The following is a 144,179-nucleotide window of genomic DNA, read 5'->3' as shown; positions in this document are numbered from 1 at the left end:
GAAACTCTCTAGGCTTCATTTTCCAAAACTAAAACTAAAAGGCTTTGCTTCTTGACATCAAAAAATTGGAGATACAAATGCCCTGCAAAGATGGGATTTCACAAATAGAGTTCTCTAACCACAGACCACAAGACTTAGTTTTACACAACCTTCAAGTCCTTTTGAGAAGACATCTGGGGTTGATATGAACGAACTCCATGAGGTGACTCATGCAAGTCAAATTCATAGACGAAAAAAAAAAAAGATAATCTAGAGAGGTTTCTTTTAAAAAAAAATTCCTTTAACAGCTGGCAAGGATCATTTTGGCTAAACAGAAAATTCTCTTTTGTTTGGAAAAAAATTATTATGAAAGCCAAATGAATTGGAATGTTGCTTCATGATAATCTGGGGGTTATGTGAGCTTAACAAATTCTCATCTTCAAACCAAGTCAACTGAAAAGGGATAAAAAGGGTTAGCATCACTTGTCTTTTATCTTTCACAATGACCACTTTAGTTCATGGAATTTATTTGGAGTCTTCATACAAAACCTTACACATATTTCTTAATATTTTTTTCTGTGGCTGAATCCTAGTAACAATATTTCCATGAATTTTTTAAAATTCAGACAACTAGAGATTCCACCTTAAATTATATGTCTGATGTCAACCAGGCCTTGTTCTTTCCTGCTCTGAGTAGAGAGACTTACTATCTCTTTCAGGACTTTTCTAGATGACTAAGCTATTCTGTGATGATTTTGCTGATTAAATTCTCAGAGGGAAGCTTTTTCTCTGGGTGGGGGTGATGAATAGAAGGATGATCTCAGTTGCTCGCTGCCCCATGTACAAAGGGCTCTGTTAGTTCATCTGGCTCTGAGGTCCTGAAAGATTCAAAGAAGTTGCAGGCTTTTAGCTGAGCAAATTAACTTGATGTTCTTGGCTACCCATTGTGGGACTTTTGTTTTTCCAAGTTGAAATGCTATTCTATGAAGAATTGTTTGGACCTTAGAGAAATGCCATAGTGAGGTGAAATTGGTGAACCTACTGGACAAAAAGAGAGGTTATCTTCTCCTTTCATCTGATTTCAAGTTCTCTCCTTTATTTCTTCAATTCATTGCTGTGCTACCTTGTTCCTCTTTTGTTTCTCCATTTTCTCTCCTCTTCTCCTTTACCTACTTCTTTCCTCTCTTTCAGTCGAGTTCAATATTAGCATGAGTGTTAGGCTGAGTCTGAGCCTAAGCCTAGAGTCATAACTGCATATAGTTTCCAAGAATTTTAAATATATAAAAACAAGAAAATGTAAAAGGTGTGGCAGGCTTAGTATAATCAAGAGTAGCAAGATAGCTATTGGAAACAAGTTGAAATACACTTGAAACATCGGGTTTCCTCCTAGAAAGACACACAGATTTGGACTTCATATTCAATCCTACTCCAGTGTCTCTGTTCCCAACAAAATAGAGTCAATCTAGCCACAACTCTATCCTGTGGTCTCTACTATTCCTAGAAACATCAGTTGCAAGGAACAACTTTTCTACAGCTAAAGAAGCAATCATACTGTCGAAGGCATCAACAGATAATGTCCATCCTCTGTGTTTACAAAGCCCCCTCATCCATAACTTTATAATTTCTTTCTGGAAATAATCAATGGTTCACTTAAATTTTGGTTGGGATTAGTACATTTCATCCTATTCTATTTATATTCAGCTACACTTGAAAACTCTGCTTCTTGATTAGACAACATGTGGCAGAAGCATTTCATCTTCCAAAACACCTCAGCATCTGTATAGTTTGGAAAATATTCTACCGTGTTTTGGGCTTTGGGATGATTGAGTTCATTAAGTACATAGCAAGCAAAAAATGAAAATAAAAAAGCAAATAACATGATAGAGCGATAGATCTATCAAAACATCATCAAGTCAGGAACTCCTGGTTATAATGTAAAATGACTAGTTCAAGACTAGTACATAAAAATGAACAATAAATTCCAGTTCCCTTCAGTTCCACTTAAAGAGCTCTTAGCAGGTTAGGTTTAAAACAAGAGCATATGTATGGCTGTATCCAATGTTTTTGTGGACACTTCCACACTGCTGATGCCTCAGCTATGTACATTATTAACTCTTTCCTACCTCAAGGCCTTTGAAATTTTATTCAACCAATGGCCTCTTTCTTCTCATCATTTAGATCTTGAAGTATCTTCTCCATTGAATGACTTCATTTGCAAAACCTGGTTAAAATAGATTTACTTATCATTTTCTTGCATCTGTTTAGGATCTACTGTTTTACTTCAGAGTAATTCTTACCATTTGTAGTAATTTATTGCAGCTTGAGAGATGACTTAGTGGATAAGTGATTTATTCTTAAAGATGGTCGGAGTTCGATACCCAGCATACATGTCAAGTGGTTCATATGTACTGTAACTCTAGTTCCAGCTAATCAATTACCCTCTTCTTGCCTCTGAAGGCACTCATACTCACATGCAAAAACACAATAAACATAAATAGTAAATAAAATAAGAGTCTGACTTTTTTTAGAAGGCTGGCATTTATTTCCTAGCACCCAAATCAGGCAATTCACAACCACCTATATCTCAGGGAATCTGATGCTTTGTTCTGGCCTCCACAGGTACTTGCATACCATTGAGACACAAACATACCTTTGGGAACACACATATATACATAAAATTTTTAAAAGATACAAATTTCAAAATTATTTTTGGCCAGTGTCTCTTGCTGGTCACATCTCTAGTTCTAGAAACAATGTATTTGCAATTTGAAACTCTATGTGACCAACAAAGACCACATTTTATCCATTCATTTACCAAATAACACTTAGAATGGTATATGGTATATGATAGGCTATATTAAACAAATTTAGTGAGTAAATAAATTAGACTAAGGAAGTTGAAAACACTGGAGCCAATGTTATGGTTGTGCTATAGTGGAGAAGTTGAATGTATAGAAAAACCAAGGATGTGTTATGTTGGACAATCATGAGGTTCAGTCAGAGCAGAGTTTAAGGTTTGAGCATGGAGGGTCTGCAAGGTAAGAAAAATTGACTAAGTATGGACAAATAGACTGTCTCATGGTTCACTTTTGTGAAATATAGTGTCCTCAAATGTAGACTAGATCATATTCCCTGTTGTGCCTGCATTGCAAACCTACTGTGAGCTCTGATGTAAGAATATATAAAAATAGAATGGGGTGGGAACTCATGGATAGGTGGCTTATCTGCAACTACCCCTAGCCCAGTTTTGGCATCAAGTGGCTCTGTAACTGCCTTCCTACCCTCTGGACTGCAGAGTCATTGTTGAAAGGAAGTCTGAGCAGTAACTGTCTGGACTTCTAGCCCATACCACTTCAATTACTCAAGAATGACAGTTGGTTTTTGCATCAGTCCTTCTGCATCATCCCACCTTCCACTCTTCCTTCCACACTATCTCTACAGAGTCTATATGGGGCAATTTCCATGCTAGCATTTCCTCATCAACATGGCAATGTTCTGGCCTCCTGGGCTCTCTTTGGGGATCCTAGGTATAGTGACCATCTCATACGAAGAACCAGATTTTCTTGATTTTTTCAACATTATACCTGATGTGTCCAAAATTATGTCTGCCAGTACATTTTCCTTTCTTTTAATTTAGTTGCCTCTTTGGGGTTTTTTTTATGACAAGTAAAACTACTCTTCTTAAGGGCCTAGCCTTGGAAACTTGGCTTAGATAAGATTAACTCCCACAACTGAAGCCTAGGTCAAGTTGCATGAACCAAATGTTGAACTGCACTTCTCCCATCTCACTATCTTAATCATAGAAATTCTTTAGACCATGTTGACAGTTAAAAGGAGGCAGGAATTCATCCTTGGCAATGTCTCATTTTTTAATTTATTCATTTCATGAACACATAAGTTACTCTGTGCCAGATCCCTATCTGAGAAGTTACCAAAACTACAGTGTATTCCAATTAGTCCGAAGTTCTTGCCACTATAATATGTTCAAACACAGAAGACAGATGTACAAGGTACAGTGACAAGACAAAAGAAATAGCTAGCTTTCTTGGGACGATAGGAACAGTTTCACAGAGGAGATTTGAACTGAGATATAAAGGGTAAAGAAGAGGATAACATACATATTACAGGTAAAGATAGGAAGAGCACAGTTGACATTCTAGAAGGGAGTCTGAAAACAGAATGTGCAAAGATATGGCTACATAAAGCAGACTGGCAATTTTTGTGGTTAAGATCTCATATTGTTTGAGTATAAGAATTATATTGAAGAATAGCAGGAGATGAAACTGTATAGATAAGCTGAGAATTCTTAATGGTGTTGTGGATTTGTATCCCAAACAATGGAAAATTTTAAGATAATACTAAAATCCATTTTTCACCTGCCCAAACTGCATTATCTGGGCTCAGATTAAAAAAAAAACTCAGTCTAATAAATGTATGTGTACTTACTGGAGCAGCATGACCAAGAATCTCAATGTGAGATGATGCTAGGAAACCTGAAATCTATGTCTGCTGTTTTTGTGATTGCCATAGACTAAGGACAAAAAAATACATTTTGAAGTATACAGACAGAATTTTCATTTTCTCTACTTATCTCTAGACAAGTAAGAGCCCAAACTTTTCTCAGGGGATCAGACAGTTGCAGAAAAAGACTAAAATGACAGAGTAATTCTTTTAGCCAGCAGATAATCGTGCTTACTAAAACTCTTCACTTACCTGCAAAGAAAGAAACAGAACGTTGGGAGAAGTAAAAGTGACTGGGAGCAATTAATATTCTGACCTTTCCCAATACAAATGATTCATTTCAAAACTGTCTGTGTGTCTTTCATTTAGGCTATTTGGCTAAACTAAAAATGTGAATGTGTTTCATCCCCAGATCTGAAGAACAGTTTTACAGACTGAATTGTATACTCTCCTCTCCAAATTCACGAGTGCATGAAGCCTTACATCTATCTCATAATTCAAAATATGGCTATATCTGGAGACACAGCTTTGAAAGAGTCATTAAGTTAAAAGGAGGCTCTTAGGCTGTTCCTTGTTCTAATATGACTGGTGTTGGAACTAGAACAAAAAGAGGTACACAGCTAACTGGAGAAAAGGCCAAGTGAGGCCATAGTAGGAAGATGACAACCTGCCAGAGAGGGTTCACAAAAAACCGAAGCTGCAACATTTGGGCTTTTAGCTTCCAGAACAATTGTAAAAATCATTTTTGTTAAGACACCAATCTGTGATATTCTGTCTGGCAGGCCTACCAAAATAATTCAGAGACCATTTTAAGAAGGGAGGCCTTCTTTGTTCTCTATTATGATCTCTTATATCCTCTGTCATTAGTATGACCAAGTCACTTCATAAGTAGCAGAAACAGCATTTCTTACATTTTCTACTTCATGTAGGAATAAGATGTCCAGCCACTTTGCCATTCATGAGTTTCTTAGAAGTTGTAAGAGATATGACAAACATGGATGGACTAGAACAGATAGAAATTCCCACCAACTTTCAGATAAAGACAAATTAAAAGTAAGAAGCCATGGGTTTGTAATCAAGAGCTCTTTCGAGTTCAGCTGTAGCCATGATCAGTTATACAACTTTTTGGTTTGTGTTTTTTGAGACAAAGTCTTGCTATATGACCAAGACAGGCTTTGAACTCACAGTGCTCACGCTACAGCTTCCCAAATGTTGGAATGACAAGCATACACCACCATACCCTGATATTCTTACAACTCTTAAACAAGGCCTTCAATTTCTCTAAACACAATTTTTTCATTGATAAATAGGATGCCAATGTATATGTCATCAACACATTATAGTGATCAGTTAAATGGTGTATGAGAGCTGATTTCTGCAAATTCTGAGGGAAGTAAATCTTAGATTGCCATTATGAAGATATGCCAAATCTAGAAGGGACATATCTATCCTCCATTGAATCTATGAGAAGCCAAGTCGAACCAAATTACCTTTGGAAACTAAGTCAAAGAAAACTAACAAGTAACATATGTATTCAGCTCTCTGTAGGAAGAGTTGAGCCCTATAAATAATTTGAATGCTTTTTATTGAGGAGTGGGTTTTGGATGTCTCTCAAGTCTCCATCAAGAGATGAGGTGATTCTCCCAATTCTAATTTTGTGTTCAGAAAACAGTAACCTAATCAATTATCTTACAACTTGGCTGCTATTACTACTGTATTGTTGTAACAGTGGGGCGGTTGGGCAGTAAGAGGATATGTATCTCCATGGTTGTCAGAGAATAAGAAGACAAAAAAAAAAAAGAATGATTAAATGTAGCTTTGACATTCTCCACAGAGAAGGGCCACTGAGTCTGTGGTTCAAATTGGTCTCAACAAAATTCCTCAAGAGCTAGAGAGACCTACATTGTATTGAAAGAATGTTCCAGAAGGTTATTCAAGCCATTGTGTCCTAATCTCTCCTCTTTTCAAGTGCTCCTTTGCACTCATGTACTCTCTAAGCAGATATCCTAGAGCAGAGAGACTTGGATGAATAGCAAATGTAGGTAATTCAACTTTGCTAATGGAGGATGTGTTTCAAGGCCCCTGCATACCATATTAAACTCAAGATACTATGATGACCGACTTTCTGGTCTCAACCTGAAATCATGAAGACCACCCTCTGAGGCCATGATTTCTCCTCTCTTCAGTTTGAAGTATTACTTCCAATATTCTCTGTAGGACTAATATGGGTGCCATGAATTTTGACTTTTAAATTTTCCATTAAGAAATCACCTGTTTTTCTGATGTGTTCTCTTTTATATGTGACTTGTGTTTTTTTCTTATAGTTTTTAATACCTTTTCTTCTTCTAATTATTTAGTATTTTAAAATATAGTATGTCATATGGAGTTTATTTTCTGGTCCTGCCTATTTGGTGTTGTATGTGCTTCTTATATCTTTATGAGTTTGTCTTTCCTTAGTTTGTGGAAGTTTTCACTTATGATCTTGTTGACAATCTGGTCTATGTTGTTGACCTGGTTTTTTTTTTTAAATCATCTATGCCTATAACTTCAAGGTTTAGTCTTTTTATTCTGTCCCACAGTTCTCGAATATACCTTCTATGTGTTTTTCTTTCTACTGCTTGTGTGAACTAATTCCTCCACTTTTTCTGAAATGCAGCATGTCTGCAACAACAGTTTACCTTTAACTTCTGGAGAACAACCAAAGTTAATAACAATAGCCTTTATTAGTTTTTCTCTATCATTTTATTTATTTATTTTTAATTTAAATATCAGCCATGGGTTCCCCTGTCCTCCCTCCTCCCGCCCCTACCTTCCCCCAGCCCCCCCCCCATTCCCATCTCCTCTGGGTCAAAGACTCCTCCCCTGGGGATTCAGCTCAACCTGGTGGATTCAGTACAGGCAGGTCCAGTCCCCTCCTTCCAGACTGAGCAAAGTGTCCCTGTGTAAGCCCAAGGTTCCAAACAGCCAGCTCATGCACTAAGGACAGGTCCAGAGAATTACTTGGACTTTTTCTTCGAGTCCTAATATTTTTTTCTACCTCATTCTTTGTATTTGTATGAATTTCCTGAGTTTTCTAATTGAGTTATTGAGTTTTTCAGTTCCATCTTCATTTCAGTTTCAGTTCTCTTCAATATTTCTTTGTCTTTACTGAATTCAGCTTTCAAATCCAGTATTGTCTGTCATTTTATCTTGCCATATGTTTATGTTTTCTTGTGCATCGCTGAGGTGTTTATTTGCTAGTCTTCTTAAGTTTACTGAGGTCTTTGTATCTTCTTTAAACTCCTTTAATTCTTTGATGAAAATCATGACTGTTCTTTTAATTTCTGTGTCTTGGGTTTCACATAGGTAATTTTCATTGGAGAACATTTCTATAGAATTGATGGATTTTAGGGGATATATATTTTCTTGGTCTTTCATGTTGTTTGGGTTTTATGATGAAACCTAGGAACATAGCCTTCCTTATTGGTGTGTGTCTGCTGTGAGATTCTAGGGTATCTCAGGCTAAGCCTGCGTATATAGGGCTAGGCAGCAAGGGAAGACTTGAGAGTTTGGCATGGCACAGGCAGCAGATATTCCAAGGACTCATCATGCTGGATTCACATAGAGAAGTACAACCTTGGCTAGGCCTAGAGCTTGAATATGGTGCAGTTGAACTAAGGTCCAGGGAACTCACCAGACTGGAGCAGTGTACAAGATGTTCAGCTTGGGCCAAGCCTAAGTGTTGATATTGGTGCTCAGTACTGACTAGACTAGGCTGGCCCATTAGACGAGGAACTAGGGCCCATCTTGGAGGTTGAGGTACAGCTCAGGTGGGACTGCTCCAACTGAGCTGGGGCACAGAATTCGCTCCATGGGCTATGTCTGGGTACTTGAGAAGGTGAAGGAAGGCTAGGGTTTAGAGAACTCACCAGACTTTATCTGGCCACAGGATGTGGGGTATTGAGAAAGACTGGATGTTGGATATGACTAGGGCTACTGGAGTGGTGGAGAAGGGGAGCAGAGCACAGATAGTCAATCTGGATCCATTCCACATGTGTTGGTCTAGGCTTCCTAGTGGCAAACAAACAAACAAAAAATTCTTCAAAGACTAAAACAAAGACATAGGATACTTTTGAGAGATCTGATGTCTTTACAAAATTAAGGAACTTTAAGGCATAACAGGAACCCTGGTCCAACATTCTGCCAATAACAGATAGACAAGAACCAGAAGCTAACCTGAAATGATGAAACCATGCTTCTGATAAGTCAGAAGTGCTGCTACAAAATCCAAAGAGGCATTTCCCAGGACAGAAGAAGCCCAAGAAGAATGCTGCATTACCAGAGACTAAGCAGTTGTTCCTCAAAAGACTGCTCATTTCCAGCTGAACGTTATTGCATGGAAGTTTTCCCTCTAGAATCTGATCCCAGTTTATCTTTGTAATCTTGCCTCCTCTTAATCTAGGGGATTTATAAAAGTAAGACAATTCTTTCCCAACTCCCCCCTCTGCTGGCCTGACAGGGAGAAACAGAAGGAGACTGGTTTGAACCTTTAAATATATGATTATTATTATTCAATTTGTGCAAAATAATAGGTTTTAAGACACATTCACACACACACACATATATGTATATATATACATATATATACATATATATACATATATATACATATATATATATATAATGTAATTTGATCATGTGTACCTCCCTCCATACTTTATTGTCTCTCTCACAACTTCTACTGGTTTCCTCCCTTCCTAATTGGTCACCTTTCTATTTTCAAATCTTTTTATTTAAATTCTACACATGAGAGAAAACATACAGTATTTATTGTTTTGAATCTGACTTATTTCTCTTAATATGTTGGACTCCAGCTCCATCTATTTTCATATTAATAACCATTTTGTTCTTCTTTATGACTGAATAATACTTTACTGAGAGAGAGAGAGAGAGAGAGAGAGAGAGAGAGAGAGAGAGAGAGACTTTCTTTATTAGTCATCCATCTATGAGCACCTAGTCTGACTCTGTAACTTGGCTTTTGTGAATAATGTGTTTTTTCTTCATCCTGAAATCATCCCAAGGTGCAGAATACAGTGAACATAAAGCTTTTATTGTACACCAAGGGCTACATTTAAACATATACCTATGTACACAGCTTATTATTTAGACACATTGCTTGTCCTCATTGAATTTAGTTATATTGATGAGTGTTATGGGGTAAAGGGGGCAAAGACATAGCACTGAATTATGCTGGGTAATTCTTTTGTTCTAAATACCATTGTGCTAGTTGATCTCTCTCCTTTGTCAACTTGACATAATTTAGAATCACCAGAAAGTGGGGACAGAATGACAAGAAAAATGCAGAGTGTGGTGAGGAAAGTTGTACAACCCGGTTTAAGGCTTTGGACAAGAAGTGTGCAGTTGACAAAGAATTTGTAATTGTTAAAGAGATTAGAGCCATTAAAGAGAAAGTGGTACTCTACCTTGAGACAATGGAAAGTGTGGCCTGAGCACAAGACTCCACACATCAAAAGCTCCATCTTGTGAAAATACTAATTATTCATTTGAAAGGAGACGAACTAAAATATCTCTAAAAAGGTTCTTTAATCCAAAACAACTGCTTTAGGGAATGTTTCTGCTGGTTATCATACAAAGGCATCACACTGAGCAGGCAGAACTTGGCAGTGTCATCCATGTGATGATACTGGCTTTGCAAGCATAATGTACACAGGATTGAGAAGATTATGGAGTCTTGCATAATGGTTCCTGAAAACAACTAAGCCCAGGTAATATATGGTAGCATCAGAGTCCCTACAAGGAGGCCCTGAGGGTCTACTGCATGAAATTGTTAAGGTTAAGCCTAAGTTGTGGTACAGACCTGTAACACGAATTGCTAAAGGTATTATTAATAAAACAAAAACAAAAACCGGAGCCAGATATTGGGGTGAAAGCTGAAAGATCAGAGAAACAGAACAAGCCACAGAAAACCTCACCTCACCAACTCCTCAGCTGATCCTGTTTCCATGAATCCTCAGACTGAAAGTCTCTGAGTTCTCACCCCTGAGGGTCTCAGTTGAACTGCTGCTTAGTTCCTGTCTCCTCATGCCTTATATACCCTTCTCCACCCAGCCATGTCACTTCCTGGGATTAAAGGCATGTGTGCTTGCCAAGCAAAGGCATGAGATCTCAAGTGCTGGGATTAAAATCATGTGCTACCACTGACTCACTCTGTTTCCAGTGTGGCCTTGAGCTCACAGAGATCCAGATGATCTCTGCCTCCCAAGTAATAGGATTAAGGGAGTATGCCACCTCTGTCTGGTTCTTGTCTAATCTAGTGTTTGGCTCTGTCCTCTGATCCCCAGGTAAGTTTATTAGGGTACACAGTATATTGGGGTACACAATATATCACCACAGAGACCCCAGGATATTGGAGAAACAATAACCATGGAACATCTAGAGAGGAAATCTGATGGCCCCCAAATGATGCTATGTATAGTGCAGACATACTCAAATGATTATGATAATAAATTAGTCAGGGTTTTCTAGGGGAACAGAATTTATAGAATGAATATATATGCATGTATATGTATATGCATATGTATGTGTATGTGTGTATGATGTATATTATATCATGTATATGGATATGGGAGATTTATTTGGAGTGGCTTACAGCTGTGACCTGGCTAGTCCAATATTGGCTGTCTGCTGACAGAAAGGTCAAGAATCTAATATTTGTTCAGTCCATGAAGCTAGATGTCTCAGCTGGTCTTCAGTATACACAAGAATCCTAAGAAGGTAGGTTCTCACACCAGCCAAAGACTATGTGAGCAGAACAGATGAACTTGCCAGCAAGAGTGAGGGCAAGCAGGCAAAAAAACAAAAAGCTTCCTTCTTCTGTGTCTTTTATACAGGCTGCTACCCAAAGGTATGGCCCAGATTAAGAGTGGATCTTCCCACCTCAACTGATCAAATCAAAGACCTCCCTCACACAGTGAGTCCAGCTATTTGCATTTCAGTCAGTTCCAGAAACAGTAAAGTTGATGACCAAGATTAGTCATCAGATACCCAAACCCTTTGGATTTCATTTGAGCCCATCAAAATCCCAAGTATTTAGGCTACAGGATTTCATGGTTTCCCTGATGGATTGTGGTCTTGTTTTGGTGATCATTTCTTTCTATGACCTACACCTCTTCTTTTTTGGAATGGGAAAATGTATTCTATGATATTATACATCTGAAGTTTGTAATTTGCTTTTTTATTTTTATAGGATCTCACAGGTAAAAGATTGCCTTGAGTCTCAGATGAGACTTGGGCTTTGGAATTTTAAATAGCATTGGAACTGTTAAAGACTGTTGGCTGAATGCAATTTGCATTATAAAATGTCCATAAGACTATGGAGCAAAGAGTGAGAGGTTATGTATTAAACAGGTTGTGTTTGAGTGTCAGGTTGAGTTCTGGTGGGTATTCTTGAATATCAAGCTAATAGGATTTAGAATCACCAATGAAACAAATCTCTGGGCATGTCTTTGAAAGATTTTCTAGGTTGGGTTCACTGAAGGAAGAAGACCCACTTTAAATATGTACAGCACTATTTTGGAGGATGAGATCCAAGACTGAATAAAAAGGAGGAAGAAAGGGAGGTAGCTTCATTTATTTCTCTCTGATTTCTAACAGTAGATGCAATATATCCAGCTGATTCATACTCCTGCCAACCTGACTTCCCTACCATAATGGACTGGGCCCTTGACTTGGGGTTAAGTAAAAGAAGACTGGCAAAAACATCACTTATTGTCTATATCCCACTTATATGAATAAACAAAATAGCCATGTTGATAGAAACAGAAAGTGTATTAGTGGTTGCCAGGGCTTGGAGATTTGTTAGGGTGAGAGGGCCTGATGATTATTTACGGGTTCAGGGATAGGAAAGGTTGACAAATAATGGAGAACAGTAATGGTTTGTGAATGTACTTTTACAAAGCATTGAATTCCTCACTTTAAATGAGTGTGTTTTCTGGTGTGTGAATTGTATTTATATAAGGCTTTCACTAAAGGTATATAATAATATCAGCAAGTCAGAAAAAGTATAAAAATATAGTTAGATCCAGCTTCCCATCTCCATTGAAAGCCCACTAGAATAAAATTACTGGGATACTGTGCTGCTAACTAATGTTTCATGGTTATACACAGGGTCTGACCTTGTTTGTGTTCCCTTAAAACATGCAAAACTACCATGCATGGATCACTTCATATAGATGTTGCAACAAAGTAAAATCTGGCTATGTGAAGAGCACTCTATTTTTCTTATCAAATCATACAACTGAGATACGGGCTCAGAAAGTATTATTCATTGAATATGGAGTAGAGCCCAGAAATTTGTTTTTAACAAATTTCTACCGGATTAAGAACCTTTCAAAATCTAACATCCTGATTTTATTAGAAATAAAGCCATTAAAAGCTTCCTTAGAAAACAAACCACTTCCTCGAGGAGATAAAGGAGCTGAGGGATGAGAAGGAGTGCTGCCATGTAAGATTCCAGCACTTGTGAGGGAAGGGCTCCTCAGAGCCCATCATCACTAGGGGAGGAGCGATTGATGGTTCTTGGAGAAAGATGAGTCACTTTTTGTTGTGGGTGCAGCTCCTGATACTTTGCCGGTGTCCCAATGGATGGCCCTACAAACATGCACTTGGAAACAGCACTAATTGGGCTAAAAAAGAAGACACAATGGGTTAGAAAAAGGAGACACGAATTTAGAAGGGAGTCATAATATAAATGTATGGAAGGAGTTGTAGGAGTGAAGACAAGGTGATATGAGCAGAACATATTGTCTATATGTATTTAAAACTTCAAGCAATAAATAAAAAGAGAATTTAAAAATCTTCAAATTTGAATTACAAAAGCAGTCTCATATCTTTATTTTGTCACATCGTTTATGAAACCACTTCACGTTTACCCATTTCAAAATGACAGAAGTGACGACGCAAAGGTTACACACTAAGTCAGGGACTTAAGAGAGGCTTAAACCCATCACCAATAATTTGTCCATGAATGAACAATCACATCACATTTCTTAACATAAATAACACATTAGGAAGAAGAACTTTTTAAAAGGCTATTCAAAAGTCTTGCTGAATCTTCCATCAAGAAAAGTCTAAGGCAAACAGAGAAGCCCTGTATATCTATCTGCCTGGGTCTCCACAAATAGGACCTCTGCTCTCAGCCCTATCCCTCTAGAATCCTGAAGCTCAATGGTATGGAGGCATGAATTCTAGCAGTCTTCGTGAAATAAATGCTGGCTCCTATAGACAAGAAATTTGTTATTGTGTTTATTTTAATTTTTGTATTGAAGAATATCATGTCTAAGAACAGTAGAGAAACATTTAAATAAAACAGAAAAAAGCACTGGGTGGTGGTGACGCACACCTTTGATCCCAGCACTCAGGGGACAGAGGCAGGAGGATCTCTGTGAGTTCGAGGCCAGCCTTGTCTACAGAGTGAGTTCCAAGACAGCCAGGGCTACACAGAGAAATCTTGTATCAACAATTTTTTTTAACAAAGAAGGAGGAGGAAGAGAAGGAAAAAAGAAATAAGTAGGTAGGAGTATTGATTATGCTTCTAATCTGAGGGAAACTGGAATATTCAGTATTTTGGATACCTCTCCTACCTACTGGAATGATTCCTAAAGACATAGAAAAAGTTATTATGGGGCCTTAGTACAGAATTTCTTGAATGCCTTTGAATATTTGTCTACATACTACCTTAATAGAGTCACATGGCTGTGTACCAGTCATATCTTCCTGCCTTTGTATTGGTAAAGTCAAAATTTCAGAATGAGCTTATTTTTTCTACCTTTCATAGAGGAATTAATCCTAAAGGATCCCAAAGAATGGAGAAAATACTTGCCAGTTGTATACCTAGTAAAAGATTAAAAACTAAAATCTATAAAGAAATTAAAAAACTAAATGTGAAGAAAACAAATAACCCAATTCAAATGGGCTATGGAATTAAACAGACATTTCTAAAAAAAAAAAAAATTACAAATGCCTGGGGTTGGAAAGATGGCTCAGCATGTAAGATTACTTGTTGCTCTTGCAGGGGACCTGGGTTGAGTTCCCAGCACCCTCATGGTAGTTCATAATCATCAGTAACTTGAGTTACAGGGGATCTGATGCCTTCTGGCCTCCTCAGGCACCAGGCACACACCTGGTACATAAACATGTATGTAGACAAAACATATACATAAAATAAAATAAGTAAATAAAAACTTTTTTAAAAGAAACAAATGCCTAGGAAACACTTTGAAAAGTGTTCAGCCTTCTTAACCATCAAGGCAATATGGACTAAAACTACTGCAAGATGCACCCATTAGTGCTGTGACTGTTATAGAGGTAATCAGTTGCTCCATAATCAGATTTTTGTCTTCCTCTACAAGAGAGAATCCATGCCTGATTTATAAACCTCAATCAAAATTTATGACTGGAGAGTGCTAAGACTCTGGGTAGAAGGAACCTAAGATGGCTGCTTAGCAGAATTGACATGTCATCAAGTTACCCCCTGAATATCTATGTGAATGCACACAGAAACTACTCTCAGCCTTGGAGAACATCTCCTTGCTATGAATTCATAACAATTGCAAAAACCCATGACTGCACAAGATGTTGAGAATAAAGGAACACTGAGGGTGCAGCCGTAGAACATTTACACCACCCCTGTAAGGCTCAAGAAACATTGTGTCGGACGAGAAAGAATGTAAGTGCCAAAAGAAGGAGATTGCAGGTGCAAAATGCCTTCTTCTAATCACGAAGCAGGACATAAACAGGGCAATCACCAACTCACAGTGACCGTGTATGTTAGCCCTGGGTCCAGCAGCCAGCAACTCATGGAGAAAGGAATCATGAGGCCCTTCATATAAGGAAGCATTGTATCCTGTTGGGTACCCACTGGTTAATCCACCAGACTCTGAATGTTAGTTCCTAACTTAAGATCACACAGATGGCCTGTATTACATTCTTTGGGACAGTAAGCAAAACTAGAACGAATAAACATGAGAACAAGATCTATAGGGAGGAAGGGAACTGGTATGGACAGGAGGAAAGTGGGAGAGAAAGGATGGGGAAAGGACCAAACTACAACGTGTACATGTATGAAATTATTGAGGAACAAAATTTGCCACTAAAATATAGAAAGGGGAAGCATTTTCTTAAGGATACATAGAATAATTCATTTAATTAAAATATTAAATGTGGGTTTGGGGATTTAGCTCAGTGGTAGAGTGCTTGCCTAGCAAGCACAAGGTCCTGGGTTCGGTCCTCAGCTCCAGTAAAAAAATAAATAAATGAATAAATAAAATAAAATAAAATATTAAATGTATACATATTATCCTTTATTGGCATTTCATGGTCATATAGAGGAAAAGCCCACTAAGGGATTAGAATATTTCTGGGAATGTAACATTTTCAATGGGCTTGTAAAATATACAGAATTTCAATATGTTAAGCTATATCTGTTTGGCAATTTCCAAATGGGTAGCAAATTTTAGTAAATGTACAAATGTTCATTAATAGAGGTTTCATTTAAGGCAAGACAGATTGTTTAATGCATGTGAGGGAACGGATGTGGTATAAGTACTCAAAATGAGAGCAATGTGAGAGAAGGTAGAAAATTCTCAATAATGGAAGTTCTAAATAACTGTTCCAAAGACCCTCAAATTATCTTTGTAGCAAATTGAAAATAATTGATTCAGGGAGCAATGTAATCAAAACTATTAAAGGAGTAGTCAATTCATCGCTTCCTGTCTTTTCTTCTCTTGGTGAATAGCACTCATACAATTATGCAAGACCAAAATCTGTGAGTCATCCCATCATAATTCTAACATTTTTCCTATTATGCACTAGGTAGTCAGCTTTCTGTTTTCATGTTAGCTCCTTTTATGTTGGCGTGTTAAAATAACAGGACCAAAACAACCTATGGAAGAAGGGCTTGTTTTGGATTATAGTTCCAGAGGGATAAGAATTAGTTGTGGTGGCAGAGGCATGGTAGCAAGCAGCAGGTATTAGGCAGGAGGAGAAATTTGGAAGGTCACATTCCCAACCTCAAACACAAAGCCAAGAAAGCAAATCAGAATGGAGGTGAGGCTCTAAACACTCAACAAAGCTTGACTGCAGCAATGTGCTTCCTCCAGAAAGGCTCCTCTTCCCAAACTTTCTACAACCTCCCCACAAAGCACCACCAAACAGGGACCAAGTGTTCAAATGCATGAGCCTATGGAGGACATTTCTCATTCAACAAGAGCGAAATCATGCCTGGTAGTGGAAACCTAGACAACTAATCAGGGTTAGTGAAGTCATGAATCTTGGAGTAGAACCTACAACTACCACTTTACCAAGCCAGCACCATCTCTAACTACATTCCAAATACTTATTCTTATATCCACAGAGAAGTGTAGTTTTCACCCCTCATCCAGAAAACTTCTGTGTTCAACTGAACAAGAACAAAAACAGTAGACAGGCTGACATGGATAGGGATGGACCAGAGGCCTCAACCCTACATAAAATGATATAGGCAACTAAGGCATGCTGAAAGTAAGAGATAAATAGTCTTTCCCAGGGAAAAGCATACCAACTGATTATTCAATAGCAAGTGGTCATCCCTGAAAAATACATACAGGTAGTATTATTCTGAGCAGGTTGTATTTATGCATGCATTACTTACACACACACACACACACACACACACACACACACACACACACACATATATATATATATGTATATATATATACATATATTTGTGCATGTGTATGTGCATGTAACAATTAATGAAAAGAAGAGGCCATGAATTTGAAAGACAAAGAAAGAGTATATCAGAGGGCTTGGAGAAGGCTTGAAGGAGGCAATGAGAAGGGTGAAATGATTTAATTATATTATAACCTTTAAAAGATAATTAAAATATATGTACATTGTATGAAAAATTTTTAAATAAAAACATTTTGAATTTCAATTATGAGGGGTGTTTTAAAATATCTGTTTCTTTTTTTTTTCTTTCAGAGCTGAGGACTGAACCCATCCCCAACCCCGAAAATCCATTTCTTTAGTGAAGTAGAATTTCCTCTTCTGCATCCTATATTGACTTTCATTAATTCCAGTGTTTATTTATATTGTCTATGATTTTGTTGAATATTCTTAAAATATCTTTTGAACCAGGTGGTAGTGGTGCACGCCTTTCTTTAATCCCAGCACTCAGGAGGCAGAGGCAGCGGATCTCTGTGAGTTCAAGGCCAGCCTGGGCTACAGAGTGAGTTCTAGGACAGGCTCTGAAGCTACACAGACAGAAACCCTGTCTCGAAAAAACAAATACACATACACACACACACACACACACACACACACACACACACACACACACACATATTTAAAACTCTTTGGTCTAGAATTTCACCTCATTCATTGTCATTAGAATCTATTATTGTGAAATTAGCAACTTTTTAGTATCTGACCTGGTTAGTTTTTATTTTCAACTTGGCAGAGCCAAGAGTCACCAAAGAAGAGGGAGTCTCAGTTGAGGGATTGCTTAGAACAGATTGACTTGTGGTCGTGTCTGTAGAAAGTTATATAGATTCATTAACATAGGAAGACCCAGCCTACTTTGGATCGTGTCATCCCTGGACAGGTTACCCTAGTTTGTACAAAATGCTGTCTTTACGTGAGCCAGAGAAAGCAAGACAGTGTTGTTCCATAGTTTCCCTCCTTGTTCCTGCCTTGAGTTCCTGTCCTATCTTCCTTTGGTGATGTACTATTTCCTAGAACTGTGAGCTGAAATCTCCTTTCTTCCCCAAGCTGACTTGGTCATGATGTTTATTACAGCAATAGATATCAAACTAGAACAGTGTCTGTTGTGGAAAGCAGAATAGTTTTGATTTTACACTTCCTGTGATGATCTTTGTGTTGTTTGCCTTGCAACCCCGAGTGCAGAGGTGTGGTTTATGTGTTAGGCAGTGGATACTTTAACTTGAGGTGCCTTTCAGTCTTCTGGTAGTAGAAGGAGATATTAGCAAGTCTTCCACATTTATGCCTTAGGCATTGGTACTTTATTTTGTTTTTCTCTCTCCTCTCCTCCCAGTCCTTCTCCCTACCCTCCCTTTGTTTCCACCCCAAAACCACCCCTCCTCAGTTTCTGTTTAGGAAAGGGCAGTTCTCCTGTGAGTATCAACAAAACATGGCATATCAAGTTGCAGTAAGACTAAGCACCTCCCCATATATTAATTCTGGGCAAGGTGACCCAGTATGAAGAGTAGGGTCCCAAAAGCCAGTAGAGTCAGAGATAGTCCCTCCCTGTTCCCACTGTTAGGAGTCCCACAAGAGGACAAAGCTACACATATATGCAGAGTGCCTAGGTCAGCCCCATGCAGGGTCTCTGGCTGGTAGTTCAGTCTCTGTGAGCCCCTATGAGTCTAGGTTAGTTGATTGTATGGGTTTTCTTGTGGTGTCCTTGACCCCTCTGGCTCCTACATCCTTTCTCCCCCTCTTCTGCAGGATTCCCTGAGCTCTGCTTAATGTTTGGTGGTGAGTCTGCATCTGTTTCCGTCAGTTTCTGAATGAATAATCTCTGATGATGATGGAGCTAGGCACCAATCTATATGTATAACAGACTATTGTCAGATATTATGACATTGACATTTTTTCCCTACTGTCATGTTTGGTTCTCTCCTAGGTCTCTCTGGGTTATCCAGCCTGTGGGTCCTAGTGCTCCAGGTAGTGGCAGGGGTGGGCTTACTCTTCTAACATGGGTTCCAGGCTAGATAGATCATTGGTTGGCCACTCTCTCAATCTCTAGTCCACCCTCACCCCATCCCACAGATAGGATAGACTGTAGATTGAAGGTTATGTAGCTGGTTGGTTTCTCATTCCCTCCACTTGAAGTCTTGCCTAGTGACAGGAGATGGACAGCTCAGACTATGTCTCAGCTATTGCTAGGAGTCTTAGCTGGGGACATCCTTGCAGATTCCTGGGAGATTCCCTTGCACCAAGACCTTGACATTTCTGAGCTCTTATCACTGCTCATTCTTCTATTCAATGGCTAAAACCAAAATTTACAATGTGGAAGACTGAATGGTCCTGACCCATTTTTCTTCCTCTATCTATATATAATCTTCATGCCAGTCTCATCAAATAGTCCTCTGACACTAGTCCTGGGGTCCCAGAGTAAGATATACAGAAAAGCACTTCATGTTCAGAGGAAGTACCCAATTCTCTCTGAGTCCTCCATATCCTTATGGAGCTGCTCCATGCTGGGAAAAAGTCTCACCAGTTGACATTGTTGGGAACATGGACCAAATAGGTCTTCATGGTCTGAGACAAGGCTACAGTACCAGGGAATATAACATCCTGAAAAAGCTAAATCAATAACCTCTTAGGCATCTTCCTGCTTTTTCTAGAAGAGGATTGGTGTCTCCCTAGAAATACTCTGTCTTGAGGGGTGAAAAGCAATCTTTTTCATACTTCTGTGGACTGAGATTGGAAATGTGCATGACTAAATTATGGGAGATAGAGAAGATGATGTAAAGTTAAAGTATTTTCTCCAAGAAAAGAGTTTTTGCCTTATCTTCAATCAGCTAGCTGAAGGTTTTTGCTCTATCCAGATAGAAATTGAGGATAATATTAATATCAGAAGCTTCACCCATATGACTCACCAACATGACTGCCCAAACACGAGCTGAACAAGGATGACACCAATGAACTTACCAAACTGAACAACGAAAAACCCACAAGGCCTCAACCCTACACAAAGAGCTGCAGGAAACTGAGTAAAGCTGGGGGTAGGAGAGGTGGCCATCCCAAGGGAAGATGGCACCAATTTGTTGCCCAGAGGCCATACTGTCAGCCCTGAAAACGTACATCCATGTGGCAATATACAGACTGCGTACGTTGTATTTAGGAATGTATATGTATATACATATGTACATGTAATAATGATGAAAAAATAAGCCATGGATTAGAAGGAGAAGGGGAGGGGTTATATGCAAAGGTTTGGAGGAAAGAAAGTGAAAGGAGAATTATTGCAATTAAACTATGATCTCAAAAAGATTCAAAAGGAAAAACAGAAATTGTGCATAAACAAGACACTCTGTAATTGCTGGTTCACAGCAGCTTTCAATTTTGAGTGCTTGGTTGCTTCAGCAGCAGGAGGCAGGCAGAGGTGGGAGCAAGCGCACCCCCTAGTGTTAAGTCCTCGCATTGGCATTAGGTACCTACATCTCTAGTGCTCTTAAGTATTGTAGTCCTCCTATAGACTTTAGGTCTCAGGACTCTTGGCCCTTGGCAGCAGCCTGTGCCACAGCTCTCAGCCAAGGAGCTGAGATCTTTGTCTCTGAAAGTATGGCAACTCGTGGATTATTGTGGTGACCAGGACATCCAGCTTTTATTCTCTTGCTTTGTATACCCTTTTATCTTTCCTCAGGCTTGGCTCTCTCCTTCGCCGCTCTTTTTCCTTCTCTCTCCTTCTACTGCCCTTCTTCTTACTGGCCTGGACACTCTTAAACTGTTTAGCTGATTCCTCAGCTACCAAACAACTGGATACCTGACGCCTGTCACACAATTACCCACTCTGAATATGAGGGCAGGGGGCGGGGGTAATGTCTACACCAGGACTCTTTAGGGGACACCTGAAGAGGCTGACTGGGATTCGGTAAGACAACTAGAGCCATACAGGAGCATATTCTATTCTGGAACTAGATCATTTAGGAGCTCAGAGTCCACTGCTCTTGATATGTCTGCTACTGTGCCCAGCACCAAGACTGCCACCGGCTCATCAGGTGAAAAGTAAATGGCTGCCTTCCTGCTTTTATAAGTTGGCCTAACAAATGTTCAGGTGTTACTGCCACTGCTGGTCTTCTGTTTCTGCCCTTACCACTGCTCTCTGTGCTCTGTATTTCTTCCTTCATGTTATCAGTTCAGCCCATGCTTTAAAGGGAAGCAGAGCAGGAGTGTCTCCGGGCTGTCTCACTAAGTGAACCTGAGCAGCCTGCTTGTATACTTCAAGAAAGGGTGTTGGAACCAGTAACAGCCATGTTTTAGACCAATCACAGACATGAGGGCCAACCACATACCTGCTTCTAAGAACAATCACTGTCCGTGAAGTTTATGCTTTGGACAAATTCCAGTTTTTCTCTTTAGTACCAGTCACAACTGTCCCTTGGCTGAACCACCAGGAGACAAGCAATCCCACCAGTAAAGATGGAAGTGGTTTCAGTGTCATCTCAAATTTATTTAGACTTACAATGACAAACGTTTGGCACAAAATGTTTCAAAACGGGTTGGCTATTCTGAGAATGGTAGCACACACCTGTAATCCCAGCACTTGAGAGTGGTGGGGGCAAGAAAAATAGGAATTTAAGGTCACCCTCATAGCCTCGGCTACAAAAAGGGTCCGTGAACAGTCTCCTCTACATAAGACCTTGTCAAAAATAAACCAGAAAAGCAGCCCTGGCAGAGGTTTTGCCTTCAGGTTCCATGGCAACCATCTGTGATTTTCCTGTACTTGTAAAGTGTTCAAGACAGCTGGTGCTGGCAACGGGATAGTCCAGGTAGCTTTGGGGCTACTAATCATTTTGCTTAAGCCAGTGGTGGCATCAAGTCTAGGGTGTTAATTAAAGAGTCAGTTTTCCATATAACCAGTATTTACATCTACTTATAGGAAAATGAGCATCAGGAATTCATACAGTAAAAATTCAAAGAATTTATCACTAACACTGGTATTGCCTTAACAGTGGTTAAACAAAGAGAGCTGGATCCCCATTATGTCTCCTTACTGTGAAATCTACAGAGCGTGACTATTTCCAAAGCACTTTTCCAATACATTTAATAATGCTATTTTGTTTTTAAATTGGTATTGAACATTTTCCAGTTCAATTTGTACTGAAGGGACTTTAGAATTCGGTTGGCCTAAGATTTCTATTTCTTGTCAAAGGAAACAGACCCAAATTAGAAAAGTAACAGTCAAAAATCTACCAGTGGCAGAATATGCTCTGGAAACCAGTATCTGCACTCCAGACACCTAGTTCAGAATTTTCAGGAAGTTGAGATGGACCATAAAATATACTATTATACAGTAGTTTAAGACACAGTCTCCAAGCTGGTCATGGTGGTACACACCTTTGATCTCAGCACTCCAGAGGCAGAGGCAGGAGGATCCCTGAGGCCAGTCGGTCTACAGAGCAAGTTCCAGGACAGCCAGCACTATACAGAGAAACCCTGCTCAATCAAAACAAAACAAACAGACACAGTCTCCAGAGATCCTTGTTTTCAGATCTCAATTCTCGCTATTTTGAAGCTGTGTTAGTTGTAGCAAGCTATTTACACTTTTGGTTTCCTTATCTTGTAATGAGAACAACACTGCTCTCTACCATCTGGAACTGTTGTAAGTTTTAAATGAGTTAACATAGGAAAGAATCCCTTGGCAGAATGTAGTGGCACATGCCTATAATCCTAACACTCAGAAGGCTGAGTGAAATGGATCATGAGTTGGAGGCCAGCATGAGCTACATAGTGAATTCCAGGCTACATGACAAAACATTATGGAAAAAAACATCCTCTGACACAGAATAGTTACTCAATAACTCATTAATCTATTTTCTGGTCCGTATGATTATGTACAGTTAGATCATTTTAATAAAGGACATGTGGGAAAGCTTACTCAGCCAGAAGATAGCTGAAAATTCAACATTATTTGATATTGGATAGAATCCCTTAGTTCTCTGTGCCTTAACTTCTCATCTGTAAAATGAGGATAATCATTAAGAGGTAATAGTAAATTATTATTCCTGACACTAGTTTATAAAATAGCAAGTAATGCACAAGGGTAAGATGACTAATGGTTATATGCAGCATGGTGGCTGAATGGAAATAAGGAATACATTCAATCCAAAGGAAGAGAAAGCTTGAATGGTTGGATGTTGTTTTTTTCCACAATGGGGAAGTATAGGACATAGGAGAGTAAACCAGGGATTTCCAGTTCCCATCATCAGCCCAGCCCAGTCACTTCTCTTCCTCTTGCTGATACCAGTACTATCTCCTTAACAGCCTTACTTCTATTTTCATGTCTCTCTCTCTCTCTCTCTCTCACACACACACACACACACACACACACACACACACACACACACACACACACACGGTGAACTCAGATGCAAAAATCCTCAACAATTACTTACTTATTGGTGTTGGGGCAGGGGTTATAAGGGTGTGTGGATGGATGTGTGGATGTGGATATCAGAGGACAAAGTACAGGAATTTATTTCCACATTGCAAACCTCAGGGATCAAACCCAGTTCATCAGACCTGGCAACAGGCATGTTTACCCACTGAGTCCTTTCACTGGCCCCTCAACACATTTCTGGCAAATATTTTTATTTATTGTTTGAAAGTTTCATCCATTATGTGATGTGCTTTTTTCCTTTTTAAAAAAATTTATTCTTCTATCATACAATACATCCTGATATATGATGTGTTTTGATCATAACCTATACTCACCTCACCTCTCAAACTCTCCCCAGCCTCAACACTTCTCCCTCCCACCTCCATGGACTCCATTTTAAGATACCTCACTGAGTCCAGTGAGTGCTGGCCATTTGGACACAGGTTCATATGCTGTCCTTGGAGTATGGGCAAACTACTAGCAGCCACATTCCAACCTAAAAGTGACAATCCCTTTTCCAACTGCTGTCAACTGACAATAGCCCCTCAGGTAGGAGTGGCACTTCAGAGAGTCTATCCCCCAGGAGATGCTGGAATGTTGACTGGCTTAATCTAGCACATCTTGCACAGGTAAGCACAGCTACTGTTTGTTCATGTGTGCCATGGCCATGTCACATTCAAAGGATAGCATTTCAGAGCTTTCTTCTTGTCCCCAGCTCTTATATGCTTTCCATTCCTTTTTCCATAATGTCCCCTTAGGTGGCAGGAGTCTTGTATACATTATATATATACTTGTATACTATGGCTAAGCACTTACAGTCTCTTACTGTGAGTCAGCATTTTGAGCAGTTATGAGTTCCTGCATTAATCACTACCCATTTCTTTTTGCCATTCTTATTTTCAACTTTGAAGTATACCTTGAGCATATTGGACATCACCATTTTGTTTATATATCAGTACTTAGTCATATGTTGAAAATATGCAGAGAATAGAGTAGAAGACTATACTCTAAGTCTTCCAAATCAACTCTGCCAGGAGATTCCATAAACATTTCACTATTGAAGTGGTTTCTCCTAGGCTAGGAGCCACATTGCAGAGAAGATCAAACTTTGTTCACCTCCAGTGCCCATCTGCCTTCCCTCAAGCTGCCTGAGCAAAACAGAAAAATTTAAGTCAAAAAGTAAAATTGTGTATGCAAATGTGGCCTCCTGACAAGCCACCTGCTCACAACCATTGAAGTCGATTTACTACTTTTTAGGTCTTTAACATAATAGAAATGCTAAAATTCCCAATAAAGGTGTTAAAAAGGACTGAAAAAAATTAGTCATGGTTATCTATGGCTCTCATTGCCCCAAATCTCAAAACATCTGTAAGTATATCATACTGTCTCCTGACAGTCATAGCTTGAACAAATTGTCAATTAGTGCTGTTTGGCTTACTGTTCAGTAACTCTGGTTTCCACTGAATACATAAGTCTTTCCCGCTAATAAGGTTAGATTGTCCTACATCCTTCCCTGGACTAAAATTACTTCTTACCTTTTGTATTTCCCATTTTAACAAGGAAATTATTTTTAAGAGAATGGTTATAATTTGAACTATTCATGTAATTTTTCTTTGTTTGAGCATTAGTCATAGCAATACAAAGTTTCCCCAAGTACACCAATGCAATTTCTATTTATTATCTATGTGGGATATTTTAGCCTTACAAGCAAAATGTATACCCACTCAACATCAGTACAGTCTTTAACTACTAATGGAGTCATCATTTTTGTTTGTCTCTTAAAGACATAGTAGTAATAGATTGCATATTTACTTGGAATAATTCTAGAGTATTATGAATGTGCTTAAGCTTACTATGAATGAGAAATATAATGACTGAATATCTTTGAAAATTTTCGTACTCTTCTCAGAAAAAGTCTCTCCTCATATGAACTAGCTCTTTAACAATGTGATTGTCAAAATCATTTCTGGCTGGGCAGTGGTGGTGCATGCCTTTAATCCCAGCACTTGGGAGGCAGAGGCAGGCGGATCTCTGTGAGTTTGAGGCCAGCCTGGTCTCCAAAGAGAGTTCCAACTTCGAGTGGGTTATGTTTTTTTGTCAACATGTGTTGTGGATATCGCTCTGTGTAAATAAAGTTCTGATTGGCCAGTGGTCAGGCAGGAAGTATAGGCGGGACAAGAGAGAAGAGGATTCTGGGAAGTAGAAGGCTGGGAAGAGACACCGCCAGCTGCCGCCATGAGAAGCAACATGTAAAGACACTGGTAAGCCACACACCATGTGGCAAAGTATAGACTAACAGAAATGGGTTAATTTAAGATAGAAAAGGTAGATAACAAGCAGCCTGCCACGGCCATACAGTTTATAAACAATGTAAGTTTCTATGTGCTTTCTTGGTTGGGTCTGAGCGACTGTGGGACTGGCAGGTAAGAGAGATTTGTCCTGACTGGGCCAGGCAGGAAAACTCTAGCTACAAATGGCACCCAACGTGTTGGCAAGAATTTCCACCTAAAACCTGAGAAAAAGATTCTAAGACGGAGCTAAAAACAGCTTCCTAATTGTCTCTCTCAAGTTAGCGGCAGCCTGCCGGTTTGAGCTACTATGGCGGGTTCCTGGCGTGTGTGTCTGACCTGCAGTGTGGCGGGAATGAGGAGTCTACAAGCGGCACTTTACTCTGCTGCGTGGTAGATTTAGCCTTTGCTAGTTTAAAAAAAAAAAAGTTTCTGGTCTATGCACTGCTTTGATAGAACTGCTTCTGATAGTTGATGGTACACATGGCTCCAGACCCAGAGCTGGCAGTAAACTGTACCACCGCCATGTTTGGAAGCTGAGGTGGGTGGAGCCAGCAGCCACAGCGGCGTTTCAGTCTTACAAAGATGGATATTACACAGAGAATCTGGTTTATGTTGTCTTTGGGATTTTAAACCACAAAAAAAGATTTGATCATAAAAGCTGTTGAGTTAAACAAATATGTAAATTTTAAAGGTACCTTGACTTTGAAATTTGGATATAAGGATATGTTGCTTTGGAAAAGAGTCTCTGCTTTTGTTTCCACAGAAAGCCAGAGGCTATGGATTTGTTCCAGATTAAGATATATCAGGTTGGATCAGCCAAGACCACCTGAAAGGTCTCCGATGACACCATGGCCCAGATGATCTGACATCCAGAATGGTTTCAAGGCAACTGGCTCAGAGGTTCACCCTAATGGGCTACTCTGTAATCCTAAAATTTTCTTTATATCCCCATAAGATACAGCGCCCCCCTCCAGCAGGAAGTAGTTAAAAAAACTACACCCACATTCCCAAAATTATCAAGCTGGCTTTGGAGATGGAATTGGCTCACTCCTTCTCGAAACCCAGACATATTGCTAAAAGAAAAGGTTAAGAGATTCTTGTGTCCCAAATCAAAAGAGCCCTCTGGTATGGGACAGAGAAAAACCAATATTTTTCTTTAAAGCAGGTTGATTATAAATGAGATCTCTTTCTAAAGAAGAAAGGGGGATATGATATAGATATAATAGGATGAAAGGGTAGATTAGGGAACTTACTTCTAAAGAGCAACAACTTGTTTAAAATGTTTTACATTGGTTTAGATTTTAGTCTATTGATACAAACTTAGTTAATTTTGTTATATTGTGTGTATATTTCTACTCTTGTTTAAGGTATTATGTTTATATAGCTCATTTAAAATTGTAATGGATAATTAAAAATAGATTAATAACTGGTCATCTATGATAATCATACTCATAGCCATGTTAGTTAAGTCTTCTGGGTATACACAGAGATATTTCAGATAGATAGGTAATCTTCAAATACTTCAAAGACCTTCAGAATATGGCATTTAAAGTATTTTTAAAATTTAGACTTTCTGGACAGTGAGACATGTCTGCTCCTGGCAACACCGATTTACTTCAGAGAGGAGGATGGGCATTAAAGACACTTCATATGGAGTTTATCTTCACCTTGACAAAAATAGCCATTTGGGCAAGAAACTGTTCTTGCCTGGACTGCTCGATCAACTGGACATGCAGGACCCATAGAAAGGTGACCACTGAACTTTGCTTGACAAAATGGTCCTCAGGCTCCTGCTTCACAGAGGAAACTGACAGACATTCTACGGGACACTGAGAGAAGTGACCAAGAGACTCTAGCCCTGTGGGCTGAAGACAAATGCCCCAACATTACAAAGGAACATTAGGTGACTGTCTAGGCTGCCAGCTGTTTCTGTCTACCCTGCAAGACTCCCGAAAGTTGCTTACATCCTTCTCCCGGTTCTCAGGTAATATTATATCCTTCTAAGGTCTTTGATGTGGTTAAAGACTAGATAGTTATAATTTCCTCAGTTATGATAAAAGATACATTAGATATAAAACCTTAGACTCATAAATATAAGATAGATAGGATATCTTCTTTAATATTGTAACTCTAATTCTTGCTTGATAATTGTTTTGTTATATGTAATTGTACTATGTAAAAGTTAAAACCTTCCTTAAAAAAAGAAAAGGGGAAGTGCTGTGGATATCACTCTGTGTAAATAAAGTTCTGATTGGCCAGTGGTCAGGCAGGAAGTATAGGCAGGACAAGAGAGAAGAGAATTCTGGGATGTAGAAGGCTGGGAAGAGACACCGCCAGCTGCCGCCATGAGAAGCAACATGTAAAGACACTGGTAAGCCACACACCATGTGGCAAAGTATAGACTAACAGAAATGGGTTAATTTAAGATAGAAAAGGTAGATAACAAGCAGCCTGCCACGGCCATACAGTTTATAAACAATGTAAGTTTCTATGTGCTTTCTTGGTTGGGTCTGAGCGACTGTGGGACTGGTGGGTAAGAGAGATTTGTCCTGTCTGGGCCAGGCAGGAAAACTCTAGCTACAAACATATGTTATGCTTTTGTCAACATATCTCACAGATACAGGGACAGAGAAACTCTGTAGGTATAGGTAGACTCCATTGAGTTAGAGCAGAAACAATGTCTAAGCAACCACATATCCCAGCTTTTATGACATTTCCCATCAAGTACCATTGAGCAAAAAACAGAAGCTGGTTTCATTCACAAGATAATCTGATGTTCTTATCAGGAATAGTGTTGATCCAAGAAAACTACAAAACACACACACACACACACACACACACACACACACACACACACACGTCCCAAGAAAATAACTTGAACATGGTCATACCATCTATCCTACTTCTTATAAAAACCCACCAAAGATGACCTTGTATCATGTATACTTTGAAGAAAAATGTGAGACATCAAATTTCTGAGAGAAGCTCCATGTCTTCATTTCCCCTATATTGTGGATTAAACATAAGAAGTCCCCCATAGGTTCATATGTTTGAACATTTGGTCTTGAGATGGTGACGATGCTGGGGAATGTAGTGGATCCTTTTGGACGTGGGACCAAGCTTGCTGATACAGGGATGTAGGTACAGGAATAGAAGGTTATATATAGCTGGCCCCATTCTGGCCTGAAATCTGCTTCCTGGTAGGCCAAGATGGAACAAGTCACTCTGCAGTCCATGGCCACTAGATGGAGCCCATGCCCCCACATTCCCTCCATCAGAATCTGTGAGCCCAAATAAGCCCTTCCTCCCTTAAGTTGTTTCTTTCTTGTAAGACATTTGGATACAGTAATGAGAAAAGCAACTAATATGCTGTTTATTTCTGGTTTGCTCATATGATCCTGTGAAAGTAAATTTCCAGAGACATCTACACTTTAAGCAAATGGTTTCATCAATCTCATCAAAACTCTTGCTTATATTTATTTTTAATTACTTCAGTTTCACCCATCTCTTTCCTGTTCCCAACCCTTCCCAAGTGCCCCCACCTCGTGTATACAAATACATAAATACAACCTGCTGAGTCCACTTTTGTTGTTTGTGTGTATATGGGTTTCAAGGCTGACCACTTTGTTTTGGACAACAAATTAGGGAGCTCATCCCTGAGAAAGGCTAACTTTCTCATCAGTGATTTTTAGTTCCCTGTCCAGGGATGGGATCTCATGAGCTAGTTCCCCTTCCTTGTTAGCGTATCTATTAAAATGCCAATGCTCAAATCTTTTTCATGCAGCCATTTCTATGAGAGACTGTTTCACAGTGGATTTCCTGGTATTCTGGCTCTTATAATCTTTCTTCTCTGTCTTCCATGAGTTCCCTGAGCCATAGATGCAGGAGCTGTGACGTAGATGGACCTATAATGCCCATTATCCATTGCTCTCTGCATTGTGTCCCCTTGCGATTTTCTGTGATGTTCTCCATTGGCTACAAAGAGCAACTTCTTTGTTGAAAGGGGAAAGCTGCACTTCTCTGTAGTTATAAGGATAAGATATAGAGTGTGATTGGGAACTATGCTAATCTAGTAAAGTGGTGGTAATAGAGTCTCTTCTAATATCATGACTAGGATGCCGGCTAGGTTGCTACTACCAGGCATGGTAAGTAGTACTAGGTTTCTAGCTAGTACCTAGTTACTACCAACATATAAGTACCATTTATTGCCATGCTGGTCATTGTTGTGGTTCATAGGTGTCACAGCTGGGTAAGGATATTAATTACTTCCCTCCCTTGGTAGTTTGCATAATTTTTTTCTGAAACTGTGGAAGCCAGATGGCAGGAAGGAGGCTTTCAGGTTTTATCCAGCGCCAGTCATCTGAATCCTGTGCCCTAAGTGTGCAGTGTATTCTGCAATAGGATTTTACCTATTGCAACCAAGAGCAAGAGCCATAGTCTGTATTGTTTGGGGTGTCACTCTGACTGCTTAGACCAACTATTCTCAAGATTTCTTGTGCCTCGTACTGGAACTCTTGTTAGTCTGTGGTTTTTGTGGGGAGTATTGTCAGCCCTAGTTCCATAACTTCCCTTAATATATATCACGTGTATATATTATATATGTTTATATGCATATATGTTTTTCTTATGATTTTACATAAATATAAAATCATAAGATTCATTGAGGCTTTATCGAACAACTTTTCAGGTATCTCTCTTTGCTCCTCCTCCTGTATTGACCTCCCTTCCCCACCAGCCAATTAGAATCCCCTTCACTGTTTTTCCATTTCCTGCTTCATTTCACCTATATCCTGCTAGTCCTCTCCCAACCCTTCCCCACCTATGGTCCCTTTATATTTTCCTGTTTTCTGTGATGACTCCATGTTCAATTTTCTTCCCAGCTAAATAGTATCCCATTGTGTATACAGACCACATTTTCATTATCCATTTATCTGTTGAAGGACATTTAGACCGTTTTCCCTCTCTAGCTATTGTGAATAGGGTAGAAATGAACAGGATTGAGCAAGTATCTGTATAGAAAGGATGACATCCTTTGGGCATATGCCAAGGAGTGCTACTGGTGGGTATTATGGTAGATTTATTTTTAGTTTTTTTCATGAAGATTATCCATACTGATTCCAAAGTGACTGCACCAATTTGCATTCCTACCAACAGAAAATGGGGGTTCTTCTCTCCCCAAAACCACACCGACAGTTGTTGTCAGCTGTTTTGTTGATCTTAGCCATTCTGACTGAGATGTGGTAAAATCTCAAAGTTGTTTTAAGCTGCAACTGCCTAATTGCCAAGGATGGTGAGCAACTTTTGATATATTCTGGAACTATTTTTATATCTTCTTTTGAGAACTCTCTGTTTAGATCCCTAGCCCATCTTTAATTGGGCCATTTGTTTCCTCAATTCTTTGTTTTGTGAGCTCTCTGCATATTCAGGATATCAATCTTCTATCAGATATATATCTGGTAATGATTCCCTCCCATTCTGTGGGGTTCCTCTTCAATGGATTGATTATTTCCCTAGATATACAGAAACTTTTTAGTTTCATGAGTTCTTACTTATCGATTGTTGGTCTTAATCTCTGAGCAAATGGAGTATTCTTCAGAAAGTCCTTCCCTACACCTGAATCTTGTGGGCTGCTGCCTGTAATTTTTTTCTAACAGTTTTAGTATTTCAGGTTTCAAATTGTAGTATCTAATCCCTAACCTAAGTACTTGCAACTACAGCTATCTCTTATTTAACAAAGAGGCAAAAGCACACACTGGAGAAAAAAGCATCTTCAACAAATTGTGCTGGGAAAATGTCAAGGACAAAGATGTCGGGAACCAAACATGAACCATGGAAAGTAGTAGCTAAGCCAGAGAACAAGTCATAAGCCCACTGCCCTTACCCAGAGCAGTAACACCTGTCTATTAACTAGGGGCTCCCAAATATAAGAACATTCCACAGTCAGGTTCCATGACAACTGAAAGTAAAGAGCATTCCATGGTCAGGTAGCCTAGCAACAGAACAAATGGGCCCTGACCAGTAGTGACCTTAGCCGACATCTTGCAGTTGCACGACCTGCACATCTCCCATGTCTTGCACCCCTTCCATGTCCCTTCCATTTCCCTCCTTCCAGGCCCCTCCCTTCCTATGCTATATAAGCCTTGCAGAGGAAAATAAAATAAAATCTGCAGCTTGATCAGAATCCTGTCTTGCTGTCGTCCCTTGTGTCCCCTGTTTCTTTCATTCGGTCCCACAGGTGGGTTGCCCCCATTGAAACCCTGCTGGCTGGAGCAGGAAAACTGCATGTCTACATGTGGAAGAATGAGATTATACCTGTTTCTATGACTATGTATAAAAATTAACTCCATGGGCTGGAGAGATGGCTCAGCAGTTAAGAGCACTGGCTGCTCTTCCAGAGGGCTCGTGTTGAATTCCCAGCACTCACATGGCAGCTCACTGTCTGTAACTCCTGTTCCAGAGGATCTGATACCCTCATACAGACATACATGCAGGCAAAATACCAGTGTCCATAAAATAAAAATAAATAATTTTAAAAAAAAATTAGCTCCAAGTGGATCAAATACCTCAATACTCATCTCATTTTGGCTATTAATGCCAAATATATTAAGTTTCTATTCATGTATGTTATAGGATCCAGACTAAAATAATATGCATGTTGCTTTGTATAATTCTTGCCTAAATCGATGACAAGGGGCTGGAGAGCAGGCTCAGTAGTTAAGAGCACTTGCTCCCCTTCCTGAGGACCTGAGTTCAGTTTCAAGTCTCCACAGCAGGCATGGCACAACTACTCATAACTCCAGCTCCAGGGGGTCCAATGCCGCCTTCTGGTTTCTGCCAAAAGAAACCAACAAATTCTCTCTCTCTCTCTCTCTCTCTCTCTCTCTCTCTCTCTCTCTCTCTCTTCTCTCCTCTTTCTCTCTCTCTCTCTTGTGTGTGTGGATGTGTGTGTGTGTGTGTCTTCTCTCTCCTCTCTCCTGTCTCCTCTCTCACTCTCACTATTTTTACACACAAGTAAAAAAATAGAAACAAGCAAACAGAAGAATATATATTTGTATGAGTATTCTTTTTTTCCATGTATGGAATCAAGTTGCTGTCTAGGGTGACATTCTTTCAGCATGAAGCACTTCATACTTATTTTTATTTGTTAATTAGGATAAAATATTAGGCTTCATTGTAGAATTTCCAAACGTTTGTAGATTTGCAAAATCTGGTCTAGTTGATTCTTCTTCTCCTCATGCTCTCCATCCCTCTGTGTTCCCCTTATATTCTCCTTTCAGCATCCCTGTCACCTGGGATCTCTTACCTATCTCCTATCTCCATCCCTCTGCACATCTTTTCATTCTCTTTTGGTCTCCTTTCTAGGTTTTTAGGCTTCACCAACATTTGTACCCATTTATAGAAATATTGCACACACACACACACACACACACACACACACACACACACACACATTCGTGTGTGTGCTTTGTTAGAGGAAGAACATGCAGGTTTTTTGTTTTGTTTTGTTTTGTTTTGTTTTGTCTGACTCTGAGTTACCTTGCTTAGTATAGTACTTTCCTGATCCACTATTTTTCTGTAAGTTTCATACTTTCAGTTTCCTTATAGTTGAATACAATCCCATTGTATATACGGATGTGATAGCTTCTCTGTAGTAGGATGAATATATATATATTTCTTTGTACATACCCCCAAGGAGCTGTATAGCTGGGACATATGGTAGTTCTATTTTTAACCCTTTATGAAAACTCTACACTGACTTCCATCATTGGACAGACTAGATTATAATCCCACCAGCAATGACTTGGGATGACTATTCCTCACATGCTTGCCATTATTTGTTGTTCTTGATAATAGCTGAATGAGGTGAAATGGTATCCTGCTAGGTTTTTGTCAACCCAACACAAGCAAGAGTTATCTGCAAAGAGGAACCTCAATTAAGAAAACGCCTCCATCAGGTTGCCCATACTTATCCAAGTTGATGACTATTTCAAATTTTTTCCACTTTGGTTATAATATGACTGTGAATATTTGTGTATAAATTGTTTGTGGTACTGGACATTGAACCCAGATCTTTGTAAATGATAGGTAAACATTCTTCCATGTAAGTTTTATTATTGACACATATTTGCACTTCTCTTGGGGGTACAACTATGGAACTTCAAGGCCATATGGAAACTATATTTAAGTTTTGAAGGTTTTATGGATAAAATCAAGAGTCTCATGCATGCTAGTGAAGTTTTCTACCACTATGCCACATTCTTTCCCACCATGCCACATTTTTATCCCCTATATTGTTTTTAAGGAACAATCAAACTGTTTTCTAAAGTGGTGACACCATTTTACATTACCAAAAATAGTGGTATATGATTTTTCTTTGCTGTTTGTTGAAACAAGGTTTCACTATGCCGCCCTGGCTGGCCTGGAACTCATCCAGATGCACCCACCCATGCCTCTCTAGTGCTGGTATTAACGATATGCACAACTACACGTGGCTCAAGGATTTAATCTCCCTGCAATATACCCAACATTTATTTTGGTAGGCAGACTTTAATAATTCCATGAAAAGGAACCCAGAATCATGATGTGGACATCAAGTACAATAAGAAAGACTAGGACTGTTCATTACCACCACCTCAAATGTAGGAGAGTACTCCTTCATTTTAGCATGACAGCCTCTATAGTAAAAGCAGATAGTAGGTGTGGTATAATAGCAGACATTATAATTAAGTTTGGTAAAGCAGCACTAATTCCAAGCTTAAGGCAACATTGTAAGAATAAGGACGGCCTTAGCCAGGCGGTGGTGGCGCACGCCTTTAATCCCAGCACTCGGGAGGCAGAGGCAGGCAGATCTCTGTGAGTTCGAGGCCAGCCTGGGCTACAGAGTGAGTTCCAGGAAAGGCGCAAAGCTACACAGAGAAACCCTGTCTCAAAAAACCACAAAAAAGGAAGGCCTGACCCAGAGAATACACTCATGAAACAAGTTCTAAGTGCATCTCTGGCCGGCAGCTTTGTGAACATAGATGAGTTGCTTCTCTCTCTAGACCTCCACCCATGCAAGCTTTGGTCTACTCTAGACTCCAGAACAGTGGCTCTCCAATAGTGTCTTGCTTTATAGTCCAAGTAGACCTTGAACCTATAACTCTCCTGACGCAGTCTCCTGAGGTTTCTGGGATGTGGCACTACACTTAGTATGGAATACTCCACACCCAGAAGTCTATCTTAAATGCACCAAATGATTATGATACACTCTGAGAAATAAGGTGATTTTCTAACTTTTTAAGTGAAAGATATATTTTTCCACACATGTAATTATTTAATAATCCACAAAACTCTGAAGTATACAGATATTATTACTTTGCAAATATAAAGCCGGAGCAGCAGGAGCTTGTATCAATTGCACAAGATTAGACAAATAGAACAAAGATTCAAATTAAGCAGCCTGGCCCCTGAAGCTACACTCTTCTGGAGGGATCTAGCAAGGACAGTATAGTGTAACTCCTTTAACGTCCTGTTAACTACAAACAGAAGTTCTAAACCCCTTCTTTCTGCCTGTGTTGAAGAATCTACCATAGTGAAAGACTCCTTCTTTAAAAAGATTTATTTGCATTCAACATCCTGAAATTTTGTTTCTTAATGCTGCTTTCTGGTCAACTTCTCCAATCCAGCTCCACACACCTGCTCTAGAATGCCATGTAAATAGAATTATAATGGAACGGCAGTACTGAGGAGTCGTTTTCTCTCTGGCAATGGGCTTGCCAGCATTGCAGATTCTTTAAGTGATGGTGAGAAGATAGTGAGGGCTGAGGGCTAATGGTGGTCTGCTGTGTCTGGTGGCCATGGATACAGGACACTGTGGGCATATGGCTAAGTGCTCCCAAAACTGGTGCCATATGGGAAGGACCTGCTTCCTTCCAGCAGAGTACAGGGTAGTGATGGGCATGGTTTAAGCCTGCAGCCCTAAGCAATGCCTTCAGGCTGTGAAGATGACAGATCTATCTGTTAATCCTATTCAAGGCAGCATGCATGAACTGGAAATGAAGGATTTGCACAGGAGTATGTCTCAGAGATCTGAGAATTATTAAAATCAGGCTTCCTCTTGAAGTGATTTAAGTTTTCCCAGGCATGTGAATTTCATGGACTTCAGGTGATGTGTATTTAATTTTCTCAGAGAATTGTTTTGGTTGAGCCAGACAACCAGATGCAATTCTAGGGTCCATCAGCTAACTCAGCCTCTCTGGTGTCCGGTGCTTTGACTGTTTGCTGATGGAAAGCAGATGTGGGCTTCTCTCCACCCCCATTTTTGTTTATGTGTGGTCATTTCTTTCTAAAACTCAACGGAATCTCATGTTGCACTTTGTGAAGTCTATCAGTAACATTTCTTTCTCTGTTACTGCTGCACCCCCATTTTACCATTCAAAATATGAGTATCAAGCCATTGACAGTTGATTAAAGTGTGCTTATGGGCATGAGGACAGATGGAGGAATGACATCATGGCTCCCACTTCCCCATCTTCCAGATGGCACTTTGTAAGGACAGATACTAGCATTTCCTCTCAGACACAGCTCACTTGCTCTCTGCCTGGAACAAGCTCCGTTTCCCTTAGACGTACACAATGAAGCTGGCTCCCTTCCTTCACTTGAGGATGCTGAGGCATTTTCAGAATTTCTTGTTGAAATTAAAACTTCAAGCATTAACTACACTTCCTGCTTCAAAAATTTTAATTAGACACAGCAAGAGAGCAGCCTGCTGACTTAGAGTTCTGACCTATTTTTGCATGAAATGACTCATTGTTGGGATTGTATTGAATGTTGGATTTCTGCTCTGTGTTTATTACCCATGCTGGATTTGTCTTCTGACGGTAAATGCAAAGGAGTCATATGCTCTAATACTGCTGAAGGATTTTACCTGGATTACCAGGACTCTACCACTAATCAAATTTTTATATGCTGTACTTTTAAAATATAACTTGATTTTTAAATAAAAATAGAATTAGACTACATATTCTCTTTTATGTTGTCCTTGTTTTATACAACATAATATCTATGAGCTCACCCATATGTATGTTTCAGTAATACATTTACTTATATTCCTGAGTGATATATTGAATAAATATGCTGGGATTTTGTTTATTCTCTTAATTCAAGTTTGAGACATTTCCAGATAAACATTATTGTATACAAGATTGCTGTGTCATTTGGCAGATACAAGCAGCCACTGTTTATCTACAGTGTACAAAATAACAAGTTTCATTTTCATATATGCAGTTGGATTTTGCTCATGTTCACTATCCCACTACGCTCCTCCTTTCCCACTCATTTTTTCAGACTAAGTCACATCAGAGACTCATATGCAGTTGTAAGAAATAACAAAGAAGAACTGGAGACGGCTCAGTAGGCCTAGAGTACTTGTTGCTCTTGCAGGACACAGGTTCAGGACTCAGCACCTACATGGCAGCTCACTCCCTTCTGTAACCTTAGTTCCAGGGGCAGCGGGCATGCACACGGTTCACAAATATACATGCAGGCAAAGCATTCATATACATAAAACAAAGCAGAATTATCTTTTAGAAAAAGAAACAATGGAGACACTAACTACATAGACACTTTACTCAGGTCTGTCTGGTGGTGGCATCCTATAACTTATCATGCATCACTGCCAAGATAATAACATTGAGACAGTTATGATCTTATAGCCACACCTACTTTTCACACAAGCTCTACTCTGCATATTTTCTACTCTGTTCCTTTTTTCTGCTTATTTATTTACTTGTTTGTTTCCTTATTTAAGGAAAGTCTGAAACTCACTATGTAACCCAGGCTGACCTCCTCCAGTGCTGTTGTTATAATGCTGTAGCCCTGTGGTCAGCTTTTCTACCTTGCTCCTTAACTACTGGAAACCACTAATCTATTCTTTACTTCTACAGCATTGTCGTTCCTAGAATGGAGAACTTTTCAAAATATAAAAGTGTGAAACAGTAATTTGGAATAACACAAATGCAAGCCTGATATGATCCTTCACATCTATAATAGTAGTACTTGGAAGACAGGGGTAGGATTTCCATAAATGGAAGGCCAGCCTGGTCTATATAGCAAGTTCCGGGCCAATCTGGGCTATGGTTTGAAAGCCTGTCTCAAACAAATGAACCAAAAAACAAACAAAAAACCTCACTGCATTGTATTATCTTAGTTTTGGGGGCCAGTTTGTAGAGGCCATTAAAATTCCCTGGTTCCTGCTCCATCTTCAAAGCCAGCAACATTGCATCTTCATTTAGGTCACCCTCTCCATCTTTTAAGGGGTCTTGTGACCACACTAGAATGATCTGGATATTACAGCATCATGTCTAATCTCTCTATCTCAAAACCCTTAACCTAACCACACTCATCTAGTCCTTTATATTTATATTGCTCATTTCTTGAGGTGGAATTAAGGCCTCATGAATGCTAGGAAAGTATTCTACCACCGAACTACATCCTCTTCTGTCCCTTTTCATTTTCCTTATTAGCACATTTTGGTGAGCAGACAAAGAAATGGATTTCTTTGTGGTATTTTTATTCATCAATATACTTTGTTTTTATTCATCCCCGTCCTCCCGTACCTTGACACCCTTGCCTGCATTCCTTCATTTCCTCAAATAGTCCTCCTTTCTTTCTTTAAAAAAAAAAAGAGTTCTTACTAGTCGAGGATTGCCTAGAACTCATTCTGTAGCCTGGGCTTATCCAGTGTGTGATCCTTCTGCCCAAGCCTCCTGAATAGCTAGGATTACAAATCTGTGCCACTGGGCCTTATTCCTTTTGATCTGAGGATTTTGTTTGTTTGTTTGTTTTATATTTTGAGACAGTGTCAGGAAGGCCAGGCTGGCCTCAAACTCCATATGTATCTGATAGTTTGCCCCAAAAGCTAAAGCTTTTCTAATATTTGAAAAATTAGTCTCTAAAGAATTATATTTAGCAGACAAGTTGCCAAAGGATTGTTGTGAGAATTTAGAATGTGGGTGTGGGAAATTAATTTTCCTTCCAAATTTTTACTTCCCAAGAAGGGATCAAGTGGGAATGTCAGGGCCAAGAAAGTCTAGAACGTTATCTGGACCTTAATTCCTTCATCTACAACATGAAGACAGCCATATCAAAGCTACAAAGTACCACATACTATACCAGCCTTCATTAAACATCTTCCACCGCCTTCTGTAACAAGACCCAAGATAGTTTCCCTGTCTTTTATTGGCAGTGCAGTAGAGGAAGGGAGGTAGGGAGCAAGATGAGTCCAAAATCTTCCAGACAAGGAGGCAGAACGGGCTGACCCTCCCAGGGGTGTGCCAGAGATAAGGAGCCTAACCATACTTGATGGCACATGCCTGTAATCTCAGCACTGGGAAGACAAAAGCAAGAGGACCACAGTGGCCATTGGTTACATGGTCTCAAAGCTCCAATGCTCCACTGCCAAGCAAGTCTAGGAGTATCACCTGGTTAATACAGGTCCCATACATAGCCACACCAAACAACTGGGTTGTGAGCCTTAGCCTTTACCAGCTGATCTGGAAAACATGGTATGAAGGCGCACAAAAGGAACAGATCTGCCAGCTCTACCACACCTGTCACCTCAGGACCTCATCTGGCTACTCTTGCTTCGGTGGCCTTTAAAGGCATTGCTTCCTATTAAAACCAGGATAATTACATTCCTCCTTCCACTAGGGCCTAAGTCAAAGTAAAATGAGATAAAAGATAGAAAGGGAGCCTGGGGACCAGAAACTACAATGAAATACGCTGAAAGAAAGACCGAGTCACAGTGAAGTCTTCCTAAATTTTATTGGCACTGAAATAGAACACAGATTGAGCATAAACCCCTCCAAAACAATTATTTAAAAAACAAAAATACACACAAAAAAACCTGAATAAAAATTCTAACCTTCTCCCCAGTCTCTATGGGGGTGGGTTATTGCCCTTAATGCAGCTAGATTGCCCCCACAATTCCAGGTTTGGATTTAGCCAATATAGGACAGCTCACCGAGTGTCAAAATAATTCACAGCAATGCATATATTCCCCAAGGTTAAGTAGAAGGGGCATGGGTTGAGGGAGATGGGCTAGGGGTACTGCATGGAAGGACAATATAGCCTTTGGGGGACTGAACCCTGGGGAAAAGGCAAACAGGAACAATAAAACCAAATATTAAGTACATTTTAAATGGATTGTATGACCTATAGTGACAGGTAAATCACTAATACTGAAGTCTTCTTACATATTGTTTTTGGCAAAATATCATTTTCTAATATAGTATATATTTCCCAGACATGGGGTTGGGGGTAGTAAAAATAATGAAGCTAAAATAATCCTGTCCCAAGACTAGTATCTCTAATAGTGCATTAGCAAAAAAAGTCAAAAATCAATATCGAGTTAGATATCACTAGAATATATAATACTGGTAAAAATTAGAAGAGCACACTTGTGACACAGAAGAGGGTGTGGGGGTGTGCAGGGACAAGACCCGAATACCCAGCAGCTTTCCACATGTAGCTCCAAGGGACAGCACAATTAGGGATGAGAGCTGGGTTAGAGATCTGTCAGAAGCAGGGCCCACTCACTACTTTGGACTGGGTAAAATGGGGAAGGATTCCTGGGTGACTGAGAGACAAGAGCTACTCTTACTTGTCATAAGGTGTATCTGTGAAGCAGGAACAGTGGTCCAATTAGCTCTGGGGTTGGGGGAAGAGGAATTTAGAACTCCTGGCAGGGAAAATACTAAAGCCAGGTATAAACATTTCTCCCTTTGTGGCAAGAGCTTCAAATGCAACTGGCTAGGTTTAGGGGTACTCGTCCTCTCTGTCCTAGCTGGAAGGGACCTGGAGACTGGAGAGGACAGGGACAGATTGGGAGATGGAACCAGGAACATGAACTAACATGGGGGTAGCCCTACCCATGGACCTAACTTGATAGAAGAAAGGCTCCCAAGATGCACAGTGGCAAGAGGTTTTCTAGGTTGTTAGAATGCACTGTTTCCTTCATCCCTTTATTCCTCCTTGATTAGAAACTGAGTCCCTAAACACAGGGACAAGGCTTATTGGGACTGACTTTGTAATAGGCCCAATATGGGAGGTAGAAGAAGCAAGAATGACTAAACATCTTTTTACCCTCCAATCATTGCAAAGCCTAAATAACTCCAAAAGGGATGGACATTAAGAGGCCAAATCCTAGCTCAGTTGACATACTAAATGATAGAGTCAAGGCCTTAATTCTGTCCCTAAACCACACAACATCCTAACTTTGCAAATCATAGGATTCGGAAGAAAAAAGGCAAGAGATGGGAGCTAGCTATCAACCTATTTCACACCTGAGTCCCAGAGGAAAACAGCAAGTATGGGTGGGGAGTGCTTGTCAAATCAAAAGGAGTGAGCCTCTGAGCCGGGAAAGTAGGATCTATTCTAGAAAGCTAGGTTGACTATGACAGAGAAGGAGACTCCATTGGCACCATAGTGGGGGGCCGTTTGTTTGCCCAGGGATCTGAGTGGGGAGACTGAAGGGCTAAATTTGGTCCCATATACTGAATGCTTGGCATGGCTCCAAGGCTTTTCTAGTTAGTGGCTCCAGCACATTGTTAGTTAGGCAAAAGTAGAGAAGTGTGGGGACAAGGAAGAAGGAGGAGGGGTCCCTAAAAGCTGAATGCCCACTACATGGACTCAAACTCATCAATACGCTGTTTGGTGTTGCCCTGCCGGATCTGGCGCAGCGTCTTGTATTTGTCTCGTCCCAGTCGCATGTTCTCAGCATGGATCATGTCATTGGCAGTCTTCTTGGACTCATCTCGGGCATTGGCCAACTCTGAAGTAAGGGCCTGAGAGGATGCAAGAGGTCAGGTGTCAATGGCTTCCTCTCATTTCAGTCCCACTTCTTTGATTAGATGTCTCTTCTTTTTAATTTTTTCTCCCCTTTCCAACCCACATAAACCATACACACATGCGCACTCACAAGCATATGCCACATATGCACAGTGTAGGATGGATTGATGACGGCTCTCTCTTGAGAGTAGAACAATCAGAATAATATTCCAAATATTCAAGTAGTAATTTGGTTAGCTAGATATTTCCTAAATATAAGAAGGGAGCAGGAAGTAGAAGTGAGCTAAGTGATGTCCTCGGGTGTGATTAGTAAGGGAAAGTGTCTTCTCTTCAAGTTCCCATAGTCCTAGACTCCTATTCAGCACTGGCACGGGCTAAAGCTTGTATACCCTAGCTCTAATGGTCATGAGCTAGTAAGTCATTACCCAGTCTCCTTGACCTGTTGGCCCTGCCTGGATACCTTAAGATGCTTCTGCACACGCTCATTCTTCTCCGCCTCAGTAGTACGTTCCTCTTCACTGCGGTCCTTGGCCATAGCATCAGCCCGCAAGTCAGCACTGGCCTCTGCCCCATTCTCGTCCTGCTCATCCTGTTCATTCTCAGCAGGCTCTGCCACGTGAGGTGTACTCATGGCAGTCTTCAGCTCAGCACGAGTCTTCTCCAAGTCCTCCTGTACCATCTGGGCCTGTCCAGTGACAGAAAGACTGGCGGTCAGATCAGGTAACTTGTGGTAACCTAACCACACCTCGAAAGACATGTCAAGTAAGAGACCAGTTAGGACAAATGGCTTTATTAGCTTGACCCTGTGGATTTTTTAATTGAAAATAAGAGTGATTGTATCAACTTCCCACGGGTATTGGGGAATTCTAAAGTATTTGAGAAACCTTTGAGCACCTTCTCCCATAAAGACTGTAAAAAAAAAAAAGGTGTTTGTCTAAAAAGGGGGGTGTCTAAATCTAAGAAATGTAAGAATTAGAATATACACATATAGCATAATGCTTTGCTCTGAATTCTGTGTCTTACCTTTTGCTGCCATTCCACAGCTTCACTCTCCTTCTTCTTTCGGGCCATTTCCAACTGAGAGATCCGTGATGTCAGCTCGGCCATTTCTGAAGCCTATAAGCATATTTGAAGCCTATAAGGGCTTGACATTTGGGCTTCCAGAGGCCAGATACCTGTAACCCCAGTTCCTCTGTGGACCTGGCAGGTACTTGGCTGTTCCATTTCTTGTTGCCTTGTGACTCTTAACTAAATTACTCCACCCTTTCCACCTTCATAAGTCACAGCTCCCCTCCTGGACTACAGGACTCCTTAAGGCAGACAACAGGTCATCTCTGCCCCTCTTCTTTCCCTCATCCCCTCTTAATGTCACCAAATATACATGCAGTGGGGCCTCAGCAAAGCTTGGAAGTCAGTGCCGGAAGTAGCAAATGCTTCACTGCTACCAGAACAAACAAATACTAATATCGTAAGGCAATTTACACCATGGGAAAAGCGTATACATCTGCTTTTCCCTTGAGCAAATTTCTCATGGCATCTTTTTCCTGAGATACTAACACACCAATACTACAAGGGAAGGGACTATATTAAGGAAAGCCGGCCCTAGATTCTTAAAGTCCAAGTCACAGATCCCTAGTTTTGTACATGATGTCAGGGAGGGAATCTTTCCGATAGAGACAGAATGGGTTGTGATCCTTCATCAAACTCAGCTGTAACCTTTGACAAAGTCTCTCAGCCTCCATGATTCTCAAGTTCCTTGTCTAGTCACATTATTCTGTATGGGGTTTAATTCCATAGGGCTACTGAGGAAAGAAACAGAAGAAAGCAAGGAAAGAAGAAATGTGGCTTCGGCAACATGTGATAGGTACTCTTCCTTTTCCTTTCTTAGGTTACAGGAGCAGACCACTATTTAAGAAAATAAATAAGCCCATCGGCGGTGGCACACGCCTTTAATCCCAGCACTTGGGAGGCAGAGCCAGGTGGATCTCTGTGAGTTCGAGGCCAGCCTGGTCTACAGAGTGAGATCCAGGAAAGGTGCAAAGCTACACAGAGAAACTGTCTCGAAAAAAAAAGAAAAAAGAAAAAAGAAAGAGAGAGAGAGAGGAGACAGAGAGAGAGAGAAAGAAGGAAGGAAGGAAGGAAGGAAGGAAGGAAGGAAGGAAGGAAGGAAGGAAGGAAAAGAAAGAGAGAGAGAGAGAGAGAGAGAGAGAGAGAGAGAGAGAGAAAGAAAGAAAGAAAGAAAGAAAGAAAGAAAGAAAAATTCAAGGGCTCTGGAAGACTGTGCAGTTGTACTAGTGATACTTTAGCTTGCTTTTGAATGAACTCTTGGAGACCTCTGGGATACAAACAAGCTAGAAAGCCTCCGTTACACAGGCAAAGGAATTTATAAACCCATAGGGGGTCCAAACAAGAAAAATGCAGGCCCACAACCCCAGCCCAGGAGGTCACTTTACCAGCTGTTCCTGGGTCTTCTTCTGGTCCCGAGAAGCCTGCAGCAGGGCCTCCTTGGCTTCTTCAGCTTCTTGGCGCTCCTTGGCCAGTTTTTCAGCCTCACTCTGGGCACGTTTCCGCTCCTGCTCAAGTTCCAGGGCCCTGCGGGTCTGTTCTTCCAGTTCTAGTGAAAAGGAGAAAATTGATGGAGGGCTTACAGATGCAGATGGCCTACTAACTGGCTTCCTGGGAAATTCCCCCCTCATAGCACAGGAGTTCCACGAATTTTTCTTGATAAATTCCTTATCTACTCCGCGGCCACACCTGGCCGACATCTTGATCTGCAGTTCAGGTTCTGGGGAAACGGCCTCCACAGTGACTCCAAGCCTCACCTTGCTGAGCCTTCTTAGTCTGCTCCTCGATCTGCTTCAGCTTCTCCATCAGCTCCTCCTTCTCCCGTTCAATCTTCTCCTTCTCTTTCTCTGCGAGCTCACGCTTCTTCTTCTCGTTTTCCAGCAGAGCCCTAGAAAAGAGACGGAAGGATGTTAGCAGGCTAGCAAGGCTGCATGGAATCTGGAGGAACTCCAGGACCTGTGTCTGTCGGTCCCCACCCCCACCCCAACATAAGGCAGAACGTGTGAACAAGGAACACTCTCCAGTTTGTCCATAATCTAGCCACCACATCATGGCCTCACATAGATTTCCATGCTCAGTCCACTGACCAGGAATGCTGATACTGCAGGTAACCAACTAGATTCGATGGCTTTGCTCTTGTTCCCAACCTTCCATCTGGAAAATGATTTGCTAACTTTTGCACTCTGCCTTGTAGCTTTATAGCAAGGTGAATTTGCCTTTTGTGCTTCAAGTCTACAGCTGGGGCTAACTTTGCCTGCCTTAAACCCTAGCTTCAGGTTCCCTTTTCCTAGATTTTATTGCAGATACAGAATACATATTTGCTTTTTCTGGCCTCACTACCTATTTAAGGAATCATTTTTTTAAAGACTTTATTAATTTTTATTTTATGTGTGTCTTTCTTGTGTGTCTATAAGTGCACAACATGCATACAGTGCCCATGGAGTCTAGAAGAAGGTACCAGATCCCCTAGAAGTAGAGTTAGATGGTTGAAAGCTGCCATGTGGGTGCTGGGAACTGGACCTGGGTTTTCTGCAAGAGCAGTAAGTGCTCTTAACTGCTGAGCCACCCTCCACCCACTGGGAAGCATACTTAGACCTTGGCTACATGTCTTTACTCTTAGACCTTTCAGAATACTTGGCACACACTTTTTCATAGTACTTTTCACTATTGCATATGCTAAGCAATTTGTTTATCTTATCTCTCTTCTCCTACTAGAATGATAAGTGGTGGTGGTGCATGCCTTTAATTCTAGCACTTGGGAGGCAGGAACTGGCAGATCTCTAAATTCAAGGCCAGCCTGGTCTACAGAGTGAGTTCCAAGACCACTAGTGCTAACACTGTCTTTAAAAAAAAATTCTCCTACAAGAATGACAGCTTCATAAGATGAAGAATTTTCACCATTTTTTCACAGCTCAATAAATAGTTAAGGGAATGAATGATATAGCTTTTGTACCTCAAGACTATGTAAGACAGTGTGAACATATACGTATTTTCTTCATTCTCTTTGTTACTAGATTGTGAAGTCCTATAGGGCATGTTCTAGTTCAGTAAACTGCTCCCAAAATCTTGGTAAATTTTTCTCTGGGCTGTCAAAACAGCTTAGTGATAGAGTATTTGCCTGACATTCACAGGACTTTGAGTCCAAACCCACGGTGAGGGGAAAAGTCAACCTTAGTTTTGTGTGTGTGTGTGTGTGTGTGTGTGTGTGTATGACAAAAAGACACATACACACAGATATATACATGTATACATATATATGCATATATACATATACACACATAATTAAGGTTGACATACAAATAATATATCTATATGTATTAGAACCAGTTTCTATGTGAGAAAAAAATACATGCTCATTTTCATTTAATTTTCATTATTTAAGACAGGGTCTTACTATTTATTCCTGACTGGCCTTGAACTTGCAGCACCTTTGTGGGAGTGCAAACTTCTATAGTCACTTTGGAAACCAATATGGTAGTTTCTCAGAAAATTGAGAATCAATCTACCTCAAGACCCAGCTATACCAATCTTGAACATATACCCGAAGGATGCTCCATCCTATCATAAGGACACTTGCTTAACTATGTTCATAGCAGCATTATTTGTAACAGCCAGAACCTGGAAACAACCTAGATGTCCCTCAACTAAAGAATGGATAAAGAAAATGTGGTACATTTACACAATGGAGTATTACTTAGCTGTTAAAAACAATGACATCATGAAATTTGAAGGAAAATGGATGGAACTAGAAAAAAAAAATCACCCTGAGTGAGGTAACCCAGATCCAAAAAGACAAACATCGTATATACTCACTCGTAAGTGGCTATTAGCTGCAAAGTAAAGGATAACTATGCTACAATCCACAGACCCAGAGAAGCTAAGTAACAAGGAGGGCTCAAGGGGGTATGCTTGGATCTCCCTGGGAAGAGGAAATAGAACAGATTTCTCAGGTAGACTTGGGGTGGGTGAGGAGGTGATGGAGGAGGAGAGTACTGGAAGAAGTTCCTCCATCCTGTAACCTCTGAAATCCTACACTTCTGATGCCTGTTTTTAACAAGCAAAACTGTCTGAGCTGAAACTGAATACATGAAATTTCCTCCCCTCCACAGTTCACAAGTCCTGGTCTTGGGCTGATTTAACACCCTAGGCAGTCTAGGAACCTCTTAGAAAGTTCCTTACCACAGCAGTCGTCCTAACTCCAACATTATAGCACTTACCGCTCCATCTGCTTCTGGTGCTTCTCCTCCCGGGCCTGTGCCTTCATCTGCTGAACCTCAATGGTGTCAGGCTTACGCCGACGCATGTACAGCTCATGATTCCCCATGCACAGGGCCAAGATCCTCTTGTTAATCCGAAGCCGTGGAGCATAGAATACAAAGTCCTGGAGGGAAAACAGCAGTTGAGTCTTTAGGGCTGACAAGATGGCTCACGTAAGTCCTCGAGCAAACCCATACATGCATATACACACCAGTAATAAAATAATAAATTTTTAAAACATTGAACTTTTGAGGAAGGGGTGAAAGTGACCTTCTGGGTTCTGTAAAGCTAAAGTCAAAAGTCGTGGAAAGACTGTGCAATCCAATCATTTGCATTCCAGTGGGAATACTAGTTACCAGAGTAAGGAAATGATTTTTCCCAGAGTCGGTTGTCAGGGTACTGGCAGACTCAAGGCGAGAACCAGTGCTCTTTTCACTAAACCACAATTTTTCTCCAATTCTGCTCAGGAAATGCAGCCAACGGAAGTAAAGGTGCCCGGGCCAAGCCCGACACTAAGTGTTTGAAGCCCAAAAACAACATATAGAAAGAAAACCAATTCTAGCAAGTTGTCCTCTGAACTCCACATGTGCATCATGGAATGCTAATCCTTCCACCCCTCCACACAAAATAAACATGGAAAAGTGAAAAAAAATCTTTTTAAAAAACACTCTAAAATACTTCATCAGAAGGGTCTTTTTCTGCTACAGAATTTTTTTTTTCAGTTTTCAAACTAAGTTTATTATTGATTCACAGGTGGGAGCTAAAGAGGGCTGTGACCTTGGGTTAAGCCAATATGGAAGTTGGCCACATGGTGGGGAAGTAGCCACATGGCAGGGAGATCCTTACACAAAGTGTGAAAAGGCCCAAAGCCCCAGAGAAGGCATACTTAGTTTCTGGTCAGCATTTGGAACAAAACCACCGACGAGAAGAAAAGGGAAGAGTTACGTTTTTCTGCATCAGGATACAGTAAGATAAGCACATCCAACAGAACCTCTTGGCAACAAAAAGGGACTAAACTATGCGGTAGGAAGTCAGGGAAGGAAAAGTGCACTATCTCAGCAAAGAGACAATTATTCCTACTACTCTTTTATTTCTTTTTTTTTTTTTTTCTTTTTTTTTTTTTGAGACGGGGTTTCTCTGTGTAGCTTTGCGCCTTTCCTGGAACTCTCTCTGTACACCAGGCTGGCCTCGAACTCACAGAGATCCGCCTGCCTCTGCCTCCTGAGTGCTGGGATTAAAGGTGTGCACCACCAACACCTGGCATATTCCTACTACTCTTTACCTTAGCTTAAGGTGACTGACTGGCCTGACTGGATCAACTCTTAAGGGAGCAGAGAGTGTCACATGTCTCTACCTAGATGTCTAACTAGAGTTCTGAAATGAATGTAAAAGGGCCTCCTATAAGATAGGTAATACTCTAGCCAATAGATACATCATGGGTGTCTAAACCAGTTCTATAATCTCTGAAAAGTGTGTTCTAGTTGTAAGAAAGCAAGATGTAAGTGCACAAATATCTAAATTTCTTAAATATCAATTATCTTGATTGTTATTTGTTTTAAAAAGCCTTTGATTTCACCAGGCTTTTTATTTTATGGAGAAGTACATACATGAGCACTTTACCTCCATCATGCCCACCTAATTGTGTGCCTCCCCAAAATTCATGATCTCTTTTTAATTATTATTATCACATACTAAATAAATTAACAAATTAAATGTAATAATAAAAAGGCACATTTTAGAGGATATGGTAATGTAATTCTAGCACTGAGGGGCTGAAGCCTGAGGGCTACTTTAAGTTATGGCCAGGCTGGGCTAGAGTGAAACTTTGTCTTAAAAACTGATGGGTAAAGAAACACATATAAAGTAAATGTTTAACCTTATTTTATTAAAGGTTTTACAAGGCAAATTTGTAATGCCACCTTTGGAGTTGAACTTCTGGATCTGCTTTTTTTCCACAATTAACCATGAGCCAAGTACATGAAGAGTCCATTTTGGGGACTCAGGAAGGTGAGGTAATGGCAAGGCAGCAGGCACTTAGAACTGCCTGTAGCTCACCTCACTCACCAAGGGGGTTGGATAATAGGAACCAAATAAAGGATACCGCCTGACATTTCTCAGCATCAACTTCCTCCTACATTTTGCTTTCCATTTGTGCCTTCTTGTTCTGTTGTGTACAAGACACAGACAAATCCAAGAGCGTGTTTGTTCTGAAAATTATCGAAGTCTTGGCCAAAACCTGTCATGCAGTCAGGAGGAGGAGTCACTCACCGGAGCTTTTTTGTCAATAGGCTTGATGACAAACTTCTTATCATTGAAGGAGATATTCCTGATTTCGCTCCAAGGGAAGCCAATCTTAGGAGTCAGTCTGTAGAAACACAGGCCAACAACATCGTGACAAGAAGGAAAGAGATCTCATACCTTCTCCAGCACCAATCCCACTCTATCCCCTACCACAAACTTCTCCCTTGAGGAGACAGAGCTACTGTCAACTCGGCTACTGGGATTCCTTATTGCCCTTTGCTTTGTTCCATTTGGGGTTGGAGCAAATACCTTGTAAGAACCTTCCAGAGGATCTGCACTTCTATTTCACTGAAAACCTTCTATACAAAATCACTAACTTTGGGAAGATAGAATGAACTCTAAGATTTGGGTGGTAAATGGAACAATAATCTAATGATTTCATCCTTACCAAGAGCAGACCAAAAGGGGAAAATAAACAAGAAAGACAGTACTACAGCAAGACTTCTAGGCCAAAAGTCATTCGTAACATGAGATTGAACTTTATGAACCTTCACAAGATAAGACTCTAGTTCAGCACTGTCCAAAAATTATAAGGGTCACATTTATAAATTTCCTAGTAGCTATAAAAAATGGATAAAAAGGAAATACGATGACCTAATTGTAAAGGCTTGATTGATTAACTCTATAGATCCTAGTACTCACTACCATTTGAACATATAAATCAACATTTAAAACAACTGAAAAAATGCCTCCATAAGATCCAGCTGCAGGGCATTCTTTTAATTAGTGAGCAAGGGTCCAACCCTTTGTGGGAGATGTCATCATTGGACTGGTGGTCCTGGATTCTATAAGAAAGCAGGCTGAGAAAGCCATGGGGAGTAAGTCAGTAAGCAGCACTTCTTTGTGGCCTCTGCATCAGCTCCTGCCTCTGGGTTCCTGCCTCCAGGTTCCTGCCCTGCTTAAGTACCTACCTGCCCTCACTGTTTCTAATGATGAACTGCTATATGGAACTATGAGTGAAATAAACCCTTTCCTCCCCAAGTTGTTTTTCGTCATGGTGTTTCATTAGAAAATGGTAGCCCTAAACTAAGAGAGCCTTGAATTAACTATGTAGCCAAGGCTGGCCTTGAACTCCTGATTCCTGCTGCCTACACCTCCTGAGTGGTGGGATAACAGGCATGCACCACCATCCCCAGCATAATTTAGATATTAAATGTCTCCCCAAAACTCATTTGTTGAAGGCTAATGGTGTTATTAGTGGCGGCAGAAGTTTGTGAATGGGGCATGGATGGAGGAAGTAGGTTACTGGGGGCATGCCCTCAAAGGAAAGATTGGGAGTCCAGTCCCTTCCTCTTTCATTGTCTATTTCTCAGCAACTACATGCTCTCCACAAGGAAATTCTACCTCAGTACAGGCCCAAAGCCACTGCATCAAGTAAATGCAGACTGGAAACTCTAAATGCACAAGCCAAAATATCTTTCCTCCTTGAAGATGATTTCTCCCAGGAATTCTGTTACAGGTATAGAAAGATGATTAGTACACATTCTTTCTCATAGTAGTTCTTCAAAGTGTGGTATGTAGTTTATATTTATTATACATGTCAGCTGTAATGACATTTCAAATGTTCAACAGTCATGTGTGGCTAGCGACTACCACAACTCTAGTCAATATCGGACTAAGGAAGCGATACAAACATCTTTGCTGGACTTCATTAGGTAGAAAATTAATTGAGGTGGGATTCAAATGGTATAGTCTGGCTGTGTGGTAAGGGATGATACATATGTTTAATAGTGATCCAAATAACTCATGGACGTCTGAGGTATACCTGTCATTCTGCTCATAGATGTTGAGTCCCAAGGCATCCACACCCAGCCATAGCTCTGAGCCTTTCTTATTCTTGATGCTGAAATAGTTCACACCATACATCTCCAGGTCTTGAGCAATCTTGAGATATTCCAGGACAGCATCCTCCCTAGATGATCACGAATGGGAGACAGGGGTTGTCACAAAGTATAGAGCTCCCACATCCGACCCAGCATCATAAAAAAAGCCAGCCTGATCTGTGTTTCTGACAACCATCTTGCTAGCAAGATTGGGGAATTGGACATAAGCAAATGATGAGTAACAAGAATACACATGATTTCTGTTCAACAAAAACTGCTGCCAGAAACCTAAATAAGAAGAAGAGACTGTCCCTTGTCTTCTGGAATATTAGCCCTGCAGAAGCTATGCTCTAGCTCCCTCTCCTTTGCATGGTGACATCCTCTTAGAGAAGTGCATTCCTAGCACAACTTAGACAGAGTGCTGATGGTAAAATGAGATTTGCTCCTCAACCATCAAATTCTTTTACAATATTTAAAGAACCCCTTTCCAATTTCCTTTTAGGGGTGCAATCACTAGGTAGCCCAGAAACTTCCTTGAGATCCTGATTTTCCTTCCTTCTCATTGCTGTCAAAACTGTTTAGTATGTGGGGAGTGATGGAACATGCCTGTAATCCCAGCACCACCTGTAATTCCCAGCACTTGGAAGGTAGTGGTAAGATGATTGGGTGTTCAAGATCAGCCTAAGCTACATACTGAACACATTTCTCAAAAATCTTCTGGGGCTGGCAAAATGGCTCAGTTGGTCAGAGCATTGACCAGCAAGTCTGACAATCTGAGTTCAGTTACTGGGACCTACATGGGAGGGTACAAGAAGAAAACACACTCCCAAAAGTTGCCTCTGATCTGCCCATATGCACCCCAGCATGAGGCATTGGTACATAGGTGCACATCCCACCCACATACACACAAGCATGCATGCATGCACTCACACCCACACATGAGAGAGAGCCTGCATGTGTGCATCACACAAAATATATACAAATATAATAATTTAAAAATCATAACTTTGATCTGAGCTGGTGAGATGGTCCTGTGAGTAAATGTGCTTGACATACAACCTGACCACCTGAATTCCATATTTTAAACCCATGAAGGAAAGAGAATGAACTACTGAAGGTTGTTCTCTGACCTTCTGACACTCACTGTGACACGTACCCACATTCATACAACATGTATCACACACACACACACACACACACACACACACACACTACACAAAATAATAAACAAAAAATGAAGTCCTGATTTGATAATGAATTATCTTTTCAAGTTACAGTCCTTTGCATCAAAATTTGGCTCTTATGAATTTTAAAAAAGCTTAAAACTAAATCACAGTCTTATAATGATTTAAGTTTGCCTTCTATGTTGAAGTGCCAAAATCATCCCTATCTCCCTCTCTTAAAATCCACCAGTGGCCCTAATCACTTGCCTCTTCTCTGTAGACTCCACCCTCATTCTCCCTGCAAGGCCACTGAAACTCACAGCTGGCAGGGGAGGCTTACCTGAGCATGCCCCGGTGTTCCTCGTGCCACACCTGGATCCGCTCTTCCCACTGGTCCTTGTTGAGTTTGTGTTGCTCCAAGACTCTAGAAAGACAGTGAGTGATCAAAAACCTACAGGCCATAGGCAGGAAGCAAGGGAAGCTCACTTAGCTCTCTACAGAGTCTATGCAAATGTGAAGGTAGCCCGGTGAGGTATTGCTGAATTCCTACTGAATTCACACTGAAGCAGCCATAAGGAACTTGCTAAAACAAAAGCTCCATCTGACACAGGGATTCATCTGTTTGTTTGTTTGTTTGTTTGTTTGAAACCGGGTCTCTCTATTATGTAGCTCTGGCTATCTTGAAACTGATTATGTAGACCAGGCTGGCGTCAAACTCAGACAGACAGCTCCACCTGCCTCTGACTCCTAAGTGTTGGGAATAAAGGCCAGGCCCTCTTTATTCCTTTAACAACAAAGCTAATAATGTGCAGCATCTCTAAACTCAACAATAATACATCAGGAGTCTGTGTTGAAGGGCTAACGGTAGAGACAGGCAGGGATATTCTCTCCTACACCCCCTTAGGGCCAACAGCTGGTATTTATAAAACAGCTTTGGATACAGGGAAGGGATGTAGTCCCAGACTACTCTGAAGGAAACCAATAGGCCCAACCCCTAATTCCACCAGATTGTTAAACATGCCATCTGGGACATCATGGCACTGACCTCAAAAGTTTCCTAGGGCACAATTACCATCCCTAATATCTTCTACAGGCGTGTGTACAGGCCACAGCTCCAATTCCACTAGAGACCCCAGAATCAGGCTTGCTTAGCTTTTCTTCTCCTGTTCTAATCCAAAAGCTTATAGAAATTAATGGCCATCTAATACAAAATGAAACAAAACCTTCAAGGATAAAAAAAAGAAATCAAGACACTTGGGGGTTCAGGTCAGTTCTGCCTCAAATGTAGGAGATGAAGCAAATCAGAGCGAGTACCTCTGTATCTCTCTTTCTTAAGCCAGAAAATAAGGAAACCACTTGCCTTGTTTATTTGGCATTGTCATGATGTTAAAACAAATATATTAAGTGTTTAAGAGCTTTCCCCTTTGAAGTTTACAAAATCAGAGAACTAAGTAGAATGGAACCCGTGGCTTGCATAATTTTCTCTCTCTCCTGTGAATTTCTAAAATAAAATCTCATCAGTAGAAAAGAAATGGAAACGGGGGAGGACAAAACAAATCAACTCATCTTTGGTTCTACGTAAGCACCTTTCTCCAGGGTAATGAAGCTTTGAAATCAGGGAGAGAAAGGGGAAAACCGCTTCTTGAGGACCGGAAATACAATAGGCTAGAATACTATATGCAAATGTGCCTCTCTGAGGAGCACAGCAGTCTTTAGACAAAACCTAGTAGAAAGAAACTTATCTGGCAACCCACACAAATTGGGGATTGGGGGTTAGCCAGCATTTGGTTCTTACCCACTACCCACTTTAGCCAGGTCAAAGGAGACCAAGGCACCAGCTCACCTCTGGGGCAACAACTTATCTCCAGCCAGGTAGCCAGACTTGTGCACTTCCTTATTGAAGTCGCCGTACTTTGACTGGACAGCATAGGAGGCCAACAGCACTGCAGTTTCCGGTGGGCAATAAATGTCATCATTGAGAATACCCTCCTTCACTTGCAGAAAGAACAGGCGCTGGGTGATATCCTGGATCAGTTCCTCAGACACATCCTCTGGGTAGAACTTGGCCCTGAACTTGAAGAGCAGCGGACTCTCCTTCCGCACATCCTGTGCCGTCACCTAGGAGGAACAAGGAGGTTAGGTAGGCTCTCAAACAATGGATTGTGGTGATGGGAGAGTGTCTGTAAGGTACTGGGAGAGCACTGAGAGATTTTAAGTTCAGGTAATCTCCCAAGGCAGGGAGGCCACTCTCCTCTTAATTTAAAACAAAACTAAACTAAAACTAAAACACAGAAGTATTACTTTCACTGGGGAATCTTATACACATTTCTTCCTCTTGGAAATTTTCTTCTTAAAATTTCTAATGCACACTAATGACAGAAGCCACCATTACCTGACAATATAGCTTAATGACTTCAAATTCTAAGGGTAGCTTTACGAATACTCCTCTTTTTTAAGCTTTTTTTGTAACACTTACTGTATTTTATATTTTTTCTGTTTGTGAGTGCTGTGTCAAGTGCATGCATGGCACCTATGTTGGCCAGAAGAGGGCATTAGATCCCCTAGAACTATAGTTACAGTCATGTGTGAGCTGCTATGTCAGCACTGGGAACTGAACCCAGATCCTCTGGAAGAACAGTCAGTGCTCTTAACAGCTGAGCCATCTCTCCTGCCAATAAAGCTCCTCTTTGAAGTATTCCCCTATGTTATAAAGTATTGGAGAAGAGCAAATCTGGTTGAAGCCACAGAATTGTCTAGGTTAGACCATTATCAGATGACCTTCTAAAGCCTGAAAATGGTTCCTCATTTGCCCAGCAAAATGGCCACTGCTGGGGCCAGCAGCATGACTCAGAAGGTAAAGGCATTTGCTTCCAAAGCCGGTGACCTCATTTAGGTCTTAGGGAACAACAAAGTGGAAGAGAGAAGCAACATGTTTACCATGCCATACATGCACGCACACATACACATGCACAGACACAGTAAATAAATGTAATTTTACAAAGTCTCCATTCTTTTAATAAAACAAGGTCTTTGAAGCAGAAGTGAGATGCACACCTCTAGAAACAATCAGCAAAATGAGCCACAGCACAGTACTGAGACCTGTAAGGTGAAAGTCAACCAGTTTGGGTATGGAGAGGGAAATCTGCCAGGTGTCTACTTGGGGCAGTGTTTGGGATCTTTCTTACAATCCTACAGAATTTGAGAAAGGGATTTCACACCTTAAACCACTCAAAGCTTTGGTCCACCACAAGTCTAAATTAATGAGTCATCTCCACTCCTTTTGGTGTGGCCATCTTGCTCAGAAGTCAAAGTTGAAACACAACTTTCCCTGCCTATATTATGATGATAGTAACCAGTAGGAGCAAGTAGGTCAGATGTTCAAGGTCACCATCTGCTACTTATGGAGCTTGAGACCAGCCTACAAGAATCCCTCTCTCAAAATAAAAAAGGAGGATGGGAGTCATGGAAGCTGAAGAACCAACCATGCAGACAGATGAGAAAACACCTTTTGTCTACAGACAGCACAATCCTACAAAACATGGAAATCTTTGTCTGAATTAGGACAGCTGGCTAAGTGTGGTCATTCCCCTTCACATAACTTTTTAAACTAACACTCTAAACACTGTTTCCTTTGTTGTTTTGTTCAATATATTACTGATTAAGTATCTGAGGTTTGCTTGCTAGTGCATGTCATTAGCCGGAACAACATCTGACAGAGCGGTAAGTGATTACCTTCTTATTGAGTTTCAGCCAAGTAGAGAAAGCTTTTGTGTCCTGGTACTGCAGACCAAAGAACCAAACTTCCCTCAAGCCAATTGTTTTCACCACCTGGAAAAGACAAAACAATCGCTGGTTTAATATCTATCCTGTGCCAGGAATTAAAGAAGATAAAAGTGAAGCATCTTAATCTACCCTTAAAGGGTTTAAGGTACTGCTAGTCTGGAAAGAAAATACACTAAAAGCAGCAGTCAAGAAGTGATGTCAATTGGCAGTCGATGGCTTCTGGGGCAGTAAGTGTCCATTTTCTTCAGAGATGTGGCCTTTAGCAGGTTTCAATACTCCAGTGAATGGCTCTAGACCTATGACCGCACTGGCAAGACAAATTAGACTCTGTGGGTTAAAAAAATGGGTACATGAAGTTGGGAGAGAGAGAGTCTGAAAGTAGCTGGAGAAAGGTGAATACGATCAAAATGTATTGTGTGCATGCATGAAATTCTTACATAATTAAGAAAAATGTATTTTAAAATGAATTAATGTCATACAAGGAGTCTAGACTTAAAAAAAAAGAACATGGAAGTAGAAGGGAAACTATTTAGGAAAAGGACAAGGACCAATGGATGAAAGGAGGGTCATTATGATCAAAATATAATATATGTATATGAAAATGTGACAAATCCATTGTTTTTACAATTAACATATGCTTAATGCACAATAAAAAAAGAAAGGACTGATATCATCTTCTTTCCCCACTAAGTACTACTGTGAACACTGGCACTCACCAATAACCTTACAACCGTTATCATCTTCAATTCTCAAAAGAGCCCTATGACATAAGTCCAGTGATACCCTCTTTACATACAGTAGTACTAAAAAGTCCAGAAATGAAATTATATGCCCAAGGTGCAGATAATAAGTGACCAAGTCAAGATTTAAATTATGTTGTATTTTGTTTGTTTGTTTGTTTTTTCGAGATAGGGGTTCTCTGTGTAGTTTTGGTGCCTGTCCTGTATCTCACTCTGTAGACCAGGCTGGCCTCGAACTCACAGAGATCCACCTGCCTTTGCCTCCCCAGTGCTGGGATTAAAGGCATGAGCCACCACCACCCAGTTTATGTCAGATTTTAAATCAAGGCAATTCTCATACTTCCTCCCTTCTCCTACAATGCTATATAGCTGTCTGCTCCCAAAATGAATTAGAGACTGTAGATAAAGATTCTTGGGTTAACCCTTATCATATCCTTCTGGGGTACTCACATATATTGTCCTTCGCCATTTTTGTTTTTCTATTTATTATAAAGGAGGATACTACATTGGGCATAGCAATGCATGTCTGTATTCCCAGCTCTCAAGAGGAGGCAGAGGCAGGGGGATCAGAAGCTCAATATCAGCATCCTTGGTTACATAGAGAGTCTGAGCCCACTTTGGGCTACATGAGATCCTGTGCCAAAAAGCAAGGCGTGGACTGTGCTTAATATCAGCACTCAGGAAGCAGAGGCAGGCAGGTCTCTGGTCTCTGTGAATTCAAGACCAGCCTTGTGTACATGGCATGTTCCAGGTCAGCCAGGGCTACATATTAAATGTCTGTCTCAAATTAACCAAGGAAGCATGTTTAACAAGACACAGAAAAGGTGCAGAGATCCAGCTGGAGGAGTGCAGAGTTCCTAGGTCCCTCCAGGAACTTCCACCTGTCCAGCTGTCTAGAATCTTCCCACCTTAGGCCTTCAGGTTTTTATGAATTACATCATTATAACTGACAGTCACTGATGTCATCAATTCAAATTTCACAGCTATCCTTTATATTTGGAAATGATGTCAATATCTAAGACAAAGTCTCACTTGGAATACCCCAAGAAAGAACACTTGAGAAGACAAATTGGGGAGCATAGTATATGAATACCCATTACCCCAAAGCTATATTGTTCCTGGGTACTGAAGTATTTATGGCTAACCTTTGTCCTATGAAGAAGCTCAAGGGCTTGTATTGCCCAGTGCCCTTAGCCTGAATGGAGGACAAGAAATGGAGGCCTACAAGGACAAGACAGGATGGAGTCTATTCTCAGGCCCTGACACTAGCATGCTGATGAACCAGTTGTAGGCTGCACACCAGCATGTTCAAGACTAGAGATAGCCACACTAAAGCTGAGCGATATCACACAGTCCCCATATTTTATTTGGGGTATAAAAGGATGGAAATAAAACTTTAGATGAGTAGAAAATCTATAAAACTTAACTAGAGATAAAAACAAGGACCCAGAGTTTCCAATGTTCTTCCTAGTAAACAAATCAATACCTTCCCCCACCTCACACAACAACCACTTGGAGAAGAAACCATGTTCTAAGATATTACACTTTCTCTTTATAGTTTGATGTCACATATCAGGAAATATGAACAAATATCTTCTATCTGTAATTTGCAGCCAGTATATTTCTTTTGCTGATTCCAACTTCCTCATTATCTAATTGTTAAATGATATCACATACAGGGATGGGTATGGGAAGATTTTTTTAAAGCTCTTTCTTGTCCTACATTTAACATAGGACATTTAACTGAAATGCAACTGGGGGGAAGAAGAAACGTTCCATACACATTCAGATCCTAGAGAGATTAAAAGACCCACTGAAGATGTTACAGACCACAGGGCTAACATGCTTAGGTACTAAAGGAGTGGGGCATAAAAGGAACAGAACTGGTAAGGCAACAATCGCCCTTTACCTAAACCAAGAGGCCAGTTGTGACAGCTCAGAAAACCTAGGACTAAAGGGGATTTTGATATGAACACTGCCTCTTCTTTTGTGAGCATAGGGAAATCAAAACGATATGAATTTTCCACTTCCTTAAGCTCTTGAGCTTGGAGAGATGAGCAGTCTCTCAACCTATGCTGAAGTTCCAAAGTGAGGATATGGGAGGAAGGAAATACAGTCTGAAGTCAGAACTGATATTGAAAAAGAACAAAGACAATAGAGATGACCTGTGACTACAGGCTACAAGGAAATCTCCAATTAAGGTCCATGGCGTGATGGGGGCCATTTGATCAGACAACTCCTGGCTCCATTTCCAATTCCAAGATCAAGGAAATTAGGCCAAGAATTACTCACTTCCAATTTTTATTGTAGCCAAGACCTCTATTTCAGGTGGGGCAGGGCTTGGGGGAGGAAAGACCCTACTTTTCAAATTAGAGAAAAGTATCCAGCTCTTCGTTCTAGGAACATACCTTTTTAGAGCCAGTAGAGTCCTTATAATGCTGAGAAATGGCTCCTTCCCCAGGGGAAAAAATACTTGCTTCTTTTGGTACCAGACACCCCGCTCATATGACCTCCTCAAAGCTGCCATTAAGAAACCCTTAAGCAGTAGAACAGAGTGAATGACTATACCAAAGAGGCCTAGGGGTATGGTGGAATTGAGAGGTGCACTAAAAAAATCATGAATCAAGATGAGTGGAAAGCTATCCCAATAAACACATTTTGGGTGAACCAGAAAACCAAAACAAAAAAACCTAGAGACTGTGAATTCTGCTCTGTACTCTGCACTATTTCCCCAAATAGACTGTGTAAAGAAAACAGGGCTAACACAGTGTAAGCTAGTAAACTGATGTCTAGTGATGGACCGATCAAATTCCCTTCAAATTCAGTGTGCATCGCCATATGTAAATACTGCTGGTGGCTGTGGTCAGTGCAGTCATGAGCTCACAGCAGCTGTGATTAGCTACATGAGATTTGCATGAACAACCTCTCATGGAGAGGGCTTTGTGATGCCACACCCATCCCTGAAGATCTACAGGCAGTTTACTGGGGGGTGCTCGTGCTTCTGCAAATGGCCCTAAGGAAACTCACTGGTGAAGGGGGGCAGACAGGAAAGTAGAAGAGGGACTAGTTGGGAAGAGGAAAGCGATTGGCAGGGGTGGGAGTCAGGGCTAATGGGAATAAGGGAGAAGCGGATATGGCAAAACGCAGGAAGTACATTTATTGAAAATGCCATACCAAGCTGGGCATGGTGGTGCACGCCTTTAACCCTAGAACTCTGGAGGGAGACAGGTGAATTTCTGAGTTTGAGGCTAGCCTAGTCTAGACAGCAAGTTCCAGGACAGCCAGGGCTGCTACTACTACACAGAAAAACCCTGTCTTGAAAAATAACAACAACAAAGAAAAACTACAAAGAAAGAAAACTGAACTTTAATAAAAGGAAGAGATTTGCAAATAAAAAAAACCACATCATTGCTAATTTCTAGGAGTTTCAGGGCGTAAGACAGAATTCTATTTATCTTTTTTTTTTGACTTGTAGAAGTCAATTCATATACCATCTGCACCTATCTGTGGAACAAATCAATGACATCATGAGCCATCTCAGAAGCCCAGAGCTGCATCATAAGCAAGGCCAGAGCCTTAAGAAAAATACAGCATGAGAAATTATGTGCAAAATTGCATCAATACCCAGGCATATGAAGTGCACTAAGATTCTAATACAGGCTTGGCAGCAGCTGCATCACCACCCACCTAAAAGCAAATCGATGTTTAACTGAAAAAATCTGTAAGATGCTACCACAACCTATGCTTCTTCTGCTCCACATAGCTTGTACTCCAGTGAGCATCTTCTTCACAGAACAGACACTACTCAGCTGAGTTTCTGTTTAGGGAATAGGTAAACAAAGGGAGCTCGTACAGGGCATAGTTGGCAGAAGGCACTGGGAAAAAGTAGAATCTAATACCTAGGTTCAAGTTCAAGCTATCCCACTCCTTATAACTATGTGACCTTAAGCAGAACTTCCCCCCTCACTAAGCCTCAATTCGTCACCTGTAGAATGGGGATACTACTACTATTAGTGTCACAATAGATGTTAATCATCCTATAAAATAAAACCAAAAAAAAAAAAAAAAAAAAAAAAAGAAGTCCTAATGCAAAGTCAGCCAGGCATAAGTACTTTACTGAGCCAGAAAGCTTTGTGATTTTTATGGTTCCTTCAACTGAACTCCCAGGATATTCCACATACATTTGGCTCTTAAAAAGATTATTGGAATGGCTGAGAAACCAGGCAGGGTCTCTATATACATACAAATATATATGTGCAATAGCAATTAGTGAATCTGAAGGAGCGCAGGGAAGGATATATGGGAGAGTTTGGAGGGAGGAAAGGGAAAGGGGAAATGTTGTAATTATATTAGAATCTCAAAGGGCAAAATAGCGTTATTCACAGTGGTAGCCCTGCCACCTAGTGGCTCGTACAAAATTCAAGATGAAGTCATTTGAAGAATCTGCCTTAAGAGATTAAAGCAAGTACAGCATGCCTGAAGCAAATGTGTTGTTTCTCTTTCCTGGCAGCAAGCACACTCACAAACAGAGGTAAGTGGGAGCAACTTTGGGCCCCGTTCCCATTTCCCACCAGGCCCTGGGCCTCCTCAAGCTATGTTTTCCCATTGTTGCATGTTATTTATCACTGGGTGCCAAGAAATAGGCTTCCTCTTATTTTGACTTCCCTTCTGGTCATAAGCCAGATGCCTGCTGAGTTCCAGAATGGCCCTAGAGCTTCAGTCAATTGCTTTCAAGGCCCGGTTCTGCCAGAAGGGCTTCCTTGAATGATGGATCTCAAAGGCAGGTCGAATTGGTTTCTTCCCTATGCTTTATCAAGCTAGAGGAAGGGAAGAGCTCACATCTGTAGATTCTCATTCTCATTTGCTTTCACCTCAAGAGAGATAGCTGCTTAGTATCTTGTCAAGATATTTTATCCAATAATTTTCATCTATGATATCACAGCTCTGACCCTTCTGACCTCACAGAGTGACTGTATTCTTTTTTCTGTGGTAGCCTCTCAGGGGACCTATGGACAGAAAACACATCTTCTATGAAACATCTCCAAGCTAGAGCACCCTCATTCGCCCCACATAGTGTGGTGCAGTGGGAGAGAAGTATGTTTGTGCAGAAATGAATTCGAAACTCCATATCACAGCTTGCTGGTGACATGACCTACTAAGGTGTGTTCTTTGTCCTTTTGGGGACAGGATTATTGTGATGATTAAAGAACCCAGCTATATGTAAAACCTCACATATTTATCACTTCCAACTCAATTCATCGATTGTACTGTTACTAACAATAGTCACCATGTTGTATAATAGAACTCAAGGTCATTTTTTCATTTGTTCATGTGTCTGTTGAGACAGGATCTCATGTTGCTCAGGGTAGTAAAGAGTAAAGCTCACTATACTCTTGAGAATGGTCTTGAACTCCTGATCCTCCTGCCTCTATCTTCAGAGATTACAGGCTACCAACCCAACTTCACAGTCACTATCATCTGAATGAAATTTTAGCAAAAGCACCTACCCAGGGATAATCTATAGTAGATGTTCAATAAATATAGTTTCCAAGATATTGCTGAATTCCAATCCATAGAATGGGGATACTACTAACATGTATACATTATCTGGTTTTCTCTCTTAGTCTTTTTCTCGATGATTATGAAAGATTAAAATCTTTAGGGCTCTGTTTGAGAGGCAATAACCTTCAGCCTACCAGCCAAGAATGCTTGCACATATCTAATTCCAGGAGTCAGGAGGCTAAGACAGGAAGATTGCTCTGAGTTCCAGGCAGCCTGGACTACATAATAAATACCAGGTCAGCCAGAGTTATATATCAAGACCTCATTCCCTGCCCAAAAAACTACCATTCCAATCTGCTCAGGGCTCACAGCCATAGCAGCCTCGTACAGAACTACACACCCAGTACATAAAGCAAACAAACACTAACAATGAATTACCAAGTAGAGATTTTTTTGAAATTAATAAAATTTTGCCCACAGATTGTTATTTTGCCCCAGGCTCTCAGTTGTGTCTTCCTTGCAGCCATCTAAGTCATGACTTAGTCCCCCTTCGGTGCAAAAGGACAAAGCCCAGTCAGTGGTCAGAGCAGGGAAGGAAGGGTATAGCGATCATTGCTTTGGGAGAGGAGTGAGCAGAAGCAGAACTCTGGAAGGAGTCTAGGAAGAGGTCAAAGTAAGAGGTCAAAGAGGTACTCTCCCCTCGCTCAGCACCTCTTCCTAAAACCTTACTACCTAAAACAAGGGACCCAGGAGCTTATGTCTATCTTACAGACTACTAGAAGCCAATCCAGAAGACATGTTCTGCCAGCTGCCTTTCTCCTCCCAGCAACTCGAATGAGGCCTTTTCTTTCTTTTACAGAAAAGGGTTGTCTGAACTCTAAACAATGGAATACAGAAAACTTGGCAGAGATAAATCTTTGAGAGATAACCAAATTTGAGGAACCATTTACAGACGGGGAAACTGAGGCCCAAAGAAGTGAAATGTTTGTGTGAAACAAGAAATTAGTGATGGGCTGGAGAAGTGGCACAGAGGTGAAGAGTACTGGCTGCTCTTCCAGAGGTCCTGAGTTCAATTCCCATCAACCACATGGTGGCTCACAACCATCTGTAATGAGATCTGGCGCCCTCTTCTGGCATGCCAGAAGACTGTACACATAATAAATACATAAATCTTGAAAAGAAAAAAATTAGTGGCAAAGCCAGCTCCAGACATCAGAATTTCGGACTTTCTTTCTACTGTCCTTTCAAATTCACTAGTCTATCCCTCTAAAAGCTCTTCAATATAGAACCCACATGAAAAACCTTATAATATATAATCAAAATGCATTCAGTCATTGCAGACTAGTACTATATTCACTTGTGAGCTATGGAAATGTCAACACATAACTTATGTGTTTAAAATTCCTCCGACTAACTTCTATTTTCACAAATTAACCATCAGTGATTACCCTACACCATTCTAAACAAAAACACAGAACAAACTCCAGAGAAGGAGTAAGTTCCAACTAAATCTAAAAGTCGATCATCAAGTCTATCTCCCAATCCTAGTACATAAATGAGACAAAAAGCATTATGGTATTAGAAGGGGAGCCATCATTTACTACTCTACTACATGCTTGTACAAAATACTTTCTTCCAAGCTTTTTGGGTTTTCTTACCATCTTGTCTATTTCTGATCTGGAATTTCGTGCAACCTTCTATGCACAGTAATCAGGTTTTTTGGGGAATGGTAAAGATACAAATCATATTACATTTTTATAAAAGCGAAAGGCCTGTAAAGTAGCAGCAATTTTCCCCTTCTTTCACATCTGTGTATGTGCACAGACACACAGGCCACGGTCTGCATAAGAAAGTGAGAGGGAAACGTCTGCGCACTGAGGCACACACCTATAATCCTAGCACTTGGGAGGCTGAGGTTTTCAGTGAAATAGAAGTGCAGATCCTCTGGAAGGTTCTTACAAGGTATTTGCTCCAACCCCAAATGGAACAAAGCAAAGGGCAATAAGGAATCCCAGTAGCCAAGTTGTCCTTGGAAGGACAAGTAGAAAAAGAGACCTTTTCCAAAACACAGAAGGAATGGTTGGTCTGCACTCTGATGAGGCCTACTGGCAGAAGTGATTAGGGAACAAGGCCCTCCCTTACCTGGTCAAACAGCTGCTTGCCAGTGGTGTTCGGCTGAATGGCAAACTCCAGCTCTGCGTCCATGGTGGTCACACGCACACTGATCTAGGATGAGATGAAAGAAGGCAAATTAGTTCTGTGGCTTTGTGCTCAGCAGGTGATGAGACAAATGTCTCTGCTCAACTTTGGGGAAAGAAATCCAAGTGCCAAGAAACTGAGTAAATAAGAAACTGGTGTGAAAAAAAGGTACAGCATTGACATAAGTCATAACCTAACCATATTCTCAACCACAGTACTGAAGATAAAAACAAAGTCACAAACAATGCTTCACCAAGAGGCGAACATGAATGTAAAGCATCCTACTACAAAGAGGAAGAAAAGATTGACTATATTTCCTCCAGAAAATGTCCCCACCTATACCAGCCAATTGCAGCCCACAGCAGTCTTTTCTTACCTCTGGTCTCCAGGCTGGCTTATCTATGACACTACTAGACAGCTGCAGAAGCAAAATTAAATTAAAGTAAAAACAAAAACACTGGGTCCTCTGCTATGAACTTTAAAAGCTACAATATCAACCTTCTAAGCAGACACTCAGCCGAACACCACTGATGCAGTGGTTCTATGCGACATGACCCCTTGGGGGGGGGGGGCGTTGAATGACACTTCACAAGAGCTAAGACCATCAGGAAACACAAATATTTACATTACGATTCATAACAGTAGCAAAATGACAGTTATGAAGTAGCAAAGAAAAGAATTTTATGGTTGGGGGTCACCACAACATGAGAAAACTGTATTAAAGGGTTGGAGCATTAGGAAGGCTGAGAACCACTGCAACAGAGGCATGGTGATTATGGGAGTAACCAACCACTTTCTGATTGAATTTGAGACCCCCTCTACAGGAGGAAGACATGCTCACTACTGTAAACCTGCTCAAAAGCCCATGATTGGGGAGGTCATATGCCTTAGTAGAGAACCTACTACTATTGATTTACTCAATAGACATGTAGTCAAACTGGCCTCTAGTTTTTTTGTTTCTGTTTGTTTCTTTTTTTTTTTTTTTTTTTTTTTTTTTTTTTGGTTTTTCGACACAGGGTTTCTCTGTGTAGTTTCGGTGCCTTTCCTGGAACTCACTCTGTAGCCCAGGCTGGCCTCGAACTCACAGAGATCCGCCTAGCTCTGCCTCCCAAGTGCTGAGATTAAAGGCGTGCGCCACCACCGCCCAGCCCATAAAGCCTAGAGAACATCATAGAAGATGGGGAGGAAGAATGTAAGTGCTGGGGCAGGAAGGGAAGTGCTGGAAACATTGTCTTCTAGATATGGCATGGCAGCTGCAACTCTGAACTCACAGCAATATTGTGTAATTCCACAAGATCTGCACAATATTGAGCACATCAACATGACAGGGCAGGAGCTAGTGAGACTCCATCTCTCCATAAGGAGCTACAGCCAATTAATTGTTGCTGGGGGGGGCAGGGAGGAGTCATTTGCTCAAGTACGTAACCTCCCACAGGTGCTCATGCAGGAAACCCTAATTAAATGCAATGGAGCACACACACAAAGAAAACTACTGAAGGTAAAGAGGATAAGAGCACACAGTAAGAATGTGATCCAAGTGTGTATGTACATGTATATACAGCGTCTATACACACACACACACACACACACACACACACTTGAAATTGTGGAAGAGTAAAAACAAATTTAAAACTGGGTCCCAAGCCTCACAGCACGATAATGGGCTCAATTCACCAACATGAATAGCTCTTAGCCTTTTCTTGGGCCTCAGTTTCAGTAACCTGCAGAAAGGCAGACAGACATGGGACAAGGGAGCAGGTAATTGAAGCAATGACTAAGGATCATTCTAAGAATGAAGTCTGTGGCTCTATATACTGCCTCGTTCTGCTAATGCTTCCTGCATTTGTGTCTCACTGTTCTCTCCAGGTACAGCAGAGGAAAGGGGAATCAGCAGAGGTGAATGTGTACAAGATAAATGCGCTACCCCAAAGAGAGGGAGTCAGGCATGGACCAAACTATAAGGCAGGAGGGAAAAAGGAGGGGTGAAATGGTGTAATTATATTTTAATCCAAAACCACTTTAAATGAAAAATATTAACATATTCTATATTATAAGTGAAAAGAGAAAAATACCAAGTAACTGTAGCTTATTAAGGAAGAGGAGTGAGGCCTCCCAGTGGCAACCAAAATCCAAGCTTTTATACAGTCTCAGAAAATAACAGTTGAGTCACTAAAATTTAGTGCATTGCAGTCCACCATTTTCCTGATGTGTCTGTATTGCTTCTTCCAGGACCTCTGGCCAACAATCCCAGATACATACTACTAGCAAGTTGGAGTTATGCTGTCTACAGGTTGAAACGACAGCTCAACCCAAATCAATCTCAGACTCTGTTACTACTCGGAGATATAAATATAAGCCAGGATGCAAAGATGATTTGCAAAGATCAAAGATGATTCCTGCTATCTCTGGTAGTCTTGGTGCTTCACACAATTCCTGATACATCATAGATTCTCAAAAACATAAGCTATAAGATCATTCACCAAGATGTGTGTGGCCATAAGATGAAAGTTTTTAAGTGGCCTACCATATTTCCAAGGGAATGGAAAGAACTCTTGAACTGCAAGAATGTGTGCAATCATTGATATGCAGAGACAGATAGTGCCACTTTCTGAAAATACCTCTGCACTGAGGAAGTTGAATTAAAGAAATCCTTAGAAGCTTTTAAATTAAAACGTGTATCAGATAGCCACGTAGGATTTCATTGGCACCAGACAACAGTCACAACCTTAGAAACAGATTCCCTGGCCTACGCCAAGGACAACTGAGATTTTATTATGAAGGAGATTTTTCTTTAGTAAAAACTTGACAGTGGTGGTACTAACAAATATAGTAACAATAAACAACAGCTTTCATGTATCTAGATATACAACTCACTAGGTACTTCATATGTACTACCTCTGGTTTTTTTTTTTGTTGTTTGTTTTTTGTTTTTTGTTTTGTTTTATTTTTTGTTTTCCGAGACAGGGTTTCTCTGTGTAGCTTTGCGCCTTTCCTGGATCTCACTCTGTAGACCAGGCTGGCCTCGAACTCAGAGATTCGCCTGCCGCTGCCTCCCGAGTGCTGGGATTAAAGGTGTGTGCCACCACTGCCCGGCTTTTGTACTACCTCTCTTAACAGTAAGTCACTCTGATTATTTCTACATTGGGGATGAGGAAATAGACACAATATATATTATATCACAGACACATAATTATAATGCTAGTATGTGGGAGTTTGAATACAGGTCTTTGTCCAGACTTTACTATTTAAATTAATATGTTAATTTCCTCTTACAAAATATGGAAGGTTTCCATTGGAAAAAAAAGATAAAATTTTATACTACTAGATATTTTGCTATAAAGCATAGCAAAAAGATGGCTTGTTATATGGTCATATAAAATTTCATGCTTTGAGGATATCAAGATGGTGCTTGCTACCAAATCTGATGATCTGAACTGAAGCCTTAAGGCACACATGGTAGAGGAAGAAAACCAACTCTGTAGAGTGTCCCGTGACCTCCAAGTACACCCATGTTACACACACACACACACACACACACACACACACACACAGGCACACACAATAGAAGTATAAACAAAATTGTGCACAGTATACAAGCTCATCTTCATAAGATGTATATAAGGTAAATGCAATAATGTCCTAATATTAGCTAAGCTTTGTTTTTTTGTTTGTTTTTGTTTTTGTTTGTTTGTTTGTTTTGCGAGACAGGGTTTCTCTGTGTAGCTTTGAAGCCTGTCCTGGAACTCACTCTGTAGCCTAGGCTGGCCTCGAACTCACAGAGATCCGCCTGCCTCTGCCTCTCGAGTGCTGGGATCAAAGGCGTGCACCACTACCACCCGGCTAAGCTTTGTTTTTTAATGAAGTTATGGGTGATTTTTCTCTTGTTTAAATTACAAAAAAACAAAAAAAAATGTTCACACTGTTGAGGGGAAACCTAAATATGGAATTGCCAAAGATGTGAATCCCCATGGAATAGGTATGGTATTAAACCTTATTAAATCTTTGTATCTTTGGATTTTTCCCAAGCACAAAGGTCAGGTAGCACCAACATGGAGGCAGACACCATTTTGCCAGCTAAACAACTCTGACAAACAGCAGACCCAAGGAATAACTTTGTAAATAAATATCAGCAGAGATTCAGGGAGGAAATCTATTTCAGTACTGACAATGAGACAGGAAAGGCCCTTAAGGCAGGGACAAGTAAAGCAAGTGCCTTGTGAGAGTAAGCCAAGGTTAGCCACCTTACTGGGTGTTACCCTAAGCTTCCTGCCAATCCAGTGAGCACCATAGTAATGAGTTCTCATATCGTATGGAGAAAATGGCCCTGTGGGCTGGAATGTGTGCAGAAAGCAGTTGCCATGCTAAATACAGCCTCAGGTCACCTTCTGCTGGGTGAAAAGTGTCAGCAAACTATCTAGTGGGGATGAGAAGATGCATCAGTGAGTGGAATTTCTTGCTCTGCAAGTATAAGGACCTGAGTTCAATCCCCACTACCACATGAAAGTTGGTATCAGTGGTGTATGTCTCCGGTTTCAGCACTGCAAGGTGGAGGAAGGTAGATTCCTGGAGTTCAGTAGCCAGTCAGCTTAGTCATTCAATAAGCTCTGGTTTCAGCAGGAGAACTTTTTTCATAAAAGTAAAATAAAATGGAAAGGGATAGAGGAAGTCACCTGACATTTACCTCTGTCCTCTACACATGTACATACCCACACAAGCATGTACATACACCTAACACACACACATACATACCAAAAAAATCACAAACAAACAAACAAACCAATGGCTAAGAATATAGAGTGGAATGGGGATAGTGGTCTTTCTAATACACTGATTTATCCTCATCTCAATAGTTATACATCTCTGTAATTATAAGCAGGGACAAAGAAAATGCTGGCTACATGAATAGCCATCAAATAAGAGGCTATGAAATAGGATGGATGTAAGGGTAAGGATGTAGTTCAGTGGTAGAGCAGTTATCCAGCATGTACAAGCCTCCATGGATGGTACAGAGGTGGATGCACTGGCAGCCTGAACACATATATAGAAAGAAGACATATATAGAGAGAGAGAAGGGGACGTTTTACTTGACTTTTTATGGCAGTTACCATTCTTGCCAATCTAGCAAAGCCAATGGAACACTTGTCAGAGCATTTTTAAAGGCATGAAATAAATACAAGGAGATGATTTATATTGAAACAGATGTCAAATTTAACGACCTGCACTTGTACACTGTATTAAGCTACCTGGTGTTATTTAGCATTGAGTCTTAATAATTACTACTACGGTTTCTCTTTTAAAATTTTCTTGTTGTTTGACAGAGTCACACATTTATACAATGAATTTTAGTCATTTCACACCCCTCATCCCCCTCCATCTCCCACTGGCACTCTTCTTCCCTATGAGTCCCTCCCCTGGTTTCTGTGTCTCCTTTTTCCTGTTTGGTCCATTGAGTTTAATTTGATCTCCTTGCCTAAGCATGGATGTCAAGATTATGAATACAGCTAGGACAATTTATCTGTGGCTATGTCATTTAGAAGAGTGACTCCACTCCACCAATAAGCATTAATTGTCAGTAATGCCAGAGGGGGAGGTGACAAGTCTTCTGGGTAAAACATATCTACTACTGTAATTTTTAATTTAGTTTAAATGATATTTTGGGAGATTTGGAATAACTAAATATCTTAAGACTTCTACTGATGACAATATCATAGGTATTGCTGCTACTAAAATTTTTTGCTCAGACTTAAAATTAAAAGGATAAATCTTAAGTTAGAGCTTAGTGAAAACAAATGCTGGCACCCCTTAGTATCTGTAAAGGACTGCTTCCAGGACCCCCATGGATACCAAACTCTACAACTGTTCAAGTGTCTTGAAAAACATCATAACATTTGCATATAACCTACATACATCCTCTTGGGATCTCCAAATCACCTCTAAATAATTTATAGCACCAAAGATAAAGTCTGGTAATGTAGCTCAATGGTACAGCCATGGCATAGCATAAGTAAGGCCCTAGGTTCAGTCTCTCACAACATAAACAAGTGTCATAACACAATGTAAATGCTATGTAAATAGCCACTATTCTTTTTTGTTTCAGGAATAATAATACAAAGTCTGCACATGTTCAATACAGATGTAATTTTTCCCAAATTACTTTCAACCCACATTTGGTTGAAAGCCAACTAACTGTATCCACATTCATAGGTCTTTCCTGTTTCAAATTCTATTTGTGGATAGAAGGATTTCTGGTTAAGGAACTTCCTAGAAATTTATTTCAATTCACCTAATCCAGAAGAAGCACAGTGTTTGAAGAATAATGGGTGTAGGAGAACTGTAGAACTATTCTCTGACCTTGAGGCAATTACTGAATTACCAAAGAACTGCAATGGTAATACACAGGGAAGTCCCTGAAAAGCAGAACAGAAAAATCTGTTGTGCAAATTAAGAATCATATTAACGTGGTTTTTCCATAGATCTCCAAGGACACGACTGATTGTGGGAAAGAGATCAAAACCAAAACAAAAGTGAGGAAAGTGAGTTGAGTAAAATAAATGGAGCCTAAAAGTTGATGGGGCTGATAAGAGTTTGTGTTGATGAAGGTTGGTTTGTTCTTTTATAATCTGAGACGCAAACATACAAGATAAGCTACAGTCAAGACTCATGTCACATAAGGACCTCTAGACATAGGTATCTACTGTCCTCCTTTTGGAACTGACCTCTGTTTTATCAAGAGGAGCATCTTGTTTGGAAATGTTTAAAAAAAGGGTGGCCAGCACAAGCCTAACAGCCTGAGTTCAAGCCATGAATCTATATGTTGGGAGGGAAAAAAAACGACTCTCATAAGATGTTCTCTGACCTCTGCACACTATGGTAATGCACACATAAATACAGACAGAAATTTTCTTAAAACCCTGAAATTGAAGCTTCCAAATACAGTCAAAAATTCCCTGGCAGGGAATAAAGGAGCTAATCTGGGTAAACTAGCAATTTAAAGCATAATTCGTAGTCACGAGAACTGTTTGCATGGTTAGGCCTTGCCTAAGCTGGACCTGAGTATGTAGGCAGAGACTGAGGTCAAAGACTGTCTGTGGAGAACTGAAGGGTTTAAGGATCAAGACAACAAAAACCATGGGTACGAATTTCAAGAGTGTGTCACCCTCTCCCATACCCTGGCCCTCCCACCTCGAGTCCAAGAACAATAAATCCATTGATGCTTAATGAACAATCCAACATAGACACTTCCCACAGGAAGCCTCTGTGCAAATGAACTCATCGTGGGGGTTTCCCAGCTAAAGCCCTCAACTAGGATCACTCCTCCACCCCAAGTTGGTAAGCCTGAAACATAACCAGGCCAGGCGCTGAGTCTGTCTTGGCAGCAGTAGATGGAGTGCTTTTTTATATGTCCAGTAGCTTCAAATAAAAGACCCTCCCTTCCCCTAGAGCCACGATCACCCATGTACACAGCAGTCCTCCACAGCAAAGTGGTCTGGCCATAATCTGCCCCCACCTCTTGTGTGTTCCTAACCCTATACAATGTATCTCTCTTCCTGGGGGAGAAGGGGAGAGAAGCAATCACAAGTTAACTCACTGGAAAGATGAACATAACATTTGTCCGTTTGTAAGTGAAAAACTGAAGTACATAGGGGCAGGTGACAGAACACTCGTTGTATGCCAACTCTGTGGCAGCCCCATTACCCACAGGCTCAGTTCACATCACTAAAGCCAAATTTCCTCGGCTAGCCGTTGGTGGAGGCGGGTCTTCGGGACATTCTTGGAGCTCCTTCCATAACTCCACCCACCTCTCTAGTCATGGTAATTGCACTGCTCTCTTCAGACACTGCCTTGGTAACTCTTTTGCCAAAGCCCACACACTGTAGCATGGAAAGCCTGGATACATCAGGGAAACACTGCTAAGATAGGGTTCCCTTGTCTCTCTGGGGCAGAACTCCTGGAAGCCCCGTTGGGTCTGAGCTGGACCACCTCATCTGCTTGCTATCTCTGAATTCTAAGGGAGTGGCTTTTCTTTCTGGGCTATCAAGGGGGCTGATAACATGAGGAATGTGTTGGAGGAGAGGAGCAAGAGGAAGGGCAAGCCTTACTGGGGCAACCCAGAACTCCGATCTCTTCCTCAGGTGAAACAATAAATAACCTGTGCCACCCGGACCATCTTCCCCCAGCATTTCCTCCTGCACGGTCGGCTCTAGCTTGATCTCAGGACAACAGAACAGCCTCAAGTACCTCTTTTCTCTGAATTGATAATAAATAAGAATTGCCTTGATTCTCTAGCCCAGAAGCTGCAGAACTCCTTCACCATACCTCCTTCCCTCAACACACACACACACACACACACACACACACACACGCACGCACGCACGCACGCACGCACGCACGCATGCATGCATCCACTTTTTAACAACTCATTCTGCTTTCTCCCTAGTGCACTTGGTCCGATTATCCCCTTAGCTCTCTTTTGAGCTATTCCCAGAACTTTCCATACCTGCCTGGGCTTAACCTTTCCTATGTGTGTGTCGGTTCCTCATAGTTTTTATAAAAGAGAACCACACCAATCCTGACTGACCCACACCCATACCTTCATGACTCAACATTAGCTCTCCAACCACTCCAGCTGCTCCAAAAAGGCATAGGAGACAAGAGTCTCTTTCATTTGTTTTGGCTCAGCCCTGCCCTCCAAAAATTCCGAGAAGCATTTCAACTGACAGACAAGAGTACACTAGAGACTGGAGTGCTACTCTCTCTGTTACCATGTTTGGGGCACTAAACCTTCTCAGCAATGAGAATACAACCACCTTATCAGTGTGGGAGGAGAGCTCAGCACAAAGGCCTAAGATGACAAAAATCAGAAACAATGACTTCATTTTAGCAGCAATGTCTTCCTCAATGCAGCCTTGATTTCATAACCTTTTGCACAGCTCCAGACCCAAATCATGTCCCCCTTTACTCCTCTCGTGTGTGTGTGTGTGTGTGTGTGTGTGTGTGTGTGTGTGTAATTAATTATGGTCTCACTATCAAAAGCAGCTCATCAGTCAAGACACGTCCTAGAAACAAACAATGTCCGACTCCAGCTCCTATCTTCCTCCAGGCAAGTGGGGTGCCCCAGTGTCCTTAGCATGATCATTCCCTAGATTCACCTGATTTCTCCTTCCAGAGCATCTTATCTTTAGTCTCCAAAAAGATAAACAGTGTGGAACAACAAACTCTTAGACCTGCCAGGACCCTTAGTGATCGCTTGACTCAAATCCAACAGTTCAAATATGAATGCTGAGGTACGGAAGAGAGGCATCGGCCCAGTGTCATAAAGCTACCATGCGGTGTGAGAACAGAGATTAGAATGTGAGCGCTTAGGTTGGGAGTGTGGCTCAGTGCTAGAGGCTTGCCAAGGATTAAGGAAGACCAGTGTTCTATCTATAGCACCACAAATAATAACATTGAATGTTTTTTTTAAAAAAAAAAAACAATTGGCTCTTGATCCCATAGCACATTTAATAAGCCCTCGTGCCATCCTGGATCTTAGGAGTAGTAGACCCTCCAAATATGTTAATTTGAATATGGAGATACTAGGTGGAGGAGGCAGCTTCAGTATGTTTCATTAAGAACTCAAAGCTGGCACTATTTGGAAGTCTAGTCTTCAGCAAGGTGCAGATCTTTCATGCTGAGATATCTACTACTATGAATTCCCAGGAGACAAAATCTTTCATGGTAACATGGAAGCAAAGACACAAAGAATAAAGAAATGGGTTCGTACCTAGGTAGCCAAGAATAACAGGGTCCCTCAATGCACATAAAACTTTGGAAGTGCCGAAATGAAAAGGAAGCAAGCCCATCATTAATAAAAACAAGCATCCAAATGTGAGAAACTGTTATTTGGAGCCACACCCAGCTGGGCTTCACTCTCTCCAGTCAGCTTCCTGCTTGACCCAGGCTGGTGCCAGCAAGTTTCACAGGAAGTTATTTGTAGACTGGAGTCAGACCATTTTTGGCTGCCTGAAGATGCTGGCTTTGCCCAGGGAACCAAAAGAGGGCTCTTCTTCGGAGTCCAACACCTCAACCTTTGAAGAACAATGTAGTTGATCCAAGCACCAGCTAGGTTCCTTCAACTGCTCACAAGAATCCTGCCAAGTCCAGTGTCTCTAGGTGTTACAACTGCTAAAACCAGGATTAGTGAACTTTTCATCAGCCAGGAGGAGGCTTACAGGTCTAGTCAAAAAGTACTCTTTTCCACCTACCCGATGGGAGCGGGACAGAGGGCTGAGAGTAATGAAAGAAGAAATGTCTTGATGGGGGTGGGGGACGTTTCAGGGTTAGGGAGAAACCAAGGAAACTCCCAGGAATCCAGAGGATGACTCTAGCTGACTCCTAACAATAGTGGAGAAGGTGCCTGAACTGGCCTTCTCCTGTAATCAGATTGGTGACTACCCTAACTGTCATCAAAAAGCCTTCCTTCATCCAGTAACTGATGGAAGCTGATGCAGAGATCCACAGCCAAGTGCTGGGCCCAGCTCTGGGAGATCCTGCTGAAGAGAGGCAGGAGGGATTGGATGAGGCGGGGAGGTGTCAAGGTCATGCTGGGAGAACCCACAAAGACAGCTAATCTGAGCTTGTGGGAGCTCACATACTCTAGACTGACAGCTAGGGAGCCTGCATGGGACTGACTTAGTTAGGCCCTCTGCAAGTACATGACAGTTGTGTTGCTTGGTCTGTTTGTGGGTCTCCTAGCAGTGGGATCAGACCTTGTCCCTGGCACTTGAGCTGGTTTTGGGAACCTATTCCTCATACTGGGTTGCCTTGGCCAGCCTTGATGCAGGGGGAGGAGTTTGGTCCTGCCTCAACTTGGTGTGCCAGGCTTTGTTGACGCCCATGGGAGGCCTGCCCCTTGCTGACTGGAGACTGAGAAGGAGTGGTTGCAGAAAGGGGTAGATGAGAGGTGGGGGAGGGATCAGGAGAAGAAGAGGGAGGGGAAACTGTGGTAGGTATGTGAATTTTAATTAATAAAAAAAGTACTGTTTTAAACCCCAGGGCTAGACTAAAGTTGACTTCCTATCTCACAATACTAAAAGTGTTTGCTCCAAGGAATAATGGTGTCAGGTCTAGCAAGAACGAAGTGGAAGAGAGTGGGAAGAGGCTTCGGGGTCTCTTTTACCTTTTCTAACACTCACTTCCAGAGTTGGGGTGTTCCTCAGTAGCAGCGTGCTTGTCTAATATGCTCAAGACCCAGAGTTCTATCCCCAGCTTTGCCAAAACAAAAAAATTATACTCTGTAAAATGGTTTTACCAATTTCAACCTCACTACAGGGTTACTGAGAGATTAATTAATAAATAAGAAAGTGCTTAGCCTATCATAAATAGATTATGATGCTTATTAACCCCTTCCCTTTGTGCCATTATCATTACAAATATCCTCTCTATCGGGGTGAGTTAAAGTAAAAGTCTGTTGACTACAGAAAGCCAGGGGCTTAAAATCTGCAAAGAACCCTTCTAGGGTTCTTTGAGTGCAAATTCTACAATGTAATGACATTTCTAATTCACTTAGATAATGTGATGCCATATACAACAATAAGACACATTTATCTCGGCGTGTATTGATTTTTTTATTTATTAATCTATTTGGATCTCCTGTGATTCAGACAAGCCTCAAACTTGGTATGTAGCCAAAGATGACCTGTAACTCTTAATTTTCCTGCCCTTCACATCTCTAATGCTGGGATTACAGGCATGCACCACACAGTCTGGCCCAGGATTTTTTTAATGTCTCCTAGGAGAGATGGGATATTCCCCCCCAAGAAACAGAGTCATAAAGGATTAGTGAACACAGCAGAGCATTTATGCTATTTTATCCTCTGCAAAAACTGCCTAGTCTTTCCTCCTTATTCTGAATTCTGCGTCAGGTTTGTTTTTGTTTTGTTTTGGTTTGGTTTTGGTTTTGGTGGTTTTTTTTGTCCTATAAAAGTAATATCTTATATTTCCAACCCTTACCACTCAATACAACTTAGCAAGACTTCCTAAATCTCAGCTGGTATCACAACGGACATAAACTAGGCTTAAAAATGACTCAATAGAATCACCTGAGGTAAATTTTTAGAAGAGTCCCTTGTTCATTCTGGCTTCTTGGGTCAGAAATTGGCCAACCATCTTGAATTCTTGGGCTGGCCATCAGAAATTAAGAGCCATCAAGATAATTCTAAGGCTCTGCCCAATTTACAAGCCTCATGATGACAAATTGGCTAGGAAACTATCTGGTTGAAGGGAAACACAGAAAGTAAAGGTTAACCAAAAGACATCTAGGATGGTGGTTTAGTAAAATGCTCACCAAGGCTGAACATAATCTACACCCAAAAAGATCAAGGATGACATTGTCTTGCTATAGCCTCTATATCCCTCTACATCCTAGTATCCTTGTTTGTAAAGTATGGTGATAATCACGCCTGTTCCTACCTACCAAGAATTACTACTACCTACAGCCACAAACTAAAGTAGTATCCCAATAGCAGGAAGAACATAGATTTATATTCTAAAAACATCAATACAAGTTCCAGCTCCACCAACTAAGAGCCAAGAGTCTCCCCATTTGTAAAATGAGCAAAAGGATGTCTATGTAGCAAACATGGTGTTTGGTGCTAATGAGATGGTGCCCTTAGTTGACTGTAAACATCATTTCTGCCATTAGTCAAAAACCCAGATGCCTAGAACCCCAACCCACAATTACTATAATGGATTCTTGAGAGGAATGGCTTGGGAACCTATATTTCAACAAGAGCCCCAAGAGATACTTACAACTTCAATTTAAAGACACATACTCTGTCACAGATACTGGTGAGATCAGAGAAAGTACCAGCAGTCTCTAGGTCCAAACTCTTTTCTGGCTCAGAAAACCTCATGCAGGGACCTTGAAGTTAGGACTAACAGAACCGGTGCTAAAGGCAGGGGAAGGTGGAGACTTTGGAATGCTAATCAGAAAATTGTGTCAAACCTTTGAGCTATTGTCCAGAGTCTTCAACTTTCCTTCTGTCTAGTTAAGAACCAGACAGTGGGAAGTACAGATACCTCAGTAGCCAAAACATATTGATCAAAATGTTCTAATTAAGGTTCCTGTCACAGTCTTCCTGAGTTCTCTGCCTCGTAAACATTCCACATTCTCATTCCCAGGGGAATTTTCGGGCAATGAGCAGACCTTCAACACCAAACTCCCCTTTCTCAGATGCTCTGAGAACTAAGGGATAAAGAACAAATAGCAAGGCAAGGAAGAGATGCAACTTTTCATGGAAGGGAGAAACAGAGGGTCAGTGACAAACAAACAATGGGTTTAGTTAGGCTTGATGGCAGCAACTATAATCCCAGCACCATGCTGTAGCAGACTGTCATGAGTTCAAGACCAGCTTGGGCTACATTATGAATGCGTGTCTCAGGGGAAAAAAGCATCTAGTGCAAATTTGGACATAAAACTACTACCAGAGTACTGACTGTTATTTGCCATCCTCAACTTCTCTTAGTAAAGGTTACAAAGATCCTTCTGTCAAAAGCTTGCCTGTTATCATTTACTTTATAGCCAAGAAATCTAGCGGCTCTAGCTGTGAGCTGTCACTGAGGATGCTACAGCTCACCAGAAAGCTTGTCCACTCTTTAGTCCACTGGACTAACATCTTGGGAAGATGGAGAGTTCCAAGTCTGGTCTCCTAGAACTCTACTTACTTTCTAGTTGTGCCACGAACTCTTTATACTACTCTCTGGATCCTCCGTCTCCCTGCCTGAAATATGGGGGTTAGACTTCCAAAGGTGCTATCACCAAAAAGAGGAGCTAGTGAGCAAATCCCCATTTCAATATGCCAGGCAGATTCCCTCAGCCTCTGGTCATTCCAAGCTGAGCTCTTCAGGCAGTTAAGCACTGGGTGAATGGCAGCAGGGTGGGCAGACGAGCAGGAAGGCGGCAGCCCCACCCTTCTTTGCACAGGAAGCTAGCTACATCCTCTTTTCCCCACCCTCAGCAGTACATCTCCAGTCGTACCCAGCAGAAGCAGTGGGGGCAGGGGGAAGAAGATGAGGCCTAAAATGAAACCAAACATGCAAATTACCTCAGGGTACTCAGGAGCCATCTGAGGGTAGGAAATGAACTAGAGCCCTGAGAAAGAGCAGCAAGGCAACCTCAATGTCTAATAGGACCAAGCTCTTCAAACGACACCTTGCTAGCATGACAGGAAGAATTAGGAATGGGCTGGTACAGTGAGCAGACCTCGCCCATCCCCTGAACTACAGGCCAATATACACAGGTGTTTCACTCATATGTCTTTCTTGGGGTAAGAACACAGCCACGTCATAGGTAGGGTTGGGACATACACATGAGTGAACCCTTGTGAACGAATATAGGAGCTTTTAATTAATCTCAAAGCCAAGGAAGCCCACACCAACCTTCATGGCTACATGCCAGCCCACTTTCCAGAGCCATCACCCACACCTTGTGACTGGGCCCCAGCCCTCCCCACATCCTGTTCTCAGAGAACACGTGGCTGCCTGGGGAAAGATAATGTCATTACCACACTTCCCCTCTGCGGAGGAGGATCTGGTTGGCTGGAGAAGGAGCCAGAGTTCTTTGCCTGACCAGGCTAACTAATCTGAAGTAAATCTCCTATTTTCACAGAGGGATGGGAAGAGTGACTAGATAATCTGGAGAGCACTGCTACATTGAAGGACACATACCTAAAGATAAAAGGTGATAGTCCAAATTGTTTCCAGAAAAAAAAAATAATAAATGAATTTTCTGGGGGATAAAAAGCAACCTGTCAACTTCTTTCACATTCCAAGATTGGAAGACAACATGCCAGTGCCCTTCTTTGATCAGTGAACCAGAAGACACAAAAACACAGTACCATTCTATTTTCAAAAGGCTCCCAAGTGTCACACAAGTCTCACACAGCAATCTTAAACACCAGCTCTGGCATTTCTGCTAAGGCGGTGCAGCTTAATGGGCCTAGAGCGCCATTAGCCAACTTAGAAAAAAAAATGACTTTGAATTTGTCAGAGCAGCTCCCAAACCAATGTAAAGAGTTATGAAGAAGTACCACAGCCCCACACACTGCTGATAACTTTGCTTCTCTCCAATCAGCCCATTCCCTGGCTCCCCTTTGTCTTTTCTTCCTAGCCTATAAATATAGCAAAGAATGTGGCTGAACATTCCATGGTTAAGGAGGTGCTCCTCACTGATCCAAGGTCAAAAGTAAGAAGTCAGACATCATTCTTCAGCGCTGCCTCAATGGACTTCCAGCAGGCAGACTGAAGCTTGCCATACCTGAACAAGTCTGCTCGTTCCAAACTCTCACACAACCTGCCAGTCTCCACACCTAATCGTCAAGCTCAGTTCAACTCTTGGATGCATCAAAACGGAAAGTTTATCACAGAGGCCCTGAGAAAAATGAAGGTTCTCAAAAAGACCTGCTTCCAGTGGAGTGGAGTGGAGTGGGAGCCTGTGGAGCTACGATTACTTTTGAAAAAGGCCCTAGGTGAAGTCAAACAGAGAGAGAGGAAGACATCCAACTTATCAGTTCTGGTCAATCCATAGCTTGAGAGAACCTTTCTAAAAGCTGTTTGGGGAGGGGGTTGTTGTCTTTTGAGTTGATAAAGCCATATCCTCTAAACTTACAAGCTTATCTACCAATTTACTGCAACCAGTAAAAACCGTCTAGCCTATCAATGTTGACAATATCAACATTTTTAGCACCCCAGCCACCACATAACTTCACACTCTCCAGAAATGAGGTGAGTGCACATGAACCCACTCAGCTAAACAAAGATATATTCAGTTCTCGGTGTAAAACAAGAATACTCATCTCCATTATCTTAACTTCCATCTGGTGTCTGCAGAAAGGAACAGAAAACAGGCCCACCAGAATCTCTCCAGAAATTACCAACGGTTTCTCAAAAGACCTAAGCAACACACATAATTGTGTAATGTTAGGGAGCAGAGGAAGTCCTGAGTGAAATCCTGAGTGAATGTATCCTGTTGACATGAGCACCAGCTCATGAGACCCATGGAGGAATGCTAAGCCTTCCCTGCAAGGTAAGTCCCTGTGAGGACTGAGTGTGGATGTTGGCAGTGTATTCAGAAAATGTCCACTGGGGTGCCCTCAACCCCGTATTCATGGCTTGAAGATTGCTCTCCTACAGAGACTACTTCTACTGAGATTAGCTAATCGATGGTCTATGAATCTTTGATTCAGCTGTATGCCATAAATCCTGCCTCCTTGTTTATCTGTACGTAGCAACCTTTGCCTCTCTGTTCAAATCTATATAGTAAATACTCTGAGCTTCCAGGGTGTGTGGTATGGCTTCTCCAACCAAGAGCCCAAACAAATTGATCCTAACAATTTCTGTGTCTCTTTTTTAAAGATTTATTTTATTTATTACATATACAGTGTTCTATCTGCTTGTATGCTTGCAAGACAGAAGAGGGCATCAGGTCTCTTCATAGATGGTGGTGAGCCACCATGTGGTGCTGGGAATTGAACTCAGGACCTCTGGAAGAACAGTCAATGCTCTTAACCTCTGAGCCATCTCTCCAGCCCCATATTTCTCTTTTCTTCATTTCCTGGCTGCCCTACACAGGTCTGTCGCTGGAGGCAGTGAACAGACGGCATAGAATCAAATAAAACTCTATAAATTGGTAATTCTAACAGGACTTGGAAAATTAACTAAATGTACCTCTCAACCTACTTGAGACATTCCAAAAAGGACCCATACTCCTACAATAGTGTGTGTGTGTGTGTGTGTGTGTGTGTGTGTGTGTGTGTGTACATACGTTATAGGGGGTGCTGGACTCAAACTCACCACTCATCTCCCTGACTCAAGTTCTGGAAATACAAGTACTTGCCACCACGTCTTGCTGAAAGAAATTTTTTGTTAGATGGAGGTAATATGTAGATCAGTGAATGGGGAATTGTCCTTCCATATAGCAAGGGTAGAGGTTAAAATAATCAAAAGCAACTAAGAAAATACAAAGAAGAGGCATTTAGACAATCAAGGGCAAAGTGGAGACATAAGGGAGATTTCTAGACAAGGGAAATATCTAGAAAAAAATAACTTTTTTACTCTGTGTGTGTGTCTGTCTGTCTATCTGTCCACATGAATATGCCACAGCACACACATGGAGGTCCAAGGACAACCTCTGAGAGTCGGTTCTCTCCTTCCACCATGTGAGTTCTGAGGATCAAACCCGAGTTATGAGGCTTGGCAGAGCCTTTATCTCATGGACTCATCTGAGTAAATTTCTGAAGGATAAAACTATCACAAGAAATAGAGGAAAAAGAAAAGGGAACTTGTAATGTTATGCAGAGACCAAATGGGGATCCAGGACAAAGAAAAACAATTCATGTCTTCCAAATGCCACGGAGATCCATCTGAGAAATGAAAACCTTCTAAAGGGCATCAAGTTAAATGTTAACGCCTCCTTCCCCAGCTCGCAGACCTTCCCAGAATCTACCAGAAGAGAATAAATTAGAGACCTTCTTGCCATCTTGGTTTTATATGCCAATCCATCAGATGTGGGAAAGAGGTGTGTCACAGACAGAGAGAGAACTATTAAAGAAAAAGGCCTGACAAATTGGGCTAATGTACAAGACAGAGAGGAAGCTGTTTCCACTGCTTCACTGAGATACCAGCTTAGCATTATAAGTCTACCATCTACACACCACACAAGAACTTCCTCACAGAATTGAAGGAGACTATTACAGTAATACCTCTGGTTCATACAGAGACCCACTCTTCCTACAGACATCTAGAGGGGCAACCGGGACAAGATGCTCAACCCTCACCCATTCACCCTCAACGTACATGCAGAAAAAGGAAATGAATCTACCAACACAGAAAGGGCCTGGGCGTGGGCCCCGGCCAAGGCTGCCTGACCTCTTCAGAGGAGAAGGGAGTCACTGATTTCACAAGCTTGTTTTGCCCTTTTGAGTAAGGGTTCCTCTCATCACTGTCTGCTCTGCACATTCTCTGTCTCACTCATACTGTAACTATCCTTTCTACCATGGATCTCATGGACTTCTTCCCCTCCCCACTCCCTCATCCTCCGACTTTTTAAGCTTGCATATCTGAGGTTCCTCTTCACAAAGTGACAAACACCCAGAGATTCTCACAGTTCACCCTGCCACCCAAAAAGCTGCGGCAGAGGACTTAGCGAGAGGTGTGTCCTCTGCAAAACACACCAGCCATGGTCATCACTGGTTCCAATATCAGTTTCCCCACCTATTAAAAGAAAATCAAAAAAAGGAAAAGAAAAAAAATCAAACAGAGCTACTGCCGTCCAGGGGGGACACACTTAAACTTAGAGGCAGAGGACCTAGAGAGATGGCCCAAAGGTTAAGAGTACTTACTGCTCTTGCACAGAGGACCTGAATTCAGTTCCCAATACTTATATTAGATGGCTCACAAACATCTGTAACTCCAGCTCCAGCTCCAGAGGATCAAAGATCCTCCTCTTTTGGCAGAAGCATATATGTCACACAAACACATACAAATAAATATAAAATAGCAAAAACAAATAATAATTAGAGGCAGTGCATAGCTGGAGTCCTAAAATTATTTTATCTTAAATATTTAGAGGGTAAAATATGACAAGAGATTTAGGGAAATATGACATTATTAAGCACCTAGCTAGGTATATTCTCATACTTGTGTACTTTTTTCATAAATCATAACGAAATAAGTAGCCCTACTAATCTGAACTTCAACAATTGGAAAACTGAGTGCCAAAAGCTGAGGGACTACACCCAAGGACTCACAGCTATAACTGATGGTTGAGAATTTATCTACAAATAAGCCTACTTCATTTATCTATAGCTACCACTTTCCCTTCCCTCAAAAAACCTTAATGTTGACAAGACCCCATATCCCTTGATCTTGAAGAAGTGTCAGTATACTCTTCACTGTCACAGGAAAATCCTTTACATCAACCTCACTCACTCACTACCCACAAACATGTGTCAGTGCTGACAAGCAGAAGGATGTTTACAGATTCCTGGCAACTACTCCATCCCTGGGGTAGGATGCAAGACTCGGGAAAAGGATGGGACTAAGAAGCCTTGATGAGAACTGCTCATTCATTTGTGCCCAACGTGTAACCACTGGTCAGGAATTCCCGTGGGTTTTACCTCTTGGGATTAGTAGCATATGACTAGTTGAACACTCATGGTTCTAGGTATGTCTAAAAGAGGCAGATAGATCAGCAAGAAGAGAAGGCATTCCTAGGAAGATTTGGGGGTTCCTGTCACAACTCTGACATCTACAGGGGAGTGACATGGCCTTGGAACCATACTCCCTCCACACCAAGATTCCCAAAGACATAGCATGTTCTAACTGCTCAAACAGGCATATACCCAAAGAGCCACACAACAGCTAAACATAGTGCAATGAGGAAAAGGACTTATAAAGGAAGTGAGATGCCTCCCTCGCCATGTAAGCCTACTACTACTACCATATCGCCCCTACAACTCCACAAACCATTTGTATTCCTCCAAAAGGCTTGAGTAGTCTTTCTGTTTGAGGTGGTCCCACGACAACACAAAGGAGACAGGTTAGATTTTAGATTTTAGGAGACTCAACAACAGCCAAGGAAGGAGTGTGGAAGAAGGAGCAGGAAGTGCTGGCTGGAGTCCTAGAATCCCACATTGAATACGGCTTTGCACTTTCATGTTTCTTTTCAAATCTCTCTAATTACTACCAACAGCAGCTGCAAACGTACCAGATTTGGGGCCACCTGTAATGCAAAGCAAACATGTACAAAGGAAGAGTGAGGTGAAGGAACATATCATCTACAGGGGGTGTTTTTCCTGCTCCACAGATCCAAATTTAATTCTAACCTTAGGTAATTATGACCTCCATTTGTCCCCCAGAAGGAGACAGAGGAGTTTAGTTAGTTGGCAACCAACATGATTTCTAATTTGCAACAAGCAGCCAAATCATAATTCAGAATGAAAAGACCAACAATGCATCTGGCTCAAGAAAGAAGTGACTAAAAAGGACTTGTGAATATGTCAGAAATGGATAAACACTGAGCATGGTGTATAAGCCTACCTTCTCAGCTGCAGAAGTAGGAGGACCCTTGGAGACCAGCCTGAGCAATACGAGAGACCCTTTCTCAGGGAAACAAACATGGCTATATAATAAATTGATAATCCAAAGCACACAGTCTATAGGGATTGACAACTGTTGCTCTGGTACATGTTCTTCTTTCTGTTTCTTTTTTTCTTAACAATACTTGTTAAAGATTTCGTTTTATTATGTGCAGATGTATGGCTATCGGCTTGGACACCTTGGAACTGGAAGCAGAGCCATGTGTTAGCCTCCTACTATAGGTGCTGAGAGTCAAACACAAGTCCCCTAAAAGAGCAACAAGTGATCTAACTGATGAGCCACCTCTCAGGCTGACAATGCTTTCTTATTAATTAGGTTTTGTTAATTACCATACAAAGTGATGAATTTCATTATGGCGTCTTCATTCATGCTGTTTTTGTCCCTCACTTCTGACTTCCTCCTTACCCTCTAACCTCTGTCCTCTTCCCACTGACTTCCCTTCTGCTTTCATGTTACATGTACTCTATTATCCTCTTTTTGGCTTTTCTCCCTTCTGCCCATCTGCTAAGATCTCTCTTTTCCCCTTTCTAGTTTTGTGACCTACACCCACACCCACTCATATACATCTATATATAACTTAAAACACAGGATCTACATGAGAGAAACCATGTCATAGGAGTACTTTGATTAGTAGTATTTCCAGTTCCACCCATTTTCCTGAAAATGCCATGATTTCATTATTTTCTTACAGCTGAATAAAATTCCATTGTTTATATGTCCATTTACTTTTTCCATTCGTCTAGTTCTTTCTTGGCTATCGTGAGCAGCATAGCAATAAACATGGACCTACAATTGTGTGTGGTGGTGCACGCCTTTGATCCCAGCAGAGGCAAGAGGGAGGCAGAGGGAAAAGGATCTCTGTCAGTTTGAGGCCAGCCTGGTCTACAGAGTGAGTTCCAGGATAGCCAGGGCTATGTACAGAGACTTTGTCTCAAGAAAACCCAAGACCAACCAACCAAACAACAACAAAAATAGTCTTACCCAGTGCTAGATTCCCACAAGTTATGTTATAGTACTGACATGCTGGCAAGATGTGCCCACTGATAAAAACAGTGGCATGACAGTTCTAGGGGCTAGCCAACTGCTTCCTGATTAGATGAGACTTCTCTACAGGAAGGATTCCATGCCTAGTACCGTTACCTGGTCAAAAGTCCATGCCTGGGATGATCAAAGACCCTAGAGGGGAACCTACTTATGGTGTTTTGCTAAATGGACATGCCGTCAAAGTGCATTCTAAATATTAATGTTTATGCCCACAGATTTGCAGTGCTCTCAACTTTTGTCAGAGAAGCCTCTTTTTTTTTTCTCTGTAGTACTTACTAGTAAATGTAGAGACTTATAGCTGGTCAAAATACCAAAAATAAGTATCACTGAGTGCTCAGCTGTGGAGGAGTTATTATCAACCTCCTCCAATCCAAGTCTCAGGGAACACTGCTGAAAACACGGTGAAAAGAATGTCAGAACTAATGGTTGGGAGGAGAGCTGTACAATGCTGACTTCTAGATGTGGTATGGCTGGTGCACACATGACCTCACAGATGTGAAGCAGGGGAAGTGGTGGGCTGACATGCTATATATACATTGTACCAACGTACTAAAATCTCAAAGAATAAAAACTTCCATAAAATGGATGTAAAAGTATCTCTTCGGGAGAACTTAAAAGTTACTTGGGTATATAGAGGAGCAATATTGCTTAGTCATATGGTAGTTCTATTTTTAGTTTTATGAGAAACCTCCACACTGATTTCCATAGTGACTGTACTAGATTACACTCCCAACAATGAATAAGGATCCCCCTTTCCCCACATCTTCACCACCACCTACAGTCATTTGACTTTTTTTTATATATATAAAATAATCATTCTAACTGGGGTAAAGTAGAATCTCTAAATGGTTTAAATTTGATTTTCCTTGATGGTTAAGCATAGTGAACTTTTTTTTAAATTTATTGGTGGGCTAGAGAGTGGCTCAGCAGATAAGAGGTACCTGCTGCCAAGTCTGGCAACCTTAGTTCAATCTCCAGGATCCACAAGTAGTAGAAACTCTTATAAGTTGTCCTCTGACTTCCACATGCATGCAGTAGTATGCAAGCCTCCCACCACCAACCCATAAACTAATAAATATATAAATAAATGTGATGAAAATTACATAAAACTAACTAAAAAAATAAAATTAACTCTAGGCTAGAGAGAGAGCTCAGCAGTTAAGATCACTGACTGTTCTTCCAAAGGCCTGGGTTTAATTCCCAGCACCTACATGGCAGCTCACAACCATCTATAACTCCAGTTCCAGGGGATGTGATGAACACCAAGCACATGTGTGTTTCAACAATACACATGCAGGCAAAACACCCATGCACATAAATATTTTTTAACTAAAAAAACGTATGTATTGGCTATTCGCTTCTTCTTTAGAGAACTGCCTGAGTGGAAGGGTTTTGTGTGTTTCACTTTTACAGTTCTTTATACATTCAAGCTTCTCTTCTGTGACTAGGCCCAGGATCCTTGTGATCTGGTTGGGAATTTCTCTCACAGGACTAAAGAGAAGAACCCCATCATTCAGAAATGCCCTCAATTCTGACCTCTCACTGTGGCTCTTCACAACTGTCCTTCCTATAGGAAAGAGAGAGACAGAGACAGAGACAGAGACAGAGAAAGAAGCGGACATGGCAACCCAGGCCTGCAATCCTCGCCTTCAGAAGACTGAGAAAGAACAATCTGATTTCAAGGCTAGGTCGGCTACATAATGATATGTTTCAAGAAAGTGAGAGGAAGAAATGGGTGCAGGGAAGAAGAGCTAGCTCCCTTGGAAGCTGTTTAGAAAAAAGAAACCCTAAGGTATACTCATAGTTTGTCACAGTAACCATCCTCTCATGAGCCTAAGAAGACAAGCTTATTCTCTAATCAGGGTGCCACATATGAAGCAGTGGGAAAACAATCACAGCCAACACTGTGAAACAGAGCTAGGATATGCGCAAGGGCTTGATACACTTTGGAATGCACCACAGCAGAAGGGGCAGGGAGCTAGCAGAGGCTGAGCTATGGGTGGCCCCACTCCCTAGTCAGGTATAAAGGCTACCCAGTTAAAACAGGAAGTAGAAAACAAACATTATTCAATTCCCAAGAGCACCATCCCAAAACTTCCATATAGAGCTAAGGAGTGAAGTCACCAAGTCCTCGGGCTCTTACTCACCAACTGCCTGTAATGTTCCTATTGACTGAATGCCTTTGCCCACAGCATTACTCACCTCCCATCCTGTGCTATTCCCACCCCCACCCCGGCCCCATTCTACAACATGCCCAGACAGTGAACTCACTCTCCAAAGAGAGCTACTCATCTCCCTTGGGGCTACTTAGTTATGTGGAACCCCAAACCTTCCTCCAGCACTTTTGGGCTGAGGGCTGCAACTCCCATCACCTACATCCTTGACCAAGTTTAGAGAATTCCCAATTGAGCTATGGGGCCACTTCTACCTCCAGGTACCAAAGTATGAAGAGCCAAGAATAGAATTTTAGCTCATCTCAACTGTATTCATGCTGTATGTCCACTGGCATAGGATTCTCCTTTCTCAGGTTGTTTTCTTGCAAGTAACAAAGAAAAGCTCCCGTTAAAGATACAGTTATCTTAATTACCCAACACTGGGATCCCTACCAGTGAGCCTAGCTCCCTACACACAAAGCTCTGCTTCCATTCTTAGGCCACTACGGTCATGAGTTCAGATCCTCATCACAATTTTTTGTTTGTGTGTGTGTGTTAATTTTGTTTTCTTTTGTTTAATTTTGCTTTGCTTTGTATGTGGTCCTGGATAGCTTGATGCTCACTATGTAGCCCAGGGCAGCTTTGAACTCATGGCAATCCTCCTGTATCAGCTTTCTTAAGGTTGTGACTACTGAGATATGCCACCAAACCCAGAACCCCCACTCCTTTTCATTTCTTCAGCAGTTTGGATCCAACCAAAGGCTACACACACGTTAGGCTAGCACTCTGTGATCAAGCTACTTTACTGGCACCAAGTTCCCTTCGACTGAATCCACAAGAAAAAATATTAAACTGCATTTTCACTAACATATACATCTGTCTCTACCATCCATTCTTTTACAAAGGATTCTGAGAACTAACTAGTGATTCTAAAAAGTGGAAAGAAACTGGGCATATTAGCAAATTCCAGAACTTGGAAAACTAAGGCAGTGGCAAGAGAACCAAGAGTTCAAGGTCACTTTTAGCTATACAGTTAGTGGGTTCAAGGCCAGTCTGAGCTACATATAAAATTCTGGATCAAAATAAAAATAAGTAAATAAAAGGAAAGGAAAGGAAAGGAGAGGAGAAGGGAAGAGAGGAGAGGAAACTAAATCAATATTCATATTCCTACTAAGGTACAAGATGCTACATTGGTTAGGTCTAAGCAAAGGCCAGACAATTCTCACTGGCTACTAAGCAGCTCCGTGCATAACAAAGCCAAGTTAGTTACTGGCTCAACCGGATGGAAAGGGCAATTAGCCTTGAGAGGCATGCTGGGACACTAGCAAGGGGGTGGGTAGCACTGGAAGACAACTAACTGCAAAGCTCACAAGCAAACAATGTAGCAGGTGGCCAACGCTACAAAGGCCTCAAATGCAAGAATTCTCTCAACTTCATGGGTCTAACTTCATTTTTGACCCAAAGTTTTAAGAGATTAGCGGCTACTGGAACGGGGAAAGGACCAAATATTCAAAAGTGAGTTTTCCTTGCAGATCTCAGAACTCTGGCCTAACCATAGCTGAAGTGAAAGTCCAGGCCTTTGTGAAGCAATATTTGCCCCCCTTTCCCACATGGCATCCTGCAGAGTCCAAAACTCATCTTCTTCTTCTTCCTCGCCTTTGAAATCTGCCCCCATGACCTATTAGATAATCTTTACAGTTCCTTACCCACTTTTAGCCTTGATTTCCCTATAAGAAGAGTTAATTCCTAACCTGCTAACCGGAGAAAAGTTAGTATCAAATGATTTATTAAGAACAGTAAGGGGGCGGGGGCTGTACAATTACAAAGCATACAGCAAATGCAAAGAATTACCATCATTTGTGATGGTGGTATTTGTCTTGTCTAGACCATCAATGAGAGAGCTGGGAATGGATGTATCTTAGCTGTTAGAATGCTTGGAATACCACCCATAAAGTCTCTGGATTCCTTTAATCCCCAACTCCACAATGAACTAGGTAGTGGCATATACTGTTAATCTCAGCACCAGATGAGACCCTATCGATCTAAAAAAAAAAAAAAAAAATCAGATGCAGGGTAAAAAAGCAAGACAGTGGGGACATATGAAAATACTTACAGAGCAATACCAGAAAACCTGAAAAGGTGTCTAATTCATATCTGACTTGCCTATTTTAAATAGGGAACTGATTATAAAGCAGACAGTTGCCTCCTAAAAGAAGAACTCCAGCTCAGCTTCCTAACCTTAGAATTTCCCTTTCTGAGCTGCTCAACAGCTAAAAGGAATAACCTTAATAAGCCGGGCGGTGGTGGCGCACGCCTTTTATCCCAGCACTCGGGAGGCAGAGGCAGGCAGATCTCTGTGAGTTCGAGGCCAGCCTGGTCTACAGAGTGAGATCCAGGACAGGCACCAAAACTACACAGAGAAACCCTGTCTCAAAAAAAAAAAAAAAAAAGAGTCTTAATGGCTTCCAAAGTTTTGCGAGCTTGGCTCATAAGGCTGAATCCCAGTAGAGTATAGGGAGGAATTCCTCAAACCTTCTCTGGAACACAGTCCATACAGAGCACACTTACACAAGGTCTAGGTTGCCTCCGTCCTAATTTCTACCTCTTACCAACAAGACCTGACTTCACAGCCTAGAGGGGTAGGCCAGTGAGGATACAAATGACTTCACAGGAAAAGCCTTCTTCTTGATGGTAAAGTTTGTCATTTTCTTTGTGATTAAGATAAATTATGGAGTTAGGGATTTAGCTCAGTGGTAGAGCGCTTGCCTAGCAAGTGCAAGGCCTGGGGTTCGATCCTCAGCTCAAAAAAAAAAAAAAAGATAAATTATCAGCATCAATTTAAATGGGTTAATAATCCCAGTACTTGGGGGACAGAGGTGGGAGGATGACCAGAAGTTTGAGGCCAGCCTGGTCTAAATTGTGAATTCCAAGGCAGCTGGGGTATACATGACCCCGTTTTTTAAATCAAACACACACACACACACACACACACACACACACACACACACACACACACACAACATGGGGCTCTGTAGCAATCACAATCCAACCACTTTACACTGGAAATCTTTTTTGGACTATCCCTTGAAAGAGCCAACAGAGTTTACATGCTTATGGTCACATGGCTTAGGACAGGCAGCAGAGAGTTCAAAGCTGATTATACAGCAATGCCTCATTGATCCCCAATGGACTAGGAATAAGCTGATCCAGAGTGAACTTTCTCTGATAACTGAAGCTTACCCTTTTAAATATCATAACCATTCCTAATGGAGAGCTGAATGTTTTTCATCTGACATGCTCTACCGCCTTTGTCAACACAGGCCATTAAAACATGATTTAAACTTTTCTGAAAGCTGCAATCCTAGATGCTTGATTTTCTACAGAGCGAACAGTTGAGAGCTTTCCAATTTGATATTATCCAACTTGCCCATTAACTCTGAGGCTAACATGATCATCCTCACTTTACCAATAAGAGAATATAACACAGAATGAATGAGGTTAAAGGATGACCCTAAAGTCACAAAGACAATATGGAAGCACTGACCTGCTCACAAGCCTGGCCTACAATAAATGCCAGGTGCTACCTTGGATGTAAATTTTTTTATTAAGAAATTTTTTATTCATTTTACATACCAATCACAGATCCCCTCTTCCCTCCTCTCAGTCCTCCAGCCTTCCTCCTTCCTTCCCCCCATTCCCTCCTCCAAGAAGGTAAGGCCTCCCATGGGGAATCAGCAGAGGCTGGTACATTCAGTAGAGGCAGGTCCAAGCCCCTCCCCCTGCATCAAGACTGTGCAAGGTTTCCCACTATAGGGAGTGGGCTCCAAAAAGCCAGCTCATGCACCAGGGATGGATCCTGATCCTACTGCCAGGGGCCCCTTAAGCAGATCAAGCTACACAACTGTCTCACTTATGCAGAGGGCTTAGTCCAGTCCGTGGAGGCTTCACAGCTGTTGGTCTAAATTTCATGAGTTCCCACTAGTCTGGTTCGATTTTCTCTGTAGGTTTCCCCATCATGGTCTTGATGCCCTTGCTCACAGAATCCCTCTTCCCTCTCTTCAACTGGACTCCTGGAGCTTAGCCTGATGTTTGGCTGTGGATCTCTGCATCTACTTCCATCAGTCACTGGAGAAAGGCTCTATGATAACAGTTGGGGCATTAACTACTATGATTAGTGGGGTAAGCCAGTTCAGGCACCCTCTCCACTATTGTTAGTAGTCTAAGCTGGGGTTATCCTTGTGGATTCCTGGGAACTTACCTAGCACCCTGTTTCTCCCTATCCCCATAATGCCTTCCTCTATCATGGTATCTCTTTCATTGCTTTCCTACTCCGTCCCTGTCCCAGCTCAACCATCCCATTCCCTTATGTTCTCATCTGCCATTCCCTACCCTCCACTACAGCTAAACAACAAACTATATAGATGCCAGCTAGGGTTTAGCTCTCTCACCTGGCATCTGAAAAGCCATAGATTTAATCCCTAGCACATCACACACACACACACACACACACACACACACACACACACACACACACACATCCCTACCCATGGTTTTTTCTGGGCATGGTGGCACACCGCAAACCTGTAGTCCTAGGACTTGGAAGTTGGAAGTAGGAGGATGAGAAGTTCAAGGTCAGTCTTGGCTACATAGTGAGTTCTAGGTCAGCAACAGCTACTTACTAAAACTGTGAAGGCAGGAAGGAAGGCAGGCAGGCAGGAAGGCCGGCAAGAAGAAGGAAGAAACGAAGAGAAGAAGGAAGGAAGGAGGGGAGGAAGAAAGGAAGAAAGACAAAGGGAAGATAAAAAGAAAAATGCCCTTCCCTTTCTCTTTCTGGGAAGTGATCTCAGACCTTTGCTTTCTGTGCTTCACAGGAGAGCAGAAAGTTCCAATACTCAGTCTGTAGGCCACTTCCTGTTTGTCTAAAGGGGAAGCAATAATGCCTACAGTGGCCTGGAGGCCCAGCACGACCAGGGTCAAGCTCTGGTGGTGGAGGCTGCTAGATGAAAAGTAGGGCAAGATGAAACTCTAGCCCACTCACTGTGGAAGCCTAGCAACTGAAAACTCAGGAGCGAGATGGGACTGCCACAGGTGGGAAGAAGGAAGCCCTCATTTCTGGGAATTCTGCTTTTCCTCTCTTGGCTTGGCATCTTCAAATGATCAATATTCTCAAATTAGCCAGTGTCTAAAACTAGGACCAGCAGCAAATAGCCTAGATTTATTTATTTGTTTGTTTGTTTGTATTTATTTATACACCTGTATTTCACGAGTTACCATCTCCCTCAACTTGTTGACTCGGGCACATATAAACACTGCAAAGCCTGCTTTTCTGCCACATAGACAAGATCCCTAGTATGAGTACTAAAAAGAGAGAAAGAGAGATTTCATTCTGTTTCACTGCTAATTGCCAGGTCTTCTTACTGGTCTTCTTTAGAACAGTTGAAAGGCAAGTGCCCACCATCACACCTATGGATGCACTTGGTTTTCTTTCTTGCATTTCACACAGCTTCATTTCCAGGAGTCTTCTGAGAATTAACCTTCTCATTTAGCTGCTGTCTAGAAACAAACTACTCCAAACTGGAAAATGGCAAAACTGGGAAGAGGCCATTTTATGCATAGGAACATGAGTTTCCTTACCAACAAGACCATTTTGATACACCTGAAACCACAAGAATGATGAGCATAGAAAGGGAAGCAACCATCAATATCCTTTGTTACAGAAGAAAGGTCCACAAATGCCCCTGTCAGTACACCTTTTCTCCTAAGCAGACAAGTGCTCATGACATACTTTTTAGTTCCTATTTGATAAAGAGTGTGGGCCATGCACAGCATAAGTAGCTCAACCTTGCAATCCCAGCACTGAGGTGGAAACAGAAGGATCCTAAATTCAAGGTCATCCTCACCTACATATCACATAGGAAGCCAAATCTGGACTATATGAGACCTGCCCCCCCAAAAAAAAAATGAGGAGAGGGGCTAGAGAGATGGCTAAGCAGTTAAGAGTACATACTACTGTTCCAGAGGACCCAAGTTTAGTTCCCAGAAGACGTGTTGGACAGCTTACAGCCACTTGTGACTGCAGCTACAGGGTATCCAATACCCTCTTCCAGACTGCAAGGTAATTTGCACTCGTATGCACACACCCACCCAAAGATTTTTTAATCAAATGTTTTTAAATTTTTAAATCAAATATTTTAGAAAGAGTAAACATATAGGCTTTTTATATGTACAGAGTTCCACCTAATTTCTTAATTTGCTTATTAATATGCTCATTCAAAATTTAAAACCTGAGTTGACAAGATAACTACTCTATGTCTAAGGAGTTTTTCCCTTAGCTATATAGAAACAAAGCAAGTTGCAGAACAATACAGCAATACAGAATAGTGCAACATGCATGCTTAAAGGTTCATGTGTGGATGCATTTAAAATAGTCTGCATTTAGCAAGAAGGATGTGGCAGCACTCACCTGGAATCCATTAAGTGGAAGCTAAGGTAGGAGGATGAAAATGTCAAGGCCAGTTGGGGCTTTGTGTAGAGACTGACTCAGTAGGTTAAAAAAAAGAAGGGGAAGGAAAAATAAAAGGAAAGGTCTGGTCTACATTCACATTGCTTAAAAGTGGTCCTCTCAGAAAAGTAGGCACAGAAGACAAACTTTGTCTTTTTCAGTTTTGTCTTTCTTTTCATTTGTTTGTTTGTTTAACTGTGAGGGTATGATGGTTTGGAAGAAAATGACCCCCAAAGGGAATAGCACTATTAGGAGGTGTGGCCTTGTTGAAGGAAGTGTGTCACTGGGGGGTGGGCTTTAAGGTTTCAAATGCTGAAGCCAAGCCCACTGTCACTTTCTCTTCCTACTGCCTCAGAATGCAGATGTGGACCTCTAAGCTACCTCTCCAGCACCTTGTCTGCCTGCACACCACCATGCTTCCTGCCATGATATAATGGAGTCAACCTCTGAACTATAAGCTACCCTCAATTAAACGTTTTCCTTTATAAGAGTTGCCATGGACATGGTGTCTCTTCACAGCAATAGAAACTCTAAAACAGAAGGCCTCACTGAGTGGCCTTAGCTGGGCTGGAATTCACTACATAAACTAGTCTCTTCTCAATTTATAATCCTTCTGCCTCTCCCTATGCCTCTGCAGTGCTATATTTGCAGATGTACATCACCATACCTGGCCCTAGGTTTATTGCTTGTTTGTGGATTTTTTTATCAAAGCAAATAATGTAATCATTTCATAATGAAAACAATAGTGGCGCACACCTTTAATCCCAGTGCTTGGGAGGCAGAGGCAGGTGGATCTCTGTGAGCTTGAGACCAACTTTATCTACATTGAGAATTTCAGGACAGGCAGGGCTACACATAAAGACCCTGTCTCAAAAATAAATAAACAAACAAAGGGAAAAATTATGAATAAACAATCCACATCTGGGGCTATTTGCTTGTAATCTTAGCTACTTAGTGGGTGGGCTAAGACAGCAGAATTTCAAGTTCAAGGCCTGCTTGACCTACTGGGAGAGTTTAATTTAGTGAGATCTCCTAAAATAAAAAGTATGTATCAGGCATGTAATACCAGAACTTGGGAAGTAGAAATAGGAGGATCATAAATTCAAAGTCATCCTCAGCTATAAAGCAAGTTTAAGGCCAGCCTGGACTACATTAACTATCTGAAGAATAGTATGTAATAAAATAAAAATAAAAACCAGAAGAGTACTAGGAATGTAGTTTAGAAATAGAGTGCTTGACTGACATATATGATGGCTTAGATTGAATTCCTAGTACTGCCAAAAAGTCCCAAACTGTAAAATGAAGACAATCTATATTTAAATTCATCCTACCATCTATGTCTATTAATATTCTTGGCACAATGTCTAAGCTCAGCACTGTAAAACATTTGGGAAAATTCCTTTAAACCCAAATGGGAAAGGTCCCTTAATAATAAGGTAACTCTTGGGTGTGGTCACACATGCCTTTAATCCCAACCCTTGGGAAACCGGAGGCAGATACATCTCTATGAGTGCAAAGCCAGCCCGGTCTGTATTCCAAGTCCTGGGCCATCCAACACTGCACAGTGAGATCATATCTCAAAAACAAAACAAAACAGAACAAAAACAAGGCAACCTTCAGAGGCTCTATTTTATGACATGCAACCTTACCTACTAAGCTTAACACTATGCCTTCCAATGCTACCCACATCTCTATCTTTGAACCGAATGGGGGAAAAACTTTTCTGTTTCCTATAAAAAGAATCCAATTTTTACTAAAATATGCCCAAATCTGCAAAGATATGTAGCTCTGGGCTCTCAGGCAGCTGTGGAGTTGACTATAGCAGCAATCACTGTTGGGTCCTCCAACATGACCTCCAGGGTTTCCCTGTTATCCAACCCATCTATGCCTGGCTCTGCCCTAACCTCTTCAGATTTGATTACATAATTCAGTCCTGCCTACTGGCTCTGCCATAATGAGCACTACACATACCAAAAAAATTTACACTAGGTAATGCCCCAAATATGTACTCTACAGCCAAATTCTGGGCTGCTCCACAAAGGCAGATTGAAGCGCTCACACAGCTGCCTATGAGACTCCATTAAAAGTTTTTATTTCAATATTCCCACTTGGCATGAAAACTACTGTGTGGAGACATGTAAAGGGGGAATGAAGTTGACTATAAACAGGCTGAACACTCACAGATAAGTAGGCACTCTAAGGTACACAAGAAGGACAATGCCTTTCCATTCCTTGGCACTGTTACATTCCACTCTGCCAGGGCTTAAATTAATCTGTGATAGGTGGTTTCCAGTAGACTGTAGGAGTCTTTGGCTTGCTGGCATATGTATTTAATGAATACTAATTGTATATATTCAACAAATATTTCTTGAATATTTAGTCTCTGTCGGTCACTATGCTGTAGAGACTACACAATGCACAGTAGGAACCAATTGCTGCTCTCATGAAGCACTCTAGTGGGTTCAGCTTACACTCTAGTATAGCAGTTCTGAACCTGTGGGTATCGACCCCTTTGAGATCACATATCAGATATCCTGCATATCAGATGTCACCATTCATAACAAGAAAAACATTACATTTATGAAGTGGCAACAAAAGTAATTTTATGATTGGGGGTCACCATAACATGAGGAACTGTATTAAAGAGTTGAAGCATTAGGAAGGTTCAGAACCACTGGTCTAGTGGTTTCATCTAATACAATATGAAGAATATAATCCTGACAGTGGTCTCAACTTCAAAAACAGTTTTTCTGCAACTGACTTAAGTACATGACTTTTCTTTTCTGATTTGTGACAGGGTCTCACTTATGCTAAACTCAAACTCAATATATATCTGAGTTTGACCTTGAACTTCTGATCCTCCTGCATCCTAACTGCCTAACTTCTGTTCCATCTGCATGCCAACACTATATGTGTATACCACCATGCATGATTTATGCAGTGCTAAGACTCAAAGTCAGGGCTCTACTGATCAAACCCAGCACTCTACTGAGCTATATCTCCAGCCCTACTATAACACTTTGAACAAGACCCTTTGTGTTGTGTTTTACAGTTGACCAAGATATTATCCACAGACTAAAATAATGTGCTTCTATACAAGGCAAAAAGTCCTAGGGTAAAGTCCAAGTTTGCAAATAACCAAAACAGCAGCAAAAAGCTATGTATAGTATATTGTAAAGACAAAAAGCATGCTACATCAGGAATATCTATCCATAGCTAAGGGATGTAGCTCAATTGATAGAGTACTTGCCTAGCATGCACAAAGCCCTAAGGTAAAATCCCCAGCATAAACCAGATGTGGTAGCACATGCCTGTAATTCCAAGACTTGGATGATGGAGGGAGGAGCATCAGGAATTCATGGTTACCCTTAGTTACACACAGAGTTCTGGGTCAGGCTAAGAGAACACCCTACTGAAAAAAAAAAAAAAGTATCTATCCACCAAAGTCCTTGAATTCGACTTGGATGGTTCACTCTTAAACTGTTCTCCCATAACTGTTGGGATGAGCAGGCTTCATAAAACTGTATACTCAGTGACAGACATAAAAATATTCTAACAATACATAGTGAACCTGGGGCTAAGAGTCCTGGAAGGGTCCTCATTTTACCACCACTTCTATAAATACTTCTACCTTGATCTAAAAGAGGGTTAGGGACCCTTCTCTAGCACCACTCACCTCCTGCTAAAGAGATAAGGGGAAGGGAGCACCTCCCATCCCAGCTACTTGGAGTCATTCTTGAGCAGGGCCATGCTGGGCCAGGTGGAACCATATTTGACATAGGCTCTTGTCAAAAAAGTAGGCTATGAGGTTCCTGGGTGGGCCTCAGGAAAGCTGCAGTACCTCTGCATTCAGAGAGGGATATGACAGAATAAACCAAGGGACAGAACTTTAAGAGGCTGTTTAGTAGCAGGACACAGTGATTCATGTCTACAACCCCAATATTTGGGAGGCTGAGGAAAGATGATAACTTGTAGGAGGCCAATATCCTGCTACACCTAATGAGTTGCAGGCCATCCTTGGTTATAGACTGAAATCCTGTCTCAATAAACCAAAATAAATAAATAAATAAACACCAAAATAACAACAATAAAAAAACATGGTGGAGTGGCACAGTGAACAAGCACATGTTATCAAGACCAGAACAGCTTGGCTTTCTATGCACTGACTCAGGTCTTCTCCATTATAGCTGCTAACACACCACTACACCGTGTGTGTGTGTGTGTGTGTGTGTGTGTGTGTGTGTGTGTGTGTGTGTCTTTTGTCTATTACCAATGCCTCCTATGTGTCCTGCAGGATCCCTTGCATATACTACTGCTGTTTCTCCCTCTCTAAGTCTATTGGTGACTTTAAACCCTTTCAAAAGGTTTACCCATGCTGAGTATGGCAGCACATACCTAGAATCCTGCTACTCAAGAAGCTAAGGCAAGAAAATGGTCTACCTGGGCTACACTGTATGTTAGGGCACCTTGGGCTACAAAGTGACATCCTGTCTCAAAAACAAGTTGGGCACAGAGACTTATGAGTAAGATGGTAAAGGCTTAGAATCCTGCACTAGGTAGATGGAGACAGGAGGATAAGGAGTTCAAGGTCATCCTTGTATCCTTGGCTACATATTGAGCATAAAGCTACAATGGACTGACAGTAAGACATCCTGTATCAAACACACATTAAAAAAGAGAGAGAGAGAGAGAGAAATTTTGTGCTATGGAATTATCATTTTGTACACTGTGAAAGATGTGTCTTTGCCAAGATGCCTTCTGATTGGTTTAATAAAGAGCTAGGCAGGAAGAGGTTAGGTGGGACTTCCAAGCAGAGAGAGAAGAGGAAATAAATCTAGGAGCAGGAGACATGCCAGAGGACATGGAGAGGAAACAGGAGGTGCAAGATGGAAGAGAAATTTAAAAAAAGCCATGACAAAAAACATAGATTGACATAAATGGGTTAATTTTAGTTATAAGAGCTCGTGGGACAAGCCTAAGCTATATACTAATCTTTCATAATTAGTAAGTATCCATGTCGTTTTTTTTGAGAGCCGGTGGCACAAAAGAAAGTCTGACTATAATTTTGCATGTCTCTAACACTCTCCATCTGGAGATAGCCACTTCTTGAGGTAAAGGGAGCTAGAAGTTTTAAATCCTCTGAAGTGAAAAAATCTGGAAGCTCAACATGTCTACAAAACATATAGTCACTGGATGGAATTTTATAAAGCCATTAATTAAAATGTTCTCCCTTTTTTTGAGTTCAGGTGTGATGTACCTTAAGTTGGCCTAAAACTCACTTTAAAGCAAAGGGTGATCTTGCACTCAGTCCTAGGCTCTGCACCACCCAAATGATTGGGGATTCTGGCATATAACCACTACACCCATCCTATATAGTACTAAGGATCAAACCCAGGGCTTATTTCATGCAAAGCAAGCACTCAACCAATTGAGCTACAACCCCAACCCCAAAATGTCCATTTAAAAAAACCAATGACCAGGAGTGGTGATGTTCATCTAGATTCCCTGGCACTTCAGGGCCTGAGGCAGGGCAATTTCCCCAAATTCAAGGCCAGTTTAGACAACACAGTAAATTACAGGCCAGCTTGGAATATCAGGAATATTGAGAAAATACTGAGAAAATTAATCCTAAATGTTCATTTATTTATCCAATCAATTTTTAGTGAAGGATAAAGAAGTAGGAGTTCCTATGTACAAATCAATGTGCCATAGAAAAACTAAGGTATAAATGTAACAGCATATGAAAAGAAATATAAATAAGAATTAATATGTTGAAGTTAGTTTTTGAAGGATTGTTCTCTGTGTGTGCTAAACATTCTCATCTGCCATGGGGCATTTTACAAAAAGAGGAAATACAAAAATATGGCCCATTCTTCTTCTGTTTAACTGTACATTACTTTCCTTCAGTGACCTGCCGGCCTACACTCTCTCACCAAAAGCCGTTTTGATCTACCACTTGCAACTGGGAGACCATGGAAGAGTGAGGAGCTGCCAACAAAGGAGAAGAAACTGCCTTTATGACCCAGAAACCATTCACGCTTGATGCGGGGAAAGAAACTTCTTCCAAACAGCATTATCCAGCTTTACACATTGTTAAGTCATCAGTAGGTAAACTGCCTAAGAAAATTGTCCCAATACGTCAGAGTCCGTGAAGTTCATGTTCAGGGCCACTTTCCAAAAGGTTAAGATACAACATGGGATTCACAAGCCAGTACCTGACCAAAAACAGAGATGATAGGAAGTAAAAGTATATCCTTTCAATGTAACATACCTTCACAACAACTTCATAATTTTATCACCTTTGATCTGTAGGTCTAACAATATTCACATAATACAGGATCAGTTGAAAGCCCAACACTAAGCATGGAGAGTATTTGGGTAAAAGAAAACTCCCTGGCTAGAAATTATTATTCTTCATTCTGCCCAACGCCACACATAAAGTTTTCCCTCTACAAGGGCAGCATAGACACCAGTGACTCAGACAAGAGGAAATCTTAGTAATTTAAGGCCCAAAACAAAAGTAATCCCATAGCCCCAAAAAGGCTGTTGTACGAAGAAAGGGGAAATAAGACGTCATTCCCAGTCAGTTTGGGTTTGTTTCTTGGTCATCTCCTTCCTGAGAGAAGTCGGAGCTTCTATTCTCCTGGAGTCAACAATAACCAAAAATAGCCAGCAACTCTAGTCTTTGGGGTGGGTAGAAAGGCCTTGCCCAAAGTTCGCTGTCAATAGCTATTTCTCCAAGTCATTGGCCCACAGTAGAGCTCCTGGAGACAGAATCTGTTTACATACTGATACCTGGGGGAGAAACATCCTCAATGTTATATTAAAGGGAATGAGACATCTTCACTCACTGTTCTCTGTTGTTACAAATCATCTTTCTAGTCTCTTTAAGAGTAAACACATTAACAGAATATCTGTCTCACATATAAAGAAATGACGGTTCATGAAATTTATTTGTCCAAGGTCACCCAGGCAGAGGCTAAAATCAGATATCCTGATTCAGCCTAACTACTGCTTCCACTGTACAATTTCTACTAACAAGAAGGAAGGGGTGTCACAGCACTGGAGGATGACTTACAGAGGACCAGGGGTCAGTTCTCAGCACCCACATGGTGGTTCACAACCATCCTTAACTCCAGTTCCAGGGGATCTGATGCCCTCTTCTGACCTCCTCATGTGCTAGGCATGCAAGTGGTGCAGACATACAGTCAGGCAAAACACTCATACATAGAAAATAAAATTTAAAGAATCTGAAAAAGAAATTTTAAATTGGGGGGTGGGAATGAGACAAGTGCCTGAAGCTTTATGTGTCAAAAGCTCTAGTCTTCTAACCTAATCTGAGGACTGGGAAAAGGAGGCAGATGGACCTCTGACTCAGCTCGAGAAAGCCAAGGGAAACCTAGGCGTACAACAGGCACATGCCAGAACTTGGCCTCATTAACTGGAAGGCTTTCCCTACTCCAAAAGAATAGTTTCAGATGCTGAGAGCCCTAGCCAAGCAAGACCACACTTAAGCTGTCAGAAAACTTGGTAAGAAACTAAAGAGGGGTAACTATGCAGGGACAAGAGGGCAAGAAAAGATAAGAAAGCAGGGTGGAGAAATCACAATCATTCCAGAACTGACTCTCTCATCCTTCTCACTTCCCATTCCTCCTCCTCCTCTTGGGGCTCTAACTAAGAGGAAAAGTTTCCAGGTAGCATTGCAAAAACTTGAGGAAGGCAGTCCCTGTTCTGAAGAACAGGAGATTAGTTGAGGTGAGATGGGTATTTGAGGGGGCGAAGATAGCCAAATAAGGTTACTTGACTCGTAGGGAATCGTGAGGAATGGTTCCAGAAGGTGACATCACAGGGAGGAAGCCTTTAGTCACTGGTTGCTCTGGCAACTGGCCTCTGGCCAGGAGGCAAACTCCCAATCATAAGAAAATGCCTAGATTATTGCAAAAAGGCAAATAGGCTAAATGGTTCCCAGAGCCACCTCAAACTCTTCATGAGCACTCTCCAAGTACCCTGAGGAGAGAAGCAAAGTATCCCTGAAGCAAAATGGCCAATATTCTTATATGCTAGATTCACCATGCCATGTCCAGGGACCAAGGGCAATAAGAACCTGGGGAAGGAAACTCTACGTTTACATATTTCTGATGCTGATATTCTCATTCTGGAGAAAAAACAAATCCAAGGCAAAAGTCCATATAAAATTTTGGTTTTCGTAAAAAATAACATTTATAGGTTTGTCAGTCTCTCATAAGTATCTACTATGATGGTTGAGAAGGTGTTTAGCTTATTCTAAACCCCTGAAGACAGCAAAGATTTATGCAACCTAACTAATGACAGTCGTGGCTGAATGTTCCCTTGATACTTCCAACCCCATCTCACAGATTAATTAAAGATTATAACAATTAGGAAAGAGCCTTTAGGTGTGGTTCATCAAATACTCAGCCTGCAATTTTGAAAAAAGGACTGGACCTAGGGATAGGGGTAGATTTTAACAAAATGGTAAGAGAAGAAACTACTTCAGCTATCTTAAGAATTATGTGGCTTTTCCAGGCTTGGTGGCACATGCTTTTAATCTCAGAATTCGGGAAGCAAAAGAAGGTAGATCTCTGTGAGTTTGAGGCCACATTGGTCTACACGGTAAAACTCTATCTCAAAAAATAATAATAATGAAGCTTCAGCCATCTTTATAAGGGAGACCAGAACTAAAGAGAAGAAAATGCTGACTATGCCCCATAGATAAGCTTAATTCCCTCTCACAGGAGGGAATATTGGCTCCTATTATCTCCCAAATACATAACCAGGATGTCATTTTTCAGGACTCTTTTTTGTCCTGTATCACAAAATGCTCAAACCTCAACTCTTCCAATGATTTGCCTTAATCAGTACCACAAAAATTTTCATCAGTCATACAAATTTTCTATCAAATTTCCACAAGTGAAAAATAAATTTGAAAACAGTATTAGATCTGCTATTTCTGTTGTTAGGCATACCCAAATACCAGCACTTGGGAAATTACCCCAAAATCTTAGTCTCCAAATTCAAGGTGCCCATGCTGTAGGTAGGCACTGGTCAGAAAGCATCATATTCCTCTGACTGTCACGCACTGAGAACTGGTCCCTCTAATTTTCCCCAAACACCTCCTCTCCCAACAAAGTCAATGGGAGAATAGAAAGTTGTCTTCAGTGAGTTCTATTTCTTGGCTTACTTCAAATGGAAGCATGATGGAAGGAACCATTTTTCCTCATGTGTGCATGCAGGTGTGTGTGCATGCATGTGTATTTCTGCATGTGCACACATGCGACAAAATCCACGTGGAGGACCAGAGGATAACCTCAGTTATCAGTCCTAGGCTTCCACCTTATTTAGGAAAGCAACTCTCTTGTTTCTGCCACTTTACTCCAGGCCAACTGGCCCATATGCTTCCAGAATTCTCCTATCTGTACCTCCCATCTTGCAGTAGGAGCTCAGGGATTGCAGCTGTACCCTTAATATGGGTTCTGGGGATCCAAAAGGAGGTCTTTGTGTTTGCATAGCCACCACTTCATCCACAGAGAAGAGCCATTTAGAAAGTTACTTGACCAAAAAAAAACAGATTTTATTAGAATCAATTGAGTCAAGTTTCAGAAAACTCAAGGTACAGTATCCTTCATAGACCTTTCAAAATGTTTGCCAATGAAGAAAGGACTATCTCAAAAGGGCACTGGCCTAAGATCACCTAACTTATACCAAAGTCCTATCACTTTCCACCCAGAACAGTCATTGTGTACTTTTTAAGTCACCATTACTGTCCCAGGAAACTCTGCCATACATTTGTTTATAAAAAATAAATGCATGGTATTTTTAAATCAAACTATTTCTAAGAATAAGTTGGGCCTCAATCTCCAATTAAATTGTAAAGGCATGAATTGTATTCTCTATTCATTGTGTTTATATGCATTACAGTAATAGTAACAATTCAATAAATTATGAAGATGAAGCTCCTAGTAGATGGTTGGACATCTCAGTAATAATTGGTGATTACGTTTATATGGCACTGTTAAATGCTAGGCACAGTTATAAGCATTTTATATAAATTATCTCACTTAATCCCCATAACAACCCTATGAAGCAGGTATTATCTTTCAATTAGAGTTGAGGACAATAAGGTTCAGATATAACCTAGTGAGGCATGTTTGTTCCATACCTGTGGCTATGCAGGAGGCCTAAACAGAGGGACCACTTGAGACCAGGAGTCCAGAGACCAGCCTGGGCCACTAAAAAAAAAATTCAGACATGGATGGCAGCACATGCCTGTAATTCCAGCACTCAGGATGCAAAGGTAGAAAGGTATTTACAAGTTCTAGGCTATCCTATTCTATAAAGAAGATTTTGTTTAAAACAAAACAAAACAAACAAAACAGGAGTGAAGGAGATGGAGAAGGAAAATTCAGACTCTAGAACCAGGCAGCTTGGATTTGAATTATAGCTATGTGACTAATGAGTTATACCTGTGGTAAGTTACTTAACTCCTTTTCCATTTAGTTCTGGGATGGAACCCAGGGTCTTGTGCATGTTAGGAACAACTCATTGGTCACATAGCTAGAATCTGAGTCTAAGCAGGCTAGTTCTAGAATCTGTACTTGTTAATACTATATCCTTTCTAAGAAAGCCTAAAATGTCCTTTTTGGGGGATATCTATCTTCCCCAGACTTGACCCATTAGCAAAACACCTAGAGGTCAGGGTTGAGAGCTGAGGTCAGTTGACTCCAAACTATATTGAAATGGCTGCTCCAGCAGCAAATATTGTCATCAAATTAGAAAGACAAGTTCTATAGTAGTCTTCTATTGCAAGAGACAGGTCAAGCTTGAATTCAAAGAGGTTAGAGCTTGATAGGCATGGGGGTACAAGTCCGTATTTCCAACACTTGGGAAATAGAGGCAGAAAGGTCAGAAGTTCAAATCCATGCTCCATTACATAGCAAGTTCAATGGCAACCAGGGCTCATGAGATCTGTTTCAAAACAAAATACAAAATACAAGGGCAGTGAGTTGGCCCAGCCAGTAAAGGAGCTCGCTACCATGCCTAATGACCTGAGTTCAACACATTGGAAGGAGAGACTCTTGCAACTTGTCCTCTGACCTCCATACATGCCATAGACAATGCCACATGTGGGACTGTTCAAGCACTTGCACACACGCACACATGCACACAGAGTGGGGAGGGACTAGGAAGAGAGAGGTACATGCACATAAATAATTTTCGGATCTTCATAAAACTCAGTCTTAGTAGTGATTACCTTTAATCCAGCAGTTGGAGAGGTGGAAGCAGGAGAATTAGCAAGGTCATCATCAACTACCTAACTAGATCACATTCAACCTGGACTAGAAATCCTCTTTGAAAGACAAATGTGACTCTTAGGACAGTAAGGCCTAGTCTCAAGCAGGAACATGGGCAAATAGCCTCTCCCCATGTCCCTTCAACCATCTGTCCTCTACCACCCTTCATAGTCAAAGATAAAACACCTACCTAGGAAGTGCTATGGGGTTCCCAAGAAAAGCCCAGGACTTGAACCATCTTCGTTAGAAGTCCCTGGGAATTGCTGTACAGTCACTAACATGATGGTCAAGTCACCCCCAACTGAGTCATAAAACACTAAACATCCTCCCTTATAATGCTATCAGGCAAGATGTCATGACCCTATTATAACTCAAATCTCTACCTTATTGTGGACTTCAGTGTCCTCATCAAAACTATGAAGGCTGAACTAGAAGGCCAGCTCAGATTTTCTGTAGCTCAACATACTCTTGTGGGAAACCATGGCCATCCAAAAGTAATTAGATACAGTGAATCTTAGGGCTGAGGAAGCTGTGGGATGCTCCAAGTGAAAATGCATTTATTTGAAATGCTGTACCTCATAGTACCTAGTCCTCAGCTCATTGGTAGTATATACCTTAGATTTGTCTATCTTCACCATCTTCTTAATATCTACCAATACATCTAACTACTCACTTTCAGATAAATCTTTATAACTTCCAGCTAGATGTGGTAGCACATGCCTGTAATCCCAATACTTGGAGATGGAAGTACTAGGATCATCCTCCACTACACAAGTTCAAGACAAGCCTGGGTTATGTGAAACCTGTCTCAATAGAGCTTTCTCTCCCCTCAAAAAGGAACCTAGCACCCCCCTAACCTTTTAGTAAAGCTATAGGAAATCTATGATGCTGGCACTGTACAATGTGCGAAGAAAGGTAGAGAAACCTCCATAGGTTTTATTTATCTCTTTATGAAGACAGGGTTTTTCAGTTACTCAGGCTGACAATGAACTCACTATATAGCCTAGACTGACCTCAATCTCACAGCATCTTCCTGCCTCAGTCTCCAGAGTGCTGCAATTACAGGCATAAGCCACCACACACAACTCTTTATAAAGCTTTTCCTGCTTGCCTAAAGCTTTTCCTGCTTGCCTAGAGCTTTTCAATAAACTTACCACGTTCACAATGTAGTTTCACTTGCTTGCTTTCTTACCTAAGTGAGGAAAAATACAAAACAGCCCAAACCTCAAGACCCGACAGAGAAATAGCCTAATCATGCCAGTATTTTTGGCAGGATCTAATGAAGTGAACCAGAAACTCCACATTCTAAACTGGTACTCACCAAACAATACTGCAAAGCATAGGAAGACAAGATAATACCTTTCAGCAAGCACTATCAACTCTGTACCTCTAGTACACTCTGCACCTCCAAGGCGCTCAAATTCAATGCATATGAACACAGGAGAGCCACGGCTATATATACCACTGTATCATCAAGGCTGTCAAGAATATCAGTATTAGAAGGGTCCCTACAGTTACCCTGTTGTTGGCACAGGTCCCTTATGACAAGCTGAAAGAGATACTGGGAGCCGACAGAAAGGAATTAGCTAATGGCCCACTTTGAATAACTTTTCTGTTGTTTTACGAGACAAGGTCTCATGTTGCCCAAGCTATATTCAAATTCACTGTTGGGTGGGGAATAACCCTATACTCTTATCATCCTGCCTCTACTTCCCAAGTGCTGAGATTATCAGCCTGTCTACCATGCCCAGACTTTCTTCATCATGTAGAACTTTATTTCCTTTATTTTCATTCCATTTTTGCCACTGTGAAACAACTTTGATGAACACAATTAACTTAAACTAACTCAGTTGTCTATATTTATACATTTAACAAAATGTTAAGGAAATTGAGACATGTGGAATCTTTCTCAGTCTTCTACTTAATACGACAACCTAAGATATTTTAAGAGATTCTCATACAATCTGGACCAACAGAATTTTGGGGTTTCAAAAACAAAATTTAAAAAGATACCTGCTTAATTTTGTGGACAGACTCAGTCCAGATTTAGAACTTCAGTTATTGCCAGGTGTCTATACATTCACAGAACTTCTTTCAAGGTCCTAGAAACACTTTAAGAATTTTTTTTTTTTTTTTTTTTTAGTTTTTCGAGACAGGGTTTCTCTGTGTAGCTTTGTGCCTTTCCTGGAACTCACTCTGTAGACCAGGCTGGCCTCAAACTCACAGAGATCCTCTGTCTCCCGAGTGCTGGGATTAAAGGTGTACAGCACACCATCTGACTTCAAGGAAAAATTTTATTTGTTCAAATGTAAATAACACACACTAAATCTTTAAAAATCAAAGAACATCTCATCTCCTTATATAGAAGTAGAACAAATACTCTAAGTTCAGTTTTACTTTCTATTTCCCAACACCCGACTTCCAAGTTCATGAACTGCTAAACAGACCCCCCAAACTAAGGGTTCTTCTACCACAAAAAGAAACTGGAATTGAAAAGTTTTTCAGCTCTATCAAGCATGAAGTAAGTGGGATGAACAGCAAAGGCAGTCAATTATGAAAAAAAAATCCTCATCATGACCTGACCAACGGCCAACCCCAAAGAAGACCACCTTTGTACTGTTTGTTTGTTTGCTTGTTTGTTTTCCCTCTTTAGGGACAGAAGAATGTGGTGGGGGTAGCAGGGAGAAAAGGCTGGGAGTCTAGAAAGAAGCACATGACAAACTCAGTTCTATCTTTCAAAGATCAGACAGAGTCAGATCTATCTTCGAAGATCAGAGCCAGTTAGTGTAGCCATGAAAAGCCCAACCCTGATACTAAGTACTATTGGTAGCCAGACCTCCCCCTCCAGGGACCCTGCGTCTAGAAATTGCAGTGGGGGTGGGGGTGAACTCCCAGGAATATACAATGGGACCTAAGAAAGACTGTTGCCAAGCAACACTATTAGAACAGAGTTCAGAATAATTGTAGCTGTCATCACTTCTCATCCATAGAGAATTAGATTGGGAAGCATGGGGAAAGACCTCTAAATGTCCTTTCCATTTCCACAATCTAGTGAAGCAGTTGGATAAGAATAACAGGCCAAAGAAAAGACATCACCCTCACCCTATAGCTCAAGCTGGTCTCAAACTTACTACAATCTTTCTGCCTCCCAAAAGCTACAATTACAAGCATGAGCCACCATGCTTGACAACACTACCCTTACAGGCTGCCATACAGGCATTTAGAAAATAATGCAGTAATCAGTACCACCCCATCACAGACTCACAGAGCAACCTTTCCCATCAAGATTAACATGAGAGTAAAGACTACTTTGTGCCTCGACTTTTCCCTCCCTCTGCAAGAGATTTTTTCATACCATCTACACTTTCACAAAAGGGTTCAGCAAATTGGAAAATCAAAAAAGTGGAGAAAAGCTAATCACTGTAACAGTTATCTGTTATCCTATCATGTGGAAGGTGGGAGTACACAGAGTTCAAGGTCATCCTTGGCTATATATCCAGTTAAGATCCAAACTGGGCAGTATGAGACCCTGTCACAAACAAAACAAAGGACATGGCTCCCACGATGGCAGGCAAAGCCACTTGAGTCTGATTCCCAGATCCTACAGTGGAGAGAACGACTCCTGAAACATGCCCTTAACCTCCACTTGTACACACACACACACACACACACACACACACACACACACCAACAATAAAAACAATAGTAAGTTAAATAATATTCCGATGTGGGAGAGACTACATAATTTCATCACTGAAGAGGCAGAAGTAGGGTGGGCTGCAAAGCAAGACTCTCTCAAAACAAACAGCCTCAGGCGGTAGTTCACACAGTAATTCCAGCAGCTGGGAGGCAGAGTCAAGAAGATGCTGTGAGTTAATAACCTGTATTTTATAGGCTGCCCAGGGCTACATTGCAAGAACCTGTCTTCAAAAAAGAGAGACATCCTGGGGGCGGGGCACTGGATAGAGGCAGAAACCTCTCAGGCAACCTTCATTCCTGATCCCTTGCCCCACCCTCAAGTCTACAGGCAGGGCTGGTTCAAGGGTTAGAAGCCTGAAATTCTGCCCCCTATTTGCCAAGTACCACTTTCGTGCCACTTCAGTGGCTCAAGCAATGCTAGGAATGGCAGGAAAATAAACAGTTCTTAGCCCCTGTTAAAGTTTAGCTGAATGCAGACCCAGACATTTTCAAATACTTCAAGGAGCTGGGCTCTGTGGCTGCTATCATGGATGATACCATCAAATGATCACCAATCACTTTTTCCCCCTGGGCCTGCTAATGATCTAAAGCTAAAATCCCAGTAAACCAGACAGGTTTTTCCAAGTCTGACCCCCAAAGACCTTGATTCAAGTTGTCTTCCTGTTGGTATGCTGCTTCACACATGGTCAGTCCTCCCCTACCATGAGATTCCTCATCTATACCATGGGAAGAATTGGAATTAGTAGTTGTTCAAGTATGGTGGCACATGCCTCAAATCCCAGCACTTGGGCAGTGGAAGCAAGAGGGTTAGAAGTTCGAGCCTAGCCTGGGATACATGAGACTCTGTTTCATAAAAACCCGTTAAGTAAATAAATAAATAAATTTTAACTTCATAAATCCTAAAGCTTGAAATAAAACAAATAAAAAAACTCAAGACCTTGAAAATTCACAATCTGTTTTTAGGGAATCCAAGAGAGTTTCCAAAGTCTTTGAAGGTTTTGTTTTTTGTTGATTTTTTTTTTAAGTTAAAAGATGGGAGTGAAACGGAAAGGCTTTCTCAAGAAACAAAAAAGTTTATGTTTATTTTATGTGCATGAGTGTTTTGGCTGCATGTATATATGTGCACCACATTTGTGCCTGATGCCCAAGGAGGCCAGAAGAGGGAGTCAGACATCTGGAACTGGAGTTACAGACAGTTGTAAGCTGCCATGTGGGCACTGAAACCGGAAGCTAAAAGAACAGCCAGAGCTCTTAACTGTTGAGCCACCTCTCCACGTCCCAGGAGAGACATTTTAATTTAGAATTGTCTTCTCTCCAGAAGAGATAGATGGATGGGCTGGTGATATTGTGAAAGCCTGTGATCCTAGCACCCCTAGGGCTGAGTCAAGATTGCTAGGAGTTGGCAGCCTGTGCTACAGTGTAGGCCGTTGTCTCGAAAAACATGAAAGACCAAACTTAGGAAACTACCAATCAGGAAACAATCCAAGAAAGGCTTATTTCAAAAGATTTAAAGCAGCTTGGCCTGGCTAGGAAAAAAAAAATGGCTATAACAGTGAAACTAACCATGGCTAATACAAAGGAAAGCATTTGGTTTTACACCACCATTCTGTATCTTTCCAAGTTTAGAAACGGTTAAGTGCACAACAGAGGAGAGTGGAAGCCAAGTTTGGTGGTGGCTCAAGCCTACAATCTTTGCACTTGGAAGAGTGAATGTCTTCCAAGAGTTTTTAAAACTATCTGGGGCTACAAAGTGAGTTCTAGACCAACCTGAGTCTAGAACTCAGGGGTCTAGAACTCTAGAATCAGACCCTCTAGCAAGACAAACAAGCCAGGTATGGTGGTTGTCAAGCTTGTAATCTCAGCACTGTGGAGGCAGAGGCAGGAAGACTGGTAAAAATTCAGGACCAATCTGCATTATGTGGAGAGTCCCAGGCCAGCCTAAGTTATAGGGTGAGATCCTGCTTCAAAAATTAACAACTAACCAAAAAGTCCGGCGCGGAATACATGTGCTAAGAAAACAGAAGGGAAGACTGACTGAGGGGAGGAAAGGCACCCGTGTGAGGGACACACAGGAGGGCAGCTGGGGAGAAGAACAAAGGATAATTTCACCTATGGATATACTTTCACAAAGTATCATTTTACATAAGACCATGAGACTTTGTCTCAAAATATTAAAAACTAAAAGAGAAACTTTGTGTTCCTTAAGGACAGAGTTCTGAGAAGCTCAAGAACCACTGGAATACAGCAAGGTGGGAACTAAACCTCTGTATAGACACAAAGACCTCCTCGTATATATTCACTCTCGTCTCCTCCCAGTGATCCTCATCCCTTCTTCTTAAGCATCCTAGTCACTGTCTCAGCTCTTCGAGGCTCAGGCACTCCCAGGAAGATGGATGGACTAGCAACATACAACACAGGAGGCCAGCAAGCTCCTTCACCTAAGAGACTCAAGTCGTAGTGGTCATGGGGCCTTCATGAACAAGGACCAGGCGTGACTTGCACAAAAGCAAGCAGAGCTCATTAGTCAAGCACACACCCCTCCCCCCACCTCTCCCTACTGGGCATCCGGCCCCCCTAGGCCTCACTCCCTGGAGGCTTCTGCTCTTCTAGAAACAGCCAGTGGGGTGGAGACCAGATCTCTAATCAAGCACCACACTAGATAGGTGTGGCACTCACAGGAGAAAACCCATACCTCACAGAACAGTCCTGAGGGGATAGAGGGGTACTGTGTCTCTCAGAGATTTCTTAGAGGAAGAGAAACCTGCCCTCTCTTCCAGTAGGTTGAGTGGGCCCCTCCACAGACTTGTGCCTAGTTAAGTGTTTGCACCCCCTGGGTAAAAGGAAGTAACCCAGCAGATGAGCCCCTCTCCATCCCCCTCATCTCCCAAGGGAAAGTAGTTTGAGCTGAGGAGCCCTGGAAGGGGGCAGAAGCAGGAGTCGGGGAGAAGGGGGGCGGCTGTGGGAAAGGTGGATGGGCGTGCGGGATCCGCCCTGAGCAACTTCCTCTCTCCTCCCTGCTTCTCTGTTACCATGGGGCTCTTCTGGGACAGTGGTAGCCTTGCTCCACAAAGGCGCCAATTCCTGGGCCGGGAAAGTGTTCTCAGAAGTAGAGTCCTCTTCCCAGTGCCCAACAACCCCGAGTTTCCACTGCCTCATCCCAGAGGAGGGGAATTGGACCCTGAGAAAGGATGGCCCCTCCTTCTCCACACTTCTAGTCCGGACACCCCCTCACCCTCCAGAGCGCTCAAATTAGGATCCCACTATCCTCTCCTTCTTAGGGCCCTGAGGGACAGCCCGGCATTGCCGGCAGGCCTGTGGCCAGGCAAGTCCGCAGCAAGGGCGGCAAGGGTCAAACTGGAGCCCCCTGGAACGACAGCGCCAGTCCCCCGGCACTCACCGTCTTCGGCATGGTGGCGGCAAAGGCGGAGGAGTTGGTGAAGTTTGGCGAGAAACTGTCGGGCTGTTCTGAGCGCGCAATACACTTCGGCAAGGACTCGGGAGAGCCGGGTGCTCAGATTGGGTCCCACTCTAGCGTCGGGCGACTGCTCCGCTTCCTGCTAACGGGCCACGACTTTGCAAACCCCACCCAGGAAAGAGCCGCCCCCGTTGCGCCGCTCGCTCCTTTATGTGGCCGGGCTTCCGCGCCTCTCCCCGCCCTCCCGCCAGCCTGCCCGCGGCTTCTGGCATCGCCCCGCCCAGCCTGGCCCAGCCCAGTGCAACCACTCCGGCCACGTGGGGGGCCAGGCCGGGGTCCCAAACGCAACCGAGAAGGACTCCCACTGCCCACCCAGGCCCACTCTGCCCCCTCCCACTTTTCTCAACTGTCCCTAGCCCCTGAAGTTTCGACCATCAGACTCCGCCCCCAGTCTGAGCCAGAGCTTTACTAGGGGGCCACACCCTAGCAGATGCTTGGGCAGCTCTTGACTGTGAGTTACCACTGTTGGGGAACCCGTTGCCCCTTAGAGCTGCCCTGTTTCCTCTCTAGGCGTCCTTACTGATTAGAAAGTTCCCCCTGTGTGCATTTGAACTCTTCGCTGTGACTTCCAATCACGCTTCATGTAAGCTCCCAGGGAACACAGATCCTCTGCTGTCCATAGCAGCTCCTCAGAGTTCTGCTACTCTCAGGAAACTTTTCTTGACTAAATCGCCTCAGCTCCTCCTCAACACTTCATTCCACTCTGCAGGGTTCATTTCACCTGGCACGTTCCCTTCTACATTGTTTGGGCCTCATGTTCTTCAGAATTGAGGTATTTTCCAAATATCTGTCCTCTATGTTCACTTTCTTTCCTCCTATTCCCAGGCTCACCTCTTCTCAGATTAGTACCGTGGTCCTTTCTTTAGCCCTTCCCCAACACATTACTTTTGTTTGCTCTATTTGTCGCCAGAGCTAGCCTTAAACTCATTATGTAGCTTAGGTTAGTCTTGAACTCACAGTCCTACTATGTTACTTTAGGTTAGTCTAGAACCAATAATCCTACTTCCTCTACTGGATTTCAGGTGTGTGCCGCCATTTCTATACATTCACATTTTTTTAACACAGGGTAGTAGCAGTAGCGGGTTGACTTGAACTCCGGATCCTCCTACTTCTGCCACCCTAGTGCTGAGATGACAGGTATGTGCCCCAACACAAGACTCACTTTCACTTTTTGATAAGCATATAAGTCTCTCAGGTGAGATATACCTTCCTGTTCTGGCAACTGTTCAGGATCGTGGATTCTGTGTCTCTTGTGAGGGAAAGTACCATATACTTCGGTGATGGACAGTCAAATACAGAATAGTGGAAAGGCCATTTCAAAGGGGCGACCAGAACACCCATCTGGCTTCAAATCATAGTTTTATCATTAACTCACCCTGTGTTCTCTGCAATCTCTTGGGTAAGTCCCTTCCCCTCTCTGACATTGAGTTTCCCCTTCTGAAACAATGACCAAACTACTGGGTTTCCAAGGTCCTTTCCCATTCAAACATTATAAAAGGAGGAGAAAGAAGTAGCCTGCTCAGAAAAAAGAAAAAAAAAAAAAAAACCAGAAACGTGGTTGCTTTAAGTCTTGCATTTGCACTCAGGAACCTAACAATCCTATTTTCTCCTCTAGCAACTTAACAGAGTCCATGAGTCAACATGCCTCCATTTCTGCGGCTGATACCACTGCTCATTGATAGGTGCTGGGGGAGGGAGGAGAAGAGCATTCCCTGACAAAACCTGAGTATCTGCCCCAAGGAAGAGCAGCATCTTTCAGAAGACCTTGGTAGAAGGAGTAAAAATACTGTCGATGTATTGGCCCATGGACCTTTCCCCTGACAAAGTTAAAGGAACTTACTGATTCCTTCATTCATGTTCACCTAGAGCCTAAAGGATTTTGGCACTAAAATAAATACCTAAAATAAAACAATGTCACTGCAGACTAGTTCAACTTTCTGGAAAGTGGAAATCCCGAGCATGTCATTCCCTACCCCCCATGTGTATGTGCACACCCATAGACACACCACACTCCCGTTACTGCCCGCAAATACAAGCACAAAGAAAAGCTGGGTAGCATGTCAAGGAGCTGAGTAGATTACTGGGAAGGTAAGGGCGGCATAGGAATCCAAGTGGAGTGGGAGAGGATGCCGTAGGATGGAGGAAGGTAGGAGAGGAAGGAAGCAGTCAGAGTCTGAGAGGGAGATGAATGGGGTTGGACCTAGGGGAGGAGAGATTGTAATAGCACAAGTAAAAAGTAATGGTGAAAACCAGGGGCAAAAAAGAACCAATGAAGTAATGCCTCACATTCCCACTTCACCAGACAGACGCTGGTTAAAGTGGTGATGGTTACTGTGGTCACGAAACTGGGCATTACTGGAAGGTTAGACTTCAAATAGTCTCCCTCTCGTCGGAGCGAAGCAGAGGCAGCTGTGGTGCTCTGCTGTTCTTCACTATGGGCAGGGAAATTCATCTTAGTTCCCTACCTCTTTGTACACCACTGCACATTTCCATGATCAATACTTCTATTCTTCCCCCATGCAACTGCTTATTGTGATCATATGTGACCTGAGAATTATACCCATCTTTCTGGGACCAGATTAACCCTGACAATTAAGTTGAGATGTGATCTGGCTTTGTGAAGAAAAAGGCATGAGAGAATAAAGTCTAGATATTTACATATAGATTGGCTCCTCGGGGAGAAATAGGAAGCATGAGAAGAGTTTTAGATGTGGTAAACTCCTACCATTTAAGAAAGGTTAGACAAGTCTGTTATTAAACAGTAAAGCTAGGTGAGGGCCACTATGAGGAGATGCAGTGCAGGAGCATTCTAGACCCAGTGTCTAGGAAAGCTTGAGACATCATAATCAAGGGACAGGAGACTAAAAATAAGATTTAGGGGCTGGCGAGTTGGATCCATTGGTAAAATGGTTGCACAATAAGCATGAGGACTTGAATTTGAATTCTACCATCCATCCACCTAATAGCCTGGCAAGGAGGTGCATGAGAACAGGGCAGAGACAAGTAGACTCCAGAAGCTCTTGGGCTAGCCAGCCAAGATAATTAGTGAGCTGCAGGATCAGCAAGAGAGCATGTGGGACACTTTACATAAATCAGCCTTCGAGTCAGGTTAGAAAAGACTTGCCACAGTTCTATGGTTCTGATTATCAAAATCTGTGCTAGTATTTTTACAATCTCTCCTCCCCTAGGTCCAACCCCACCCATCTCCCTCTCAGACTCTGACTACTTCCTTCCCTCTCCTACCTTCCTCCACCCTACAGCATCCTCTCCCACTCCACTTGGATTCCTATGCCGCCCTTACCTTCCCAGTAATCTACTCAGCCCCTTAACATACTACCCGGCTTTTTTTCTGTGTGTGCTTGAATTTACAGGCATTAATGGGTAGATGTAGTGTGTGTAGATGTGCACATTCTGAAGCTAGACAGTACTATAAAAGAATATACTGCTGTCACCCAACCGAAAAAGTTCACCCCATGACATAATATGGCTGAGAATATAAACCAAAGTAACAGGGTACTCTTTTTCTTGGAAACTAAACGCAGAGTTTGAGGGACAGCAGAGAAAATGTTATCTACCATATAGTGAGTATTAGGGAATCACATCATGTCACAAAAGGCTTTTCAGAGCTAGGAATGAGGAGATTGAGGGTCTGGGAAATGAAGTACCTTTTGGAAAATCACATGGTTTCTTAATAACAAGATCAGAAGCTGGGCCTGGGTCGTGGGAATTTAAGTCTTTCCACCAGCCCAAACCCATGACTTCAGTCCCAGGCTGTGACAGGCATACTCAGGAAGGGGGCACATTTTATGATTCCTATCAGCACAGCACCTAATGGGCAGGCTGGAAGCTGGGGATAGCGGCCGGGTAATGAGCAGCAATGACAGGGCATCTTGCCGACATCAAGTGCCTGGGGATATTTATTATTAATCACACTAATGGACGACAGTAAGAGGGTAAGGTTTCTTCCTGGCTTTTCCTCACATAAAATGTTGTAAGCATTTCAGGAGCTTCCCCCAGCCAGGCGATCAATTCAATTTGAACCAGCGTCCTCTTGGAATATGAAGTGAGTCTTGCCAACAGGGACTCTCAGTCTAGTCAGTAGATCCCAGCTCTGTCCCCAAAGACCAGTGGCCAGCCACATGTGACCAGTCTGCATGCAAAGCATGTGTGGTTTGCACTCTACACTTCCAGAAGGGTCTGCCCCATCCCTCCATCCTGCTGTGTGTGCCACAGTGCCGGCTCCCTCATAGGGGCCAGGCTCTGTGAGGTGTGCTCACCCTCATCCTCCCCAGCACCTCTGTATCTGTCAGTGGTTTTGTTGTTAGCACCATGTGTTATGTGCAGAGTACCATCTTGTTGAATTCTCCTCTGTTGGACCCTTCCCGTTGGTCACCAAGCCATGCTCTTTGTGTGTCTGTCCTTTACAGCTTCCTCCTTGCCATGTCTGCCAACAGTCCCTTAGGTCCTCCCTAACCAACTGTCTTGAATAGTGAAAACAGGTGCCTCCCTGGTCTTCCTGCCTCTAGGCTGCCCTGCCCTGGCCAGCCTCCATGTGGTTACCGTGGTGATCTTCAGGAATGGCGACTTTGACCTGTCCTGAGAGTTGGCAGGTGGCCTGCCCCACGATGCACACACTTCCCTTCCCAGCCTTCTTTACTTCCCACAGCTCTCCAGCACAGGCCTTGCCCTCTAGCCAGGCCACTCTGGCCACAGGCAGTGTGCTCCCTCTTGTCCCTGGGCCACCTGGGCCTCACCTACATGAAGCCCTCCCCAGTCTCTGCTCCCTCCTTGGACTTTCTGCTTGCCCTTATCTCCTCTAGCACGCCCAGCCAATTCATGGTGCTCATCAGGCCTCCCTTCCACACTCGCTTTGTCTCGTCAACTGCTGCTGTTTTCTTTCTTTCCCTGCATTCCAGGAGGACAGCTCTTCTTATTCTGTTTTGGTCTTCTAAGGGCAAAAGTTGGTGTGGTGTTGGTGCTATAATGGTTAGTATACCTGCCTTCTAAGGGCAAAGTTCAACTTTATACTTCCTCAGCTTCTCCTGTTAGGAGACAAGACCAATGGAGACAGCCTCTCTTGTCTCCTTACTACTTTCTCAGTTCCTAACAGCAACAAAAAACATAAGCTATCCCAGCTTAGCTGTTAGTGTACTTTAGAGAAACATTCTATTGTTGTGTGTGCACAGAGGCATTTACAAGGTCATTCACTGCAATCCTCCAATAATTAAATAAAACAATCTGAATGGCAATCATTAGTGGGCTTTTAAACACATTATTATAATACTAAAAATGTAGCTCAGTGGGGCAACACAAAAAATAGTATATCAATTCAACAGGGTGTTGTTCAGCCTTAAAAAAAAATACAAACTACCATGAAATGAACTTTCATTCTATTATCAAGTCACAGAACAATATTAATGATATAATACCATTTATGAATTATACATGTTTAAAAGTCTCCAGAGGAGAAACATAAATAGCAAGCTAATAACAATAGTTATCTCTGGAAACAGCAGAGGCATTGAGAAGAATAAGGGGGCTGGAGAGATGGCTAAGTGGTTGAGAGCTCATTCTGTTCTTCCAGGGAACCTGATTTGGTTCCCAGAATCCATCTTGGGCAGATCACAACCCCCTATAACTACAGCTCCAGGGGATCCGAAGCCTTGTACTGACTTCTGCAGATACTACATTCAACTACACACACACACACACACACACACACACACACAGAGAGAGAGAGAGAGAGACAGAGAGAGACAGAGAGAGAGAGACAGAGAGAGAGACAGAGAGAGAGACAGAGAGACACAGAGAGAGAGAAATTTTAAAAAGTAAAAATAAAACATTTTGAAAAAGAAGAGGAGCTTTTACATCTCAATGTATACATTTTATATTTGTTTTTTACATTCTTTTTTTTCCAGTTATAAATTACTGTGGTGAGGGGAGAGTGGAATTAGGGCAGGGTATTCTTTTGTGGTTGTTTGTTTTCAACAAGGTTTCATTGATTGTTGTGTGTGGCTGGAAGTACATGCTGGGAATTAAGCCCAGGTCCTCAGGAAGAGCAGTATGCACTCGTAACCTCTGATTCACTCCTCTAGACCCTGGAATACTGTAATTCTTCTGAAGCCCTTACTAGCCTAGAACTTGCTATGTGAAGCAATCTAGCCTTGGACATGCAGTATTCCTAGTGCCTCTGTCTCCAAGTGCTAGAATTACATGTGTACACCACAAAGCCCAGGATAAATTAACTTTAAAGTAATATATAAAATAACCCAGGCCATTCTGGGCTACATGGAATGTTCTAGGCTAACCTGAGTTATATTGTAAGATTTTGTAATAAAAGAAAAGAAAGAAGAGTTGGGGAGATTGTTCTATGTTTAAGAGAACTTGCTGTTCTTGTAGAGGACCCTGGTTCAGTTCCCAATAAGTTGGTTCCCAATAACACTGTAACTCAAATTCCAGAGCCAACTCCCTCTCTGGCCTCGAAGAACATCAGACATGTACATGGAGCACACGTACACACAGGATTTAAAAGTGAGTTGGGATGTAGTTCAGTTGATAAGATGCTTGCTTAGCATCCAGGAAACTCTGGATTTGATCCCAGCCATCACATAAAACTGGGTTTGGCGGCACAGGTATGTAATCTCAGCAGAAGGACCAAAAGATCAAATTACCCTCAACTATATAGTGAATTGGACACCAGTGTGGGCTATATGTGATGTGATCCCCATCTCAATTTTAAAATAAAATAAAATAACCAAATAAAACAGAGAAGAAAGGAAGGAAGGAAGGAAGGAAGGAAGGAAGGAAGGAAGGAAGGGAGAAAGAAGGAAAAAAGGAGAGGGAAGGAGGGAGGGAGGGAGGAAGGGAAGGAGGGAAGAAGGAAGATAGAGGAAGTAGGAGAATAAAATGTGAAAAAAATAAACAAAACTGAGCTGGGCAGTGGTGGCGCACACCTTTAATCCCAGCAGGCAGATCTCTTTGAGTTCGAGGCCATCCTGGTCTACAGAGTGAGTTCCAGCAAAGGCACAAAGCTACACAGAGAAACCCTGCCTTGAAAATAAATAAATAGATAAACAAGTAAACAAGCAAACAAACAAATAAATAAACTGGAAGAGAATCAAGAAATTGGCTCAGTGGGTAAGGGTGCTTACCACCAAGTCTGATAACCTCAGTTTAACCCCTAGGACTTACATGTTAGAAGTAAAGGACTAATTCTCCCAAGTTGTTCTCTAGCCTCTTAATACATTCTTTGCCATGCGCACACGTTCAAGCAAACACGTGTGTTGGAGGACATCCTTAGCTATATAGTGAGGTGAGGCCAGCCTGGGCTACATAAGACCTTGTCTTAAAACAAAACAAAATTTAGAAAAGGTCATGGCTCAGTAGGTAAAGGTGCTTGCCATACGCTTTAATCCTAGAATCCACACAAAAGTGGAAGGAGACAATTTATTTCCTATTTCCATGAATAATGATTGATGTGGGAGGGCCCAGCCCACTGTGGGAGGTGCTATCCCCAGGCAGGTTGTATAAGAAAGGTAGTGGAACAAACCATGAGGAGCAAACAAGTAAACAGCGCTCGTCCATGGCTTCTGCTTAGTCACTGACTCCAGGTTCGTGCCCTGAGTTCCTGCCCTGACTTCATGATGGACTATAAATTATAAGTGGAAATAAGCCCTTTTATCCTTCCCCACATTATTTTGGGGCAGTGTTTTGTCACAGCAGCAGAAACCAAACTAGGACCCCATCCATGTTGGAGTTTCGGCTGGCTTACACCAGGGCAGATAACTACAGCTGTTGTGATTTCATGATTGCAAGAGCTGAGTCATGTCCAGAAGACAGCATTTCACAGAACTCGTCCCCATCATGTTTCTTCCTTTATTTCTGTCTCTGCTTCCTTGATGCTCTCTAAACCTTGGTGGAACATTAATAAAGATTTCCCATTTAGTGATGGGCACCCAGTCTCTTCTCAGTCCATTGATTGTTGCCTGCTGCAAAAAGAAGCTTCTCTGACAAAGGTTTATAGAGTCCAGGCCTACATGTATTTAGAAGGAAAACTGACAGCATGATCATTTAGGAAAACATTAATAGTTAGCATCTTCTACACTGGATCTATAACCTCCCCAGCCACAGGCTTGTGACCAGGATTACAATTTCACACATGAATTCATTCGTGATTGGATTTGGCCTCAATCCAATCAGAAATCTGTTAGTTACCCCTATACCTGTCATGTCACTATTGCAACCCTGGCAATAGTAGTTGGTATTATAGCATGTAGGGTCCAGGGCTGGGGAAGTCCATCGATGTATTTTCTATCCTGTTGCCTATATTACATAGTACCTCTCAGTACTACAAAAGCTAGCCAACTAAAAGGAAGTTTCCATGTTGGTTTGAGATTGGTTTCTCATATCCAACAGCTAAAGTGTGTGTGGATAGGGTTTCACTGTGCAGTTCATCCTGGCCTTGAACTCACGATCCTCCTGCCTCCACTTCAACAGTGCTGGGACTAGAAATATGGGAAGTGTGTTGCAAACCATAAAGTACTTGCACATGGAAAATGGTGATCATAGCTGTGTGTTTAGCAGGTACAAGCATTAGTGCTTTTATATATATATATATATTTGATCAGGTGTATTTTCCGTATGCTCCTGGGCTTTCCTGTTAATGTGTTCATTTGTTTGCATGTGTGTATTTCCAGGTAGATCTGATATGCAGTTGCCTCTTTTACACTTGCCTCATCTCATTCCTTAGATCCTCACCTCAGGCTAGAAAACATTCTACAGTCTTTCAACTAAGAAATGCAAATCAAAAACATTACTAAGTTTATATTAAGAGCTTTCTCCCACACCAGGCAAGATACTGTATATCTGAAGTGTCAGATTTTGTGGAAACTGAGTCAGGAAAATCATGAGACCAAGGCCAATCTGGGATGGACTGAGACCCAATCTGTGGGAGGGGGGAGACTTCCCTTTTCTTCTCACTATGCCAATGTTACTGTTTTATATTCAGCTCAGCCATGCATGTGTGTAGCTGTAAGCCCAGGTGTGGCTATCTAAGTGAGGAAAACAGAGGGTTCTCCTCCACAGTTGAAGTGATCTCTGAGCCAGCCATATCATGTATTTCTGGGCTTCCCTAGTTATTCTAAAGCATGCAGTCCTGGCAATGTAATGATGCAGGGGAAGAGAAAGACCAGTCCTCTGGTTTGGCCTCACATATATACCCCTTCCAGCTACTCAGCTTCCCCTTTTCCAAAAATTTGGGTTTCGGGAGTCTAAGAGATCTGGCTCTACTCTCCTCAAGACAATAAAGATTTAAATGTTCATCCTTCTGAATTGGTCAATAGCTGTCCAGCCATTAAACTTATGTATCAGAATGTTTTAAAAAGAAGAAAATATCCCATGTTTAGCTCATGGTATGAAATGACTAACTCTCTAAAAAACTAAAAATCATGGCAGGGTGGTGGTGGCACACACCTTTAATCCCAGCCACAGGAGGCAGAGGCAGGAGGATCTCTGTGAGTTCGAGGCCAGCCTGGGCTACAGAGTGAGTTCCAGGACTCTGGGCTCCAAAGCTACACAGAGAAACAAAACAAACAAACAAACAACAACAACAGAAACGCCTAGAAATCACAATCCTAAAAGATCATAGTTATAGTGGTTGTGATGGTGTACCCCTATAAGGCCTGGATTTTGGAGAAAGAGACAGGGAGACCAGAAATTCAAAGCCAGCATGGGCCACATAGTGAGTTACAGAATAACCTGGGCTACATGATACTCTGTCTCCAAACAAAAAGAACAACACAAAGATCACACCTTTACCCTCTTCTAGGATTTAGGTCCTCAATGTGTTTTATTTCTTCGTTGATTTTGATGTTTTATTATATCTTCTTTTTGATACAGTTTCTCATATTATAGCCCAGGTTGGCTGGGAACTCACAATGTATCAAAGTCTAGCTTAAAGTTCACAGTAATTCATCTGCTTCAGCCTCATAAATGTTAGAACTACAGGACTACACTGCTTAGCTTATGCTCCATTTTATACATGAGGAAACTAAGGCTAAAAGAAGTGAATGAATTTTCTCAGGGTGGAAAACTAGTTCATACTTTCAAGCCAGTGTTCCCTGAAGTGAGGATCAAATGAGTTCCTAGTAACGATGAATGGCCTTGTAGTTCTGTATCTTCTGCAGTGAACATATCGTAATACAGAAAGAAACTAAAGTATTTCAGAAGGAGAAAAGCTACAGAGGCTGGCTAGTGGGTTTTTCTATTAAGATGCAGCCCAGACTACATGCCTAGCATTGCTAGAGACAGAATCTGAGGCCGAGGAGTCCGTGGGCTTCTCTTGTGCAACAGATGCTCAGGAAATGGAGGGGTTATTGTTTCTACTGTGGCATGTTGTCTAGATACCAACAAAAGCTCCCAAAGGAAAGGGCTGTATCTTGCTTTTTCTTTTCATCTTCTAGAAGCTTGTCTAGTGCCAGGCCTCCTGATTGATGATGCTTGCGACAGAGATGAGATCATCTTGATTCTCTGGCCAAAGCCTCAGTCTAGATCCACCCACTGCCTAGCTGCACCCCTAAGCCACAACTCTATTAATTTGCTTTCTGGTGCTCCAATGTTCTAGTTGCCTCCATTTTTAGGGTATTAGATTGACCCAGAACATCTTGGGAGGCACAGACAAGCTTATGAGCCTAAGGGAACTCCTTGCTATCCTCAGGGAACTGGCTTTATAGATTGTACTGGGGATGTACTCACCACATCTACTTCTTCATCAGCACATTTACTTTTTAAAAGATTTTTATTTTGTATGTTTTGTTTTTGTTTGAGATAGCATCTCATACTGAAGCTGCCCTGGAACTTACTACGTAGCCCAGACTGGCCTCTAACTCATGCCAGTCCTCCTGCTTCAGCCTTCTGAGTGCTGAAATTATAGGCATCAGCTAACATGTCTGGATGCCATATTTAATCTTGCAAAATTGTTTGCCACCTGAATTGTCCTACTTCCTAGGCAAGGCTGCACATGGACAGCTTTTATTTGCTTACAGTGACATACCTTTCTGGCTGCTGCCTTTTCTTCTTACAACAACAGCTTAAATACCATTTATTCTTGCTGCTGTTGATTTTGCTTTTGTAGATAGAGCCTCATTTAACCTCAGATAGCTTTGAAATCTACGAGTAGCCAAGGAACTCCCAATCCTTCTGCCTCTACCTCCTAGCCAGCATCACAGATACTGACTACTCCAGCAGCCAACAGAACTTGCTCATTAATTCTCAAATAGAATTTCTCTCCTTGCCAAAGAAAAACAATGTTAAATGTAATATGGAAAATGTATTCCTCTCCTGGCACTTGATATTTTTGTTGTTGTTTTGAAATGATGTAGCCCAGGCTATCCTGGAACTCACTATGTAAACTAGGCTTTCCTGGAATCTGTAATGATTCTCCTATATCAGCTGAGTGCTGGGATACAGAAATGAGCCAATATAACTGTTTATGGTACTTATTACAGCTTTCCTAATGTATTTTAGTTATATGTTTACTTGTTTAGTAACTAACTCCCAGAAGTAGGCAATATAATACTCCTTCAAAGATATTTACAACTGAGTTTTCAAAAACAATAAATGTTATATTACATTGTAAGAAAGAATTAAATTTGCAGTCGAGCTGACATACTGCTATTAGCGTGAATTACTCAAATGCACACCACACATTCACAGGGTCTTTATGAAACCAGTATCAATCTAATATCAAAACCAGGTTAAGAACAACAACAACAACAAAGAAAACTATAGACTAATATCATAGATTAATATAATTTAAAAACTGTGCAATAAAGTAATTTCAAAGCAAGTACAGATAGGCATCAAAAAAGATTATGCATGACCAAGTTGAGATTTGGGGATGATTCAACATAGGCAAGTAATTCAAGGAAATAAACCCCTTGAAAACAAAAAAAATCAATTGATCAGGTCAGTAGATCCATAAAAAACCTTTGATAAAAATCCAATATGCCTTCATGATAAAAGTCATAGAGATAGGTCAGAGGATGGTGGTGTATGCCTTTAATCCCAGTACTCAGGAGGTAGAGGCAGGTGGATCTCTGAATTTGAGGCCAACCTAGTTGACTACACAGAGAAATCCTGTCTCAAAAGAAAGAAAGAAAGAAAGAAAGAGAGAGAGAGAGAGAGAGAGAGTGAGAGAGAGAGAGAGAGAAAGAAAGAAAGAAAGAAAGAAAGAAAGAAAGAAAGAAAGAAAGAAAGAAAAGAAGGAAGAGTCATAGAGTAAGACTACAGGGATCCAGCAGCCAGGGCCACAGCTTTAGTCCTTAAAAAAGAAATAAAGAAATAAAAAATAAAATAAGCCATGTAAAGATGGAAAATACATAGAGAATCTGGATACTGTATATTATTATGTTGTCTTTGGGATTTTTAACTACAGAGAGACATTTGATTATTGGTGCTGCTAAGTAAAACATATATATATTAAAGGTATCTTGACTTCAAAATTTGAATCTAAATATACATTGCTTTGGAAAAGAGGTTCTGCTTTTGTTTCCACAGAAGATGAGAACCTGTGGGTTGTTTCTAGGTTAATATGGTTTGATGGAGTAAGACCTCCTGAAAAACTCCAACAGGAACAGATGGCCCAGATGACCTAATATTTCAGAACACTTCTATGCAGTTTCCTCTGAGTTCTGCATCCAGAAAGGCTTTAAGACTGGTGGCTGGAATGGTCTAGCCTCATAGACTATTCCAGTCAGGACTTGACTACAATCCTAAATTTTCTTAGGGTCTCCCAAAGATTACCAATGCCCCCTGCTGTGGATATCGCTCGTATGCTGTGAATGTGTTGCTCTGATTTGGTTGATAAATACAACACTGATTGGCCAGTAGCCAAGCAGGAAGTATAATATAGGAGGGATAAGAAGAAAGAAGAATTCTGGGAACAGGAAGGCTGAGTCAGGGGAGATGCTGCCAGCTGCCACCATAAGAAGCAAGATGTAAAGATAGGTATCTTTACAAGCCACAAGCCACGTGGCAAAATATAGATTTATAGAAATGCGTTAATTTAAGATGTAAGATCTAGCTAGCAAGAAGCCTGAGCCAATAGGCCATACAGTTCGTAATTGATATAAGCCCCTGAGTGTTCATTTGGGTCTGAGTGGCTGTTGAAATGCAAGGATGCAGGAGCTGGGTGGGCACAGGAAAAACTTCAGCTACAGCCCCCAGTGAGCAGAAGGCAGCCTAGAAAACTACACCCACATTCCCAAAAAATGGATTGTGGATATTTGTCTTTGTTTAAAATGTTGGTTACAAATTGTTATGGATAATGTTCAGGAAAAAAGCTAAACAAAGGAGAATAGATTCAGGGTTTCTTGTTTTGAAAAGAAAAAAGGGGGAAATGCTGTGGAATAATGCTCTTACACACTGCAAAGATTTTTCTCTCATATTGATTTAGGAAAACACTGACTGGCCAGTAGCCAGGCAGGAAGAATAGGCAAGGCTACCAAACTAGGAGAATTCTGGGAAGAGAAAAGGAGAGACAGAGTCACCAGACAGACACAGAAGAAGTAAGATGAGAATGATAGACTGAGAAAAGATACTAAGCCACATGGCTACACATAGATAAGTGTTGTAGGTTAATTTACGCATAAGAGCTAGTTAGTTATATGCCTGAGCAATAGGTCAAACAGTTTATAATTAATATAAGTCTCTGTGTGTTTATCTGGGACTGAATGGCTGCAGGATTGGGCAGGAAAGAAAGTTCTGGCTACAATATCTCAACATAATAAAAGATAAATAGGAGAAACTCACAAACAATATCACCCTAAATAGAGAAAAACTTTAAGTCAGTCCACTAAATCAAGAACAAGACAGGGCTGTCCACTGTCCCCATTCCTTTTTAATGTTGTACTCAAATCACTAGCTGGAGCAATAATGGAAGAGAATGAAATTAAAGAGATACACATAGGAAAAGAATAAGTCAAAATATTCCTACTTGAAGATGACATGATATTATAATAAGAGATCCCTAAAAATGAAAACTACCTAAAAACTTCTGGAAATGGTCAACAGTTTCAGCAACATGACAAGATTCAAAATCAACTTTCAAATATCAATAGTTTTTCTATATACCCAAAACAAATATACAGAGAAGATCATAAACATACTTCCATTCACAACAGCCTCAAAGAAAATAAAATATCTGAGAATAAACCTACCCCAGGAAGTGAAGGATTCTATGCTGAAAACTTTAAACTTCTGAAGAAAGAGACAGAGAAAGACACAGAAAATTGAAAGATATCCCATGCTCATGGATTAGTAGTATTAACATTGTGAAATTGACCATTCTACCAAAATCCCTTTATAGACTTAATGCAATACCAATCAAAATCCCTATCTCATTTTTCACAGAAATAGAAAAAAATCCTAAAATCCATATGGAACTACAGAAGATGCTGAATACCCAGAACAATCCTGAACCAACAGAATAATGTTGGAAGGATTACAATTCCAGGTCTCAAGATATATTCCAGAGCCACAGCAATAAAAACAATATAATACTGGTACAACATGGATATGTAGATAAATGGAACAAAATCAAAGACCCAAACACAAGTATGCATAACTTCAGCCATCTGATATTTGGCAAAGATGCTAGAAACACAAACTGGAGAAAAGAAAGCATCTTCAATAAATGATGCTGGGAACAATTCAATGTCCGTGTGCAGAAGAAGTATTAAATTAGGCCAGTATCTAATACCTTACAAAAAAAATTAACTCCAAATGGATCATAGACATAAGTGTGAAAACTGAAACACTGAAACTACTAGAAGAAATAGGTAGTACCCTACATGACAAAGATGTAGGAAAAGGAATTTCTGAATAGTACTTCATTATTTCAAGAATGAATAATTGACAAGTGGTATTTCATACAACTAAAAAGTATCTGCCCAGCTAAAGAAAGAATCAATTGAGAGAAGAAGTCCACAGAATGGGAAAGAATCTTTGCCAGCTGTCCATCTCACAGAGGATTCATATCCAGAATATACAAAGAACTCAAAACCAGAGTCAAAACCTCAAATGACCCATTCAAAAATAGGCTTGAGATCTGAACAGAGAGTTCTAGAAAGAAGAAATAAAAATAATTAATAAATATCTTTAAAAAACTGTTCATCTTCCCTAGCACTTGAGGAAATGCAAATCAAAACAACTTTGATATTTCATCTTACCCCATCCAGAATGGCAAATATGAACAAAACAACTGACAACAAACACTGGAGAGGACACTGGCAAAAGTGGACCCTCATTAAGTATTGAAGAATTGCAAACTGGTCCAGCTACTCTTGAAATCAGTGTGGAAAAACATCAAAAAACTAACAATAAATCTATTATATGACTCAGCTATACCATTCCTCTGTATATGCTCAAAGGACTATCCAGCCATTATTCTTGTTGCTTACTCACAATAGCTAGAAAATGGAAACAACTCAAATATTCTTCAGCTGATGAACAGATAATGAAATGTGGTATACATTTACATTATAGAATATCATTATACATTATGTATTATAGAATATCATTCAGCTGTAAGGAAAAATTACATCATAAACTTTACAGGATGGAACTAAAAAAGATCACATTTAGTGAGGTTATCTAGGCCCAGAAAGACGAATGTTGCATGTTCTTTATTACATGAGGTCCTTAATACCAAATCTTTAGATGTGAGTATATAATCTAGAGTAACTATAGAAACCAGGAAAGCTAAAAGATATCATTGAGGTCAGGAGGAGCAACAGAGAGGGGAAGAGTAGGGTATAAGTGATCTGAGGGGGAAAGGAATAAAACTGAGTGGGGGCTTTTATTAGGGAGGGGGTAGAAATAAATACAGAAGAAGGAGTGTAGTTAGAGTTTTCCTGCCTGGCCCACAGTCAGGACAAATCTCTCTCACCCGCCAGGCCCATAGACGCTCAGACCCAACCAAGTAAACACACAGAAACTTACATTGTTTACAAACTGTATGGCTGTAGCAGGCTTCTTGTTATCTGCTTTTTTATCTTAAATTAACCCATTTCTGTTAGTCTATACTTTGCCACATGGCTTGTGGCTTACCAGTGTCTTTACATGTTGCTTCTCATGGCAGCGGCTGGCAGTGTCTCCCCCACAGCCTTCCACTTCCCAGAATTCTCTTCTCTCTTGTCCCGCCTATACTTCCTGCCTAGCCACTGGCCAAACAGCATTTTATTTATACAGAGCGATATCCATAGCACTTCCCCTTTTCTTTTTTTTTTTTTAAGGAAGGTTTTAACTTTTACATAATAAAATTACATATAACAAAACAATTATCAAGAAAGAATTATAGTTACAATATCTAGTCTATTTGTTTTGGCAAAATTAAACAAAATATATGAGTGAGTCTAAGGTTTTTATAACTAACTTATCTTTTATCATAACTGAGGAAATTATAACTATCTAGTCTTCAACTACGTCAAAGACCTCAGAAGGATATATTATTACCTGAGAACCAGGAGAAGGATGCAAGTAACTTTCGGGAGTCTTGCAGGGTAAACAGAGACAGCTGGCAGCCTGGACAGTCACCTAATGTTCCTTTGTAAAGTTGGGGCATTTGTCTTCAGCCCACAGGGCTAGAGTCTCTTGGTCACTTCTCTCAGTGTCCTGTAGAATGTCTGGCAGTTTCCTCTGTGAAGCAGGAACCTGAGGGACCATTTTGTCAAGCAACGTTTAGTGGTCACCTTTCTATGGGTCCTGCATGTCCAGTCGATCAAGCAGTCCAGGCAAGGACAGTTTCTTGCCCAAATGGCTATTTTTGCCAAGGTGAAGATAAACTCATATGAAGTGTCTTCAATGCCCTGAAGTAAATCGGTGTTGTCAGGAGCAGACATGTCTCATTGTCCAGAAAGTCTAAATTTCAAAAATATTTTAAATGCCATATTCTGTAGGTCTTTGAAGTATTTGAAGATTACCTATCTATCTGAAATATCTCTATGTATACCTAGAGGACTTAACTAACATGGCTATGAGTATGATTATCATACATGATTATTAATCTATTTTTAATTATCCATTACAATTTTAAATGAGCTATACAAACATAATACCTTAAACAAGAGTAGAAATATACACACAGTGTAACAAAATTAACTTTAAGTTTGTATCAATAGACTAAAATCTATACCAATGTAAAACATTTTAAACGAGTTGTTGTTCTTTAGAAGTAAGGTCATTAATCTATCCTTTCATCCCATTATATCTATATCATATCCCCTTTTCTCCTTTAGAAAGAGATTGCATTTATAATCAACCTGCTTTAAATAAAAATACTGTTTTTTTTTTCTGTCCCACACCAGAGGGCTCTTCTGATTTGGAACACAAAAATCTCTTTACCTTTTCTTTTAGCAATATGCTTGGGTTTAGAGAAGGAGTGAGCCAATTCCATCTCCAAAGCCAGCTTGATAATTTTGGGAAATTGGGCGTAGTTTCTCTTACTACTTCCTGCTGGAGGGGGGCGCTGTATCTTATGGGGACACAAGAAAATTTTAGGATTATGGAGTAGTCCATGAGGGTAAACCTCTGAGCCAGTTGCCTTGAAACCATTTTGGATGTTGGATCATCTGGGCCATGGTGTCATTGGAGACCTTTCAGGTGGTCTTGGCTGATCAAACCTGATGTATCTTAATCTAGAACAAATCCACAGCCTCTGGCTTTCTGTGGAAACAAAAGCAGAGACTCTTTTCCAAAGCAACATATCCTTATATCCAAATTTTGAAGTCAAGTTACCTTTAAAATTTACATATTTGTTTAACTCAACAGCTTTTACGATCAAACCTTTTTTTGTAGTTAAAAATCCCAAAGACAACACAAACCAGATTCTCTGTGTAATATCCATTTTTGTAAGACTGAAATGCCACTGTGGCTGTTGGCTCAGCCCACCTCAGCTTCCCAACATGGTGGTGGTACAGTTTACTGCCAGCTCTGGGTCTGGAGCCATGTGTACTATCAACTATCAGAAGCAGTTCTATCAAAGCAGCACATAGCCCAGAAACCTTTTTTTTTTTTTTTTAAACTAGCAAAGGTTAAATCCACCACACAGCAGAGCAAAGTGCTGTTTGTAGATTCCTCATTCCCACCACACTGCAGGTCAGATGCATATGCCAGGAACCCACCATAGTGGCTCAAACCGGCAGGCTGCCGCTAACTTGAGACAACTAGGAAGCTGTTTTTAGCTCCATTTTAGAATCTTTTTTCTCGGGTTTTAGGTGGAAACTCTTGCCAACACGTTGGGCACCATTTGTAGTTGGAGATCATCTCTCCAGGTGCCACCAAGCTCCTGCAGTCCCACAACCCACATATAAAATAATCACTCAGATGCTTTTATTGCTTACAAACTGTATGGCCATGGCAGGCTTCTTATTATCTACTTCTATCTTAAATTAACCCATTTCTGTTAGTCTATACTTTGCCACGTGGCTTGTGGCTTACCAGTGTCTTTACATGTTGCTTCTCATGGCAGTGGCTGGCAGTGTCTCCCCCACAGCCTTCCACTTCCCAGAATTCTCTTCTCTCTTGTCCCGCCTATACTTCCTGCCTAGCCACTGGCCAAACAGCATTTTATTTATACAGAGTGATATCCACAGCAAAGGAGGTAGGAGGATAAAATAACTGTTAGGATGTCTAAATAAGTCATAAGGAATTATACTATTAACTATCTACTTAAAATATCTATAACACCTGTGGGTCTGTATGTAGATATACACACATAGTTAAATGAAATTTTTCTGTCTGGTTTGACAACCCTCCCCTCAAGAGCCAAAAACTATCTAAACACCAACATCTGTCATGAGAAGCCTTCTTTTGAGTTGTTGATTAGAACTGTCCAGGAGACTACTAAAATATTACAAACTACTGTTATTGCCTTCAGTTTTCCCTCAGAGGTGGAAAGTAAATCCCTAGTGCTGAAGACATCATGTACTTCAGACACTAGACACTGACGACTCAAGCTCCATCTGACCTGAAAGCCTCCTCCATAAGTATGAAATGTTTATATATATTCAGGGTCTCATTGTACAGTTCTAGTTGACCCTGTACTTGTTGAAATCCTCCTGCTTCTCCTTCTGGGATTACACTACCATACCCAGCATTTTTTTGTGGGTGCAACAGGATCTTAGTTCAGGTTGGCCTCTAACTGTATGTAGCTGAAAACGACTCCTGACCTTCCTGCTTCTACTTCCCAAATGTGGGGATTGTAGACATGCACCACTGCTCTTGTCTATATTTAGTGGTGTTTTACAAAACCTTTGAATGCATATGTATGGTGTCTATATGTATACTTGTTCAATGTCTTAGTGTTTTATTGATGTGAAGAGACACCATGACCATGGCAACTCTTATAAAGGAAAACATTTAATTGGGGCTGGCTTACAATCCTAAGTTTTGTTTATTTCATTATTGTCATGGCAGAAAACATGGTGGCATGCAAGCAGACATGGTGCTGGAGAAGGAGCTAAGAGTTCTACATCAGGATCTGCAAGAAGAAGGCAGAGAGAGCCACTGGGCCTGACTTGAACATTTGAAACCTCAAGGAACCCCCTCTCCCCAGTGACACACTTCTTCCAACAAAACCATGCCTACCCCATCAAGGCCAATCCTCTTAATCCCTCTAAGTAATGCCACTTCCTAATGACTAATCATTCCAATATATGAGCCTATGGGGGGGGGGTCATTCTTATTCAAACAACCACATTCAGTTGCTTTACACATGTGAATAGAGACCAGATGTCAGTGTCAGGTTTCTTTCTCACTTAGTTCACCTTATTTTTGTGATAGGCACTCATAATGAACCCGAAGCTCATTGATTTGGCTAAGGTACCTGGTCAGTGAGCTTTGGGGATGTGTGTGTGTGTGTGTGTGTGTGTGTGTGTGTCTTTGTCTCTGTGTCTGTGTGTGTGTATATATGTATGACTAAAACAATTTTTTTAAAGACTGAAGATGTGGCTCAGTTAGTGGAATGCTTGCTTAGCATGCATGAAGCCCTGTATTAGATTTTTCACCACTAGTTTTAAAAACTAAACAAACAAACAGAAAAAAATGGCTTGTTGATGGACAGCTATGATCCCGCACTCAAGAGGTAGAAACAAAACCATTAGTGAAAACCAGACCAGGCAGTACTATACACAAAGAACATACTGGAACTTGTATGGAGTTACACTAGTATGAATTAAAAGTGCATTTAAAATAATTGTATTATATAAGGCATGAAGTTTTGAAGCATGTGACAAGAGACAGAAAAGATATTCTGTTCATCCCAAGAAAACCTTTACTTAAGATTCAGAGGGTCATAAGTACTTAAAACTCACAAACTTCTGATTGCCCTGAAGCAGTCCAGGACTCTATCAGGAACCGGCCATATGTTATTGTACTGGTCACTCTGTTGCTGACATTCTTTTCCACATTCTGGGTACTCAACTACAGTGCATTGCACATTTCCTCTCAAATGCCTTCACTAGTTTATTTTTTGTCAGAATCATCAGTGATTCCCAAAGTGGGCAATAGTAAAAGTCTTTCTGTAATTTCTGTAGAATTCTTATATGAATATAATCTTCAGGACAGAAACAGGCCATTACTTCTACTTTCATGAGCAAAGCAATCAAAAGAAGTGTAGGTTCTAGATAGCAGACATGAGTTCCTTCTGCTTGATGGAAACTGCTCTATGGAGGGGCTGCTACTGTAGAACTCAGGTCAGGATTTTGTAACTGAAGCCACCTTTTTTTCATTTTTTTTTATTTTTGAATTTATATGTTTTTCACAATTTCATGAATATGTGTACTTTGCTCAAAATCCTCCCCTTTTTGAGAAAGAGTTTCTGTAAATAATTCGGGTTGGCTTGGGACTTACTATATAGTGCAGGCTGCCCTTGAACAATAAGTAATCCTCCTGCTTCAGCTTTGGCATGCTAGGCATGTGCCAAAATACTAGTACTAGTGCTGTTTGGGTGGATGTGGTAGTGGTGGGGTCTCATACTGTAGATCAAGCTCTCTTGAAACTCACTATGTAAGCTAAGGTAACCTCAAACTGAGCCCCTCCCCTCCCTTCTCCTTTCATTCAATGCTCACTATGTAGCCAGCCCCAGATGTCCTGGAATTTTCTGTGTAGACCAGGTTGGCCTACCATGGAGGTCTACCTGCCCCTGCCTCCTGAGTGCTGCCAGATAATGGTGGTGTAGGCCTGTAATCTCAGAACCAGGATGTAGGAGTATCATGTAGTTTTCTCCAGTCCTGCCCAGCCCAAAGGACCCTGTAACCACTTATAAAATAATCACCTAGGAGCTTATATTAATTAAACTTCTCAGCCATTAGCTCAGGCCTACCATTGACTAGCTCTTACACTTAAACTCAGCCCATTTCTGTTAATCTATATGTCGCCACATGTTCCATGGCATTACCTGTTGCCTTTATATGCTGCTCCCTGGACGGCAGGCTGGCATCTCCTAACTCAGCCTTCTTCCACCCTGCATTCCCTTGTCTCCTTGTCCTGCCTACACTATCCTTCCTGCCTGGCTACTGGCCAATCAGCATTTTATTTATCAATCAATCACAGCAACATATATTCACAGCATACAGGATATCCCACAACAGTATCAGGAATTCAAGGTCATTTTTAGTTCCACAGCAAGTTCAAGGAGATCTTAAGCTATGTCCTTATTTCCTCTTATGGAACTTACACTATTTTTTCAATAAATTTTTATTTGTTTTTGGGTGGGGGGTGTGTACTGAGGCACACATGTGGAGACAACTTGATGAGTTAGCTTTCACTTCCACCACATGGGTCCTTAAGATGTCTTCACTCATGGAACAGTTTTTCTGCCCCTCTTACAGACTTCCCAAAACTGCCATATGTCAGAACCTGTCCTAGATTCACTTCTGTTACTGTGATAAAATAACCTGAGCACCCCCCAAAAAAAACTTAGGAGAAAAGGGCTTTATTTTAGCTTGTAATTGCAGCTAGCTACATTATTCCCACAGCCAGAAATGAATGCAAATATCCACCCTTAATAAATCAAGTCAAATGTAATTTCCTCCATGAGTGTACTCCACCCTCAACCCCATAGCCTACAGAAATTCCCTTCTCTCCAATACCGTAATGCTTTGGATGTTTACACACCCAAAAAAATTATTTAGGAAAATTAAATGGGACAAAAAGTAAGAGAATTATGCCATGGGGACTTAAGAGTGGGAGTTTTTTTTTTTCCCCATGAATCCCAGAAGATACGTGGGAGAGCTCTGTTTATAAAGATGGTAATAAGGACCAAAGCAAAAACCTTGAGAGACTAGTGCATGCCAGAGCTAGGAGAGTGCTGATGTCCTGAACCAGAATAGCCAAGAAAGTACATTTTGAGCCCCAAATATACATGGCTCAGCCCAGACAGAAGGGTGGGGTGGCCTTCCTACCAGCCGCATGTCCCAGGGATGAGTCAACACAAGGCATCAACTCCAGTATTCAGTGGTTTGGGACAGAAGAATATAAGTTTTCTTCTGACATTGAGAGAAAGTCTAGAACTTTCTTACTATTTTTGATAATCCCTCTGCTTGGCCTGGAGTTACAAGTGGTTAAAGTGCACTAATGAGTCACAGGAGCATCCACCTATAATCCCAACACTTCAAGTGCTAAGGTAGGAAGATTGCCAAGAGTATGAGATATAGCTATGAAAATGCAAAACACAAATCATTAAATACCTGACCTTAGCCAAAGACCTTCCAGTGGTATTCTGACACCTGCAGGCTAAAGCCCAGACTCCTTAGCAGAGATAATATGGTCAATCTCATCTATAAAAGTATTCAGATCCTGAAAGCCCCTTTGCTAAACTGACAAAATCCTGTTTTCTGATTTCATTACTCCACTAGATGATAACTGGGTTGTTCCCAGTGTCAGAACATCCTTCCATGTTTATCAGGAAAACAATTACATTTCTTCTAGCTTTATCTCACCAAAGAAGTATTCCACAACCATAGATGCCTCCACAGACTTAATTCCATTCCCCTGCCTTGAGCTCACATAGCTCTTTTTTTTCCTACACAAAAATGTATTTGTAGACAGGCAATGATGGGGCAAGCCTTTAAGTCCAGCACTTGGGAGGCAGAGGCTCATGGATATCTATGAGTTCGAGGCCAACCTGTTCTACAGCGCAAGTACCAGGACAGCCAGGGCTACATGCAAAGAAGCCCTGTCTACAAAAACCAAAACCAACTAACCAACCAAAACAAAACAAAACACATGTATTTGTAGAAGTAAAACACAATGTCCTCCAAAAGAAAGTGTGGATTTATGGGATCAGAGATGTGGCTGGTAAGTGATACACAACTCTGGAAAGGAGCAAAGCATCAAGAGTGCTGAATTTGAATGCCAGCTCCTAGCTTTGATGAATCTTGGGATCTTAGACCATTTACTCTACTTCTCAAGTTCTCCACCTACCCTTCCATTGGGCTTTATTGTTGTTTTTGTCATGCTGAGGATCTAATTCAGAGCCTTGCATATGCCAACACTGAATTATGATCACAGCCCCTTACCCACCTATTTGATGGTGCAATATGACTGAAATTTATGTTGTTCCTTGGAGTTCTGACATTCTTTTTTTTTTTTTTTACCATTTATATATTTTATTTGACAACCTTACCACAGTTTCCCCTCCTTCTTCTCCTCCTGCTCTTCTTTCTCCCCTCTGCCCCATTGTTAGGAGTCCCAAAAATAGAACAAGCTACTAGGTCAGTCCAATGCAGGCTCCTTGGTTGTTGGTTCAGACTCTGAGTTCCTATCAGCCAGGTTAGTTGTTTCTGTGGGTTTTCTTATAATATCCTTGACCTTGCTGGCTCCTGCAATCCTTCTTTCCTCTCTTCAGCAGGATTCCCCAATCTCAGTCTGTTTAGCTATGGCTCTCTGCATCTGTTTCCATCAGTTACTGGGTAAAGACTCTCTGATGACAATTGAGGTAGTCACCAATTTGATCACAGGAGATGGCCAGTTCAGTCTACTATTGTTAGGAGTCTTAGCTGGGGTCATCCTTGTAGATTTTGGGAGTTTCCCTTGCATCAGGTTTCAACCTGACCCCCAAAAGCATCCCCTTCCACTACTCTCCCCCTCCACCCACCCACCTCCAACCAAATCTCTCAAGTTCTCATCCCTACACAACCCCAGTCTACTCAGGAGATCTCTTCTATTTCCCCAGGGAGATCCATGCATCCTCCACTTAGGCTCTCCTTGTTACCTAGCCTCTCTGACAGTGTGGATTGTAGCAAAATATGGAACACTTCACAAATCTGCGTGTCATCCTTACACAAAGGCCATGGTAATCTTCTCTGTATTATTCCAATTTTAGTACATATGCAGCAGAAACAAGCACTAGAGTTCTGACATTCTAAAATTATTTATTTGTTATTATATTAGGGGGGTGGAACCTAGGTCCTTGCACTTACTAGGCACACTACTACTGAGCTATACTCTGAAAGCCTGATATCATAAGATTTTTTTAATATTGGGTGAAGATGTAATAATACTTATAGATGAGAAGAAATGCATAACTGTTTTAGTTAGGTTTTAATTGCTGTGATAAAATGCCATAATCAAAAGCAACTTGTGGATGAAAGGGTTTATTTGGCTTACATGTCCTGATCATAGTCCATCATAGAGGAAAGCCAAGGCAAGGACTCAAACATGGCAAGAACTGAAGCAAAACCATGGAGTAACACTGCATACTGGCTTTTTCAGCTGGCTTTCTCATACAACTCAAGACCCCCTACCCAGAGCTGGCACTACCCACAGTGGGATGGTCCTCTCCACATACATCATTAATACCTCACAGAGTAGCCTACAATCTGATCGAGCCATTTTCTCAGCTGAGGTTCTTCTTCCCAGATAACTCTAGCTTGGGTCAAAATGACAAAAAAATGAACCAGAACAATAATCAAGAACTAGCCTCACACCCCACAATAGATATTTCAGATGTAACTGGCAAACATCTTGTGACATTTTCAGCATAGGAAAAGGCCTATTATATAAAACATTCTATCCAGAAGTCCATTTAGTGCTTTATAGGTCACTAAGCCCCTTCACAAATATTCCATTTTCCAGCAGACAATGAAAGAGGCAAATAGAGCAGCGTTTAAAGGCTCACCTCATTTCACAGAACAGAAAAATGACAAAAGGAAAGTGGTTATTCTAATAAGTGCTTGGACAACTTACAGTTTTGTTTTGTTTTAGGAGACGCAGTCTTGTGATATATCCTAGGAAGGCCTTGAGCTCATGATACTCCCATCTAGAGACTTCTGAATGCTGGGGTTACAGGAGTGTGGTAGCATACCTGGTGTGCTTTAAGGTTCAAATACTTGTATTTGCTCTATGTCGATTAACCAATCATTCAAATGTGCCTACTGTGTAGGATTTGAAAATTTGTTTTCTGTTTGTTTTGAGATATGGTCTTATGTATCCCAGGCTGCCCTCCAACACACTATGGAACCTAGAATGGAGGATGACCTCATTCTCTTGCCCTCCACACATACTGCTGCCCTGTACCACCACACTGTAATGGGAAGAGACCCAGGGCTTTGTGCATGTTAGGCAAACACTGTCATTTCTGATAACTGCCCAGTCAAACCTGCTATTTTTACAATAGAAAAGTCACAGATTAATTAGAAACTCTGTTCACCCTAGCCAAGTAACTAGTCCTTACTATTCTTAGTCACTTTTGAAACAAGGGGCTGTAGTTAGGGAGCAATCAAGTCCTGTCATCTCTTACCCATGGTTCCTGCCCTACATGAAACCAGGCAGATAACCTAGCCTCTACTTTTCTTCTCTCCGGCTGACTTCCATCTTACTGTTTCTCATGGTTTAGTGATTCATTGCTATTGTTCCTTTCACTACGGTGGTAAGTTGTATAAAATTAACAAAGCACAGACTAATTGAATTAGAACCTTCTAACTTGAATGAAATCTGGGCACCAATATTCTTTTTAAAACAACACTTTAGGATTTTTTAAATATATAGGTAGGAATAGGAACTACTGACTCTAGCACTTTTACTTTAAAAAACTTTTTTATCCTGGGGATTGAGCTCAGTGGTAGAGTGCTTGCCTAGCAAGCACAAGGCCCTGGGTTCGATCCTCAGCTCCAAAAAAAATATATTTTAGCTCTTCTACTCTTCTTAAGCAGAGACCCTCAATAGACAAACTTCATCCTTGGACTGGGGAGAAGGGTTAGTCGTGAAACCATAAGGAACTGAGTTCATATCCCCAACCTAAATTGTTGGCATGGTAGTGTGCATCTGCAATCTCAGCACTGAGGAGGCAGACAGGAAGATCCTTGGGGCTTGCTGGCCAATTAAGTCTAGCCAGTTGGTAAGCTCCAGGTTAAGTGAGAAAAACTAAGATGGAAAGTGATAGAAGAAGATCCCTAACATTGACTCCTGGCCTGCAATGCCCCCCCCAACACACTGACACACAGACACATACACCATATTCTCTCTGTGTCTTAGTCTCTCTCTCTCCCTCTCTCCCTATATGACAAAAGGAAATGCTTGCACATGACCAATAAAAATGCAAACTTATGCATCCTCTATGTAGCATAGTATGAAGTTTCCCCAAAGAAACTAAAAATAGATCGACTATATAACCCAACTAGTCCACTCCTGGGTACTTAACCAAGGACTCTGAGACAACAGATCACAGAGATACTTGCACATCAATCTTTATTGCAGCCCTATTCACAAGAGCTTAATTGTGGAACCAATCTAAGCATTCAAGAACAGAATGGATAAAGAAAACTTGGGCCAGTGAGGTGTCTTAGCAGGTAAAGGCACTTGCAATCAAGTCTGAAGATCTGAGTTCAATCCCTGGAACCTACATGGTGGGACAAAACTGACTCCCATAAGTTGTCTACTAAGTTCCTCAGGTGCACATGTATATATGTACACAGATACTTACATACATACATGCATACATACACACACACACACACATACACAAACACACATATACACACACACTATTTAAATAAAAATAAAGAAAGAAAATGTGCTACATATAATCTTGAAATCTGTAAACTCAGGGAATCCTAAAATGAACTTTAAGAAGAATCTGCTTATGTAAAAAAATGCTGTTATTAAATTGTTCACATTAAAAAACCCCTCCTCTCTGAAGACCCCCTCTGCCTCTTGCCTTGCCCAGCCTCCCAGCATACAAAACTTCCTTTAGACACTTAAGAAAGGCCTTTGCAGAATGCAGAGCTCCTCCCTGTCCCTTTTCCTGGCATCTTAAGGTGATCCCTTTCCCGTAATTACTGGCATTTTTGCAAAACAATTTTGGAAAGCATTCAAGATTCAAAGGACAAAAGCAGCAATGAAAGCCCAGACTTCTCCTCAAAGGGACAGAGCTCCCTGCAATGACACACTCTAGGTAATCACTTACCTATCTTCAGCCTAATGATGAAACCAATTTAAACTGACCCCAAAGAAAAGAAGAGTACCAGAGCCCCAAGTTCCTCCTGACACTCAGCCATTTCTCCAGGTCAGAGACTGTAGGAGAAGGGAATGGCTGTGGGATCCAGGAAGTGGGGGAAGGATCGTTTTGAAGGGTTAGGGCTAGTAAGCCAGACTTTCTATGGCATTTGCTCTAACACACTTAGGAACACTGAGCTTTTATTCCTTAGACCCTCTGCCCTTAACTTTCTTTAGGCAGGCAGTACATGTCCGCAACATTGTCAAAGTCCAGTCTCAAAAATTAGATGGGAAGGGACCTATAGGTCATCTAACTAAATCCCTGACTTTCTATGTGCCTCTAATAAGATGCTCACTCTTCACCGCCAGCCAGACATCTTACATAAGCCCAGGTGGCTTGATTGTCTGCTCAGAGTCCTTCAATACAAAAACATAGCTTTTTTTTTTTCCTTTCAGTTTTTCGAGACAGGGTTTCTCTATATAGTCCTGGCTGTCCTGGAACTCACTCTATAGACTAAGCTGTCCTTGGACTCAGAAACTGGCCTGCATCTGCTTCCCTAGTGCTGCTGCTATTAAAGTGTGTGCCACCATGCCTGGCTGAGTGTTTTTATTTAAATTAAAATACATTTACTAAGATTTCTATCCTCTGTGCCTCCAGCTCCTTTGACTGTTTCCTGGACTGATTTCCATTCCCACCCAGTCTACTTACTTTCCTCTGGATAGCTTCCAATTTGTCATTTATCTGCATGCCTTTTAACAAAGCTAGATCCTAAAGAAATCTGCCTAATGGAGAATGTACTGCTAATCTCTTCTACAAATAATATATATAAAGATAACACACACTCTCATATTGGTGAAATTATTAAGGCCACTCTACATAGTTAAAAGGGAGGTTTATTTTGTGGGGTAACTTACAAATGAAGGGATAGGTTGCAGGGTCTGGGAAAGGTATGGCACAGTCCAGAGGTGTTCTCTGGAGAACTCTGCTCAGTCTACCTCCAGGGTCCCAGAACCAAGAGAGACCTCTCCTCTCGATCCTGGGTCTTCTGCTTCCTCCCTCAGCCCTGCCTTGTGGGCGTGACCATTACTGAAGCCTCAATGGGGGTTGGAACTTCCAGGCCAAGGCTGGGATGGCTACCCACTACACTCTCATGCGCACACACATGCACACATGTGAGTATATCATAATTGTCTCTTTTAGGGGATAGGATCTTATTATTTAGTCTAGGCTAGCCTAAAATTTTCAGTGATCTTCTGCTTCAGTGTCCTGAGTGATGGCTGCCATGCCCAGCCAAAACTTATACTCTACATGGTGGTTAGTCAAGTGCTGTTATCACTCAACACTATTTGCTGGGCATCATTTGTTTGTGACAGGGCTTAGTTATGTATCCCTGGCTGGTCTAGAATTTGCCAAGTTGGTATTGAGTTTGGGGTAATCCTCATATCTCGGCCTCCTAATTACTGGGATTGTAGATGTATGCTGACATGATTGTTGTGTCAACATGTCTATCAACACTGGATAGCATCATTCTAATACCTACCAACATACAATACTGATGGAAAATTCCATTTATCTTTATTTTCATTATTCAATTAATAGTAAGTATGACCATCTTTTCAAGTTAAAACAATCATTTTAAGGTTGGCATGCCAACATGTGTCTGTAGTTCCAGAATGTGGGAAGTAAAGGCAGTAGGAACAGGAGTTTAAGGCCAGCTTCTACTACATGGCAAGTTTGAGGAGGGTCTGTGTTACATATGAGAATCTGTCTTGAAAAAAACAGCACGCTTGTAGGAAGTCATTTAGAATGTAGCCTTCCCTCATAATTAGATTTGGATTCCACTTATTGCACCTCAGATAAAACACTAATTTTTAAGAAGTTTTTGTTACCATTTATTAATTATACATAATAATGGGATTCATTATGGTACTTTCATATATCCTATAACACATTTTGATCATACTCATTCTAAATTACTTACTTTTGTTCTATTCCATCTCCTACTGATATTTTTCTTATCTAGTCCCCATTTTACTTTCCATATTTTTTATTTGTTTATTTTGGTAACACAATGAATTTCATTAGTATTGCTTATAGGAGTGTGTGTGAGGGGTTATATATGAGTATTGACACCTTACCAGATCTACATCACTAAAGAAAATGTTTCTCCCTCTTTTGGCAACCATCAACTACCTGTGAGTCCCTCTCCGTTGGCCCAATCTTTTTATTCCTTTAAAAAAACTGTAATTCTTCCACAGTTTCATATATATTACATATTACACATAATTATATGTATATTACATGTATATTATATACATACATACTTATATATACTTTGATCATATCCCCCTTGGAAAGGCTGAGAATTCATAAATCTCATATTTTCCAGGACTTTGACCCATTATAAGTCTATGCAGTCACCACTGCAAAAAGAAGCTTCTCTTACCAAGGATGAGGACAGCACTATTCTATGAGTATGAACATGAATATTAGAAGGCAGTTTGATTATATGTCCATGTAACAAAGCAACATTATCAACAGCATAAACAACAGTTAACTAACAACAAAGCAATATTACCCCTAGGGTCTATGATCTTCCCAGCCATGGCATTTTGACCAGGTTTACAGTACCAGGCATGACATTCCCTCTTGTTGAGCAGTCCCTCAAATCCAATAAAGAAGTAATTGGTTACGCCATTATTGCAGCATCATTTCAGGAGTAGGCACATCTTTCCTAGCAGGTTGGTATTGTAACATCAAGGGTGTGGCACCAGATAAGATACACTAGGTAAGAAGCTCCCAGGCCAGTTCTAGAATTACTTCTGTATGTATTTGGACCAAAGGATCTTACTATATAATTCTGGTGGGAAACCAAGACCAAAGGAAATAGTTTATATGGCTTAGGAGGCCTGGCCTACCCCAGTATTTCCCTTTCCACTTTTATATCATGTGTGTTTTAATATCTCTCCCTACTTAAGTCCTTTTTCTTGCTCTCATGAACTCCTTTCTAGTTTCCAAGGAACTCCATACATTCATTCCCACCTAAATACATATGCATATCTACATACATTTTAAATATACTAGATAACAATACATATGAATATATAATATACATACATATATATTAGAAGCTCAATTTTCATATAAGATCGAAATAGGATATTTGTCATTGTGAGCCGGGTTTGCCTATTTAATATAACATTTTCCACTTCTATTTATTTTGCTAAAAATCTCATCATTTCAGCTTTCTTTGTTTGAATTAAGTCCATTGTATGTATATATGACATTTTTATCATACTTTTGACAATTTCATACATGTATATAATATATTATAATCATACTTACCACCCATCACCTGCTTTTAGCTCCCTCCTGCTCCTCCTTTCATGTCTTTTTTGTACTTTTGTTTTTCTTCTTCTTTTTTTTTCCTTTTTCCAGAGCTGAGGACCGAACCCAGGGCCTTGCGCTTCCTAGGCAAGTGCTCTACCACTTAGCTAAATCCCCAACCCTTTTTTTGTACTTTTTTATGTAAGTAATTCAGTGGCTATAAGTTCATGCGCTTGTGGTTATCATTTCCACAAGAGAGTATTTCATAGCGCTTTTCAATCTTGTAAAATCTTTCAGTCTCCACTTTTCACAGTGTTCCCTAGGCTCTGACAGGGGATGATACAGATGCTCCATTTAGGACTGAGTACCCAACAGTCATTTATTTTAAGCACTTTGACTCTCTGCATTAGCTGCCACTACAGAAAGAATCTTCTCTGAATCAAATCAAGAGCAGCACTAATATATGAATACAAACATAAAT

The 144,179-nt window shown here is 41.3% G+C and overlaps 1 protein-coding gene and 2 non-coding genes across 3 annotated transcripts; 1 reads left to right on the top strand and 2 right to left on the bottom strand.

Moving 5' to 3' along the window:
- Positions 1-39,677: 39,677 nt before the first annotated feature.
- On the bottom strand, positions 39,678-113,036 carry Msn (moesin). Its single transcript, XM_036174333.1, has 13 exons — positions 112,801-113,036; positions 64,504-64,587; positions 56,069-56,164; positions 54,180-54,454; positions 52,677-52,760; positions 51,116-51,262; positions 49,318-49,414; positions 47,010-47,173; positions 44,550-44,680; positions 44,181-44,341; positions 42,751-42,843; positions 42,188-42,412; positions 39,678-41,723 (listed from the first exon to the last, which is right to left on the bottom strand). Exons 1-13 carry the CDS (start codon positions 112,810-112,812, stop codon positions 41,559-41,561), a joined length of 1,734 nt encoding a protein of 577 aa, XP_036030226.1. The 5' UTR covers positions 112,813-113,036; the 3' UTR covers positions 39,678-41,558.
- LOC118574910 lies at positions 55,798-55,935 on the top strand. The gene has a single exon (XR_004943786.1).
- Positions 113,037-137,177: 24,141 nt separating the features above from the next.
- On the bottom strand, positions 137,178-137,284 carry LOC118574856. The gene has a single exon (XR_004943754.1). It is a non-coding gene; the product is annotated as a U6 spliceosomal RNA (small nuclear RNA).
- Positions 137,285-144,179: the final 6,895 nt, after the last annotated feature.

Source organism: Onychomys torridus, chromosome X (assembly GCF_903995425.1).
Source record: "Onychomys torridus chromosome X, mOncTor1.1, whole genome shotgun sequence".
Taxonomy (NCBI): Eukaryota; Metazoa; Chordata; class Mammalia; order Rodentia; family Cricetidae; genus Onychomys; species Onychomys torridus.
This window is presented reverse-complemented; position numbering and strand designations above follow the sequence as displayed.

Bases quoted from the DNA above. Each gene is read 5' to 3' on its own strand.
- Msn (XM_036174333.1), bottom strand. The intron at 52,761-54,179 runs GTGAGCTGGTGC...CTGTCTTTCTAG, and splicing joins GATAAGTTGTTGCCCCAGAG to AGTCTTGGAGCAACACAAAC. The intron at 41,724-42,187 runs GTATCCAGGCAG...GCATCCTCTCAG, and splicing joins GTGTGCAGAAGCATCTTAAG to GCCCTTACTTCAGAGTTGGC.